This window comes from Schistocerca cancellata, chromosome 2 (assembly GCF_023864275.1).
Source record: "Schistocerca cancellata isolate TAMUIC-IGC-003103 chromosome 2, iqSchCanc2.1, whole genome shotgun sequence".
Taxonomy (NCBI): Eukaryota; Metazoa; Arthropoda; class Insecta; order Orthoptera; family Acrididae; genus Schistocerca; species Schistocerca cancellata.
The window spans coordinates 1,083,474,277-1,083,618,455 of NC_064627.1; the positions used below are offsets into that span (position 1 = coordinate 1,083,474,277).

The 144,179-nt window shown below is 41.3% G+C and overlaps 1 protein-coding gene and 1 non-coding gene across 2 annotated transcripts; one reads left to right on the forward strand and one right to left on the reverse strand.

The window, feature by feature from the left end:
- The first annotated feature begins 4,164 nt into the window (after window positions 1-4,164).
- LOC126163088 (uncharacterized) lies at window positions 4,165-106,772 on the forward strand. Its single transcript, XM_049920000.1, has 7 exons — window positions 4,165-4,462; window positions 29,347-29,529; window positions 31,578-31,781; window positions 60,079-61,937; window positions 66,597-66,846; window positions 97,015-97,224; window positions 104,401-106,772. Exons 1-7 carry the CDS (start codon window positions 4,325-4,327, stop codon window positions 104,902-104,904), a joined length of 3,348 nt encoding a protein of 1,115 aa, XP_049775957.1. The 5' UTR covers window positions 4,165-4,324; the 3' UTR covers window positions 104,905-106,772.
- Window positions 106,773-125,582: 18,810 nt separating this feature from the next.
- Trnag-acc (transfer RNA glycine (anticodon ACC)) lies at window positions 125,583-125,654 on the reverse strand. Its single transcript has one exon. It is a non-coding gene; the product is annotated as a tRNA-Gly (tRNA).
- Window positions 125,655-144,179: the final 18,525 nt, after the last annotated feature.

Sequence of the window (144,179 nt, forward strand, 5' to 3'; positions counted from 1 at the left end):
GTCAGACCCACCATACTTGCTCCGGACACTGCGAGAGGGCTGTACAAGCAATGATCACACGCACGGCACAGCGGACACACCAGGAACTGCGGTGTTGGCCGTCGAATGGCGCTAGCTGCGCAGCATTTGTGCACCGCTGCCGTCAGTGTCAGCCAGTTTGCCGTGGCATACGGAGCTCCATCGCAGTCTTTAACACTGGTAGCATGCCGCGACAGCGTGGACGTGAACCGTATGTGCAGTTGACGGACTTTGAGCGAGGGCATATAGTGGGCATGCGGGAGGCCGGGTGGACGTACCGCCGAATTGCTCAACACGTGGGGCGTGAGGTCTCCACAGTACATCGATGTTGCCGCCAGTGGTCGGCGGAAGGTGCACGTGCCCGTCGACCTGGGACCGGACCGCAGCGACGCACGGATGCACGCCAAGACCGTAGGATCCTACGCAGTGCCGTAGGGGACCGCACCGCCACTTCCCAGCAAATTAGGGACACTGTTGCTCCTGGGGTATCGGCGAGGACCATTCGCAACCGTCTCCATGAAGCTGGGCTACGGTCCCGCACACCGTTAGGCCGTCTTCCGCTCACGCCCCAACATCGTGCAGCCCGCCTCCAGTGGTGTCGCGACAGGCGTGAATGGAGGGACGAATGAAGACGTGTCGTCTTCAGCGATGAGAGTCGCTTCTGCCTTGGTGCCAATGATGGTTGTATGCGTGTTTGGCGCCGTGCAGGTGAGCGCCACAATCAGGACTGCATACGACCGAGGCACACAGGGCCAACACCCGGCTTCATGGTGTGGGGAGCGATCTCCTACACTGGCCGTACACCACTGGTGATCGTCGAGGGGACACTGAATAGTGCACGGTACATCCAAACCGTCATCGAACCCATCGTTCTACCATTCCTAGAGCGGCAAGGGAACTTGCTGTTCCAACAGGACAATGCACGTCCGCATGTATCCCGTGCCACCCAACGTGCTCTAGAAGGTGTAAGTCAACTACCCTGGCCAGCAAGATCTCCGGATCTGTCCCCCATTGAGCATGTTTGGGACTGGATGAAGCGTCGTCTCACGCGGTCTGCACGTCAAGCACGAACGCTGGTCCAACTGAGGCGCCAGGTGGAAATGGCATGGCAAGCCGTTCCACAGGACTACATCCAGCATCTCTACGATCGTCTCCATGGGAGAATAGCAGCCTGCATTGCTGCGAAAGGTGGATATACACTGTACTAGTGCCGACATTGTGCATGCTCTGTTGCCTGTGTCTATGTGCCTGTGGTTCTGTCAGTGTGATCATGTGATGTATCTGACCCCAGGAATGTGTCAATAAAGTTTCCCCTTCCTGGGACAATGAATTCACGGTGTTCTTATTTCAATTTCCAGGAGTGTATATTGGTATTATTCCACTACAATAACAAAAGATACAGAAGTGCTTTGCAAATGAATCAGTTAAACACTTCATTTTCAAACATCAGTGGATCAGTTAAAATAAAAATGTTCCTGTTACAGTTACGAGGTTTCTAATTTTTTTATTTATTAAGAATTCATTAATCAAATCTTTGATGTAGGACAAAGCTTACTTTGTTCATTAGTATACAGTTTTAAATACGTGATACAAGGCAGTGACATTGATTCAATAACGTAAATAATTTAAGCACATAATGCAGTACAGAATAAAAGAAATATAATACATTTAAAATAGTACAGTCTAATATTTAGTACAATAGATAACAAAGGTAGCCTTAGGCACATAACACGAAAAAGGAAATAATTTAAATTTATGTCAACAGATATTCAGTTACAGCATAATATCACCAGTCTTTCAAATGTTTTTAGAGCCACTTTGAGTTTTTGTATTTCTTTTATTGTCTTGATGTAGTGGGGAAGTTTACTGTAAAGTTTTTTTGCTAGTTTTCAGTGGTCCATTTCGTCTGAAATTGTACTTACAGACTCAATGAAGGTCCAATTTTTGTCTTGTGTCATATGTGTGGACTGCTTAATTTGTACATCCTGGGATGTTTATAGCCCCTGAAATTCTCTGTTGAAGTAATTATCTCAAGAATGAACAAACATGGCAGAGTGATACTATCTAGAGTGCTTTAAAAAGGAGTTTGCAAGAGTTTCTGGCAGTAGTATTTTCAGTTGCCCTAATGCTTCTCATCAGTGCTATGAAACAGTTTTTGGTTAGTGGCTAGTTGCCCCAAAAAATTATCCCATATCGCTGCAGTAATCCCACTTGGGCATAACACACATTTTAATGTTTCTTTTGTTGTACACCTAGCAAGTATTTTTATGCCATAGCATGTCATACTTACCTTCTTACATAATTTATGTGTGGCATCCCAGTTCATATTATTCTGAATACCTGTTCCCTGAGTTTTTGTTAAGTTTACAATATCTGATTGTTTATTGAATTAATTTATAGTGGTGGTTAATGGATGTTTGTTTTGTGTAGTGTAAAGATGCATTGAGACAGTTTTCTCTATGTTAACAATAAGATTGTTAGTGATGAATCATTCTGCATTGTACTTCATATTGTAGTTCTGTAGCAGTTTTGCCTTTTATCAATACATTTATGTCACCCAGAAATGTTATATAATTATAAATATCAAGAACAACACTGGGCACACCATAATTAATTTCTTTTCTTCCTGATGCATGATTTCTACTATCTGCTCTCTACTTCTCAGGTATGACGCCAGCCATTTTTGTGTGCAAGAACCTAATTCCTACTATTCCAATTTTTGTACACAGTAATTTGCGGTGTATCGCATAATAAGCTTTTGTGAGGTCCAGAAATATGGCTAATACATGTTTTTTCTGTTCTATTGCAGTCAAGGCTTCATTAAAAACATCAAAAATTGCAGTTTCAGACGACCTGAGTTTTCTGAATCCATGTTGGGTACTTGATAAAAAAATTTCTCTTTGAATGAAATAATTCTTTTGTAGAATACTTCTTGCCACTGTTTTAGAAAAACCAGACAACAGAGATATTGGTCTATAGTTCTTTTCATTTGTCTTGCCTTCCTTCTTGAATGGAACTCTTAACTTGACTATTTTTAGTTTTTCTGGAAAAACACAATACAACGAAGAGTTGAAAGATGACTTATGGACTTAGTCAATATTGTTGCCCATTTTTTGAAATATGTAATCAGGAACACTGTTAACGTCTGAAGAAAATTTTGATTTTAATTCCTTTATAATATTCAGTATTTTCTTATCATCTGTTGGATACAAAAAGATTTTTTTTTCATTTACGTTGTGTATGACTTCGTACACAACAGTAAGGAGTGGTGGGCTACAGAGTGGTGTGGCAACTGTCGCCATAGGAAAGCTGGATAGGAACAGAATTGATTAGTGAACAATATGACACAATAAACAAAAGATTCACTTGACTAGTATTTATTCAAGCATATGAAAACTCATTACAAACATGTAGCACGAATTAGAGTCGAGCTACCACAGTGTCAGAAGGAAGAGGCTCCAAGCATGAGTGGGCCGATTGGCTGCCACCAGCCATCCGCCATCGCAACGGCAGGAGGCGCTCGTTGTCGAGAGCCGCTGGAGACGTGAACAGTGGGCGTGTACCATTGGGTCCGCCAGATCCCACGCGACCGGTTTTTGGGGCCCAACGGAAACTTTCTATTCTGTTATTAATTTCGAAACGCCGATAGCATGGTATCGACATGTGACACTTCTATTGAAATGGATTTTTAAGCTTATCTGTGTTTGCCAGAAGCTTTTTTTGCTATTTTCTGTCCAGTTGTTTGCTATTTCTGTGAATTATACTTTAAATAAATCAGATACTCTGCGTGAACAAAAATAGAGTGATTGAAACACATTTAGGTCTATTATTGTGATTGTACAATTTGGAAGTGCTCCATCAGTGAACAGTAAGTTATTTATACCTTAATTGACTGTTATAAATCCGTAATAAGTAATAGGAGACTTGTTTAATAGCACAGAAATTAGTAATTAGTTGTGCAGGTATCTCTTGCATAAGCATGTGTCGTAACTGTTCGACACATTCAGATGACTTCTGAGATCTCGCAAAGATAAAACTGAAAATTCAACTCATTTTAATTTTGGCTGTCAACAGTGTCGATAGCTTGATCGATCAGTTTAACTATCGAACTGATTTATCGATTCTCTGTTTACACCGAATAGCAAAACAAGAGCATTAGAAGCGTAGGCCTGTGATGTTTGTATAACAGTGAAAACTACAGTGTGGCAGTTTGTTATTAAATTCTGAAATGATGAAGAAGCCACAAAGCGAAGTTTGTTATTATACCAGTGATATTCTGTTAGGGAAGTCATGATTGCCTGCCGTTATGTGGTGTGTCAACGACAAATTCCCAAATAATGTGTGCCGGTTGTGTGCAAATATTTCCGACGTCCTCATACCGATATTTGGCGCAGATAAGGAGCGAATCGACGTTAAAATAAAAAAATGCTGCCTACCTGTTGAAGTAAGGCAACCCTGTTGTATCCTCAAAAATGGTGTTCTGTTTTGTTGTTAATTTTAATTGCCGTCATAGTTGCCGGTATTTTATTGTGTGTTCTTAGAAAGATTTGCTATAGCGTAGCGACAGTGTGAAATTTTAGATGGTATCGCATAAAAACCTAGTCGCTCTTAGATACTGTGCCCTTTGTATTTGATGACAAGCAAGTGCGCACTAATTAAATCTAGTAATCGCTCAAATTGCTCTACCAAACTTTTTAAACAGGACTCGTCATATTTCATATTTACACCCATTCTGTGTATTAGAGCGAATGATGTAGCCACATTACGGAGATTAATTGTTGATATTTGTTTATTCTGTTCTAGGTATTTATCATTATTGAAATCATTGGTTTTTGATCAGATATACGAATTTCTACCATTAGCGTTGAGATCACAGTGTTGTGAGTTTTTCAGGTTGTTAACGTAGGAAAAAACACACACTCATCTCACTTCATATTTAAAGAAAGTGTATGTTGCTGTAGGGTACACTAAAACTTACTGTTGTAATTCTCAATAATGCCTAGAGGAATAAAGCTTAAGTCTAAAATTTAATTTTGACCCGCTGTTTACTAGTAACCATAAGGTGATGGAAACACTAAGATGTTGTGTTTTACACATTTGAGTGATTGTCATCACAGTTTGTTTTCAGTTTGCTAAGCCAGTAGGAGGCCAAAGGGAATTTGTATTTAAAAGAATGATATCTGACTGTCAGCATTGTGAATAGTAGCTATAGGATTTAGTACAGGACACACTATCAGGATTTAAGGAATAATCAGTTTGATAATTTATTTATTCACCCACTTATCATCTTACAATGGTACTGGATGTTGGCATAGTAACACAATGAAAGCACCACCTCAAAACTATACAGAAACATAGAATGTATAGCTATGCATTTGTGAGGATAGGACAGGTGGTTGGCCATAGTCTTGATGAAGGAACCATCTCAAATTTAAATGAAATTATTTAGAAAAATCTAAATCTGGCCCATTGCAGTAACTCCAGTCCATTCGTAAAACTGACTCCAGGCCTGTAGAAATCCAGCTATTCCCCATGCACATCTTCAGGGCCTTACCTCAGGCAGCCTGAGAAACCCAGTCAGCATCCTCCCTCTGATGAGTCGGACAAGACATTACTATAGGCTAATAGACTACAGAGCTTGGCATGATTCCCTTGTCGCATCGAACTATTGTAATGTGACAAGGTTTTGTAGTCATTTCCCTCATTATAAACCACTGCTCTGAGTCCTCCAAGTAAACTCTGTGAAATATGTGTTACTAGTGAGGAGTGTTTTAGCTGTCGTTTTAAACAGGTCTAGTTTAGTAATTTCTTTTTTGTCTCCTTGCATAATTTGTTACACGAGTTTATTTGCCAACAGTAAATACTGTTTTGAGACTATTGTTTGTTTCTCCTTGTTATATGTTTAGATGTACTCATGTGGTGCAGTAAGGGTGCCCAGTTTCTTATACAGTTATTTACAATGCACCTGACTAATATTTCTAGTTATACCAGCTGCGACATACTTGCGTATACGAACAGTGATCCAATACTGTCATATAGCTTTTATTCCAGTGTTTGATCACAATATCAGTTCTTTTGACGATCAATATCAGTTCTTTTGACGATGGGTGGTTGCAGTCCGTAATGACCATCCTCAGATCTTTTCTACACCATGTCCTAAAGTGATATTGCGATCAAAGACTGGAATAAAAAAACATTTGATTTCTAGTTAGGGCCTATTATTGTTAGCCTATGCCCTTTTCTGCAGTGTAAAATTTTTATCAATGTTTTGTGCTCTCAATTCCAGAAAAAAATCTCATAGCTATAATGATATGCACATAAGAAGGTGGATGGTAGGTCAAGGAGCAGTGTACCATGTGATGCTCCACCTATGGAGCGGAAAAGGAGAGAAGTAAAAAGACTGGGTGTGATGGTGGAACGATAGCTGTGTAGTTCTGGAATGGGAACAGGGAAGGGGCTGGATGGGTCAGGACAGTGACTAACCTTCGTTAACCTGCAGCACTTCACTGTCCGCCACACCCACCATACTATCCCTCCCCTTCCCCGCCCCAGCCTCCTCCTTAGCCCCACCCAGTCGCCACTCCATCATGCACTGGTGCTGCTGCTCGCAGTGTGGTTTCAGTTGCCTGATACTGCAGTCGTGTGTGTGTGTGTGTGTGTGTGTGTGTGTGTGTGTGTGTGCTCGCAGTGTGGTTTCAGTTGCCTGATACTGCAGTCGTGTGTGTGTGTGTGTGTGTGTGTGTGTGTGTGTGTGTGTGTGTGTGTGTGTGTGTGTGTCCTCTATTGTTGATGAAGGCCTTAATGGCCCAAAGCTCTATTTGTGACAGTTTTTTTGTTGTGCCTAGCTGTGATTAGTTGTGTAAAATTTTCCTAAGGCAGTCATTATTTCTATTGTCACACACGTTCGTCACAGAGTTGTCACTGTTATATCTTTCTCTGGCACCAATATCTGAGCCACTGGAAGTTGACCTGATGTTATGATCTGTGGTGTAATTGGCATGTGAGGTGATGCCCTGTTTCTAGAGTATGGCTGCTGTATACATAGTATTTGTAGGTCCAACACCGCTAACACTTTCCCAAGTTCTTGCAACATAATGCACTGCGCATTGCATTTATCTAGCCAGTTTTAATCATCTGCCTCTGTTTCATTGCTGTTGGGATGAGATTGGATTGTAATTGAATGTTATGGAAACCTAGTGAGCACATAGTTATGGGGCAGTGTAACCTGTAGGTCTCTAGAAGAGCGTAGCGTTCCAAAGGAGTGGAAAAGGGCACAGGTCATCCTCGTTTTCAAGAAGGGATGTCGAACAGATGTGCAGAACTATAGACCTATATCTCTAACGTCGATCAGTTGTAGAATTTTGGAACACGTATTGTGTTAGAGTATAATGACTTTTCTGGAGACTAGAAATCTACTCTGTAGGAATCAGCATGGGTTTCGAAAAAGACGGTCATGTGAAACCCAGCTCGCGCTATTCGTCCACGAGACTCAGAGGGCCGTAGGCACGGGTTCCCAGGTAGATGCCATGTTTCTTGACTTCCGCAAGGCGTTCGATACAGTTCCCCACAGTCATTTAATGAACAAAGTAAGAGCATATGGACTATCAGACCAATTGTGTGATTGGATTGAGGAGTTCCTAGATAACAGGACACAGCATGTCATTCTCAATGGAGAGAAGTCCTCCGAAGTAAGAGTGATTTCAGGTGTGCCGCAGGGGAGTGTCATAAGACCGTTGCTATTCACAATATACATAAATGACCTGGTGGATGACATCGGAAGTTCACTGAGGCTTTTTGCAGATGATACTGTGGTGTATCGAGAGGTTGTAACAATGGAAAATTGTACTGAAATGCAGGAGGATCTGCAGCGAATTGACGCATGGTGCAGGGAATAGCAATTGAATCTCAATGTAGACAAGTGTAATGTGCTGCGAATACATACAAAGATAGATCCTTTATCATTTAGCTACAAAATAGCAGGTCAGCAACTGGAAGCAGTTAATACCATAAATTATCTTGGAGTACGCATTAGGAGTGATTTAAAATGGAATGATCATATAATGTTGATTGTCGGTAAAGCAGATGCCAGACTGAGATTCATTGGAAGAATCCTAAGGAAATGCAATCCGAAAACAAAGGAAGTAGGTTACAGTACGCTTGTTCGCCCACTGCTTGAATACTGCTCAGCAGTGTGGGATCCGTACCAGATAGGGTTGATAGAAGATATAGAGAAGATCCAACGGAGAGCAGCGTGCTTCGTTACAAGATCATTTAGTAATCGCGAAAGCGTTATGGAGATGATAGATAAACTCCAGTGGAAGACTCTGCAGGAGAGACGCTCAGTAGCTCGGTACGGGCTTTTGTCAAAGTTTCGAAAACATACCTTCACCAAAGAGTCAAGCAGTATATTGCTCCCTCCTACGTATATCTCGCGAAGAGACCATGAGGATAAAATCAGAGAGATTAGAGCCCACACAGAGGCATACCGACAATCCTTCTTTCCACGAACAATACGAGACTGGAATAGAAGGAAGAACCGATAGAGGTACTCAAGGTACCCTCCGCCACACACCGTCAGGTGGCTTGCAGAGTATTGATGTAGATGTAGATAGCTGTAGATATAATCATGTACAATTTGGTTGTGTGTCATCACTAATTGCCTGTACAGAAGCTCGGTATCAAATGTCTTCTGTCCCTTCTTAAATACGACTTCAAGTAGTGTGTGCTGTTCCTTCGCATTTGCATGCAATTTGTTGACAGTGAGCTGAATATGATCAGTTTCCTCCATGACAGGAAGATTTATGGTGCAGCCTTTTGGATGACCATGCCTAACCAGGTGCCTTATTGCTATGGTTATCACATGCATATCCTCTAATTTAGTCAGTCTCATTGCATTTTCACATTTTGTAAACAGGCTGCAGCCCCAGCCATAAACCCCTTCCATTTTTCCTGCTATCTCCATCATTGTTTGTATGCTTTTCGTGATTCTCAGTGTCATATATAGATTCTGTGATTCTACACATTTTTGTAATCTTCCTCTATTAGCTGTTGAATGCTATCACACATCATTATTACAACATGTTGCGTGCTATCACACCTTGCATTTACTACACTTTTTTAAAAAAATTTGATAGTATGTACTTCTTTAAGTCTTCTTGTCTAGAGGTAGGCATACTGTCCATTCCTTGCTTTCCTTTCTTCTTAGCTACTTCTAGAAACTCCATTCCTCTCCATTATTCTTATTATTGACCTTTCTAAATTCCATCTCGTTATTGCCCTTGTCTATGTGGTCAGTCACATTTTTGGTTTGGGTTGCTATGTCTCTTCTCATTGTACCCTTCACATTGGCTCAGAATATTTTGACACTTTCTGCATCCATCATTCTCTTTGATGGAGGCTTCCATTTCTCACAAAGATGACAGCTGATTTTATCATCCGTTTGATCAGTGAGCTTGGATTTATCAGTTTTCTTCCTGGATGTGTTTCATCTTCTTCGACATGATTTTGCTGTGTTTTTATTTACTCTGTGGTTTCCTGTGATGCTCACCAGCATCGTACACAATGGTTCAGAATCCATATTTGGTTCTTTGAATCTCTCACTCCAAGAACATTTGGCAGGCCCTATGTTTCACAGTCTGTACTTCTTTGGCTGCATGGTTTCTTCCATTTCTAACATGGAATGCACACTGGAGCTTGCTTGGTATTTTTACAGTTCTTTTTTAGATGGTCACACCCTCCACAGTGGGAACATGTCAACTTATTTCCCTTACATTACTTTGCAATGACAAATGTATATACTGTATCTTGAGCTACATTGCATATCAATCTGTTACTGCAATTGTGTTTTTGTGTTGGAATTTGTTGGCTTCACGAAATGAGAAACTATTTATCACATTCCAACCTAATTTACATCTCAGGCCTTACTAAAAGTCAAATTATCAGCATGTCTCCAAATAAATATGAAAATCCATAGCCAACCATAAAATTCATAATAAATAGATCAGTAAAAGTCATTCTGGGATTCAGCATATAAAAGAAGAGTACTCCATTTGTCCATTTGTTTCTTATTCTGAAAGAAATTGGTAGATTCAATGATTGTCATTGGCTATCGTAAACAGTCACTCAATTGGCTTTGACCAATCTCAGCAAAATGCCAACATCATCACAAAATGCGAGAGGTGCTGATACTGTAAGTGCACTTCAGCCATTCGACTTCCAATTTATCTACATCTAAAATCATACATCGCAAGCCACCATATGGTGCATGGCACAGGGTATCTTGTACCACAACTTAACGATTCCCTTTCCAGTTCCACAGGAAAATGGAATGTGTGAAAAACAACTGTCTGTACACCTCAGTATGTGCCCTAATGCCTTGTCTTCATGATCCTTCCATGAAATATACATTGTTGGCAGTAGAATCGTTCTGCAGTCACCCACTAATGCCACGTCTTGAAATTTTGTCAATAGTGTTTCACAAAAATAACTTCATCTTCTCTCCAGGCATCTCTATAACACTAGTGTGTTGATCAAACCTACACGTTACAAATCTAGCAGCATGCCTCTGAATTAGTTCGATGTCTTCCTTTAATCTGAAGGGCATTATAAACACTCAAGCAGTACTCACGAAGGGATTGCATTAGTGTTCCGTACATAGTCTTCTTTATTGAAGAGCTACACTTTCCTAGAATTCTCCCAATACACTAAAGCCAACCATTCACATTCCCTACAACTGGCCTTAATGTGCACAGTCTATCCTATATTGTTTTGCAGTATTACGTCTTGGCCTAAATGTTTAATCAGTATGACTGTATCAAGCAGCATACCACTGATACTGTATTTGAACATTACAGGTTTGTTTTTCCAGCTCATTTGCATTAACTTGCATTTTTCTACCTTTAGAGCAAGCTGCTGTTCATCAAGCCAAATAGAAATCTTGTCTAAGTCATCCTGTATCCTCCTACAGTCAGTCAGTAATGACATTTTCCTACATACAACAGTGAAATCAACAAACAGTTGCAGATCATTGCCCACCCTGTCAGCTAAATCATTTATGTATATAGAGAATAAGAGAAGCCGTATCACAATTCCCTTGGGCACTCTGATGACACCCATATCTCTGATGAACACTCACCATCCAGAATAACGTACCAGATTCTATTAATAAGAAGTCTTAGAGCCACCTATTCCGTGTGCTCAGACCTTTGTTAACAGGCAGCAGTGGCACATTGTGCCTCTGATTTATAGGTTCTGCCTTTTCCACTTTCCTGTCTTATGATATCCCTCATGACTCTGCTTTTATTTTGTGCGTTCTATATTATTTTGTTACCGAATGACTTTCTTGCAGCAACCAGTACCCTCCTATATATTTCTTTATATGTTTGATAGTAATCTATGAACTATGGATTATTATAGCTCATTTGTAAAAAACTGAAAAATTTAAGTGTGTGGGAAGACTTTGTAAGACCTGCAGTTAAGCATCTGGACATAAAGGGGGGAAACAAGTCTGGAAGAGAGAAAGGGAGAGGGGTGGAAAAAGGGGCAAGAGAAGGGATGAGAGGGAAGGGGGGAGGGGAAGAGAGAGAATATGCTCACATGCGGGTGGGAGAGGGTAATAGTAATGGGAGAAGGCAGTACATGATCTGGCTGGGGAAGTAGTTGTGTGGGCAGAAGAGAGAAGGGAACAGGTAAAGTGGAACAGTGGGATCAGGTTAGCGGAGGTTCAGGCCAGGGGGTGAGAATGCAGAATATGTTGGTGAGACAATTCCCACCTGTGTAGTTCAGTGAAACTTGTGCTGGAAGAGAGTATCCAAATTGCCTGCATAGTGAAGCAACTATTGAAGTCATTTGTTTTCTTATGCACAGCATGTTTGGCAATTGCTTGGTGAAGTTTGCAGTTTGCCACAGTCTGACTGTGGCCGTTCATGTAAGTAGACAGTTGCTGACTTGTCATGCGCACATAGAATGCAGCACAGCTGATATGTAACATGGCTGCTTTCACAAACATGGGTAGGATATCCCTCACATCAGGTCACAATTAGTAGTAGTCCAAGCCCTGATGAAGGGTGTGGTTCAGTTTTTCAGGGCTGGGATGGTACTGGGAGATCAGAAGATTGCTGGTCAGTGGCTGGTTCACAGGTTAACTGCTGACAGAGGAGCAGAGGGCACAGGTGCTCTGTTTATTTATGAGCAGGATTCTGCATATCGGTAGAAGCAAATGTGAAATAGTTTCACATTTTGTATTATTTGTAGTTACATTTGTTGTAATAAGGACTATCAGTTTTGATCAAATGTTGAACATCTTCAGATTAGTTATAATTGCAGAGCAACTTGTCAGTTCTATGTGCTGTGCGCAGTCTCTGTAAGTCCAAAGTTACAAAAGTGACAGTACACTGCAATAAAAATATTAGAATAACAATCTGTTATCACAGATATGTGTCTGCACTTCACACCATGACAGACATTCATGAAGTTACTCATACATTTTGTCAAAACCTACAATTTCATATATAATTGTCTGCTTGATATTTTATTTTCTTCATAAAGCTATATGTAATTTACTTCTTACTAAACCAAAGTTAGAGTCAGGACAGTTTAGTCAGTCAGTCTTTATTTACTTTTTTTCCTGAGTAATCTACTTATTTACGTATCAGAGAATTATAAACTGTAGTAGTGTCTGTAATATAATTGTGGACATGTACACCTGCTCCATTTTTGATCCCTAGTTTTTTTTATGTGTAAAGTAATGAAGGATATTATAATTATGTCAGTTCTGAGACAGAAATAATAAACAAAAAGCAAGAGTAGACACATACGTACGTTAGCATGACTAAAATAAATGTGGGAGGAGAACGTGCAAGATTTAGAGACTGCCTCATTTGTAAGTAAGCAGTCACCACCATTCTGGACACAGTTGGGCCTGACTGTCCACAGTGTCATCTGTCGGACAATTGAAGAGACCATTGGGGGAAAGAGGGCCAGCTGTATGAATGTTAGGAGCTCAGATGTCAAGCCAATACTAAATAAAGAAGGAAAAGGTGGAAGGAATGTACAGGGTATAACAAAATGATATGGCTGAACTTTTAGGAAACATTCCCCACTTGTAGAGGAAGAAAATATTTTTATGCACCTGGGTCCAGAAATGCTTTATTTCCATGCTAGAGCTCAGTTTCTACAACTCTTCAACACATTAACTACGGGAAATGCACAGGAAAAGAATGTATCAGCATAGTATGAAACACTGTCCTAAATGAAATCTTCAAAATGCCCTCTGTTCGCAAGGATATGTGCATCAGCCTGCCCTCGTGCCTTCCACAATAAATCTTGTACCAGGCATCTGGACACAGGAGACTGCTAAGTCTCCCACAAATAAAAGTCTAGTGGGTTTAGTGCCAGAGAGCATGGAGACCAAGGAATTGGTTCACCTCTACTTATCCATCCGTAACAAAGTCTATTGTTTAGGAGCCAGTGAACATCAGCACTGAAATGAGGAGCAACACCATCGTTTATGAAGTACATGTTTTTTCAAACTCGCAAAAGCACACATTCTAGCAGAACAAGTAGAGTATTCTCTAAGAAAGCATGGGAAGTTTCTTCATAGAGCCTGGATGAAAGAACATGAGGTCCTATCAAACAGTTGCCAACAATGCTGACCAAACATCAATGGAAAATCTTTGTTGATGACGTGATTGCACAATTCCATGAGGATTCATGACAGCCTATATATGCTTGTTGTGAAAATTTACAATCTGATCACATTAAAAATAAGCTCCATCTGTAAAGAGCACATTTGCACTAAAGGGAGGGTTGACACTTTGTTGAATGAACTATTCTCAGAGAGGTGTACCCCTGCAGGAAAATCGGCTGCTGATTGTGCCTGCAGAAACTGTACATGGTATGGGTACAGCATGTTCTCATGTAGCACTCTCCAGTCAGTGATGTGGTCAAAATTACACATAGCAGCAAATTGTATTATACTGGCACTAGAGATGTCATCAACTAGACAACGAAGTTCCTCTTCGAAGTGAGGTGTCCTCGTTATTCTAGGCCTCCCCCCATCACGAACAAATGGCTCAAACATCTCATGCCCTGTAAGATGGCGATCAGTTGCTTCAAGTGTCCTCCTGTCAGGGAACTGTTGTTCTGGAAATCCCTCCTGGTACAAATGTTGAGATCCACAGCCGTTATCTTCTACTAACCTGTACAGCAAATGGGTATCTACCAGCTCTGCATATGAGTACACTACCATTGCACTGTACCATAAATAAAGTCCATCATGAACATTAAACAGTTGATATTATGTGCTTGATGCCAGTAGAGCAAAGAGGTTAGTTGCAGGTCAACACAAGCAGTGAAGCAAGAGAAATGTCCCCTGAAAGTTCGGCCATACCTTTTCGTGATGTGATACAGTGTATCTTCTGTGTCAGGAAAACAAACCTGAGGGCAGCGTTATAGAAAGAGAGCAGGGAGAAAGTGAAGATGAGATGGGAGATACAATACCACAAGAAGAATGTCTTGCTGATATACCTAAGTGTAAACAAGGCACCTGGAGTAGACAACATTCTCTCAGAATTATTGAGATCCTTGGGAGAGCCAGCTTTTACAAAACTTTTCTATAAGGTGTGCAGGATATATGAGATGTGAAATGCCCTCAGACTTCAAAAAGAGTGTAATAAATCCAATTTCAAAGAAGGCAGGTGCTGACAGGTATAAGTACTACCAAACCATCAGTTTAATAAATCGTGGTTGCAAGATGACGACACAGTTTATATACATAAAAATGGAAAAAAATAGCAGAAGTTGACCCTGGTGATGGTCAGTTTGGCTTCCAGAGAACTGTAAGAATGTGTGAGGCAATACTAACCCTACGACTTACCTTGGAAGGTAAGTTAAAGAAAGGCAAACCTACTTTTATAGCATTCATAGATTTAGGGACAGCTTTTGACAGTGTTGACTGGGCTACATGTTTCCAAATTTTGAAGGTAGCAGGGATAAAATACACGAAATAAAAGGTTATTTGCAACTGGTATAGAAACCAGACTGCAGTTACAAGATTTGAAGGAAATGAAAGTGAAGTAGTAGCCAAGAAGCACTTGAGATTGGGCTGTAGCTTACCCCGAAAATTATTCAGTCTGTGTATTGAGCTGGCAGTAAAGCAAGTCAAGGAGACATTAAGAAAGGGAATTAAAGAAGAGCAGTTGAGCGGAATTGATGATGTTTTGAAAAGGGATTATAAAATAAAAATAAACAAAAGTGAAACATGGGTAATGGAATGTAATTGAATTAAATCAGTTTATGATAATGGAATTAGATTAGGAAAAGAGCTATTTAGGCAGCAAAATAACTGACGGTGGCTGAAGTAGACTGGATATAGAATGCTGGCAATAGCAAGAAAAAAATTTCTAAAAGAAGAGGGAATTTGTGAATGATATAAATTTAAGTGTTAAATCTTTTCTGAAGATAATTGTTGGAATGTAAGGAAGTAATACGTTTTTTGATAAGCAGTTCAGACAAGAAGAGAATAAAAACTTTTGAAAGATGATGCTATAGAAAAGTGCTGAAGATTAGATGAGTAGATTGAGTAGCTAATGAAGAGGCACTGAATCAGACTGGGGAGGAAAGAAATTTCTGGCACACCATTATTAAGAGACTGGATTAGGAATCATCAATTTGATAATGGATGGGGGTGGGGGCTAATAATTGTTGGGGGAGACCTTAGACAAATACAGTAAGCAGATTCAGAAGGATGTAGGTTGCAGTAGTTATTTGGAGATGAAGAGGCTTGCACAGGATAGATTAACATGGATAGCTGCATCAAAGCAGGTTTTGGACTGAAGACCACAATAACATGAAATTTAGACCCCATACAGGTTTTCTTTCACTATATCAATTAAGACAAGTTATGGGATGGTTCCTTTGACTGGGACATGGCTTCTTTTGTTCTCTACCCTTTCTCAATTCAGGCTTGAGTTCCATCTCTATTAGTGTTGATCTGACGCTGAACCCTAATCTTCGTTTCCATGACATATTTTGTTTTCCTACTTGACATTTTTGAAACAATGAAGAAGTTAAAACATATTTGTTATGCAACCTACATAAAGTAATAAAAATTAAGGTTTAAAATGGGACTTGAAATATAGATCTTGCTTTTAGTAGGCTTTAAGCTGAGTCATTTGAGCACAGTTCATGTCTTGACATAAAAAAACCTTGAAACTCTCTTGCGATAGAATTTTTTCTTCAACAAGGGCACACCATATCCATCCCCCCCCCCCCCCCTCGTATTTGGTAAGTTAGGCGCTGCCAAAAGCTTTGTGTAAGTGTATTTTAATTGTGTCTATAAAAGGTTTTCTTTATGGTAGGTAGCAATCTATCTTTTCCTTCTTTGTTGATATTCCTACCTGCAGTTTCCATTGTTTGATTTTACACTTCATTCTTATTTCATAAATTCAGTAGTCGAATAGCTCCTTTTCTTATCTGTTGTATGAGGTGTGTGTAGATGTCTATCTATCTTAGGAAGTGGGTTTGGATGGCATTGTTTGTTAAACCATGTCTTGTAAAAGCTACAGATCTTAAGTTGATTGCACTAATCCAACACACATCTTTAATCTGCCAGGAAAACACTATAAAGACTAATGCTGGACCACATCTAATAATGAATAAGAAAACAGGAATGTGGGTAAGACACTATGAACAACATAGTGAACCCATTATCATAGCCAAGATAGACATAAAGCCAATGCCTGTTACATTTTCTACATCTACATCATTACTCTGCAATTCACAATTAAGTGTGTAGCAGAGGGTTCATCGAGCCACCTTCGAGCTATTTCTCTGTGATCCCACACTCTTAACAGCGTGCAGGAGAAACAAGCACTTAAATCTTTGTGTGAGCTCTGATTTCTCTTATTTTATCATGATGATCATTTCTCGCTTTGTAGGTTGGAGCCAACAGAATATTTTCACATCAAGAGGAGAAAGTTGGTGATTGAAATTTCATGAGAAGATTCTTCCACAGTAAAAATCACTTTTGTTTTAATGACTCCCATCCTAATTCATGCATCATGTCCGTTGCACACTCTCCCCTATTTCGTGATGATACAAAAGAAGCTGCCCTTCTTTGAACTTTTTCAATGTCCTCCATAAGTCCCATCTGATGCGTATCCCACGCCACACAGCAATACTGCAGAAGAGGGCGGACAAGCGTGGTGTACACTGTCTCTTTAGTCGATCTGTTGCATTTTCTAAGTGTTCTACCAATAAATCACAGTATTTGGTATGCTTTATCCACAATATTATCTATGTGATAGTTCCAATTGAAGTTATTCATAATTGTAATTCCTAAGTATTTAGTTGAAGTTACAGCCTTTAGAGTTGTGTGATTTATCGTGTAACTGAAATTTAGTGGATTTTTTTTTAGTACTCATGTGGATAACTTCACACTTTTCATTATTTAGAGTCAATTGCCACTTTTTGCACCACACAGATATCTTGTCTAAATCATTTTGCAGTTGATTTTTATCATCTGATGACTTTATGAGATGGTAAATGACAGCATCATCTGCAAACAATCTAAGAGGGGTGCTCAGATTGTCTCCTACGCCATTTATGTAGATCGGGAACAGCAGAGGGCCTGTAATACTTCCTTGGGGAACGCTAGATATTACTTCTGTTTTACTCAATGACTTTGTATTAGTTACTATGAACCTACTTTACAGGAACTCACAAATGCAGACACACAACTGAGACGATGCTAAATAGGCACACAATTCGATTAGGAGACACGTGTGAGGAAAGGTGTTGAAAGTATTCTGGAAATCTAAGAATATGGAATCAACCTGACAACCCTTGTTAATAGTACTCACTATGTCATGAGAATAGAGAGCTAGTTATGTTTCATAAGAACAGTTTTTCCTGAATCGATTCTTAGTCAATAAATCATTTTCTTTGAGATAATTAATTACGTTCGAACACAGAATATGTTCCAAAACCCTACTGTGAATCAACTTTAGTGTTATGAGTCTGTAATTCATCAGATTATTCCTAATTCCTTTCTTGGGTATGACTTGTGCAACTTTCCATTCGTTAGGTACAGATCTTTCAATGAACGAGCAGTTGTATCTGATTGTTAGATATGGAGCTATTGTATCAGCATACTCTGAAAGGAACATGACTGGTATGCAGTCTGGACTGGAAGCATTGCCTTTATTAAGTGATTCAAGCTGCTTCACCACATCAAGGATATCTTATTTCTGAATTATTCATGTTGGCACTTGTTCTAGATTTGAATTCTGGAATATTTACTTCATCCTCTTTGGTGAACAAGCTTTGGAAAACTGTGTTAATAACTGCTTTAGTGGCACTGTCATCAGTGATATAACCATTGTTATCGCACTGTGAAGATGTTGATTGTGTCTTGCCACTGTTGTACTTTACATATGACCAGAATCTCTTTGGGTTTGTTGCAAGATTTTGACACAGAGTTTCATTGTGTAAACTATTAAAAGCATCTCACATTAAAGTTCGTGCTAAATTTTGAGTTTCTGTAAAATTTCATGAATCTTGTGGATGTTGTGTTTTTTAAAAATTTGGTATGATCTTTTTGGTGCTTTTGCAAGGGTGTTCTGACGCATTTAGTGTACCAGGGGGATCAGTACTATCACTTATCAATTTATGTATTTCTCAATTGCTGTTGATATAGTTTCTTTGAATTCAAACCACATCTGGTCTGTGCTTACATAGTAAGATTGGATTGGAAGGAGTGGAGATTCCCTCTTAGATAGGCGTCTAGCAAATTTTTATCTTCTCTCTCTCTCTCTCTCTCTCTCTCTCTCTCTCTCTCTCTCTTAGATTTTCTTTGCATTTGTTTTTTGTGGATTTTTGGATGTTGTTATATTCAGTCTCGCTACAGCTATCTTGTGGTCACTAATCACTGTATCCATCTTGATGCTCTCTATTTGTTCAGGATTATTTGTTGCTAATAGGTCAAGTATGTCTTTGCAACCATTTACACTTCAAGTGGGCTCCTCAACTAATTGTTCGAAATAATTTTAAAGCATTCAGTACAATTTTGGACAATATTTTATGCCTATCGCTAGCTTTAAACATGTGATGGCAGATTGAAGTCACCACCTACTAAAATTGTATGAGTGGGGAAACTATTTGAAATGAGACTCAATTTTTCTTGGAACTGTTCAGCAACTGCATTATTTGAGACAGGGGGTCGGTAAGATGAACCAGTTATTAATTTATTCAAGTTCTCAAGTATAACCTCTACCCATATTAATGCACAGGAACTATCCACTTCAATTTCACTACAAGGTAAACTACTTCTGGCAGCAATAAACACTCCACCATTGACTATTTAATATGTCCTTTCTGAACATGATTAGATCCTTTGAAAAAATTTCAGCTGAACTTATTTCCAGCTTTAGCCAGGTTTCTGTGCCTAAAATGATTTGAGCTTCAGTGCTCTCTATTAATGCTTGGAGCTATAGTTCTTTCCCAACACAGCTACTACAATTTACAACTACAGTATCAATTTTTGCTCTCTCTACCTTCATGTGTTTGCCCTGCACCCTTTTAGACTGGCATCCTTTCTGTAATTTCCTGAGACCCTCCAACCTAAAAAACCACCCGTCCCTTCCACTCAGCCCCCACTACCCATGTAGCTGCTTCATGTGTGTAGTGGACTCGTAATCTATTAAGTGGAACCCGGAAACCACCACCTGATGGCGCAAGTCAAGGAATGTGCAGCCTTCACTGTCGCAGAAATTCCTGAGCCTCTGATTCAGACCCTCCCTTTGGCTCTGTACCAAAACCAAAGGACCACAGTCAGTCGTGTCAACAGTGCTGCAGATGGTGAGCTCTGCCTTCATCTCGCAAACAGGACTACCAGTCCTTACCAGTGCAGAGAATCTCTTCTGATCTGATGCTACATGCATCATTGATACTGACGTGAGTCATCACTTGCAGATGTCTGCACCCTGTGCTCTTCATGGCATCTGGAAGCACTGTTTCCACATCTGGAATGACTCCATCCGGTATGCACACGGAGTGTACACAGGACTCCTTCCCCTCCTCTGCAGCCATATCCCTAAGGGGCCCCATTAGAGGGCCTAATGCTGGAGTTCCCAACTTCTAGCAAACCCACCTTCTATGAATTCCCAGACCTTGTGGGCTGAGAGGCTTCCTCTGTAACAGGGGGAGCATCTGCATCCGGCTCAGGGAAATTATCAGCCACAGATAGCACCTGAAACCTGTTTGTCAGAAAACCGGGGTGCCCTTGTGATGAGCCCCAAGGAAAGTAGTTCGCTGCCTGCCAGATCCTGGAGTGACCTCCCACTCAACCACGGGTTAGGGGTCAGTCTTAGTGCAGGCAGTAACCGGGGCGACAGTAGCAGTGGACCGAAAGGGGGACATGTGCGATGTACTCAGTAACCCTTGGATCACCACATCCGATCCCCCTGCAGTGATGCCCATTGGCAGCAGCTTCAAGCTGTATGATGGAATCCAACACAACCTGGAGCTGTCAGTGAAGAGTCACCAACTCAGCTTGCATCTGTACGCAGCAATCAGTAGTGCAAGTTTATATTCTGTCTAGCTCCACAGAAGATGTAGAGAATGAAAGAATTCATAGTGAGATAAAAGAAAATATTCAGATACTTAAAAAAAGAGGAAAATTAAAGTGTGGTGGGAGACTGGAATGTAATAATAGTAAAGGAAGAGAAGGAAAAGTAGTAGGTGAGTATGGACTGAGGTAAAGGAACAAAAGAGGTAGCCAACTGGTAGAATTTTCCACAGAGCATTATTTAATCATCGGTAACACTTGGTTTAAGAGTTGTGAAAGAAGTTTGTATACATGGAGCAGACCTGGAGACACTGGAAGGTTTAAAATTAATTATTTAATAGGATACAAAGATTCTAAAGCTAGATTTTAAACTGTGAGGCATTTCCAGGGACAGGTGCGACTCTGACCGTAATGATGATAATAATAATGAGCATATGGCATTGGTGGCCGGGAGACCCCTCGCGGGGCGATTAGGCCACCGCTCCACAAGTTCTTTAACGCCGCTACAGCGAGTTGCGAGTGAATGAGGATGAAATGATGATGAAAGAAACACAACACCCAGTCATCTCGAGGCAGAGAAAATCCCTGACCCCGCCGGGAATCGAACCCGGGACCCCGTGCACGGGAAGCGAGAACGCTACCACAAGACCACAAGCTGCGGACACTCTGACCATGATTTGTTGGTTATGAACTGTAGATCAAATATGAAGAAATTGTAAAAAGGTAGGAGGTTGTGGTCTGGATAAATTGAAGGAACTAGAGGCTGCTGAGAATTTCGAAAGGGTTATTGACCAACGATTGACCGAAACAAGGGAAAGTAATACAATAGGAGACGAATGCATAGCTTTGAGACATAAAATAATGAAGGTAGCAGAGAATGAAATATGTGGATAAAAAGACAAAGTCTAGTAGAAATCTTTGGATATCGTTGGTGGTATTGAATTCAACTGGTGAAAGGAGGAATTGTGTAAATGCAGCAAATGAAGCTGGTGAAAAGGAATGCAGAGATGTAAAAAGTATTGTCGACAGAAAGAGCAGAATAGCTAAGCAGGAATATCTGCAGGATAAGTGCTAGGCTATAGGAGCATGTGTAATTAGTGGAAAGGTAGATATTGCCTAGAGAAACATTAAAGAGGCCTTTGGAGATAACAGAAACAGTAGTATGAATATCAAGAACTTCAATGGAAAATCAGTATCAGAGATGGGAAAGGTGGAAGGAATACATGGGGAGGCTATACAGGGGAAACATACTTAAAGGCAATATTATGAAAGGGAATGAAGTTGATATGGGAGATGTGATACTGTGTGATGAACACTGAAGAACTAAATTGATTCAAGGTCCCTCGAGTAAGCAGCATTCCCTCAGAACTACTGATAGCCTTGGGAAAGCCAACCGTGACAAAACTCTATGCAGTAGTTCCAGTTCCAAAGAAAGCAAGTGCTAACAGGTGTGAATATTACTGAACTATCAGTTTAACAAGTCATGGTTGCAAAATAGTAATATGAATTATTTACAGAACAATGAAGAAACTGCTAGAAGCCAACCTTGGAGAAGATCAGCTTGGTTCTGGAGAAATGTACGAACATGCCAGATAATTCTGACCATGTGACTTATCTTACAAGATAAACTGAAGAAAGGCAAACACACATTCATAGATTTACAAAAAGCTTTTGACAATGTTGACTGGACTACACACATCGAAATTTTGAACGCTACAAGGATAAAACACAGAGAGTGAAATGTTATTTACAACTTGTACCAAAACTAAACTGTAGTTATAAGAGCCGAAGGACATGAGAGAGAAGTAGTTCAGAAGGGAGTGAGGCAGGATGTGGCCTATTCCAATTGTTATTCAATCTCTACATTGAGCAAGCAGTAAAGGTAACCATTGAAAAATTTTGGAAAAGTATGAGGGTTGAATGAAAAGAAATGCCTCCACTTTCGTTAATTGGGTTTGGATGGGAATATTATAAAAAAATCAAATGCAGAAATAATCCTTAGAATGTGATCTTTAATTACCAATATTCACTTTTCCACATAATCACTAGCCAATTGGGATACATTTCTGCTGATGATGAACAAGTTTTCTGAAGCCGTCACAGAAGAAGTCGACAGTCTGTTTTTGCAACCACAGTCTCACAGTTCTCTCAGCGTCATCATCAGAAGTATAATGATGTCCTTGGTGATAATCTTTCATTATCGGGAACAGATAGAAGTCAGACAGTGCTAAATCTGGACTGTATGGAGGATGCCATACAGTCTCTGAAGTTCTGCTGTGGTGGCACATGAAGTGTGTGGTTTGGCACTGTCATGCTGCAAGAAAACATTTCCCTTTTCCTTTTGGACCCTTGTTAGCCATCATTTCAGAGTTCACAGTTTTGTGATGTAACGCTCTGAACATGGATAAGACCACCTGCATCCCAGGACACTGTGACCATGATTTCTCCAGCTCAGGGCTGCGTCTTGAATTTCTTTTTCTGGGCGAGTCTTTGTGTTGGTATTCCATAGAACGACGTTTCATTTCCGAGTAGTGATGGTGTACCCACGTTTCGTCTCCTGTCACAATTGAATGGAGAAAGGCGTCACCTTCATCCTCGTAATGTGAGAGTTCTTGGAAAATTTCAAGTATGTATGCTTTCAGGAGTCAGTATCCTGGGTATCCATCGTGCACAGATCTTCTGATAGCCAAGCAAAGCAATAATGTGACCCACATCCTTGTGAAATGCCAATTGTGCTTGCAATTTCTCTGTGAGTGATACGACGATCATCCTGAATCAGTCAGTCAACAGTTTGCTTGTGAAACTCCATGGCTGCTGTCACAGGACGTCCAATTCTTTGTTTGTCACTCAGGTCAGATGTTCCCGCCTCAGCATGTTTAAACTTACTCACCCAACGGCGCACAGTATTCACATTAACACAATCACTATAATCTGCTTTCATTCTCTGATGAATCACCTTTGGGGTGACACTTTCTGCTGTCAAGAATTCAGTGACTGCACATTGCTTAAATCGCATTGACCGACCATCTGCGCAGGGTTCCATACTTTACGCTGTAACAACACAACCATTCAATGCTAAGGTTTCCCGCCAACTGGAGCTGTAGAGAAGACGCTATGGAACAAGCCAGTACCTGCCGCATACCAATGCTGTCACGAAGGTGGAGGCATTTCTTTTCAGTCAACCCTTTACTTAAAGTACACTATGCTTGTCCTTCCTGTGCTAGAGTATCACTGTGTGATATGGAATCCTTACCAGATGGGATTGATGGAGGACACTGTAAATGTCCAAAGAGGGGCAGCTCATTTTGTATAATAATGCAAAGGGAAGGGAGTGTCATGGATGTGATAAGTGAGTTTTCGTGGCAATCTTTAAAACAAAGCAGCGAGATCTTTTCATGAAATATCAATCACGAACTTTTTCCTCTGAATGCAAAATATTTTAATGACACCAACCTACATCAGGAGAAATAATCATTGTAATAAAATAAGAGAACTCAAAGCCAGTACAGAAGGACTGAAGTGTTCATTTTTCCCACAGAGTGGAACAGTAGAGAAAATGTCTGAAGGTGGTTTGAAAAACCCCTGCCAGACACTTAAGTGTGAATTGCAGAGTAGTCAAGTAGATGTAGATGTTTTGAAAACAGGGTATAAGATAACACCAATAAAACCAAAACAAGGATAATGGAATGTAGTCGAAGTACAGGGTGATCATAATTAAAGTTAAACTTTCAAACCACTGTAGAAATAACACCACTGGTCAGAATGAGGTCAAATTGTAACAGAATATTATTGGAGAATGGTGATAATGTGAGGCACAAGAAAAATAAATGGTCAAAAATGTAGCATTATAATTTAATAGTGGTGGATTACAAATGACAAATGAATCATACAACAGTGCCGAAGGTGCATGTTTGATGTTAAACAAACTGTACTACGCAGTGTGATACTGTTAGTTACATAAGTCCATCCATCATGGCAAGGTCATATCATATCGGATGGGAAACATCTGTTTTTACATGCCCTGGGTCCAAAAACCACGTAAAAAGCATCAATGACATCAGTTTTTAATTGTCCTGAGGCCAAAAACCGCATAAAAAGCATCATTCACATTGGTTTTTAATTCTCCTGAGGCCAAAAACCATGTAAAAAGCATCAGTCAAAATCAAATTGGATTATTAATTTCCGTGTGACTGGTGCAACACGTGTTCAATATGCTGTCCACTATTTTCTGCAAGAAGTTGAAATCGAGGAACAGCATGTTCCACAAGTGATCGAAGTGTTTCTGGCTTCATGTTCAGAATGTGTTGCGTAATGCGTACCTTCAGTGCAGCTAAGTTTGCAGTCAGAACACTGAACACAACATCTTTCAGATAGCCCCACAGCCAGAAGTCACACGGATTAAGATCAGGTGATTGGGATGGCCAGGCTGTAGGAAAATGGCAGCTGATAATTCTAGCATTTCTGAAATGTGGCTTAGCCAGGCTGTAGGGAAAAGGCAGCTCATAATTCTAGCATTTCCGAAATGGCACTTGAGCAGCTGCTTATCTGAATTTGCAATGTGTGGAAGTGTGCCACCTTGCATAAAAATTATCCCATCCACACTGCTGGGGAGCTGGAATGACATGGTTGCACAAAAGCCACTCATAGCGCTTACCAGTGACGGTACAGGTAACAGGACCGGAAACACACATCTCTTTGAAAAAATGTGACCCTATGATAAATTGTGCTGTAAATCCGCACCACATTTTCAGGATGAAGTGGTACTCATTGATTTGTGTGTGGATTTTCCATTGCCTATATTTGGCAGTTCTGTGTGTTGACATATCCTGTCAGATTGAAGTGGGCTTCGTCTGTCCACAAAATCTTCTACGGCTAATCATTGTCCACTTCCATGCGAGCAAGAAATTCTGACGCAAAGGTCTCTCTTGCTGGCATGTCAACAGGAAGCAACTTCTGCACATGGATAATTATGAATAGATAGCAAAGAAGGATGTTTCGTATGATTTTACAAACCGTGCTCATGAGTATGTCCAATGTTTGGGCAATACTCTGTGCATTACACATTTGCACACCACCACTTGTCTCCTCCTGCATTGCTGTGGCCGCTGCTTCCACTGATGTCGAATCAATTCATTTCCTCCCTCTACCAGGTTGCACACCAAAACAACCCGTCTTTTCAAATTTCTGAATTATTTTCTCGCGACCTATTGCAGTCATCGGAACAACACCTTTTTTCAAATCCTTCAGAGTCTGGAACTTCTGCAGAGCGACGTGTGCGCAGTCATCATTCTTGTAATACAGCTTTACAAGCAGATCATGATCCTGCATTGAGACTGTCATGGTGAACGTCGCAGATGCGAAAGGAGAAAAAGCCCTCTGCCTGGTGTGTTCATACCAACTTCAGTGGGTTGTGTGCATGACAGGTGTTTTCATTTACATATTCTGACACATACAGTGCCATCTATTGATCAATTCTCACTTTCTTTTCTTCTGCCATATGTTTCCCCCCTTGTCAGGTAATATTCCATATCAATTTGACATCATTCTGACCAGTGGTGTTATTTCAACAGCATTTTTAAAGTTTAACTTTAATTATAATCACCCTGTATATCAAGCTATGCTGAGGGCTTAGATTAGGAAAAAGAGGCTTTGAAAGTAGTCAAGTTTTGCTATTTGGGCAGCAGAGTAACTGATGATAGCCAGAATAGCAAGGAGAAATAGGTAGACTGGCAATGGTAAGAATAGCATATCTGATGAAGACATGTAAATGTAAATGAATAGATAAAAAATCTACTCACCAAGGGGCGGCAGGGGAACATACACATGCTTTCTGAGCCAGTGGTTCCTTCTTCTGGTAGAAGAGTTGAAGGATAAGGAAGAGGGGTGATAGAAAAGGACTGGATTGGTTTAGGAAAAGAGATACACTTCAGGAAAGTCACCTAGAACCTGGAGCGGTCAGAAGAGACTTACCGGATGGAATGAGAAGGAAAGTCTTTCCTTCTCACCCCCTCCAGTAAGTCTCCCCTGACCCAGGATTCTGCGTGACTTTCCTGAAGTGTACCCCTTTCCCTAAACCAATCCAGTCCTTTTCTTTCATCCCTTTTCCTTCCCCTTCAACTCTTCTACAAGAAGGAGCCATTGCACCGAAAACTTGTAAAAGGTAAATCCTTTTGTGTGTGTGTGTTCGCCTACCACTACTTGGTGAGTAGATTTTTTTATCTATCCATTTACATTATATTATCAGTAATTGATTATTTTCATTGTTGTATCTGATGAATACGAGTTTGTTAATGTCAAATGTAACAACTCTTACGGGAATTTCACTGGGACACGTTTGATCATCCTCCGCACAGCCTGGACCTCGCCCCTAGCGACTTTCATCTCTTCTTACACCTAAAATCTGTCCTTGGTGGTCACCACTTCAATGACGATGACAAGCTGTGTGCCACACCATGACAAGTGCCTACAAAATTTCGGAAGCTATGTAGAAAAGTAGTTTAACAGTTGTAGATTTTTGTACAATTATTATTTTTTCTCTATCTGTACATGTTTGTTTTATATAACCAAATAGAACTTACTTTGTGGCCATACCTCGTATATAAATGATCTTCCCTCTGATATACAACAGGCGGAATTAATTCTTTTTGCAAATGACTGTAGTATTGTAATCGGTCTAAGCTTGCATATAGAAGAAATGGTAAACAATGTTCTTAAAAGTATCACTGACTATTTTTAATTCTAAAAAGGCTCAGCATTTCAGTTCTGCATATCCAGGGACACTACACCAATGATATGTGTTACATATGATAAAGAAATATTAAATAGGGCAGAAACTTCAAAATTCTTACCTGTCCAGGTTGATGACTATTCAAACTAGAAAAAGCACACTTTGGAACTCCTAAAAACAACTTAGTTCAGTCACATTTGCACTTAGAATAATTGTAAAACTTGGGTAGGGAAAAATCAGTAAGTTGACATATTTTGCAATTCTAGGGTAACTCATCTTCAAGGAAAATGTTAAATTTCTACTCACCATGAAGGTGACACATACAGTATTCCAGTGCCTGTGTCATTATGAGTTATACAAAGTTTCTTTGGACATGCATGCAAATCCAAAGGAACTCTGCATCGTACTTCAGAATAACATAGGCACAGAATATCATATTTATCCACCGACACCGGGCAAGCAACTTAAAGTAGAATGTTTTGTCTGTACGAGAATTTACATAATGGATGTGTATGAGCATGGATTGTAGACGCATGGTTGACGACGTGGGAAGTTTGGGTCTGGCCGTGAGTCATGCACGAATAGCCAAATGGTAAGGTGACGCTCGGGATAAGTAGGAAATCTGGGTTTGATTCCTGGTCCAGCACAAACTTTCATTGTTGTCATTCCATTTTGCAGCGGATGGTTTTCCATAATCCCAATCACGAGTGCATGTAATCTATAAAGGTGACATGTTGAGTTGCAGATAGGCACAACAGAAAGACTGTTACACATTTAGCTTTCAGCTGAAGTCTTCTTCAGAAAAGAAAACACACACACACACACACACACACACAGATTCATTCACTAAAGCAAGCACACCTCATGCACATGTGATCGCCATCTCCAGCAGCTTGGACAGATCTTCCCTCTCAGTTTCTGCAAAGTGTCTTCATAGCACTGAGAACTGACTGTGGTTCCATGCTTGAAGAACATGATGGGCAGAGGGCCCCTGCAGTTAAAGAAGAAGGTCATCATGACATTATTAGATCGAGTGTGAACAGCCTCGTATTTCTTTGGCAGGAGAGATGTGGCATGTTTCCATTGTTGTTGTTTTGCCTTCAGGCTCAAAATGGTGGCACCACATTTTGCCCCAGATGCCAGTAAGGGACAGAAACACATGCTCTTCCACGTTGTACCGCAGCAAATGATTCAGACTTGACGGCATTCTGTCCATCTTTTGTTTCTCTGTCAGGTAATGTGACACCAACAGCACCCAAGTTTTGTGGTAATGCAAGTGGTTTATGGTGGTATGCACGGAACCATAGCTTATGCCGGTGTGAAGACAAATTGATAAGTCTTCGTGGATAAGGCCATCAGTCCGCCTCATTACATCAGGGGTAATGGCTTAATGGGCCTGTCCTGGGCACAGCTCTTGCAGCGATGTGCACCTCTTCTGGAATCTCCTCTGTCACTTGTGTACATGTCAGGGACATGCAGTGTTCACCATACGCAGCAAGCATGTGACGATTACTTTCATGTACTCCAACACCCTCAGCCACCAGAAAATGAACCACACCTCTCTGCTCTTCTTTGCTTGTCTCAGTGTCAACAGCTGGATGAACACACAACCGAGGTCATAACCCAACAACTGTGTGCACTTGTGATATGGCACTATGCTGTTCCCCTACCACAGTGGCCCACTGTGTTACAATGGGTGTTTTTCATTTGACTGTCCCATGTAGTTGCCTTCAGTAAATATGACGGCTCTTTTTAATTTGTGTAAGGCGAACTATGTAACATTTTGCAAGTCAATTAAATTTTCATACTTAATTTGTTTTTTGTGATGACTTTGGGTGAGGTTAAATTACAACACTGCATCAATCGCCCATTTAATCTCAAAGCACAATTCGATTGCTTCACTGTCATGGCTGGGTATAATGACTTAGATAATGAATTTATTTGTTTACTTAAGTTTTATCTATAGCTGTTTTTCTTTTTGCTGAACACATATCACCAGTTGCTCCTACAAAGCAGTAATTTTAAATTTTTGTAGGTTACTGAAGATGACCTTAAGCCTAAAAGTATATGCCTCGACTGTGCTTCAAAACTGGAAATATTTACTGAACTGATAGAACTGTGCCTTGCTGCTGATGCAAAATTTGAAACAATTTTACAGAATGCTAATTCAAATCAGAAAGCAGTGGAGACGGTGTTGTCGCAGGGTGATGAAGAACAGGTATGTCCATCGTTGTAAACATTATATTGAATTGGAACTGTGAGTAAATTTTATCTAGCAGGGAACAGAGTTGGACCAATTTTGTTAGCAGTTCCCAGTTTTCAAATCACTGATCATTCTTTATGTTGTAGGTGGTGTATAGGGGCAATGGTATATTTACCAAGGAATATCACCAAGCACCCATCCATTTTGAGAAATTATTTTGTTTTGAGAATCAGTTTCGACATTCCAGTCTGTGATCTTCAGACCCAGTATGGACTTCATGTATAGACATTCAGGTGTATCGATATTGCCATTCCGGAGCCATCAGTATCTGGAGACAGTTAATTCATTATTCAAGTGCTTCCTTCGAAGACTTCTTCTCGAAGTTACCTGAATGTCTACACATGAAGTGAATATGAGGCCTGAAGATGGCATATTGAAATACCGAAACTAGTTGTCAAAATAAAATAACTTCTCAAAATGCATGGCTGTTTGGCGATTTTCCTTGGTAAATGTTTGACTAGCCGCTATCCATTCTCTCTCTGTGTGCCCTTTTTTACGTCCAGAACAAGGCTCTATACACTGAAATATGTAAAGCTTACATGTACATTTGAATACTTTTGTCAGTCGTATTCAGTCCATGCTGATATGACACTGACCAGTTTTTTTCTGTTTATTCAGGTTTGATTCTTGAATATAACAGAAAATCGTCCATTGTAGGAAAGGCTACTTTATTTTAAATTTGTAACTGTTTTAAATAATAAAACACTGAACGACTTACACATTTTCATGCATGGCTCGATGTCTATCAAGAATCATTATTAGTAAATGGTAAACCCAGTGCCACAGAAGTACTGAAGGAACTGAACTGGAAGACTCTTGAGGATAGACGTAAACTATCCCAGGAAATTCTGTTAACAAAGTTTCAAGAACAGCCTTTAAATGATTACTCTAGGAATATACTACAACCCCCAGTGTACCATTCACATGGGGTTCGTGAAGATAAGACTAGCACAGTTACTGCACGCACAGAGACATTCAAAGAATCATTCTTCCCATGCTCCATACATTAATGGAACAGGAAGAAACCCTAATAACTGGTACAGTTGGATGTGCCCTCTGCCATGCACCTCACGGTGAGTTGCTGAGTATAGATGGCGAAACTGTGTATGTCTTGATGCAGCATAATTCACTGCATGCAAATACCCAGACTGTACTCATTCGGTATTTGAGAATGAGAGCATCTAGCAGCTTCCAACAAAGTTTATATATAATTTCAAACCTTACAAATTTTTTCTCATTGACACCCAATATCACTTGTACATTTTATTCTGTATGATAAAGTGGGAACAATAAAAATCAATCAATGAATAAAAACAGAAACCTAAATCCTTAAAATACCATTAGCTACTTTTCTCAGCACCAGTACTTCAAAGAAAACTTTGCTGAACTGGATACCCATAATGTCAGCTATTGGTATGGGTGCTAAAGGAACATTGTTCTTGTTGAGGAAAAAGGAGCAGAAGTGTTTGTGGAATTCTGAGGCATCCAGTTAGGGACTGTGTTTCCAATGTAAGCATGGTTCACATTGCAAAAGCTATATTATGTCTCTTTCATTGTTACTTTCCTCCTGCCAATACTTGCAGCACTTTTTTTAAACCTTATGTAAATATGTAATTCAGAAATAAAGGTAGCAGTACACTGTTCAATGACTCAACACCTCAGCTATTTGGTGAATTGTCACCTTTACCCCTAATTTATTCAGATTTAGCAAGAACTTTCCATACAATATTTTCTAATCCCTTACCATTCTCCTATTATAGATTTATCTCCCAATAATGATATACTATTTTGAAATAGTTGTACACTCATGTCTCCCAGCTTTTGCCCTGTTTCATAGGGCATAGTAGATAAAACCTTCTTTGTGTGCTTATACTGAAAAATTTTTTCTCTCATGTGACAACAATTAAAACTGAATTGTAGATTTCTTTTCTTTTTTTTCTTTATTACTCTGTACCATGCAACATTCAGTCAACTATCCCATGTAACGTGATGTATTCCAACAGGTTGAGGATGAAGCTGTCAAGATGGCCACCATGACAGAAGCGGGCATAGAATCTCTTCTTGCGGAACAAGAAAAAGAGCAGGAACAGGATGAAGAACAGGATGATGAGCCTGTTGGAGCGCAAAATGAGTGGATTCCAGAAGTCCCCAGCCATGCAAATCCCCTTAATGTGCAGCCTGATAGTGGTGTTCTTGTTCTCAGCAAGGTAAGTAATTGATTAAATAAAAGTTTCTTGATGCTCTGTCTGTCATACATCTGATCAGATATTCCGTAAGTCTGGGGGTTGAATGATAACTATTACTTCCAAAAGACTGCAAATAACTGTATGAAACTACACTCCTGGAAATTGAAATAAGAACACCGTGAATTCATTGTCCCAGGAAGGGGAAACTTTATTGACACATTCCTGGGGTCAGATACATCACATGATCACACTGACAGAACCACAGGCACATAGACACAGGCAACAGAGCATGCACAATGTCGGCACTAGTACAGTGTATATCCACCTTTCGCAGCAATGCAGGCTGCTATTCTCCCATGGAGACGATCGTAGAGATGCTGGATGTAGTCCTGTGGAACGGCTTGCCACGCCATTTCCACCTGGCGCCTCAGTTGGACCAGCGTTCGTGCTGGACGTGCAGACCGCATGAGACGACGCTTCATCCAGTCCCAAACATGCTCAATGGGGGACAGATCCGGAGATCTTGCTGGCCAGGGTAGTTGACTTACACCTTCTAGAGCACGTTGGGTGGCACGGGATACATGCGGACGTGCATTGTCCTGTTGGAACAGCAAGTTCCCTTGCCGGTCTAGGAATGGTAGAACGATGGGTTCGATGACGGTTTGGATGTACCGTGCACTATTCAGTGTCCCCTCGACGATCACCAGTGGTGTACGGCCAGTGTAGGAGATCGCTCCCCACACCATGATGCCGGGTGTTGGCCCTGTGTGCCTCGATTGTATGCAGTCCTGGTTGTGGCACTCACCTGCACGGCGCCAAACACGCATACGACCATCATTGGCACCAAGGCAGAAGCGACTCTCATCGCTGAAGACGACACGTCTCCATTCGTCCCTCCATTCACGCCTGTCGCGACACCACTGGAGGCGGGCTGCACGATGTTGGGGCGTGAGCGGAAGACGGCCTAACGGTGTGCGGGACCGTAGCCCAGCTTCATGGAGACGGTTGCGAATGGTCCTCGCCGATACCCCAGGAGCAACAGTGTCCCTAGTTTGCTGGGAAGTGGCGGTGCGGTCCCCTACGGCACTGCGTAGGATCCTACGGTCTTGGCTTGCATCCGTGCGTCGCTGCGGTCCGGTCCCAGGTCGACGGGCACGTGCACCTTCCGCCGACCACTGGCGACAACATTGATGTACTGTGGAGACCTCACGCCCCACGTGTTGAGCAATTCGGCGGTACGTCCACCCGGCCTCCCGCATGCCCACTATACGCCCTCGCTCAAAGTCCGTCAACTGCACATACGGTTCACGTCCACGCTGTCGCGGCATGCTACCAGTGTTAAAGACTGCGATGGAGCTCCGTATGCCACGGCAAACTGGCTGACACTGACGGCGGCGGTGCACAAATGCTGCGCAGCTAGCGCCATTCAACGGCCAACACCGCGGTTCCTGGTGTGTCCGCTGTGCCGTGCGTGTGATCATTGCTTGTACAGCCCTCTCGCAGTGTCCGGAGCAAGTATGGTGGGTCTGACACACCGGTGTCAATGTGTTCTTTTTTCCATTTCCAGGAGTGTATATCAGAAATTTCCTTTGAATTTCCTGTTCAGCGTTGTACTCTTCTTTTTCCCCCCTGCACACAGGGACCCCACATAAATGGGTACGCTGAACAAGTTTCATGGAGTTATTACATGTCCATGTAGATCCTTTATCATTTTAAGGAAGAGATGAAAGCAACAGGGTGCCAGGCTTGGACAGTATGGTGCATGTAATTTTCTTTCTCCTCAGTTTTCCCTGAGAGACTTTTTTTACCACTCAATTAATTGAGGTTATGATTGTGTTTGGTTCAAGGAAATCGGAATGTGTGACTCTATCAGCATCCCAGAATACAGATGTCATCACTTTTTAACCAAAGATTTGATCTTATTTTCTGTGGCAGATTTTTATGTCTGTATTTGGGATCTCCATACAAGGGAAGACAACTGGGCTGAAGTACATCTCTTATAGCTGAACATTTTCCAAAAGAAAATACTTCGTGTGTGTGTGTGTGTGTGTGTGTGTGTGTGTGTGTGAGCACGCGCGTGCGTGCGTCAAAAAACATTTACACATAAGACAGAAAATAAATCTTATTTTGAAATAAATTGTAGTAAAATCTGAAGTATTCTCATTGTAATCAATGGTGGTAAGTAGAAAATGTCGCATAGAGTAATGTTTGGCAAGCGTTTTGTTGCATATAAAGTGTGTGTGTTCTCATATGATGAACAGCATACTTAAGAGAAAATATGAAAGTGATTTAAAACTTCTGCACAAAATGTGGTGAGAAAGACTTAATCACTAAGGTGAGAACAAAAAGCAATAGTTAAAAAACATTTTAGGGAATGTGAAAACACTGAGGGAAGTATATTGAAGTAAATTAACCATTTTGAAGTTGCTTATAGATGCTGCAGCGGAGTTCTACCAATTGACTGAACTGGGTGTGTCAGCTAGAATCGTAGCATCGGTTTTAGTCACTGCTTGACAGAATTTTCTTGTGCAAACTGGCTGGGCCACTTTGAAACTGTCAGTCACTGACTATTTGGACACTCAGCTCCTGTGCTATGGTGTTCTGTTGCAGAATACAAGTGCCCAGTCAGGTGCTCATTGTCTCATTCTAAACAAGTGAGCAACTGACCTTCAAACCTGTAGGCTAGTGACAGGCTAATTAAGGGTTACTCCAATTGTCAGGTACCATCAACTTGCAGGAATAGTCCCCATCTAATTTTATTTTATTTTATTTATTTTTTCTCCAGAGAAACAGCTGAGAATAAAGAAAAAGGTGTAAATTAGAGTCCAAAAATTACTATCTGCTGCACAGACTTGTGCTTCCGGATCAGAGACTGAAATCTAGAAAATGTTTTCCAGTAATTACATGAACCAGCTGCATCACCTGAAATGGTAAGAGCACAGGTTTGGGAAACCACAGCTCCGAGCAACCCAGGCGACATAGCAGTTACGGAACACTTACTACCTGGCTTTGATAAAAACAGGAACTTATGGAGTGGAAACATTTCAACTGACTGTGTAAAGGTTCAAACCAAACCCAGCGACGTGGATTTACATTGATCCCAACGAACTTGTGTATGCTGAAGACCAAACCATGAAGTATAAGAACAGTTTCAACTATGCGGAACATGCTCAGTGTTGGAAAGTATTGATGAAAAGTGTTGTAATGTAATTATCATTCATTTAAATATTGAACTGTGTGAAACAATGTTTGCAACATTAAAATAACAAAAATAATTTTAATCTAATGCATGATTAGATGAAGAGAGTTAGTAACAAGGCTGTTTAAAGAGGAAAGGGAAAAAAGTCTAAACCTCAATGAAAGACATTTTAAATATGACAAAAAACTGTGTATGAGGTTTGTGACCATATTGATACTTAAAACACTTATAACCAATTATGAGAAACACATTCCAGGAGATTTAAGCTGGGAGGATTGTGAGAGCACAGAATGTGCTGGAGAGACAATGCCTATGTGTGTAGTTCAGAGAAACTTGTGCTGGAAGAGAGTATCCAAATGACCTGCATAGTGAAGTAATGTGTGTTGTGCACAACAGGTTTGGCAACTGGATGAAAAGTTTGTGGTTTGCCACAGTATGGCAGTGGCCATTAATGTGAGTAGACAGTTTGTTACTTGTCTTGCTCACATAGAATGCTGTGTAACAGTTGCAGTTTAGTATCCTCACCAGCGAACATCACGAAGGAGGCAGATGAGCTGACTGGGGTAGCACAGTGGGATAGTGCAGAAACCTTCCGTGGAGGGCGCATGTGGCTCGTGGTATGGCCAGTCCCGCAGGCAGAAGTGTTTACCTGCAGGTGGCAGAAGACTGGGTGGGCCATTGCTAGTTCTGATTTCAACCACCATGGACCTCACCTAGCGTATAGTGGATGGATGGCCAGTTGAGTTTCAGGAAGACATGGGAGAAACAGACAGGCTAATTAACAAAGATACTTAGAGGATCTTGGGGTTCCTGGAGCCACAATGGGTGCTCCATCATTTTGTGTCGTATAGTAAACAATGCATTCTTTGGCGGGTGCTCCAAACTTTATAAGAATGTGGAACTCCAACTGAACTAGTTAGTAATCAATTCAGTGCTGGCACAAAAAGTCTTTGGACTGAATGCATTTTCTGTTTTTGGCTTCCAGAACACTGACAAAGTGCATTTATTGACTCTATCTATCCTTTTTCATGATTTTGAGTCATTTCTATGGTCCTACTGCCTCTGTAGAGCAGAAAATTTTGAGGCACATGTGTCTCTTAACCAATTGGAGGTACCCAAATTTTGTCATCCTCGCCCCATTCCCTTCGTTGTGCGTAACAGGGTAAAGGGTGAGTTGCAGTGTTGTCAGGATCAGGGCATCATACCTCCTATTTCATTGAGTCATTGGGCCACCCCTTTATGGTTATTCAGAAGCCTGGCTGCATCATGCACCTTTGCGGTGATTTTAAGCAGACAGTCATCATGCAATGTGTCTCAGATTTGTATCTCATTCTACGACAGGCAGAGTGGTTGATGAAGCTGTCGGGGCAGGGGAAGGGGGCTAGTATTTTTCCCACATGGACTTGTGTGATGCTTGGCTACAGTTGCCGGTGGAGGAGATTTCTCGGACTTCCTCAACACTCCCTTTGGGCTTTATCAGTTTAATCCTTGCATTTTGGAATCTAGTCTGCTCCTGGAATTAACAGATGGTATTTGGAGCAATTGATTCAGGACATTTCCTGTTGCATCAATTACCATCATAACTTCTGAGTCATGAACCCTACTCAGGAGGAGCATTTACAAAACCTTCACTTAGTTTTCCAATGGATCCTGGAGAAATACCTTCATTGCAAGCTGGAAAAGTGCAGTTTTTGCTCCCTGAAAGTACATTTTTTTGGGTCATGTGCGTAGTAAAGATGGTGTTGTCCACACGGGAAACTACATCAATGCCACTGGTAATGTTCTGGTACACAAGAACTGGAAGAGCTCCAGTCTTTTTTTGGATAAGATTTTGTATTATGCTCAGGTCATTCCCCAACCGGCGCGCATCTGCCAACTTCTTAACTGGATTCGCCAGAAGAGTGTTAAGTTTGTCTGGTCTGCAGATTGTCAGTGGGCTTTTCAGTATCTCAAGCAGTTTTTCTGCTTTTTCTACCTGCCTGGCTTTCTTTATATAGGGTAAACCATTAACCCTGGCCTGAGACACATCCCAGTCAGGCACTGGTGCTGCTGTCTCCCATCGGAACCCAGATGGCACCAAGCAACCCATCACTTACACATCAAAGGCATTTGCCATTGTGCAACATAGTTATTCACAAATGCAGAAGGAGATGCTAGCTGTTCCTTTTGGGGTTAAAAAGGTTCCACATTTTCCTATGTGTGGCAAGTTTCTTCCTCGTCACCAACTACAAGCCATTGGTTTTCTTATTTGATCCTTGTTCCAAACTGCTGGATAGGATGCCCACCGATTGCAGTGGTGGGCCCTCTTTCTCAGTAACTGTCATTATGACATTAGTTACAGCTCCACTGCACAGCACACCAATGCACTATCACAGCTACCAGTGGGCCCAATCCAGAGTTCGATCGGCAGGAAGCACTTGTGTTCACATTGGATGATGCCTTGCAGCAAACCCTGTTGGGCTTTCCATTGATGGCACGCAAAATCATAATCACTGACCTGTTTTTCCAGAAAATAATTCCAGTGATCGAGTTGGGTTGGTCAGAACACTTCTCTTTGGATGCAGATGAGGTGTGGTGTACATTTTTCCTCCTGTGTGATCAACTGTATGTTGTCCAGATGGTTCTCGTGCTTGCCGTGGAGGAACAATGCTGTTGTGTGGTTGTTCCCCCAGTGTTGTGTCCTCGTGTACTCCAGTTGCTGCATATGTCTCATTGGGGTACGACTCTTATGAAGACATTTGTGCGACTTCATGACTGCTGGCCAGCAATTGTTTGCGACAGCAAACATCTGGTGCCGTCTTGCAGGGCTTGAGAACAGAACCAGGCTGCATCACAGTGCCAGTTCTCTCCTTCATCGTTCCCAGAGCTCCCTTGAGACAGGGTGCATGTTGATTTTGCCAATCCCTTTCTTGGGCAACATGTGGTTGTTAGTGGTTGATGCACTGTCCAATACCCTGTATGTGACCAAGCTGTTGTCCATGTTATTGACTGCTACAGTTCACATGTTGTGTTATTTTTGCAATTGAGGAGACCTTGGTATATGAGAATGGTCAGCAGTTTGTCTCATGGAAATCTGAGGACTTTTGCATTCTCAGTGCTATCCAGCATCTGATTACCATTCCATTTCACCCAGCTTCTAACTCGAAGGTAGAGCACTTAATGGATGCATGTAAGACCCTACTGAAGAAGTCCATGTCTGCCACTTCCCGTGATGATGATAGGTTGTCAAACTTTTTGGTACATTTCGGGCAACACCAGTCATTGCGTGGAGTAACGGAGCGCATTTGGATGGGTGCTAGCAACAGGATCTGGATTTGCTGCACCCTGAGTTGCATGCCATGAACCACTGCATTTTTCTTCCAGGGCTGCCGTTTGAATCCAGTTCTTCTGCTGGAGACAGGAGTGGCTGCCAGGTGTTCTGGTGGTTCCATGCAAATCAGTTATGCCCTCTCCCTGTTGGTCTGCCAGGTGGCAGTATGGGTCATGGCATTGTTCCAGATGAGGACTTCCACTTGCAGCGGCATTCTGACCCATTGCTGCCTCCTCCCCAGCCTCCGTTGTCCTCCCTTCATCTGCAGCAGTGACCCCCAGTGAAACCCGCACCTTCTCCTGCCGATGTGGAGCTCATGGATTTTGTCCAGCCTCCTCCTCCTCTTCCTCAGTCTCCTCGTTGGTGGACGTGGCATCACTTCCACTGCTGCCGGTGGACACCCCTCTCCCCCACCCCACCGTCACCCCCCAATTGCCCCTGCCTCCCTTCCAGCAGAACCATCAGCATCAATGTTGCCCCATCTGGTGGTTCGTCCGCTGTCAGGTTTTCCAGGGGCTGTCCAGTTCTTTGCTGGCCCAAGCCTGATCAGTTTTGGCCCTACGCGGATTTTTCAGGAGAGAAGAATTCAGTATCCGTGCCAGCACACATCACAACGGTGGCAGATGAGCTGGCATAGGTAGTGCAGCGGATTAGTGTAGAAATCTGCCTTGTGCTATGTTTTCCTTTGTATGCTGTGTGGTTCTTTAGTGAATATAGGAGCGAGGAACAGATGTCGCTCATGAACAGATAATTCAGATATTAAAAATAATACATAACTTTGTTGCTGTAGATTGCAGTGTCAGTTGCTAGCAATAGATTTGAATGTTGAAACATATACAGATACAAAATATTTATAAATCTGTCACTCTGTAATACAATGTCTATTCAGAAGATGTTGAGCCCTGGCTACTATGAAAGTCTGTAAATGTTGTTCAACTGGCAAACACTCAAAGTGGGGCATCTCATTAGCAGTGACATAATTGTTCATGGCGGCACCCTTGTGCCACTCTGGTGGCTGTAGAAAACACAGCGGTTTAACCGATGGTGCATGTATTTGAAAGTGCAGCTGACTGGATAACGGCTGATTCTGCACTTCTCCCCACACATTTTGGCAGGTACAGAGGGAGGCCTGTGCCATGCACACTGATGAGGCTGTTTGCTTGGTTGGAGGCAGTGCAGACCAACCCACTTCCTGACATTGTATCTTGTGACTGCCAGGGAAACTATTCAACATTAGCGACAGGAAGGTAACTGGCAGCTTTGCTCAGAACGCTAATGACAGCTGCTAAAATGTCATGAAGAGAGTGCTGGCTGAGCTGTCACCGGAACATGCACTTCACTTAGGTGCAAAATCCATAATAACATTTCCTTATAGAAGCAGAGCTCATAATTTGTTTTGATTTATTGAAATTCAGTTCCTTACATTAAATTTAATTAAACACATAATATGTAGCAGCTCAAAATATTGTCTGGTGGGTTGGTACTTTCTTCCACAGAGCCCTTCAATTCGTCCCATATAGATGTTAATGGTTTACTTCCCGTACCCATGCCTCAACACTGGTCCTACCTTTCTGGTGTCTGACGGAGATAGAGCACAGGTTATAACACTGTTATATAGATCTTGTGTTGGATAGATCTTGTTTTGTTAATGATATATTCTTTTCAATTTAGAATCTGTTACTGAGTTCTGAATTTTGTCTAAAATAACTTGAAACGTAATTTTATTTGCTGTATGCGGTACCAATACACTTTCCTTCTCTTTTTCTGAGGAATTTAAGAGACAGATCATTTTCATGGGCAGCATGGGTCATGATAAATTACACTAGGCACCTCCCATCTTCAGCTTGATGCAATTTCATCATAGATGAATACACTCCTGAGATTTAATCGCTGCCTGGCAACTTTAAATGTTTGGCACCTTTATCTCTCATAGTAAAACAGCCTGAATGATTGTATAAATAGTAATGTCTTACAGAATTGTCAGCAGCATGTTGAGACCCACTATTCTTGCCATAAAATGAATATGTCAACTTCTCTGTTTTGTTGTCCCAATTCCAAAAGTTGTCAAAAGATGTCAAAATTCAGTGCTACGCTCATAAGCTGTATTTTGTGTGCCACTGCTAAACGTTTGGACAAACAGTTTTCTGTGAGCACTTACTAATTACAAATGCAGCACCTCACTGATCCATCTCCACCAACAAACTCACCATGATGACTCCGATGATGTCTCATGTTCTTCTCAAAACTGAAATTTTTGTTACAGAGATGACATTGGATTGCATAAGTAGTTTGGCTTCTTAGAAGAGGTGTCACAACTTGCAGCTTCCCTAGAGGTACCTTGGAGACATGTTATCTCATGTTTTTGTTGTAGGTGTTGTGCTGACTGCTGGAGTCAGAACCAACACAAATAAGGAAGGAGAGAAGCTGCGATGGCTGGTGGCAGGAATCATCTGTACAAAACACTTTCTAATTAATAGAAAACTGTATTTCTGTTATGGGAAGAAGCAATATTTAACTTCTTGCCATGAGGTGGCTTCCTGTGCTTCCTATGTGCAGTTAAATTTACTCTCTTATCACTACTTGCAGAACACAGACTGAGTATTGTCTTTGTATTACTCAGTAATGATGCTCTCGAAGTCTGTGACCGAACTAGGGCCAACCAGCGAAGGGTGGCTGGTTAAGTCAGCATTGACAGGGGGTGCTGAACTCTGTCTTCCTGGAGGTGTGGTACTGCCCGTTCTTTCCATTGACACATGGCTCAGCACCTTCTTGATGCCATTTTGAAGTGCTGCGATGCTCAATGAGCGGTTAATGCTTTACGACTGCACAATAGGCATACACCTTTCCACAGTCTGAACACTCCACCTGCTGCATTTCACTCATGATGCGACAAAGCCATGCTATGAACAGAATACAATAACACAAATTGTGCCAAGTCAGATTCCTGCCACCAAGTACTGGCTTCATATTATTTTGGCTACCAGAGGCAGTGTTTGCAGCAAAGCATACAGTTAGTTACCTTCCATGCAAATGTTCTGCCAGCGAAATATCAGGAGCAGGCAAAGTACAATATGAACTCAGAAACATCAGCAAGGCAACTTCAGGTAAACGTGAAGCTCAAAGTTTTGACAGTTGCATGTTGAACATACTAACGAAACATTCGGCCTCACTGTTGAAAAAGGCGGTCCATTGTCAGAAGCAGTTGTTTGTGTGAAGCCTTTGAGAGAAAAAAACAGAAGCTAGCACCTTGATAGTGCTGGAGGCATTCGTTAGATTCATTGGGATAACAAAAGTTTATTTGCTGTATGCATCGGCAGTAATCATTCAACTTGTTTGCCAAAAGGGGCCAGCAAAGTTTATATGGAGGCGTTGCCATAGGGTATCAGAATGTGCCCAGGGGAAAAATTTCTGGCTCGGGGCAGCCTGATTGTCTGTGCAAGCACGACATTGTGGTGTCACTCATTCTATTTGCTCATCTACACCAAGCTACATAAAATGTTAGCATTCCAGTTGTTTAGAGTGAATTGTTCTCGGTGACCTCTATGTAGAAGACTTAACACCTGCTATTGCAACAAGGTGGTGATTAGCACTCTTGTCTGTTTCTTAGGCATGTTTTTTTTAGACATGTGAAGCAGAATCACATCATTCAGAAGGGATAAACAGTTGTGGTACATAAAGTAGCTTTGCACTAAGGAATCAAGAATACACCTCTGAAAGCACAGCTCAGAGGTGCCGCGTGCCACAGCAATGCCTCGGCGACGTGCTTGGCGATGTCGCCTGCGGCACAGCTTTCCTGTGTATCGTGCTTTGAAGGCAATAGACATTGATCTGGCTGGACAGTTCAATAAGCAACAATTAATTGGAGGCCCGAATGTTTTTCGAGGCCTCCGTCTGAACTTCACATGTGATGTACAGGCTCTGTTTGGAGGTAGTACATGGCTCACACTTGCTGTAGTGTGGGGCAATCACTGTGACTACGGTGGCTTTGAAGCATTTCCAGATGCAAATATTCTGTGTTGGAGAACATGGAGTATAGCAGAGACAACAGGACTCTTGGCTAAGGTTCCATATGGTACGCTTGTTCCCAGTATGTCATTTGTATTGACTACCAGAAGAAAGAAGAAATTGAATGCTGACAAGTACCTCTTTATATGGGCTAAAGTTGGCAATGGAAACTGTAAAATAAAAATAATTGGTGATTGTATGTTATATTAACGTTTTTGTGCAATCTGACGTAAATCGTAGGAAAGGAATCCAGTGCTTACAAATCAGAAGAATCAGTATGTAAACAAGAAGCTTCTGATGTGTCAAATGCTGCATCTGTGCTGACAGCTAAATGAGACAACATGTTGGCGTTTGTGTGTTGGGCCGTTGGGCTATGTTGAATTTCATATTGGTAATTTGACAGTAATAGCAACCAGTGTTGAAGCCTTTGTGCCACGTGATCAGGAACTTGTTTCACCAGATGAAACAGTGCAGTCAAAGGCTTATGGTCCGTGACCAGGAATATTTTTCTGCTGTACAGGTAATAATGAAACTTAGTGACACCATATATTATAACCAGAAACTCCTTCTCCAGCTGACAATAATTAATCTGACCACTATTCAAAATTTTGGAAGCAAATGCAATGGGACATTCTGTTTTGCAAATTTTGTGGGATAAAATTGCACCGATGCCATGGGACGAGGCAAGCACAAGTGGTATGAGCGGACCATAATGCATAACGCGAGGTTGACGAAACAACGCCTTCTTCAGTCTTTGAAAAGCTTGGTCACAGTCTTTTGTCCAATGTAGCAAAAGACTTTTTCATCTGAGGTTGTTCAGGGGTGCGGCAATTTGTGCCACCTTAGGAATGAACTTTATGTAGGTAAGTCAATTTTCCAAGAACGGCTTGCAGTTCACTTAAATTCTTAGGAGGCGGCAATTTCTGAATTGCTTACATCGAAGGATGAGCACTGTTGGCATTGATGGCATGTCCTAAAGATTCAGTTACTGTGTTGAAAAAAGAACATTTCTGCAAGTTATATTTGAGACCTGTCTCAGTTAAAACTTGAAAAAGACAGCCCAAATTATTTAGTTGCTGTTCCGGAGTTTATCCAAAGATAAGTATGTCATCAAGATAATTAAAACAAGAAGGCACCTTGGATATTCCTTGTTCGAGGAATGTTTGAAAGGGTGCAGAAGCACCTCCGAAAGGTGGGTTTATATTCAAACAAGCCCACATGAGTATTCACTTCAAAAATTTTCTTTGTCTCTTCGTCCAATGATAATTGAAGCTAGATTTCTGAAAGATCAATTTTTGAGAAGAACTGACTTCCCACTAGGCAATCCAAAAAGTACTCTGTAAGTGGGAGTGGGTAGGTGTCAATGGGCATCTATGAATTTACAATGGGTTTGAAATCTGTACAAGGATGAATCTTCCCATTTGGCTTCCATTTGACGACTAAGGATGATGCCTGCTGACTTGATGAAATACGATTCCAGTCTGACTTCCTGTAGCCACGTCGTTGCACAATGCATGCAGCATGGTGCATGCACAGGAAAACTTGGGCTGCACGTTAGCTTTCAGCATAATGTGAGTATGAAAATCTTTTGTACATCTTAGAGCACCATCATAAAATTATTGACACTTATCACCGTGTTGTTGAATTGCAGCATGGGAAACTTTTGTGTCAATGGCATGCACATTGTCCAGTATGTCTAATCGGAAGGAATCAAATGCATGCATGCAGAAAATATTTGGGCTCACACATGAGGCAACTAGAGTGAAAGGGACTTCCTTAGTCATGTTTTTGTATTTTACAGTTAAGCGGCATGTTCCAAGCACTGAAATGCTGTCTCCCTCATAGGTGGTGCGATACAGACTTGATTTTTGCAAAGATGGTTGGCCAATTTTTCATCTGTATCTAGGTTAAGCAAAGTGACAGTTGAAAAGGCACTGACTATTTGAAAATTTGCAACAGCTTGCAATGTGCACTCTGAATACAATTGTCCATTCTGTGTTGTGAAAGACCGTTCTCCGTTTCCACCTGTGCACTATAGCACTGTCATGAATTTTGAGATTGGGATGGGTATTCACATCAAATACATGTGTGCGTAATTTCTGCATCTTCACTTGTCTGATTTTTGAGCAGGAGGAGGTGTAGAATCTGAATGTGAAATTGACATTGCATTCCATCCATTTCTGCTTTGCTTGATCCCACATGAAACAGAGGAGGGATTTCTAGTCTTTTCCATGCAGTCTGGTTTTGTATGTCCCATGCAGTGACAAAATTTGCATTCAGCTTGTCTGAAGGAGCAGTTCTTGCAATCAAGTGTTACAGCATTGCACATGACTTCACTTTGTGCAGAGCTGGGGCAGTGTAATTAGTTTTGCACCAGTGTGGCAAATCGTGTATGTAGTGTGTCCAGCCATGTTTACACAGTGCTGCCTTGTGAGTGCTGGGGCCAGGACTGTGGGTGGAGCATGGGCTGTTTGTCTCGAGTGAAGCGATACCTGATAGACAAAATCTTTTTCAGCTGAGTCTTGAATTTCGCATGCTTCATTAAGGAATTCACTGAGGGTATGGTAGCAGTGCTGTCTGATCTGATAGATTCTGAATATTAGTGTCGCAAAGCATTTCATCCTAAGTTGTGCCACAGACACAATTGAATTTACAGTCTCCAGTCATGCCCTGCAATTCTGCATGCCATTGTTTATAAGACTTGAGGAAAAATTTATACCATGGAGCATCAGTGTGTATTTGACTCTCAAAAACTTTGTCTAACTCGCAGTTATGACCTCATATGGCTGGGGCTCAATGAGGATAAACAATGTCATTAGGAGGCAGTTAGGCGTGCACTCCTACACGTGATAAGAAAAATGCACGATGTGATTAATCTGTGATTTCGTGGGCATCAAAATGCCGATGCAGCTGGGTTATGTATTCTTTCCACATTTCCTTTGTCTCATTGAACCTGTTAGAAGAATGGAGGTGGCAGCTTAATTCCTTCTTTAACTTCTGGCACCTTTTGTTGCTGTGCTGCTTGCACTTGTACGAGGCAAGAAACTGCTGAGAGCAGGTTTGTTATTTGTTCACTCTGAAACTGAACAAGAGACATTAGATGCTGCTCAGCACTTAGATGTTATTCTCCCTTGTTTGCCATGATTCCTTATATATCTCATCTTAAATATTTCAACTTAATATATGCATGAGCACAAAAAGTAATTCAATAGAAATAAAAAATTGTCTTGCCCTGGTGTCCAAAGCTCTTTGTTTCACATCCTTTTGCTCATCACTAGTCTGTTATGTCTTCTTTGCATGCTGTATGGTTCTTTAGTGGGTACAGGAGTGAGGAACAGATGCATTCATGAACAGAGAATTCAGATATTAATTTATTCTACAGTTGATATCAAATAGTAAAAATAATAAAAAAACTTTGTTGTTGTAGATTGCCACGTCATTTGCTAACAGTAGATTTTAATATTGAAACATATACAGATACAAAAGATGTGTAAATCTGACACTCTTCAATACAATGTCTATTCAGATGATGTCAAGCCCTAGCTGCTATGAAAGTCTGTAAATTTTATTCAACTGGCAAACACACAAAATGGGGGTCAGTGTATGAATGTTCAAACTTAAGTACACCTGCCTGTGGAGCTCCTGAGAGGGGATGCCCCCATCTCATTGGCAGCAGTGTAATTGCTCGTGGCAGTACGCTTGTGCTGCAGTGGTGGTTGTAGAAAATGCAGCAGCGTTCTTGGCGGCACACATATTTGAAAGTCAGCCTACTGGATAATGGCTGATATCGCACAGTGGAGGTCACAAGTGGCCCATGGTATAGGCAGACCCAGTGGCAGAGTTGCTTACCTCTGGGCAGCAGTAGGCAGGTTGGGCCTGTGCTTACTCAGAGTTTGACCACTGCAAACCTTGCTTACTGTATTGTGCTGTTTGTTGTGCTAGTGCTTACCATTAGCCATCTGCACCATCCTCATGCCAAGTTCTGCCCACACTCGTCTCTACTTGGATTTAGACTGTGCATCCCATAGATTGACTCACACGATGAGTTTTTTCCCTCCCTGGATTCTGTTGCTGTGCTATTATCAAGCCATTGTTGGCTTGTGAAATATCCATGCCAACCGTGTAGTGAAGCAATTGCTAAATACAGCATAGCTGATATATAACATGGCTGCTTTCACATGTGGCCCTGCCTTGTACTGGGTAGGAAATGGCAGTGAGTTCTTGGACCACATCAGCAGTATCCATGACAACATCTAGTTCTGATGGAGATAGACAGACAGATTGTGCTGTGCCGTTCTTTGACACCCTCATCTGCCATAGAGCAAATGGGTGTCTCAACCCCAGTGTTTACTAGGAAATCCATCCTCAAGGTCCGATATCCACATCTACACTCCTGGAAATTGAAATAAGAACACCGTGAATTCATTGTCCCAGGAAGGGGAAACTTTATTGACAACTTTCCTGGGGTCAGATACATCACATGATCACACTGACAGAACCACAGGCACATAGACACAGGCAACAGAGCATGCACAATGTCGGCACTAGTACAGTGTATATCCACCTTTCGCAGCAGTGCAGGCTGCTATTCTCCCATGGAGACGATCGTAGAGATGCTGGATGTAGTCCTGTGGAACGGCTTGCCATGCCATTTCCACCTGGCGCCTCAGTTGGACCAGCGTTCGTGCTGGACGTGCAGACCGCGTGAGACGACGCTTCATCCAGTCCCAAACATGCTCAATGGGGGACAGATCCGGAGATCTTGCTGGCCAGGGTAGTTGACTTACACCTTCTAGAGCACGTTGGGTGGCACGGGATACATGCGGACGTGCATTGTCCTGTTGGAACAGCAAGTTCCCTTGCCGGTCTAGGAATGGTAGAACGATGGGTTCGATGACGGTTTGGATGTACCGTGCACTATTCAGTGTCCCCTCGACGATCACCAGTGGTGTACGGCCAGTGTAGGAGATCGCTCCCCACACCATGATGCCGGGTGTTGGCCCTGTGTGCCTCGGTCGTATGCAGTCCTGATTGTGGCACTCACCTGCACGGCGCCAAACACGCATACGACCATCATTGGCACCAAGGCAGAAGCGACTCTCATCGCTGAAGACGACACGTCTCCATTCGTCCCTCCATTCACGCCTGTCGCGACACCACTGGAGGCGGGCTGCACGATGTTGGGGCGTGAGCGGAAGACGGCCTAACGGTGTGCGGGACCGTAGCCCAGCTTCATGGAGACGGTTGCGAATGGTCCTCGCCGATACCCCAGGAGCAACAGTGTCCCTAATTTGCTGGGAAGTGGCGGTGCGGTCCCCTATGGCACTGCGTAGGATCCTACGGTCTTGGCGTGCATCCGTGCGTCGCTGCGGTCCGGTCCCAGGTCGACGGGCACGTGCACCTTCCGCCGACCACTGGCGGCAACATCGATGTACTGTGGAGACCTCACGCCCCACGTGTTGAGCAATTCGGCGGTACGTCCACCCGGCCTCCCGCATGCCCACTATACGCCCTCGCTCAAAGTCCGTCAACTGCACATACGGTTCACGTCCACGCTGTCGCGGCATGCTACCAGTGTTAAAGACTGCGATGGAGCTCCGTATGCCACGGCAAACTGGCTGACACTGACGGCGGCGGTGCACAAATGCTGCGCAGCTAGCGCCATTCGACGGCCAACACCGCGGTTCCTGGTGTGTCCGCTGTGCCGTGCGTGTGATCATTGCTTGTACAGCCCTCTCGCAGTGTCCGGAGCAAGTATGGTGGGTCTGACACACCGGTGTCAATGTGTTCTTTTTTCCATTTCCAGGAGTGTATATCAGCATGGCTACTCTGCAAGTCACATTTAACTGCCTAGCAGAGGGTTCATAGAACCACCTTCACTGTAATTCTCTGTTGTTCAGCTCTCAAACAGCAAGCAGAAGAAATGAACACCTATGTCTTTCTTTGTGAGCTCTGATGTCCCTTATTTTATTTTGATGATTGTTTCTCCCTATGTAAGTCTGCATCAACAAAATATTTTTGCATTCAGAGGATAAAGTTCCTGATTAAAATTTCGTGAAAAGATCCTGCCACAATGGGAAATGCCTTTGTTTTAGTAATTTCCACCTCTTGTCCTGTATCATGACATGACACTCTCTCCCTTATTTCTCTATAATACAAAATGTGCTGCCCTTCTTTGAATTTTCATGATGTACTCCAGTAATCCTATCTGGTAAGGATCCCACACCATGCAGCGATACTCCGGAAGAGGATGGACAAGCATAGTGTAGACAGTCTCTTTAGTGTGTTTCCTGCATCTTCTAAGTGCACTGCCAATAAAATGCAGTCTTTGGTTCATCTTTCCCACTTTTTTTGTGTGTGTGTGTTCTTTCCAATTTAAGTTTTTCGTAATCATAATTCCTAGGTATTAGCTGAATTTACAGCCTTTAGATTTGATTGATTTATTGTGTAACTGAAGTTTTAACAGATTCCTTTTAGCACTAAAGTAGATTTTTGCAGTTGGTTTTGATCTTCTGAGGACTTTGCTAGACAATAAACAACAGAATCATCTGCAAACAACTTAAGGTGGCTGCTCAGATTGTCTCCTAAATCATTTACACAGATAAGGAACAACAGAGGGCCTATAACACTACCTTGGGGAATGCCCAAGACAATTTCTGTTGTACTCAATGACTTTATGTCAGTTACTACAAACTGTGACCTCTCTGACAGGAAATCACGAATCCAGTCACATAACTGAGACAGTATTCCATAAGCATGCAATTTGATTACAAAATTGCTTGTAAGGTTCGGTGTCAAAAACCTTCTGGAAATCTAGAAGTACGGAATAAATGTGAAATACCTTGTCAATACCACTCAACACTTCGTATGAGTAAAGAGCTAGTTGTGTTTCACAAGAATGAGGTTGATTAAATCATTGTTGACTATGTGTCAGTATACCATTCCCTTCAAGGTAATTGATGATGTTAGAACACAATATTATGTTCTAAAATCTTGCTGCATATCGATTTTTTTGATAATTTGGTGGATTATTCCTATTGCAGGGTGTATATGACCCGGGACAACCGGGAGATCCGGGAAAAACCCGGGAATTTTTTCATCCAGGAGAAAACCGGGAAAAACCCGGGAATTTTTTAGAATTCCGGGAATTTTTCATTATTTTAGGTTTCAGTTAAATTTTTGCAATATTGACTGGTAAGAATCGATGCTCTAACAAAGGATATTACTCTATCCCGCTACTGCATAATAATACTACAACAATAAAACGTGAACGAGAAAAAAATATGAAAATAAAACATAAATTGCAAAGGAAATGTGCCATATACAACAACAAAACACAGTGCTCATACAAACGTTTGCCAACAACAAAATGTGTCAAAGGTGTTAGGAAGACTATGCAATGCTTTATAACAACAAAATGTCTCCGATGAGAGTGACGTCACAACGGTTTAACTAGATTCGTTATAGGAGTTACGAGTGGGCTCATGCGCATGCGCAGTTGAGTGGCGGGGCAAACCGATGTATCTGACCCGAATGACAATTACGGGGGTGGAGGGGGCGCCAAATTCATATTCTTGAGAAGAAAAAACTCATGTTTCACAAAGAGCCTAGCATCCAGCGCACGTTGGTCTACCGATTACTCATGATTTTGAAACGCATCCCTCTTGGTTTTTGAACGCACTCTGTAAGTTGATTTCTGAATGAATCATAAGTTAATTTTTGAATGCGTGCCTAGTGTACGTGATGTCTGTCAGGGGAATCCTGGTCGCATCTAGAAATAAACTTTCCTGCAAGCAAAAGGGGACCGGGTTATACGAGCTGAGCAGAGTAAAGCCGAACGAGTGAACGCCAACCGCTGTCTGATTATGTGGTTGATTGGGCTTGGAATGATCAGCTGTGCTATAATTACTAGCGAAATCCATAGTGTCAGACTACCAGAGTGGAAATAAATGACTAACTGGAATAACAGGTAAGAAAGATTACGTATTATCTTCTCGGTGTATCCAAGAAATGAAATTTTGTCAGAAAATTTTTAGCCAGATCGCTCCACTTGTAAGGGCCAGTTGTACAGCCCCCTTCTAGCAGCCGATTAACTTCTATTCTGGAAGTAGGGCGGAAAGTGGTTTGTACGAACATAACAACGCCTAACCGGAGAATAATCAGGGATAACTAAACCGGTGATTCTGGCAGGGTTAGTGAAGTTAACCAGCGACTAAATTTTGACAAAGGCAGGAATAGTTCCAGAGTTAGTCATGACAAGATTGTTTGTTAGAATGAGGAACGGGGACATCACACCAATTAGGGAAGAATATGACGATTCTAAATTTAAGTAAAAATCTCGTACTACTACTATTCGATCTCATGCTCGAGAAACTGGGGCGTATGAATGAAATGTGAAACTATTTTCTAACATTAAACTATTTGCTTATAGTGGGCCTAATAGGCATTTTATGTTGGTCTTCGTGAATTATATTCTGTCGTGTTATAAAAATGACCATTTGTGCAAAAACAGTTTCGTTTATTTGGTATGTGTTACAATTTCTGCAGTGTTAGAAAGACCTATTTTGTTTTATCTAGCAGACAGCGACAAAATAAACGTAATCAGATTTGAGACACCACACCAGTCATGGGTAGTATTTGTATTAACAACTTACGCAGCATTAGACAACGATATTTCGGCCTCTTTTCTTTTATGACATAACGTAAGATCTTTTAATGTTTTACACATACGAACATACGGGCTTCCTGCGTCATCGTAGCTGCCAAAGCACGGTGGCGCCTCTTACCTGGCGCTCTCTGACGACTGCTGAAACGAACCTATTTCTAACAGGTCGCGGGAAAATATTGTGAATGGCGGTTTGAAAAACGTTACTTTCAAAGCAAATTTCCTCTTTCGCAAGTGGAACTATGTGTGAGAATGTGCGATGAATTCCTTAAATCACAGAGCGTTTGATGACGAGCGATTAGAAGTATTTAGAGCCCAGATCAGACAATCGTGTCGTTATTATGAGCAAATTGATGTAGTGCTACGGGAAGCTCTCGCTCCTCTGCGGTAGCTAATTTATTTTGTGGAAAACTTTGAGAACAAGTCACTGGACTCGGCTAAAAATTTTACTGGCACATTTGTGTGATGTATCTTAAAGTGTAACACGGGCAAGAAAAATCAACATTATATGTGAAAGCTTAGCTTCTGTTGCAGCTTATTAACCTTAGAGACCAATGTTGTACGTGAAAGCTTTGCTTTTCTTGTAGCAACACTATGTATATTAATTTAAAACATTAACTTTTCCTGTTTGTGTATCCGCGCTACTTAACAGTGATGTTGCTATTAGCGGACTACATCACGTGTCCTACGCTCTGAATATCCGTTGTCATCAGCTGGCGGGATCACGTGACATGAGCAATGACGCTTACAAAAGGGTATCGTAATCTCGATTACATGGTTCGGAAAGTAACATGCAGTGTTGGGTGGGATTTGAATTTATACTTTCGTGATACGAAAATATACAGCGTACTTATTGATGCAAAAAAAAAAAAAAAAAAACCTGTCACTTAATAGCACGGAAAAAGTGTGTATTGCCTTTCTTGACTTTTGGTGTGAATTGTGCAACTTTCCAGTCTTTGGGTACGGGTCTGTTGTCGAGTGAGTGGTTATATATGATTGTAAAGTATGGAGCTATCGCATCAGCATACTCTGAAAGGAACCTAGTTGGTATACAGTCTAGACAGGAAGACTTGCTTTTGTTAAGTGATTTAAGTTGCTTCACTGCTCTGAGGATATCTACATCTAAGTCACTCATGTTGACAGTAGTTCTTGATTTGAATTCTGGAAAATTTACATCGTCTTCTTTGGTGAAGGAATATTGGCATGCTAACACCTATCACCACCTGTTGCAGGAACATTTTGTTCTGAGGATCTTGGTACATTGAGAGGAAGCTGTTTCGGATGCAGAAAACCTGCTGAAAGAACTGAGCTGGTTACAGAAAGTGCTCAAGGAAAGCAGCTACAACAACCACCAGATTTCACGAGCTTCTTTCTGAGAACACGGAAGTAAGGTCTCTGAGGAGGAGTCGGAGAAGCTTGTGTTTTTGCCATTCTGTGGCCCAGTAACAGGGAAGATTGTCCCTTAGAGAGGCATAGAATCAATTTCGTCTTCAGGGCTCCAGCAAAAATTTGACAGATCATGAGGATTGTGTAAGATGATGGAAGCCTCAAAACACCAGGCATATACGAAATATCCCGTGGGTTTGGACAGTTTTATGTCGAACAGACTGTGAATATTATTAAACAGAGCTGTGTAGAACACAACAGATGTTTTTGCATCTGGTACCCTTATAAACTGACATTAGCAGAGCGTTGCTCTATAAAATGGACATCGTATTGCATTTGAGGAAACGTCTGGTATGACGTGGACTGATAGTTTATGAGATAGCATAATAAAAGAAGTGATTGAGAAAAAAATTTGTGACAACATCCTTAATAAAAATGGCGACCTTTAGCTAAGCACATCTTAGGATACAGCTATTGGAAAGTTGAAGCAGCTGCATAATGAAACATTACCTTATATGGCAGTGGAACAAGCACCAGTGATGTCAGAGAGGGCAGCATGCTATATAAGGATGGTAGCTGCAACCAAGCAAACAGTCACCACTTGACAGTGGCCAAGGAGTACTTTTCTGAAAGCTCGTGGATTTTAAACCACTTGACTTGCCAGGAAGTTCGAGAGGATTTTATCAGGTCTACTGGTGTCAGGAGGAGGAGATGGCACAGAAGATCTGTTTATGGATGAGCTGGGTGGGATGTTTTATTTATTTGATGTATGGCTTACAGAATTATATTTTAAAAGTACATACAATTAAGTTGATTTAAGATAAGATAAATTTATATGAATCATTATAAGCAGATACATCTATATTATGTATGTACAGTCAGGCAATGAAAACTCCAGGTCAGAACATCAGCGTTGCTGAAAAAGATAGATTGCTACTTACTGTAAAGATGACGCATGAAGTTGCAGACAGACTCAGTTAAAAGACACTTACACATAAGCTTTTGGCCACAGCCTTCACCAGAAAAAGAGAAACACACACTATTCATTCACACAAGCAAGCACACCTCATGCAAACATTACCACAAACCCTCACAGCTTGGGCCAACATGCAACTATCACGTGTGATGGAAGCAACAGTCTGGAGGGGGCAGAGATGGTGAAGGGATAGCAGTGTACAGGTGGTGGGAAAGAAGTGCACTGTTTGGCGGAGTGTGGAGGGACTAGAATGCCAACAGACATGGCATCTGGAGGTTGTGGCCAGGGGGGGTGGGGAAAACAGAGTAAAAAAAGGAGAGGAATGGGGAAAGATAGGTAAGTGCATTGGCAGAGGGCTACAAACAAAGAGGGTAGGAGAAGAGAATGGGGAGGATATGATACGACAGAGGGGATGGTAACTTTTTGGTGGTGGTGGCAGTGTGTTACCTTAGGCTGAGGCTGGGATAACTGTGGGAGCAGAGAACATGTTGTAAGGATGACTCCCATCAGTGCAGTTCAGAAAGGCTGGTGGTGGAGGGGAGGATCCAGATGGCTCGGGTGGTGAAGCAGCCAATGAAATCAAGCATGTTGTGTTCAACTGCATGTTGTGCCACAGATGGTCTACCTTGATCTTGGCCACAGTTTGGTAGTGTCCGTTCATTCTGGTGAACAGCTGGTTGGTGGTCATACTGCTTGGTATATGTTGGCATATAAAAACCTGGCATATATTGTCATAGTGGTGTGACTAACAACCAGCTGTCCACCAGGATGAATGGACATCACCAAACTGTGGCTAAGAGCAAAGTAGACCACCCTATGGCACAAGATGCAGCTGAACATAACGTGCTTGATTTTAATGACTGCTTCACTACCCGAGTCATCTGGATCCTCCCCTCCACCACCAGCTTTTCTGGACTGTGCTGATGGGAGTTATCCTTACAACACATTCTCCACTCCCATAGTTATCCGGCCTCAACCTACAGTAATATACTGGCCTCACATCCACCACCAAACCGTTTTCACCCTCTCTGTCCCATCACCTCCTTCACATTCTCGTTTCCCATCATATTTGTTTGTTGTCCTGCCAGTTGCCAGTGCACCCAGCCATCTTTTCCCACTCATATCCTCGTTTGCTCCATTTTCCTCACCTCCCTGCCCCACATGCCCCTGACGCTGCACTTGTTATTGTTCTTGTCCCTGTGCACTCTGCCAGACAGTGTTCCTGTCTCCCCCAAACTGTACACTGCTATCCCTTCCCCTTACCTGCCCCCTCGATACTGTTGCTTCCATCCCACATGGTAGTTGCATTCTGGCCCGAGATGCTAGAGTTGGCAGTACTGTGTGTTAGGTGTGCTTGCTTGTGTGAATGAATGAATGATGGTTGTTTTTTTTCCTAGGTCTAAGTGTCTTCTAATTGTGCCAGTTTGCAACTTAACCTGTCGTCTTTATGGTAAGTAGCAATCTAGCATTTGATACATATATGTATGTATAGGTAATAAAGAAGACAGGAGAACTTGTAGATAAAAGAAGTTGAGAGGTTCCTTGTGATACTATCTGTCAATAAAGGCTGTGGTAATGATTATTGTACATTTTGAGAATTCCTGCTTTCCACTGCACAAGTGGCTTCATGGGTGGTGAGGCTGTAAGGGAGAGACTGTTTGACATGGAATGGAAGACAGCTTTTCTATCTAGATTATCCATAAACAGACCTCATGTGCCATCTCCTACTCTTGACACCAGTAACCTTTTAACCAGTCACCAACCAGCACTCCTCTGATCACACAGTATCACCCTGACCTTGGAGAGCTCAACCAAATCCACCATAGTGGTTTTGTGACTACCTCTTGTCATGCCATGTGATGAGAAATATCCTACCAAAATATCCTTGCCCACCAACATTACAATTTTGCTCTCAATCCGGGACCACGTGGGTCATTCCCTTGTGGCCCCCTAAGGTGGAAGACTTGTTCCATACACCAACCCACCACCTCCTTCATGAGTCCAGTCACAGACATTTGATACCAAATAAATGGCATGTCCATGCGTGAAAACAGCCATGTTCCATATGAGGGGGTATCTGGAAAGTACTGGAACTATTTTTTAAAATCTATATATTTTCAAATTGTACAAAACAATCTCATCCTCTTCAAAATACTCTCCATTACAACTAATACATTTGTCCCACTGATGCTTCCACTGTTTGAAACATTGTGTGTAGTCATTATTAAAAATGGCTGACAGCCTCTCCCTCATTTTTTCTTGACTACTTAAAGTTGTCAAATCAATGTCCTTTCATGCCCCTTTTCATGTGTGGAAATAAGAAAAAGTCGCAAGGAGCCAGGTCAGGCATGTAAGGTGTGTGGGGGCAACAGAACCATGCCATTTTTAGACAAAAACTGTCTTAACATGATGGATGTGTGCGCAGGTGCGTTGTTGTTGTGGAAAACCCAGTCTCCTGTCTGCCACAAATTGGGCTCCAAGATAACCCACTAATATCTAACTGTTGATCAGTTGTCTGTCGATGGTCTGTGAGCACAAGCCCTCGAAATTTTTTAATATTTTCATCAACTCGGGCAGTTGATGGACGTCCAGAATGAGGTTTGTCATCAATCGACATGTCACTTTTTTTAAAATCAAGAAAACCACTCCTACACTTGAGTTTTTCCCATAGCATCATCTTGGTAAACTGTTTTAACATTAAAACTGTTTCAACAGCATTTTTACCAAGTAGGAAACAAAATTTCACAACTGCACATTGTTCACTTAAATTTGCCATCATAAAAACTGAAACAAGAACTAAACATTGAAAGCAAAAATGGTACTACAGATGAACAGAACAAGCCAGGTCGAAAACAGAGGCAGCACTGAACAGGCAGTGAGTTGTATTATACACGCCTACTGGCAGAAATATATACTACACAAGCTCCACCCATGGCAGTGTTATTCCTCTCTCTCTCCCCCCCCCCCCCCCCCCTCGTATCAGCTATGCTGCAATTACTGTGCTGCACTCTGTGTGGGCATGACAAGTACCCCACTGTCTACTTACATGAGAGGCTACTGCCAAGCTTTGACAAACCGCAAACTGGACCACCCAGTTGCCAAAAATGCTGCACACAACAACAGAAATGGCTTCAACAGTTGCTTCACTACACAGGTCATTTGGATACTTCTTTCCAGCACAGGTTTCTCTGAACTACACAGGTGTGAATTGTCTCCAACGTATCTTGCAGTTATGCATTCCCCTTGGCATAAATCTCTGTTAACCTGTTTCCCATTGCCTCGCCTTATCTTCCGCCTTGTCTCTTGTGTTCTGTCCACACCATTCCTTGCCTACCTGGATTGTGTATGGCTTCTCCCATCACTCTCCCCTCCCTCCCCCTGGCAGGGGGCCATTCTCTCTCTCTCTCTCTCTCTCTCTCTCTCTCTCTCTCACACACACACACACACACACACACACACACACACTCACTCTCACCCCCTACCCCTCCCCCACCCCCCATCCTTCTTCCTTTTCTCCCTTCCCCTTTCTGTTCTCCCTTTCTGTCTCCCTCTTCATCTTTATCTCCACCTCCTTCTCCTTCCCCCCCTCTCCCCCCCCCCCCCCACTCACTTTTATGTGCTTTACTTTTTGAACTTCTTTCATCTTGTGCAGCCACTGAGACATCTGTCAAAGTGCATACTTTTACTGGAGAAAGAGCAAGAGCACAAAAGATAGCATGTGTTTTCTCTTATGTGTTTCTTTGCTCAACACATCAGTCGATTGTAGGTGAGTGGTTATATTTCCCTAATTTTAGAAATATTAATTTTGTAGTTCCTTGTGTATGCCTTAGAATTGTTTTCCCAAGTTTGCAGTCATTGTCTTTCCCAAAATGTGTCATATTTCGGGAGGGGCGAAATGATGGAATAAAAGCATAATTTAATACCACTGTGATGGAACTTCTGTTTACATTATCTTAAAGTTACAAGTTCTCATTAAGTAAAAACAAAGAAAAACAAAAAATGTTTAATGTAGGAGTGATTTAATTAGTACTCCTTACCTTTGTAGCTGAAACAATGAATAGTTATTTTATATACAAGGTGTACAACTTTGCTTCTGCCATTTTCCCCCAACATTTGAGGCATTAATGAAACAAATTGGTTACAAATGTGTCATTCAAAGTATTTTCCGTCGCTGGCCACTACTTTCTCCCATTTTTCGGGCAGTATACGAATCACACGTCTAAAAAATTATTCGTCTTTTGAAGTGATCCATGAATCAATCCAATTTGCAACTTCTTCATGAGATTGGAAGTGTGGGTCAGCCAGGCCATGCGCCATTGATCTAAACATGTGATAGTCAGAGGGAGCAATGTCTGGAGGATATGGCGGGTGGGGTAGGACTTCCCATTTTAATGTTTCCAAGTACGTTTTGACCTCTTATGCAATGTGGGGTCGAGCGTTGTCACGCTGCAAAATCAATTTATTGTGACTCTCACTGTATTGCGACCGTTTGTCTTTTAATGCTTGTATTGCGACCGTTTGTCTTTTAATGCTCTGCTCAAACGCATTAATTGCATTTGATAACAAGCACCTGTAGTTGTTTCATGTGGTTTTAACACCTCATAGTACACGACGCCGAGCTGGTCCCACCACATGCATCTTGGAGCCGTGAATATTCGGTTTGGCCGTCAACATGGAAGCATGGCCGAGATATCCCCATGATTTTGTGCATTTAGGGTTATCGTAATGAACCAATTTTTTGTCCCTGTCACAGTGCGGTGCAGAAATGCCTTCTCTTTTTGCCTTTGAAGCAACTGTTCACAAACACACAAATGCTGTTCAACGTCTCTTGGTTTCAGCTCACATGAGACCTAAGTTCCTTCTTTCTGAATCATGCCCATAGCATTGAGACGTTTTGAAATGCTTGCTGTGTCACTCCCACTAATTGTGCCAATTCTTCTTGAGTTTGACGCGAGTCTTTCCTCAGCAATGTCTCCAATTTTGCATGTTCAAAATCATTCTCTCTTCCACCACTATGCCAGTCTAAGACGTTAAAATCACCGTTCTTGAAGCATTGAAACCACTCATGACATGTTCTTTCACTAATAGCGTCCTTACCATACATACTTGAGAACATTCAGTGAGACTCAGCTGCTGTTTTCTCGATATTGAAACAAAACAGTAGCAACTCCCACAAATGAGGAGAATTAGGCTCATAAGCTGACATTTTCAATCAAGAACAACTTTATTATGCAGACACAAATCGACTAATGTTTGAATGAGGTTATGTTGACCGAGGTCCAAGCTAACTGCCTGACGTCTACGATCTGTTTCTTTCGACCGCTACTTACCATTGTGTCGCAGCCTATCAGCAAACGGCGGAAGCAAAGTTGTACACCTTTTTAAATAAAATGTTCTGCAAAATAAAAGTGGTAGTCCAAGTAGAGATCATGCAAAATAATGTTACGCTTGTGTAGAAAGACCTCATTTTGAACACAGGGCATTTCCACCCCATTGTTCTGAAGGGATGCTGCCTCAGTTGTCTGTCACCTACTGACCTGCATACTTGGAGCATTCTGTAGATGCAGGAAAGGTTTTTCATAATGCAATGCCATTATATTTTTGTCAGAAGAGGTAAATGAAGGCTCAGAAATATCGTTACAAACGTGAGCTGGTTGCAGGAACCATTGTTCCAATCACTTATATAGAGACTAAAGGAGGGGTAAGACATTGCTACAAGTACTTCCCAAGGCTTCACCACTTAAAGAAGACATTGAGGATGGAGAAGTAAACTGTACTTTCAGGTAATATTACTGAATAGGTTATCATGGGATTGACTTAATTCCACATGCCACATGTTCTTTATTTGACACTGTCAGTGCCATAGTAAGTGATGTTGTCTGCTATGCTACTTTTTATCCCTTTTTTGTTTTATAAGGTGTCCTTTTGGCAGCTCGTAGGGTATCACATTTTACTTTGATTGGTCCTTCGTTTATGCAGCTATTCCTTTTTTGGTGCTCTGTTGAGAAACTGTTGACTTTGAAAGCCTATACTGTTCATACTGACATAACCTGTTAATACAGTCATATGCAGGCTCGCTGTAGCTTACAAGTTATGTGAGACATATATTTGTGCGTAGGCTGCAGCTGTTGAGCTGCACCTCCCTGCCAGACACTCTGTCGCTGGCATTGTGTCCTCCCTTACCACACACTCTGCCAGTAGACTTATACAAACCAAAGGTGGCAATAAATCTTACTAATCAGAAGCAGTCAGAACCAGAGGTTGTGTCCAGAGAGAGAGAGAGAGAGAGAGAGAGAGAGAGAGAGAGAGAGAGAGAAAGTACTTACACTAGAATAAGTTGCGCTGTAGGTGAAAAGCTAATGCAAGTGTGTCTGTATACCAGCCATCAATCGTGAGAAGGCTAGTGCTTACAATTCCTCATTTTTGTTATTTGTAGGTTACTAAGTAAACTATAAAATAATCACATTTTTGTAGTTGAGCATTTTTTCCCACTCTGTAAAAACAATTGTCTGATTTATGCTTAACTCCCCTGTTAACCGAATTACATTTTTTTTTTCTTTGCAGCAGGCAGTTAATACCCATTATCAGTATAGTTGCTTCTAAATAAATGCATTTATGCTTGAAAGGTATGCACGTGTGATTCCATAAAAGTGAAACTGCTCTGAATTGGCACTAGCACAGTGTCAAAAGTGTTTGCTGAAAGAGAGATCAGCAAATAGCTTATTTCTGTATAAATAATAAAATTAATTCTTCTAGCAAAGCATAACTTTTTTGCAGGTTGATGGGAGTGTAGGAGGTCACGAAGAACACATCCTTGTTATGGTGGAACTAAGCAGTAATTGTGAGCAGACAACACAGCAGCTGTCATTTGGGGCACCTCGCTACCACATACAGAATGCTATGGGCAAGGTTCCACTCCACAATTGTGCAGAAAATAACCAGCAGACTTCTGTGATGTACGACATGAATATGCAACACATTTCAAGCAATGGGAAAACATTTGCCTCTCCATTTACTGCAAACAGTCAAAGTGTCTGTCCAGCCAAAACCAATATGTTCAACTGTTCTGACGGACACCCGAGCCTAACGCAGGTTCAGGTGCTCACTTTCTCGTCGGGCAAAGATGGTGTTTCAGCTGCTGGGCCAGCACACCTGTATGCCACTCAGCCAATGACGTCTGTCTCAAAAAGTGAAGGTCTTGTGGACTTAGTGCAGACAGAAAGGACACTGTTCAAAGATGTGTCCAGTGCACAGAGAGACGATCAACCGACCAAAGTGGATTTGTCGAGTGACAGAGTTGCTTCTGTATCTTCTGATACTTTGCATCCCCAGTCTGTACATAGTGCATCTACCTGTGATACTGCCCCATGTTCATCTTTAGTGAGTGCTATCCCAGAAACTGGCAATGCAGCATCAATAGTACCAGATAGCATTAGCACACAAATGATGTCCAGTATTCCTTCCGAACTACCCATTGAAATACCTACCTCATCAGAAGCTGTGTCTGCTATGAACTGTGATGAGAGTCAAGAAGTGCCCAACATTGAAGCCTCTGTGTTAGCTGCCAGTTCATCTGTTAATATGACAGATGAACTGGGAGACGATCTCAGCACAAACACATCCGATGACCTTTGCCTTGCTGTCGGTGTATCGGACTCAGTTTCTGGAAGTACACCAGGGGTCATGCCTGCTGACATATCTGTAAGCTTGCCTACACAGATTTCTGGCTCTCAGTGTTCCACCATTTCCAGTGTTACAAATAACTGCCCTTCAAGTGTTTCCATTGACTTGGAAGCTGAAACACATAGCAGTACCTGTCAACTTCCCAGAAATAATTCTCCAGAGGTTTCTGGTATTGCATCTACGCTCGTATCACGTACAGTACATGCTGACACGCAGTGTGATATTTTGGCAGAATTATCAGGAGAGAAACAAGACATTTCCAGTGGTGTGTGCACTGTCGCGTCAGAGTCAGAAGCTGTAACCTCAACACACTTAATGCCCAGTAGTATTACTGCTCTACCTGTGTCTATGGATCAACCTGAAGACACAGCTGCTGCCTCGGGTACTGTGTCTTCTTTAAACCATGACAGTGCTACAACTCTGCCTACATCTATCACGGACACATTTCCAGTTACAGAAAGTGCACTGCTTACAGAAATCTTGTTGCTTCCGAGACCCCAACAAGAAACTTCTGTAGAACCTCTGCAGGCACGTTCCAGTGTGCCTCAAAGAGAGGCAGTAAGTCCATGTCCAGCAGCCAGTGATTCACTTCCTGCCCTACAGTCTGCCACCCCAGTGCAGCCAGTGTGCTCTGTACAGACCTCCACAGTTGCAAATAGTGCCTGCAGAACCAATTTCTCCACCATAAGTCTTGTTGCACCAAGTAGTATTCCTGCTCCCTTACCTCCACCTTCGGCACCTGTTTCTGTACATAATACCTCATCTGTTGCTGCCTCATCTGTAGCCGATCCACATACTGTTTTCATTGCAACAGCTGCTGTTCCAGTTACGAGGTCTCCCACAACGTCTGCCGTAGGTTCTACAAAATTTCAGAATGGTGCTACTGAGATATTCTTTATTGAAGAAGAGGATCAGACCTTAGCTACAGCAATGGCACTCACACCCGTAATTGAGTAAGTACCTAATTCACAATTACTCAGTATCAATTAAGAAAAATAGCTATTAAAATGTTTACTGTAATTTTTTTTTTATTCAATTGGGTTAAAGTTTACAAAACATTGTCCACACACACTGCTTGTGTGTGGTATAGAGCAAACACCAAGTTTCTGTGTCAGTGTAATTAAGGACTGTTATAAACAAAGATACTGAAAAGCATAATAACCTGGGATTAAGAAAGAAAGTCTTCATTGCTGCAAAATGTACTGTAAGAGTAAGATGTGCTGCACATTCACAATATCTTGTAGTCATCTGCTTAAGGAGTTAGGCACTTCGACTACTGCTTCACAGTATATTTATTCCTTGTGAAATTTGTTGTAAATTATCCAATGCAGCTTAAAAGGAACAGTGGCATACGTAATTACAATACCGGGAGAAAAAATTACATTCGTGACACCACAATAAGTTTGTCTTGGGTGCAAGAAGCATTGTATAATTCTGGAACCAAAATTTTTGACCACTTACATAGTAATATAAAATGTCTGGCAGAAAGCAAAGTAAAATTTGAAAACAAGCCGAAAACATTTCTCCTTGACAGCTCTTGTTCCATAGAAGAATTTCTGTCACATTAATGTGTAAAATGTGGTGGATGAGAGTTACTAACTCACATATGCATATTATGACTCATTCCACATCTATATATTATTATATTATATTATTTATTTTATGGCCTTCATTGGACCACTCTAGTCAAAAATACAAAGTTGTAAACAAGTTGTTACACAGTGATACAATATGGCTCGACAATAACTTAATATGATATTTAGGTAATATAATTATTAGAGTCTATTCTTATATGAAGGGTGTTTTGCTCTTCTGTCTGCCCAATATTTCTTCATTCTTTCAGATATCTTCTTTCTTTCTTCATCTGAGACCACTCTTCCTGTTCTCCTTTTATTGATTTTCAGTTGTAGTCTGGTTTGCGGGTCTTGCAGTATTCTGGTTTTCTCTGTCTTGTTTTTTAGGTCATCTACTGTAATTTGGAGTTCTTTTATATCTTCCTTAATTTTGGTGATCCATTTAATTTCGCTCTTGCTATTCCACAATTTTTGTATTATTTTTGTACTAATTCTGTTTTCTGTAGTTCTCATCAGATGTCCAAAGAATGACATGCATTTCTTCCTGATCGTGCTCATGACAGGTTCTATTTTCTTATATACTGTTTCATTTGATGCCATTCTCCAATGTCCATTTATTTTATACTGTTTATTTATACATGTCCTAATTATTCTTCTTTCTATTTTTAGTATTCTGTCAATTTCTGCTGTATTAGTTGTTTTGAAGATAGTTTCAGTTGCATACGTTATTTCTGTCTTATAGTGTTTTAATTTTGCATCTATGTTTTAATTTTGCATCTATAGATAGGCTTTTTTTGTTGTATGTAGTTTTAGTAATGTAATTTGTGTAGTTCAGTTTCTTTTATTCTATTCTGCCATGATGGCTTCTCATTTAGATTGTATGTTATTATTTCGCCTAAATATTTAAATTTATCAACAATTTTGATTTCCTGTTCTCCTATTGTAATTCTGTTTGCAAGTGGTGGGTCAGTTAGCATAATCTCCGTTTTTTCAAACGATATTCTAAGGCCTACTTTCTCTGCTATTTCTTGTAGTGATTTCACTTGTTGCCTGGCTTCTTGTACGGTGTTGACTAGGAGAGCAAGATCATCAGCGAATCCCAAGCAGTTTAAGCTAATATCATCTTTTGCACTTCCAATTCTTATCATCTTTGGATTGTCCTTGTACCATTCTCTCATTATGTATTCCAGTGCACAGTTGAACAGTAATGGTGATAGGCAGTCACCTTGTCTTAAGCCTGTTTTTATGAGGAATGGTGCCGAAATTTCTCCTATGAACTTCACTTTTGATTTGGTGTTGGTTTAAGTGAGTTGTATTATTTTAATTAGTTTTGGATGGAGTCCTGGATTTCTTAAAATTTTTAATACTGATGGTCTGTGGAGACAGTCATATGCCTTCTTAAAATCTACAAATGTTATTGCCAGAAGTTTGTTCCGTTTCTTGTAGTATGCCATAATCAATTTTAAACTAATTATCTGCTCTGCCCAGCTTCTCCATGGTCTGAAACCTCCCTAATCTTCCCCTAACTCCTGTTCTAATTGCTCCTTGATTCTTTCATATAGGATCTTGGATAGAATTTTGTATGTGCAATCTAGGAGAGAGATTCCTCTGTAGTTGTCTGGGTTGCTCTTATCTCCCTTTTTGTGTAGTGGGTGGATGATAGCTGTGGTCCAATGTTCGGGGAATCGTTCTGTTACCCAAATTTTTGTTAGAGCCATGTGTAAGGAGGTCCTGGCTGTGTCACTTGCATATTTCCACATTTCAACAAAAACCTGATCTTCTCCACATGCCTTATAATTTTTTTGTTCTTTAAGAATTTTTTCCACTTCTTGGAAAGTTGGAGGGTCTAGTTTGTTAGGTTTGGTTTTTATTGGGGTATTTATGTTGATTTGTAAGGGTTCTTTGGGTTCCTCGAAATTCAGAAGTTTGTTAAATGCTTTTGCCATGATTTCTGCATTTTCCTTGTTACTGTATGTCATTCTTCCATCTTCATCTTTCAGTATTAGTGTAGGGGCCTCATATTGTTGTAGATGTTTCCCAAAGATTTTATAGTAGTTCTTGGAGTTGGTTTTATGATAATTACCTTCTATAGAGTTTATAATATCTTTATGGAATCCTCTCTTGATTCTTCTAATATTTTGTGTGAATTTTTTCTTTCATTTTTTAGGTTTATGGCATTTTCTTCAGTTTTGTGTGTTTGAAACTTTAACCATGCTTGGTGTCTATCTTCATGGAATTTGTCACATTCTGATGTCCACCATGCATGTTTCCTTCGTGGGTTCAAGGGAGCTAGATTCTCTGCTTCTTTTTTTAAGATTAGGAACTAGTTGTTCTAGATCATCTGTTAATTTGATGGTTTGTGTTATTTGTTGGTATTTATTATTTTTAATTAACTGATGTGGGTCAAACTTACTTTTTATTTTATTAGTTTTTCCAGTCCTCTTATTTAACGGAGTGAATTTGATTTTAATTTTAACTATGTAATGGTCTGAGCCTGTGTTTACTACTCTCAGTCCTTTAACATTGTGGATCTCCTCATGAAAATTTTTGTCCATACAGACATGGTCTATCTGCCACTCCCCCTTCCTCCAGTCTGTTTGTTTCCATGTTTTAAGTTTATTTGGCTTCCTCTTAAAGTATGTTGATTTAGATATAAGGTTGTGTTCTCTGGAGAGTTCTACAAGTCTTTGACCGTTTTTGTTCGTAAATTTATGTGGACTCCATTTTCCAATTATATCTTTATATTTCCTTTCTTTTCCCAACTAAGCATTGAAATCTCCCAATAAGATTTGTACATTCTTTTTATTTACTCTTTTCACAGTTTGTTCTAGAAGGTCCCAAAATTTATCTACCTCTTCCTTTGTTTTTGTTAGACATTTTTTTTCCATTTGTTGGGGCATGAGCATTTATTATTGTATAGGTTTTATTCATTGTTTTAAAGCTTAGAGTCATAATTCTTGGTGATACTGCTTGGAAATCCGTTACTGAATCTATTATTTTTATGTTTACTAATAACCCTGTTCCAAACTGGGGACATTGTTTCATTGCTCTTGGTCCTGGTTTCCCATTATAAATTCTGTATCCTTGTGATTCGAATGGGTCCTCTGCGGTGTTTCTCATTTCTTGGATCCCTGTTATTAAAATTTTTTGTTCATTTAGTTCATCTGTGAGCTCCTTGAGTTTTCCGGTCTGAAGTAATGAGTTTATGTTGTGTGTTGCTATATAATTTATCTGCTCATGTTTAATCTTCTTTTTGTGTTTTAGTGTGCATTTTGATGGTTGCAAACACTCCGATTCGTTGCTGTCTTCTAGTTGACTACCCACAGAATCCGATGTAGTCTTTTCCTGCCTTTTTGAGCAGGACGGTGGAATTTTTTTTCCTAGAAGACCTTTCCATTTTTGACTCTCAAAGGTTGTCAACCTTAGTTGGAGCAAGCTCCGATTTACAACTACAGTTGTTAACTGCAGAGGGTGTGTTTGGTCCGCGATAGCTATTTTATTTCACTCAAGTCTGCCGGTAAACCGGTGAGGACTTCCCTATCTGCCACCTGGGATGCGCCACGTAGGAGTATCACCTCTCCTCCTACTATGACAGCATAGTAGGTTCGTGGTCTCATTCCACATCATTAAGATTTATCATGTAAAGATCAATGGGACATGAAACTAATTAGCTGTCTCTAAGATACACTACATCTCCTCAGTGTTCTGACAATTGCTCACATGATTTTACTGTCGTATGTATGAAAATATGAGAGGCATGACCTGTCACTGATCAAAGAACAGTGTCAGAGATCAATTTTTAGATAGGTGTCTTGTAATGCAGTTCTTTATAATTGTGAGTTGACTTCCAGATATCACATGGTTGTTGATGTTACTGAAAGTCATTTTACATTTTGCAACAATTGCCTTAAGCTGCCGGTTCTATTTCCTTAGGCACCACCGTTTTTAGGTTTGATTTAACTGATATTGATAGAACTTAAGTTTATAAAATAAACTTTTCAACTTGTTATCATTTTTATTCCTTTATTCCTGTTGTAGGTACAAAGAGACTGACAGTGAAGACAATGAAAATGCCTCGTCACGTGGTGGGAAGTTTCGTTGTGAAATGTGTGAAAGGACGTTCAAACGACGAGCGAAGTTGAATGAACACATGGCTGTGCACAGGCAAGAGCGGCCATATGAGTGCGATCAGTGTGAAAAGAAATTTTTCCAGCGTTGGGATCTTACTCTGCACAAACGCTTGCACACTGGCCTGTTCCAGTGTGAGTTCTGCAACAAGACATTTCCTGTGAGTTGTAAGGCAGACTAATTTTTCATCTTTATTAAAACTAATAAACTTAATCAAAGAATGTAAATTCTGATTAGGAGCTTATTAAATGAAGTAGAGGAAATTTAGCAGTAATACTGCAATACTGCAAAATTAATAAACTTGTTATTTATTATCGACCCAGTTATTTGACGCTGCTAGTGAACTAAATATCTCAATTTGAACTCAGAATTAAAGATGTTATATTTTAGATGGCATAGCTATTCTCTGGTAATGGTATGTGTATCATATCATATTGTTTTGTATATTCATGTATGTCAATACTTACACTCCTCAAATCGACTTATGGTGTATAGTGGAGAGTACTTTAGCACCAGTGCCACTTCCCATCTTTCCTTTTATATCTGCAAATGATCTGTGGGAAGAATGATTGTTGGCGAGCCTCCATGTGAACTAAAATCTCTCTAATTTTACCTTCATGGTCTTTTTGCAGATATACGAAGGAGGAAGAGATATATTGATTGACTATTCTAGGAGCATACACACTCAGAATTTTAACAGTAAAGCACACTGTGATGCAGAATCTCTCACTTCCAGTATATCTGCCACTAGAGCTGGTTGTGCATTTTATGCCACTTAATCAACCTGTAACAAAATGCACTGCTCTTTGAAACTTCTCTACTTCCTCCGTTGATTCTATCTGTTTGGATCCCAGAGTGACAAGCAGTATTCAAGTATTGGTCGAATGAGGTTTTTGTTAGGTAACTCCTTTGTGGATGAACCAAACTTCCTGAGGGCTCTTCCAGTAAATGTCAGTCTGGCATAATCTTACCTGCAGTTAGTATTATGTGGTCGTACTGCTTTAAATTGCTCCCTATGCATTCTACTAGATATTTAATGGATGTGAGATTATTCTGCAGTCATGTAATCATACAATAATAGGCGTGTCTGCCTATTTATATGCAATATGTTGTGATTACAGTGAAATCTCTAACGTTTTTCAAGGGACCACAAACTCTGAACACTGTATGGAGGAAAACACTATAAAGAGGAAGATTAGGATACCACTAATCAGCTTTGACAAATAGTGCCATATGTGACATTTTAAATTTTCACAACACTGTAATATGATATTCATTGCAAATGGTCAATGTATCAAATGATTAGTTTTTTGTAATTAAAACATGGGGCCCAGTAGGTGGATGGGTGAAAGTAAATGGCGCCAAAAAGATCGCAAGCAGAATGTGCGTCACATGTCACGTGACCAGGTTCTGCCACTGACATATGAAATACGCTGAGCGTGGGCTTTCCGAGCCGGTGCAAACTGTGAATCCACAGAACGGAAAACAATGCGTCTACATCCAGTCATTTAAACGTTATAAAGAGGTACATAATTGACCAGGGTTCCCCAAAAATATGAGTGTTACATAGAGGAAATTGTAATATAGAGGAAACGCAGTAAAGAGGAAAATTTAACATTGTTTAAATGGGCTTTTTGTCGGGACCGAAAAAAACAGATGTAACAAAGAGGAAAACATTATATGGAGGAACATTACAAAGAGGTTTCACTGTACTTACGTTGAGGGACAACTGCCAGTTCCTTAACCTAGTGTTGATCCTCTGTAGGTCTTGCTACAGTTCACTACAATTCTTTGTATGTAACTCTATCATCCACGGGAAGCCTTACAGAACTTCCAATGTTATTCACTGGGTCTTTCATGTATTACATTGTAAGAAGTGAAGGTCCTATAACACTCTCTTGGAGTGAACCCAAAGTTATTTTCATATATGAAGTTTTTTCTCCAATAAAAATGAGATACTTTGGTCTGTTTGCTAGGAACTCATCAGCTGCTCTGTATTCTCTACACTCGTATTTCATTCATTTGGCTGTGGTGAGGAACTGTGTTGAACACCTTTCTGAAGTTAAGGAACAAGGCATCAACCTAGGGTGCCGATGAACAAACAAACTGAGCTTGGTCACCCACATTCATTTTTGGAATCCATGTTGATTACTTCAGAGGAGATTTTCAGTCTCTAGAAATCTCATAATAAGTGAGCATGAAACATGTTCCAAAATTCTGCAACAGACTGATGCCAGCGGTATAGGTTTGTAACAATATGTGTCTGTTCTTTAGGAAGTCGGCAGTACCTAACGCCAGCCTCCTGATAGTGATAACTCGGACCAGCTCACCCCTACAGTGGGGTTGTTGTATGTGGTTCCAAGGAGCTCTGCTGTTCACCAGTACTTGGCAGTGGCATCATTTTCACAATGGCAAGGGACTTAAAGTCATCATAGTCCAGCCAATTTGCATGAAAAATTTATAAAATACATACATAAACCTTTCTCATGGCTCGTCTATCTATTAGTGAAAACTGTATCAAAATCCAGAGTAGTTCTTGAGATTAGTGTAACATACAGACGGAAACCATAGTGGGTGACTTTAATTTACATACTTATAGACCAGAAGCTAGAAGAAGGTAGATGTAGCTCACTGAATGTTTAAGGATGCAATCATTTACCATGAATGATGAAAATGCAAAAATAAGCTATTACAGTGCTGTTGTGAAATCAGAATGTCTATACACAAGTGAATGTCTTGCATATAACAATACTGTAGATAAATTAGAAATACTAGAAAGGCAAAATTATTATCAAAATATTAGTCCTGCGAAAAACTTGGGAAGGATGGAACTAATATAGCAATGATGAAAATGTGGAATACATATCATAAGTAATGCAAAAAGAAGATTGGCTTTTTTTTTACATCTATATCAAATGCAAGGCAATAGATTAACCAAGAAGATCTTCAAATATTTGTGGGATAAGAAATCAGAAAGAATCTGCAGCCATGAAGTAAAAAAAGGATTTAGAAAAAAATAATATAAAAGCTGAAGAAAGAACGCACAGATGTTTGTTTTTAGGGGAGAAGTATTGAATGTTGAAGGATTCCAAGGTAGAAGAGTGAAAAAAACTAGTATGAAGTGGCCAGAGGACAGGAAAAAAGAACAAAGTGCAAATGAAAGAGTACTAGAAGAGTATTTGAAATCAGCACATGATCCTCAATTGACCACCCATCCACTCTCCCCTACCCCCACCCACACCCCCTAAAAAACAAAAGAGAGAGGAGGAAGAGGTAACCTCATTGGCTCGTTTCATATAAAAGTTGAAATGTAATTACCATTCTTGAAAACTGTATAATCATCTTTTGCAGTGGTGTAAAATTTTGCAAAATATCCCATCACCATTAATTAATTTTGAAAATTCGAAACTTTTGTTACAGCAGAAATTAAATAATTTTTCATGGCATGTACATCCCTGTGTAATAAAGCTGATTCCTAATATATCATTTTGTGAAAATGAACTGTACAAAATGTGGTGTTGCATTATTTTAAACATACCTAATTAAAATATCTAAACATTCATTAATGTTGTAATTATTTGTATAACTTATTTTTGTTTTTATGTTTTACATTGTTTTATTTTTTAAAATCTCTCTCTCTTTTATACGATTGAAAGTAACTCATTACTACGATACAAAATCATTTTTATGATGATTGTCTGTGAAGAAATGCTTAATATGTAACGTTTTTTTCTCTACACATAATACACATGACAGACAACACGATATAAAACACAGTTCAGCAGACTTCTCAAATTGTGTGGCTGGCGATCCTCTAAATATCCTGAATTGTATCAGGCACATTTCAGGACATTGGAAAACCTCAATGAACAGAATTGATTGTATACTTGTCATTGCAGCTTGGTTAAGTTGTTTCTCAAATAGTATTTGACATTATAATCATGTTAGTAGAACTAAATGTGAAATTTCACAAAGTTCTTCAACGTCAAAGCCATGTACACCCATTGGCTGTATCTGCCCTATCGAGCCTTTTGGGATCACCAGATGAACAAGTTCATTGTCCTCAGTAGGAAGCTCAAAATTGTTCTTTCAGATTGACTACACGAAGAATCTCTCAGTTGTACAGATTTTTCTCCTGCACTGTGAAATAAAACTATGTCAAATATCTTTTGATGTAATCAGTCATTAGTCTGATGCCATCACAAGAACACTTGGGGTTCAGGAAGAGATTGTTGAATTCTCAGTCCAAACTTTCCATAATTTTATGAAAAAAAGAAATATTTTGAGCACAATAGTAGGGAGAAGGAATTAGTCAATGGGACAGGTACAGCTTCTAACAATCCTACCACAACAAAGGTCAAAATTTTAATAACGATTGTGGTGTTGCTCACGCTGCTAAATACTGCATTATTGGGCAACAACAGTCATATTATGTGGCAGGCGTCATTAGAGCACAGTTAATAGTCATTTCATGTAATAATGAAAAAACTAGGCACTCATCTTTTTGTGTTTCCCACGCAGGTCTTGTCGTAAAATCATGGCTCAATCGTTGAAAATCTAGGTGGTTATGATTCCAAGCTCGGATGCAAAGAGGCCTAGGTTTTATTCTGCTATATTCAAAAGTTTTGTAGATGCGCTTCACAAACCATTCTTGGAAAGTACACTTTTGCTGGACAATGGTGATGTAAAAAAATAATCAGCACTACGAAATTAAGTTACACTTCCTTTTAATTGCTTTTATTGCAATGGCACGTAACACACAAACATCACTTCACAATACAAAACATACTTGAAATCATCTCTCTCACAGTCACTGTTAAAGTTCACATTTTAAAAGCGGACTACATATGCATCTTTCCAACATGATGTCCAACACTTGACTTTTTCAAGGTGCGACTCTCTAACATCTCAACAACTAACTAACAATCGCTTACGCGCCCAAAAATCAGTGTTACAAGTACGTCAGAGATCATAGTGACAAAAGAAAGAATACACATAAGAATAATATCATTGCAATATAAACATATTGATGTATCACAAATGAAATCAAATCTGAATGTTGTCTCAGAAATATGTTAAGTAGTTAATAGAAATACAGTAGAATATTACTGGTATCGAGAGGTTCAGGTGAGGTACCATTATGGTTATGTAATTCAAGTACAATTACAAGCTGTTGGACCCACAGGGCTTTTGATGTTAGAAGAACATTGTGAGAAGGTTGTCACATCTATTTCTGCTGAATGATTATGATGTCAGTCTCCACTTGAGAAACAGCATAATCAAGCTGCAGTGACTAGTATATAATCAGTTCTCTTCACCAAGGTCTTCGGATATAGTGAAATGTACCTGGTACACTTCAGAATATGTATTCGATTGCTTGCCACAATTTGGGAATCCTTCTGAATTTTGTTTTAGGTCATGTTGTCCATCATGTGTACCACGTGAAGAAGTTTCATTCATTTTATGTGCATAGCATAAAAAAGTTATGTTTTAAGCATTTCTTGACAGATAATCATCAGTTCGAACCATATTTATAAATTACTTATTATTTCCAGTCAACGTAACACACATATGTGAAACAGTAATCTTAAAATGCAAAATAACATTTAAAACATAAAAAACAAATAATTAGTATAATAATGAATGTTTAGGTACTTTAATTAGGTGCAATCAAAATACTCTGCCAGCACATTGTGTACACCTTATTTTTACAGAATAATATTTTGGAAACCACCTTTATTAGACATGGATGGATGCAGTGTGGAAGCTTCCAGATTAATACAGAAGTTGAGTATACAGTTTTCAAGAATGTTAATTATAAGTCAACTTTTATATGAAACACATTTTTTATATAACATAGTTCTGAAGATATTCCCTCTAAACCTAATATGCCAAATTACCTTTCAAGGTATGTTTTACCCCTTAAAAGTAAAATTGGGGGAAAATGAAAAAAATACTTATTGCATTATTTCCACCCCTGTACATACCTACCAAGTGTTGTGAAGATTGTTTATTTACACCTGGGAATGTTGCCTTGTCAGTGCATCAAACACGTACAAAGTAAGGCCCCAGCAGGAAAGTAAGGAAATCTGTAAGAGTCTGAAGATGGATTTGTAATAAATCCAAAACAGGTAATGGTTTGATTTAAATAAACATTTTTGAACCATACTTTTGGTTAGTTGTTGTTTAAGTCATAAACCCTAAAATTCGTGACAGATTCAATATTTTTCTTTACACCAGGGCAGGACTTGAATCCAGAATTTTGTCTCTAATACACTCGCACACACACACATATCCATCCGCACATACACAGACACAAGCAGACATTTGTAAAGGCAAAGAGTTTGGGCAGAGATGTCAGTCAAGGCGGAAGTACAGAGGCAAAGATGTTGTTGAATGACAGGAAATTAGATCCATCCTTCATGAAATCCTCCCCACTCCACCAAGAGTGTCTTTCCACCGTCCACCTAACCTTCGTAACCTCTTGGTTCATCCCTATGAAATCCCCAACCCACCTTCCCTACCCTCTGGCTCCTACCCTTGTAACCGCCCCCGGTGTAAAACCTGTCCCATGCACCCTCCCACCACCACCTGCTCCAGTCCTGTAACCCGGAAGGTGTACATGATCAAAGGCAGAGCCATGTGTGAAAGCACCCACATGATTTACCAACTGACCTGCCTACACTGTGAAGCTTTCTGTGTGGGAGTGACTAGCAACAAACTGTCCATTCGCATGAATGGACACAGGCAGACAGTGTTTGTTGGTAATGAGGATCACCCTGTGGCTAAACATGCTTTGGTGCACGGCCAGCACATCTTGGCACAGTGTTACACCGTCCGGGTTATCTGGATACTTCCCACTAACACCAACCTGTCAGAACTCCGGAGATGGGAACTTGCCCTTCATTATATCCTCTCTTCTCGTTACCCGCCAGGCCCAACCTCCGCTAATTTCAAGTTGCCGCCACTCATACCTCACCTGTCATTCAACAACATCTTTGCCTCTGTAATTCTGCCTCGACTGACATCTCTGCCCAAACTCTTTGCCTTTACAAATGTCTGCTTGTGTCTGTGTACGTGCAGATGGATATGTATGTGTGTGCGAGTGTATACCTGTCGTTTTTTCCCCCTAAGGTAAGTCTTTTCGCTCCCGGGATTGGAATGACTTCTTACCCTCTCCCTTAAAACCCACATCCTTTCGTCTTTCCCTCTGCTTCCCTCTTTCCTGATGAAGCAACTGTTGGTTGCGAAAGCTTGAATTTTGTGTGTATGTTTGTGTTTGTTTGTGTGTCTATCAACCTGCCAGCGCTTTCGTTTGGTAAGTCACATCATCTTTGTGTGTGTGTGTGTGTGTGTGTGTGTGTGTGTGTGTGTGTGTGTGTGTACTAAATGGGAAAGCGCTGGTAGATAGGCACAATAAAAAACGCACAAACACACACACAAAATTTCGAGCTTTCGCAACCCCCGGTTGCTTCGTCAGGAAAGAGGGAAGGAGAGGGAAAGATGAAAGGATGTGGGTTTTAAGGGAGAGGGTAAGGAGTCATTCCAATCCCGGGAGCGGAAAGACTTACCTTAGGGGGAAAAAAGTACAGGTATAATTCCACATGGGAAAAATATATTAAAAACAAAGATTCCATGACTTACCAAACGGGAAAGTGCTGGAAGATAGGCACAATAAAAAACACACAAACACACACACAAAATTTCGAGCTTTCGCAACTCCCGGTTGCTTCGTCAGGAAAGAGGGAAGGAGAGGGAAAGATGAAAGGATGTGGGTTTTAAGGGAGAGGGTAAGGAGTCATTCCAATCCCGGGAGCGGGAAGACTTACCTTAGGGAGAAAAAAGGACAGGTATACACTCGCACACACACACATATCCATCCATGTGCCTGTATATGTGTGGATGGATATGTGTGTGTGTGCGAGTGTATACCTGTCCTTTTTTCCCCCTAAGGTAAGTCTTTCCGCTCCCGGGATTGGAATGACTCCTTACCCTCTCCCTTAAAACCCAAATCCTTTCGTCTTTCCCTCTCCTTCCCTCTTTCCTGACGAGGCAACTGTTGGTTGCAAAAGCTAGAATTTTGTGTGTATGTTTGTGTTTGTTTGTGTGTCTATCGACGTGCCAGTGCGAAAGTGCTGGCACGTCGATCTTTCTTTTGGTAAGTCACATCATCTTTGTTTTTAGATATATTTTTTCCCACGTGGAATGTTTAAAGTTGTCAGTGGGAACAGAAAAGACAGAATATTGTTAGCTTTTGGACGAATCTTTCATCTGAAAGCTAACAACTGTCATGTCCTGGCACAGGTCGAATACATAAATACAGAGTTAGTGAGGCCTGAATAGCACAATTGGAACACTGAGTCTGTTTTGTTGTTTTAATTACTCTAATCAAGCGTTACAGCAGAGATGAGAGGGAGTAGGACCTGTTGGTTGCTTGGTTTGACATAGCTGACTGGTGGAAAAGAATTGGTTTTGGCAGGAATGAGCTGTTGAAGCAGCAGGTAAATAATTTTCTTTAAATGTATTTATTTATCTCTAAACACATTGACGTGGGGCGTCTGACGAGTTACCCCTTGTTATACTTATAGTTATACAGGTTCCTATAAAGTCATTCAGAATCCCGCCTCAAAACCCTACTCTTACTATAAATGAGCTGCAACTACTATCATAGATGAATGCTCTTACTGTCATTCGTTCTGTGAACTACTAACTCCCTGTCCCCTTGACCCTATTCAGTATTAACAGTTGGCCTTACAGGAGACAAGTATTAATCAGTGATGTGTACCTGTTATTAACTGAAATGTTCAGCAGATAGCTATTTGAGACATAGACTAGCTTTCTGTTCAACACTGCTTCAGTGAAAACATAAAGTGCTACTTATGTATCAGTTGTAGTTGTGTCCGCCAGAAGATTACATCGTCTTCTTGTAGATGAAGTTTCTGAAGCTCCATCAGTAACTGCTGTTAGGCAACCCTGCCCAGTGACTGTTTGACTCTCAAGTGGACGTACCTCTTTTTATAACACGAGCGGACGTGCGGCATACTTTCCACATATGTGAAGAATACCTGTCTTTATGTTACCTAGGTAAACATGTATGATCAGAATCACAGTTTACTCTTAGTTTAATTAAACAATGATAAAATGAACTTACATTATATGAGCTAAATCACTGTTTAATTAAACAGTAATAAAATAAACTTTCATTGTATTGCTCTGACGCCGCATAACATTATATGAGCTAAATCACTGTTTAGTGAAACAATAATAAAATCAACTTTCATTGTATCGCTGTGACACTGCGTACAAGTGATACCCCACAATAATGACACACTTGAAGCATTAAACAGCACAGTTGCATCAGATCATAGCCAAGCACTTATTCGATTGCTAGTTATCTCGTTGACAACTGCCTCATTGTGGGATTGTACCACTAGCTCGAAATCTGGATCATTTTATTGCATGGATTGCAAGTTTTTCTTGCCAGGCGCACTGTTTATTTTATACAGGGTCCGGCATAAAAAACTCCCCGATTACAAAGTAACGTGCAGCGGACAGTAGAAGGAGCAGAGTGGTGGGGGGCGCGTCGTTAAGTAGCTGCCTACGTGCCGTTTTCAGTGTACGCCATGGCGTGGTCTGGTGAACATCGTGCCTTCGTAGTGGAAGATTTTATTCAAAATGGTGAATCGCCTATTAATACTCAATGTGCTTTTCGCGTTCGCTTTGCGCTCGGACGACGGGACCCTGTTCCCGATAAGAAAACAATTTATTCTTGGGTTGCTAACTTTCGTGAGACAGGTTCCGCATTAAAAAGGAAACCACCTGGACGACCACGGACTGCAACAGGCCCCGGAAATGTTGTGCAGTTAGAGCTTCAGTTCAACAATCTCCTCGACGATCCGCTAAAAAGCATGCGGCAGCATTACGGATATCTAATCGAAGTGTGAGAAGAATCTTGCATCGAGATCTTAAAATGCATCCTTACAAACTTGTAACTACGCAGGAACTGAGCGAACGAGACTGTGGTGTCCGTGTAAGTTTGTGCCAAGACCTTCTTCGGAACATTCGTCCCAACGATATTGTGATTTTTTCTGATGAAGCACACTTTCACCTTGCCGGAACAGTGAACAGCCAAAATTGCAGGTACTGGTGTGAACACAATCCCCAAGAACTTCATCAACTACCACTTCATAGCCCTAAAGTAACAGTATGGTGCGCTGTTTACAATTCCGGAGTGATCGGTCCTTACTTTTTCGAAGAAAATGACAGGAATTTAACCGTCAACAGTGAACGCTATTGTGCCATGCTCCGCGACTTTCTCCAACCGCAACTAAGGGAGCTTTTTGGTGAAATAGAGAACGTGTGGTTCCAGCAAGATGGTGCTACAGCCCACACAGCGCGGCAGTCACTGGCATTGGTGAAGGAAATGTTTCCTGGACATGTGATCTCGTTGCGTGGAGACATTGGCTGGCCCCCACGATCGCCGGACTTAACGCCCTGTGATTTCTTTCTTTGGGGCTATTTAAAAGCAAAAGTTTATGAACAACGTCCACAATCTTTACGAGCCCTGAAAGAAGCAATTACACAAGAGGTTGAAGCTATTCCACCTGAAATGACTCAAAGAGTAATGAGTAACTTCAGGGAAAGACTCAATCAGTGTGTCGACAGTGCAGGAAGCCAATTAAGGGACGTTTTATTTAAAAAGTAAGACCATAAGAGTATTTTCTAAAATGGCATAATATGTACTTTTATTTAGTATAAATAAAATTGTTCTACCTTATTTGGTTTTGTTTTTATTAGCTTTCCTTAAAGGGGAGGTTTTTCTGCCGGACCTTGTATTACTGTTGTTCACTTGGACATATGACAGCACAACTTAACAGTGTGGTAGCTGAAGCAGTAATGAAGGGATAGGTATGGGCTTGCAACTGTTACACAACATTTCTATGGTATAAGACAGTGTTATTTGGGGTTGGCGCACTTACCATCGGTGCACCCACTTCAGGGTTAAATTCAGAGAAAGCAACTGATTTACAACTTACTGCTGACAGGGACTTGTAAAAATACCCCTTAAGTACATACAAAAGAAATCATTTCAATCACAATAATATTTAATTTGCTATTAAAGATGCACATAGAACACTTCATTTACATCTACATCTGCATTTATACTCTGCAAGCCACCCAACAGTGTGTGGCGGAGGGCACTTTACATGCCACTGTCATTACCTCCCTTTCCTGTTCCAGTCGTATATGGTTTGCAGGAAGAACGACTACCGGAAGGCCTCCGTGCACACTCGAATCTCTCTAATTTTACATTCGTGATCTCCTCGGGAGGTATAAGTAGGGGTAAGCAATATATTCGATACCTCATCCAGAAACGCACCCTCTCGAAACCTGGACAGCAAGCTACACCACAATGCAGAACGTCTCTCTTGCAGAGTCTGCCACTTGAGTTTGCTAAACATCTCCGTAATGCTATCATGCTTACCAAATAACCCTGTGACGAAACACACTGCTCTTATTTGGATCTTCTCTATCTCCTCTGTCAACTCGACCTGGTATGGATCCCACACTGATGAGCAATACTCAAGTATAGGTCGAACAAGTGTTTTGTAAGCCACCTCCTTTGTTGATGGACTACATTTTCTAAGGACTTTCCCAATGAATCTCTACCTGGTATCCACCTTATCAACAATTAATTTTATATGATCATTCCACTTCAAATCGTTCTGCATGCATACTCCCAAATATTTTACAGAAGCCACTCCCTGCACCAAGTGCCTATCCACTGCAGATCTTCCTGCATTTCGCTACAATTTTCTAATGCTGCAACTTCTCTGTATACTACAGCATGATCCGCGAAAAGCCGCATGGAACTTCCGACACTATCTACTAGATCATTTTATATATTGTGAAAAGCAATGGTCCCATAACACTCCCCTGTGGCATGCCAGAGGTTACTTTAACATCTGTAGACGTCTCTCCATTGAGAACAACATGCTGTGTTCTGTTTGCTAAAAACTCTTCAATCCAGCCACACAGCTGGTCTGATATTCCGTAGGCTCTTACTTTGTTTATCAGGTGACAGTGCGGAACTGTATCGAACGCCTTCCAGAAGTCAAGGAAAATAGCATCTACCTGGGAGCCTGTATCTAATATTTTCTGGGTCTCGTGAACAAATAAAGCGAGTTGGGTCTCACACAATCGCTGTTTCCAGAATCCATGTTGATTCCTACGGAGTAGATTCTGGGTTTCCAGAAATCACATGATACGCGAGCAAAAGACATCTTCTAAAATTCTACAACAGATCGATGTCAGGGATATAGGCCTATAGTTTTGCGCATCTGCTCGACGACCCTTCTTGAAGACTGTGACTACCTGTGCTCTTTTCCAATCATTTGGAACCTTCCGTTCCTCAGAGACTTACGGTACACGGCTGTTAGAAGGGGGGCAAGTTCTTTCGCGTACTCTGTGTAGAATCGAATTGGTATCCCGTCAGGTCCAGTGGACTTTCCTGTGTTGAGTGATTTCAGTTACTTTTCTATTCCTTGGACACTTATTTCGATGTCAGTCTTTTTTCATTCGTGCAAGAATTTAGAGAAGAAACTGCAGTGCAGTCTTCCTCTGTGAAACAGCTTTGGAAAAAGGTGTTTAGTGTTTCAGCTTTACGCGTGTCATCCTCTGTTTCAATGCCATCATCATCCCGGAGTGTCTGGATATGCTGTTTCGAGCCACTTACTGATTTAACGTAAGACCAGAACTTCCTAGGATTTTCTGTCAAGTCGGTACATAGAGTTTTACTTTCGAATTCACTGAGCGCTTCACGTATAGCCCTCCTTATGCCAACTTTGACATCGTTTAGCTTCTGTTTGTCTGAGATGTTTTGGCTGCGTTTAAACTTGGAGTGAAGCTCTCTTTGCTTTCGCAGTAGTTTCCTAACTTTGTTGTTGAACCACGGTGGGTTTTTCCCATCCCTCACGGGTTTACTCGGCACGTACCTGTCTTAAACGCATTTTACGATTGCCTTGAACTATTTCCATAAACATTCAACATTGTCAGTGTCGGAACAGAAATTTTCATTTTGATCTGTTAGGAAGGCTGAAATCTGCCCTCTATTACTCTTGCTAAACACATAAACCTTCCTCCCTTTTTTAATTCCTATTTACTTGCATATTCAGGGATGCTGCAACGGCCTTATGATCACTGATTCCCTGTTCTGCACTTACAGGGCCGAAAAGTTTGGGTCTGTTTGTTATCAGTAGGTCCAAGATGTTATCTCCACGAGTCACTTCTCTGTTTAATTGCTCGAGGTAATTTTCGGATAGTGCACTCAGTATAATGTCACCCAATGCTCTGTCCCTACCACCCGTCCTAAACATCTGAGTGTCCCAGTCTATATCTGGTAAATTAAAATCTCCACCTAAGACTATAACATGCTGAGAAAATTTATGTGAAATGTATTCCAGATTTTCTCTCATTTGTTCTGCCACTAATGCTGCTGAGTTGGGAGGTCGGTAAAAGGAGCTAATTATTAACCTAACTCAGTTGTTGAGTGTAACCTCCACCCATAATAATTCACAGGAACTATCCACTTCTACTTCACTACAGGATAAACTACTACTAACAGCGACAAACATGCCACCACCGGTTGCATGCAATCTATCCTTTCTAAACACTGTCTGTGCCTTTGTAAAAATTTCGGCAAAATTACTCTCTGGATGCAGCCAGCTTTCCGTACCTATAACGATTTCTGCTTCGGTGCTTTCTGTCAGCACTTGAAGTTCCGGTACTTTACCAATGCAGCTTCAACAGTTTACAATTACAATACTGATTGCTGCTTGGTCCCCGCATGTCCTGATTTTGCCCTGCACCCTTTGATGTGGAATGGATTGCAGCTGTCAAAGTGAAGGTACTGTTGTTTGTTTGTGGGTTTGATGTGGACAGAGGTGTGGATGTGAGCTTCAACAAGATGAAGGTCAACATCCAGGTAGGTGGCTTGGGTTTTGGAGAAGGACCAGGTGAAATTCAGATTCGAAAAGGAGTTGAGGTTATTGAGGAAATTAAGGAGTGTTTCTTCACCATGAGTCCAGACCACAAAGATGTCATCTATAAACCTATACCAGGCCAGGGGAAGCAGCTGTTGGGTCTTCAGGAAAGCCTCCTCCATGCGGCCCATGAAGAGGTTGTCATAGGACGGAGCCATCCTGGTTCCCATGGCCGTTCCCCTGATTTGTTTGTAGGTCTGGCCTTCAAAAGTGAATCCCCCTGGACTGAACCTACATTAACCAACCTCATACCCATTTACTCTTCAGTCTTCTCCTTTTTCCCTCTCCTCTTTAGCCATTCACGTATCTTTTCTTCCTACATAGTTGTGTTTATCTTTTTACTATATACCTCGTTACTTCTGTATGCACCCTCTTTGGTTTGAAGCTGGCACAGTACTTACAGTAGAATATCTTTTGCTTCCCTCTGATGACCATGCCTCCATCCTTACTACCCTCCCTGTTTACCTTTCCCTGTTGCTTCATAACCTGGGTTGTGTGTAACTGAATCCACTTTCCCTTCTTCCCTTTTTTCACCTCTCTCCTCCCTGATGAAGGAACAAAGTTCCAAAAGCTAGGAGTGTAAATTTTCTGTTCTGTTTTGTGTATCTATCGGCTGTACTGAGCTGAGGTAAGGACTGACCAGCCCCTCTATCTCTTTGTTAGTATTTGTTTCACATCTGTATATGAGATTTTCCATTAATAATTTTGTATGAATGGTGTGTGTTTCTCTTTTGCTATTGAAGACTGTGGCCGAAAGTTTTATGTAAGTGTCTTTTAATTGTGCCTGTCAGCACCTTAACATGCCTTCTTTAGAGTAAGTATAAATCTATTCAGTCTAGTGTTTGCCTTTCATAGGATTAGTTTCGTGTAATTGTTGCAATTTAAATCACCCCATGTGAATATTCCCAGATATTTAATGAATGTGATTGTTTCAGGAAACGTGTAATTGAGCTAACTGCTAACCCTTCAGCAGGTGTCAGTCCTCTGTAGGTCTTCCCTCATTTTGCTAGTTTTTTAGCGTTATGACTTCATTACATGCAAGGGCAACATCTACAAACATCTCTCTCTCTCTCTCTCTCTCTCTCTCTCTCTCTTTCTTTCTTTCTTTCTTTCTTTCTCTTTCTCTTTCTAAATTTTTTATTTTTATTTTACATGTCTAGTTTGGTAGGAGCTAATTTCCATGACCATAGAACAAGTCATCACGTGAAATTAACACCAGAAAAATTAATAATAGATAATATAAAATTTACATGAATTCTATGCAAATGACAAGCTACAGAGTGTATATGAACACAATCAACTACATAACAAAGGATTTGCTTAAATTTTTTCCAGGTAATTCCGAACAGATTAGAAGCAGTGAGCCATGACGAAATTCTTCAGTTTGGACTTGAAATTGCAAGGATTACTTCTAAGATTTTTTTAAAATTCTTGTGGTAGGTTATTGAAAATGGATGCGACAGAATACTGTTTGGCTTTCTGCAGAAGAGTCAAAGAGGTGTGATCCAAATACAGATTGGACCTCTGCCTAGTATTAACTGAGTGAAAGCTGCTAATTTTTGGGAATAAACTCATATTGTTAATAACATTCAACATTAAAGAAATTATATGTTGAGAGACCTTAAAGAAAGTATATGTTGAGAGTCCAGTGTCAGAATTACCAGACTTCTGAACAGAGGTTGGCAAGAGGTACACTGCATACTGTACGAACTGCTTGTTTCTGACCTAAAAAAAAAAACCGTTTACGAATGGGAATAGTTAACACAGAAGATGTGCAGTATGTCAGAAGTGAATGAAACTAAGCAAAGTAGTCTAATTTTCATGTTGAACTATCACTTATTGCAGTTACTTTTCTAACGATAGATATTTTAGCATTCAGTTTTTGAATAAGATCGCAAACATGGGCTTTAACTTGAAAGCTTACCATCAACCTAAACACCTAGGAATTTGGACTGTCCAGACTCTCCCTCAGAGGGGTCACCGCACTTTGGCGGGTTCGTGCTTGGCAGCATCTTTTCCCTTCCATGCTGTATGTCTATCCTCTTGCTATTCTTTTTCCCCTTTCTTGGGGAACATGTCTGGGGTGTTTTTGGGAATGTTCTGCTTTGTTCCTAGCTACATAAGAACAGTCTCACGTCTGCGTTTGAGGCTCCTCTTTTCCTTCTTCCTCCCTGTACACTCCTGACTCCTAAGTGCCAGCCCATGCATCTGGCACCTACCAGGTGATTGGGTAATGCATAACTCCCAGCCACTGGTCGACAGGTAGGGTTTTGCACGTACCCCCTGGTACAGGCCAGGGTCAGGCAAGGGTGATTGTCTGAGCTGCTATCTTCTCAAATTGCCAATTGGTCCCTCTGTCAGGTGTTCGGGAGGTGTGGCCTGAGGTGTGAACAATCACCTAAGGCGAGTGCACCCCCTTGTATAGGGGGCCCCCAGTTGGATGAAGCATGCCATCGGAGACACTGACAGTCGTGGGGAATTTTCTCGCAATGAGCCAATCATGCCGCTGCCTCTCGAGATTGTCCCATGTATTTCGATGATTGGACTGTCCAGGAGATCCAGGTAAAGGAAAAAGTACTGTACCCTGTCACTCACAAGTTATTGCCTAGTTGCAAATCCTGCTTTCTACCATCCGGCACTTACAGTACTGTTCTTGCTATATATCGCTCCAAAAAGGATGTAGCCACACAGACATGCGACCTCAAATTCACCACTGAGGTTGTGAAACTGCCCATTGTCATGGTAGCATTGCCTTCTCCTCATCCAGCTGTGCAACAAGTCATCAGACTCTCTCCTCGGGGCAAAGTCACCAGTTACACAACTTACCTTCAGAAATGACAGAAGGAATTCTACTGTGAAGACTTCCTATGTACCTCCAGCCAGCCAACACCTCAGTCTTCCTCTGCTAACCGGAAAGGCTCAAAGAAGTCCAATGAAGGCAAACGGTCTTCTCCTTCACCGACTCGAAGATCCTCTTTGACAGTGTGGCCATGTGATACCCTCACTGGGCTGACCTCCATGTCACCGGAGCGCACCACCAACCATTTTTCTGCACTGGACAGCAGAAGACAGTCAATGCTTATGTAAACCTCATGGAACGGGATCCTCCTGCCTCTGTACCCTTTAGCAGCATGTCTTCACAGGCTGGCACTTGGCAGACGCTGAGGTGACACTCCTTTGTTTTTCCTTGTCATGACTCTCCTCCAATGGAGCATCGTGGCCTTCGATCCAACAAAGAGGATTTAAGGCCGCTCTTAGGATCTCAGCGTCCACTTGTTCTCTGCTTTCAGAAAACAAAATTACATCCTCACGACTGCTTTAAGCTTTGGCATTTCTTCTCTGTCCATTTTGACCTACCCCCTGAGATCGGCATTCTATCTCATGGGGGAGTCATGCTGCTCATATGGGATGACATGCATAGTCAACCCATCTCCCTGACTACCCGTCTTCAAGCTGTAGCAGTTCGCTTTTTCCTTCTTCACTTGACCTTTTCCCTTTGTACTGTTTACATCCCTCCGTCATTCAATGTCACCAGGGCAGAATTCCTCCAGCTTATTGGGCAGCTACCTCACCCCTTTCTGCTGCTAAGTGACTTTAATGCGCTCCATCCCCTTTGGGGTTCACCCAGAACGTGTCCAAGAGGTTCCCTGTTGGCTGACCTTCTTAATCAACTTAACCTTTTCTGCCTTAACACAGGAGCTCCCACATTTCTTTCAGACTCCTCGCACACTTATTTCTGTTTGGACCTATCCTTCTGCACTGCCCAGCTTGCCCATCATCTCGAGTGGTTCGTTCTCTCTGACACATACTCAAGCAACCATTTCCCCTATGCTGTCTGTTTGTGCACACCCAAAAGGTAGCTTAGTGCATGCTTAATGCGGAGGCTTCATTCCTTCCTGGTGACCTTTGACAAACAACATTTCCCCAGGTGTGATGTTCAGGTGGAATATCCTACAAACATTATCCTTACCATCGTAGAACATTCTATTCCTCACACTTCCTCTTTACCACACCATGTCCAGGTTCCTTGGCGGACTGAGGCGTGCCACAACACAATTTGCACACAGACATGTGTTCTCCGCATTTTTAACCATCATCCTATGATGACAAACTGCATTCATTATGAACAGGTCCATGCACAGTGTAGTCACATTCTTTGGGATAGCAAAAAAGCTAGTTGGATTTCATTCACTAGTTATTTTAACAGTTCCACTCTCTCTTCTGTCATGTGAGCCAATCTCCGATGGTTCCCCGGGACCAAGATTCATTCCCCAATTTCCGGCCTAACAGTAGCAGACAATATCATTGTGGACCCTATTGCTGTCTCCAACACCTTGGGCCGCCATTTTGTGGAGATTTCATGCTCCTCCCGCTATCATCCTGCCTTCCTCCATCGGAAACGAGTGGAGGCAGCTCAGGCAGTACCCTTCTCTTCTATGAAATGTGTGTGTTACAATGCTGTCTTTACTATGAGATAGCGAGATCATGCTCTCACTTCATCCCAACACTCCGCTCCAGGGTCAGACGCTGTTCACTTTCAGATGTTGCAACACCTTTCTCTTGCAGACAAGCACTTTCTGCTTAATACGTACAAATGCACCTGGGCATATTCCCCGTGAAGCCACTGTCATACCCATACCTAAGCCTGGTAAGAACAAAATCCTCCTCCTAGTTATTGCCCCATTTCTCTCACCAGCTGTGTTTGCAAGGTGATGGAACCTGTGATTCATGCCCAACTGGTATGGTGGCTTGAGTCTCGCAATTTACTAACCACTGCACAGTGTGTCATACTCTCTACATGTGGGGCTTCCATGGCTGCCTGCCCGTTTCCTTCAGGAATTTTTAAGAGACCAAGTTTTCAAGGTACATGTCAGTTCTGCCTTGTTGGACACCTTTATCCAGGAAAATGGTGTGTGTCAGGGTTCCGTCCTGAGCGTCATCCTCTTTGCTATCACCATTAACCCTATAATGGCCTGTATCCCGCTGGGCATCTGTGGCTCCCTTTTTGTTGACAATTTTGCCATCTGTTGCAGTTCTCCACGGACTTGTCTCATCGAGTGGCATCTTCAGCGATGTCTCAATCGTCTTTACTCATAGAGCATCAACAATGGCTGTAGTTTTTCCACTGACAAAACCGTTTGTATGAATTTCTGGTGTCACAATTGGTTTCTTCCAGTGTCTTTACATCTTGGGCCTGTAGCTCTTCTGTTTGTTGGAACTACGAAATTCTTGGGGCTCATGCTCAATAGGAAACTTTCTTGGCCCTCCCACGTGTCTTACCTGGCAGTCCGCTGCATGCAGTCCCTCACTGTTCTGTGTGTCCTCAGTGGTACTTCCTGGGGTGCATATCGAACCACCCTCCTCTGTTTGTACCAGTCCCTTGTCCACTCAAAACTTAGACTGTGGGTGCTTTGTTTATGCATCTGCGCATCCGTCCCTCTTACGCTATCTCAATACTATCCACCATCGTGGCATCCGTTTGGCCCCTGTTGCATTTTACACTACCCCAGTTGAGAGTCTGTATGCAGAACCAACCAAACTACTGCTGTCCTACTGCCGTGACTTTCTCCTCAGCAGATATCCATGCCGTTTTTGTGCCATGTGTGGCCACCCATCCTATGCCTCCTTCTTCAATGACTCCTTTGATTGCCAGTACGGGACGCATCCCTTTTCTCTGTTGCCTCTGGGAGTTCGCTTTTGGCTCTTGCTCCGGCAGCATAAGTTCGTGCTCCCCGCAACTTTTGTGGTGGATGTGAACCCTTGGCCACCTCAGCTTTGTGCGGTGGCTGGTGTTCTCATTTGCTTGCCGAGGACACTACTCCAGCCTCACTCTATCACTTTCAGTTTCACGATGTATGCATAGAACTTCGCAAAGGTACCTTTGTGTACACTGGTGGCTCTTGGACTGACCGTGGTGTCAGGTATGTCTTTGTCATTAGCTCCAATGTTTTTCGGTGTCAGCTTCCGGAACACTGCTCAGTATTTATAGACCTTTCTGCACGTCTCTGTTTTCAGCAGTCTTCTCTTCCATTGATTGGGATTGACATGTAGTCATTTTTAACTCCTTTCTTTGTCTTCGTGTTCTACAGTTTTGACATGGGTGCGGATGACCCTAGTTGTTTTCGCTCCCTAAAACAGAAACAAAACAAACTTTCCAGACTCACTAATCATGTACCCATTCTGTGGAATAAGAATGTCAGCTTTAGTTCAATTGTGTTTTACAAACAGTAAAAATTGAATCTTAACTGTGATTTAGCATCAATTTATTTTTTACACGCTGTGAACTTATGTCTTGAACTGCACTGTTTGATACTTTACCTATGTTACTCTCAACATCCTTCTCTACGAAGCTACTGTCATCAATGAACAGAAATATTTTAGAATCACCTGTCATATTAAAAGGCACTCTTTCTCTTTTTCTCTCTAGTGAACCTGGCAATGCTTCATGAATGCTAAATACACATGGGAATTGTAAATACATCTAATGCCCTTCTCCCCACCTCTGTCTGTCCATCTTCTCCTCCCCCTCAATTTGTCCCTCTCTCTGTCTCCTCTTCTTTTTCCCCTCTCTCTGTCAATTTCCTCCTTCCCCCTCTCTGTCCATTTTCTCCCCCCCCCCCCCCATCTCCTCATTCATTCTCTCTCTGACCCTGAGCCTTGTTTGTGATTACTGCAACCAAAACCATGATTGGGAAATGAAGTCACTTAAAATGAATGGGTAAATCAGTTGGGATCATTAATATAAGGAGTGCAGGAGAGGCCTCTCCAGCTGCTGTATCTTTTAGGATTGTAGCTTCAATAACAACCTTTTTCACAGTTTTAATCTATGAACTGGCTAGGATTGCAAAGTTTCAGATTCCATAGTAGTATTCTAATCATGACTAGACAGCCTATAAGTACTACTTCCCTCTCAAAATTGACTGTGACAAAGAAAGCAAAATAGTGCACTATTGTGTACACAATTTTTTTTTAAATGTGCCAATTGATTGACTGACTGACTGATTCATCATCACTCAGCCAAAACCGCTAATGAGAGAAACTTGAAATTTGGAGAAGATGTTCGCTACGAAATGACACATCTACTGATTCTTAAGTTGTCTCAATAAATTTCTAAATCATTCAGAAATTGTAAAGTCCTTTTTGACTCACTCTGTACTTATATTACTTTACACAGACTACTATCAGTTGCCTATATAGTGGCAATGTCAAAAGGTGTCATTTAAGGAGGGATTTTTTCTATTAAGACAGGATTTTTGAAATTCCACCCCTAAGTGGCTGAAATAATGGATGAAAGGTTTTTCTGAAAAATGTCAGTTTAAGATAAAAATTGGCATATGGTTTCTCAGAAGAAATGAAGAAAGACACATTTCAGCATTTTTGGAAATTCTATCACTAAGGGGGTAAAATAGTGGGTGCAAATTCTTTTGAAAATAAATCATGATTAAAGTACTACTAAGGAATTATTAAAGCTGCATCTATGAAAATAGGTATGTGACATCTCAGCTAGAAATTTAAAAAATATGTGTTTCACTGCTGGAAAAAATACACGTTTCACTGTACTTGGAAATGCAACCCCTAAAGGTGTGGAATGGGGCCTGACTGATCCACTGACTCATCGTTGTGCAGCCAAACCACTAGGGATAAAAACTTGAAATTTGGAGAGGATGTTGATCGTATACTGTAGGCATAATTTAAGAAGGGCTTGTTTGAAACCCAGTCTCAAGGGGGTGAAATAAGGGATGAAAGGCTTTTTCAAAATATATTGTTATTGAGGCAATTTTTAAGCTAGAACTACGAAAATTGGTATTTGGTTCCTCAGTTAAAAATAAAAAATTGTGTGTTTAAGCATTTTTGGAAATTTAACCACTAAGAGGATAAAATAGTAGGTGAAAATGCTTTTGAAAATAAATCAGTATTAAAGAAATAATAAAGTATTTTTAAAGTACATCTATGAATGCTGGTATGTGACTTCTCAATTATCAATAGAAAAAAAAATTACATGTTTCAGTGTTTTTGGAAATTCAAACCCCGAGGGGGTGAAACGGGAGAAGGAAACTTTTAAGAAAATGTTTCATTATATTAAGCCCTTAACTTGACAAGTTTTTTCAGTTTATGTTCCAAAAAATAATATTTTTTGTTAATAAAAACCTTCCACTACTGAATTACTATACATACAGACATAGAAAGATGGCTTTTAAAGCTCAAAAGGATGAGTTACAAAATTTTTAAGATCATCAGTAGTAAAATCCCAAGTTTACTAGTGTACTGGACATTGACTAAAATATCCGGAAACTTGAAGTCATTTTTTAATTTCTATATAGTTGTAAATTCTAAGCATGTATTTCACAATTTCCTGTGAACATAAATCTTGGAGGAGCTGGCATACAGCATATGTACGTCCAAATTTTTATTAGAATATAATATAAAAATTTCAAATTAATTGTTCAAGGACTTTTCAAGATTTTTTGCTAGCAAATTGCCCCCTTTATGTATTAGGTATATATTTCTGTAACATATAATGAAAAAAATCCTATGTCCATCTGAATGTTTGTTAGGGTATTGTGAATAATCAGAAGTAATTCGCCCACATACTTCTAGAGATTTTTAGTAACAGTGTTAATCAATAGCTTGTCTTATACAGTAAGTTATATGTTATATATATTTTAAAAATATATAGCCTTTTTCCATCTGAATGTTTATATAGTGTTGTGTGAAAATATGAAATAAATCTCTCAAGTAAAAATCTGTCAAATAAAAATTTGAAGTAATTTTGTCATGACCTTTTCAAGACTTTTGTTACCAGCTTTTCCCATTTATATAGTGTATATATACTTTCGAGACTTTTTTGTAACAATGTGAAACTATAGCTTGAGACTGTAGTGGTCCTAGCACTGACCCCCAAGACAACTCCTTCTTAACGGTGCTCCAACCAGAAGCAACTTGGAAGCTGTTCTCATTACTGTCGAGAATGAGTTTTCGCTGTAGGAAATTATCAGAGGAACCAGTTGCGAGCTGCTCCTCATATTCCAAATGTCCAACTTCTGCAGCAATATTTTGTGATCAACACAATAAAACATGTTAGTTAAATCAAGGAAGACACCAAATGTTTGCAGCTTTTTGAGTCATCCATAAATTGCTGCACGGAGAAAAGAGAATATAGCATTTTCAGTTGTTAAACCACTTTGAAAATAATGTGCAGAGTGTGCCAGGAGGAAGGAATTGTCAGTATCCAGGTATATGACAGGAATTATCATTTGAAGCAAAAACGTCTAGTGAATGTGGGCTATAAAATGCATACCTTAAGAGCTATGAGCACTTTTTCGTGTTCTAATACTGGAAACAAATATCTTCTACTGCAATTTATTTTCCCTATTTTGGGAGGAGATAGTGTGGACCAAAACAAGAAAAAATGTCCATTTTACATGAGCTCCAAAGTGTATACTGTAAGAGCTATGAGCACCTGTTCATCTTAATTAATGTGAAACACATCATCTACTGAACAAAGGTTCATAGCTCTTAAAGTATGCACTGTAGAGCCCCTGTTTACTGTAGGCTTTCTCGCTTCTGATGGCTGTTCCTGTTATTTCCCTGAATATTGACCATTCCTCATGGGACATCCTATATACAGCATTTTCGATAACTTTCACAAACACCCATTGCATAGAAACAGATCTAAAATTGTCTACATTATCCCTTTCTTCAGTTTTGTAAAGCAGTTTCACTACTGAGTTCTTTAATCATTCAGGAAACTGACATTTTGTAAAAGAAGAATTACAAAAGTGGCAGAGCACAGTACTGTCACATGAGGTGTGTTCAAAAAGTATTGAGAATTGTGTAATTCTGTGGGTTGCATTAGTCTGGTTCATGCAATTTTTCGTTGTTGTTTTCATAAACATGTCTGAAACCTATCTGTGCACTAGTAGTCATATTGGATGTTTAGTATGCCATCAGTTGTCAAGAAGGTTACATGTGTTTGCTCATGATTGGCGATTATTGATTTCTTTTAAGAATGGATCAGAGAATTTGTATTAAATTTTTCTATAAAAATTGAATAACATGTAACAAAGTCTTTGAAGTGTTGGACATTGCTTTTTGTGAGCCTTCTATGAGTAAGACAAGTGTTTATGAGTGGTATAAGCATTTCCAAGATTGCTTGGAGGGGTTGTAGATGATGAATGTTCTGTATGCCTCGGCACATCAACAACCAATGAAATGGAAAAAGTGACAACAAAATTTGAGCCAGAGGTATTGAATTTCAAGCAAAACAAGGGCAGCGAATATAAGTTGCTCAGGAGTCACTAAATCAAGTCAACAACGATGCAGATCTACTGACATGTTATAAAAGGTGATGAAATATGAGTGTATTGGTATGATGTTGTAACTAAGCCTCCATCTCCCAGTGAAGGCATTTGAATCGCCAAGATTGAATAGAGCTCAGCAAGTGCGGTGGAATGTGAAGGCTCTGCTCACTGGTCTCTGCGATTTTAATAGCATAGTGCATCATGAGTTTTTGCCAAGACATCAAACGATGATCAATAAGGAGTACTACCTACAAGTTCGATGCTGTTTGTGGGGAGGGCGGCAGGGGAAAAGGGGGGGGGGGGGTGTTGTGGCATGCGGCAAAGCAGTTCGTAGCTTTTGCACCACAATAATGCATATGTTCACACTTCATTGCTTGTTCATGAATTTTTGGTGAAAAAGAAAGCTGTATGATACCGCGGCCTCCATATTCACCAGATATGGTTCTGTATGACAGTTTCCTGTTTCAAAAAATAAATAGAACCGTACATAGCCATTGATTGACAAGCTTAGATCAGACTAAAAGCAAATCACTGAAAGATATGAATGCTATCCCAAAGATAAGAGTTCCAGAAGTGTTTTGAGGATTGGAAGAAGTCATTGTATAAGTATATAATATCTGATTGGGTATACTTTGAAGGAGATAATATTAGTATAGACAAATAAATAAAATAATTTCCAAAAAAAGAACGTTCCTGATACTTTTTGAACACACCTCATATGCAGCACAGTGCTTTAGTATCCTGCTAGAAACTCCATGACAGTGCTTAGTCTTCAACAATTTAATTATTGAGTGAATCTCCCCCATGTCAGAATCAAGGATGTGTATTCCAGATAGCAGTTTTCGAAAGTCATTTTCTTAGAAAGTTGTAGGATTCCCTGTAGAAATTTAATTTAATGTTGGTTATTTAACTCACCTGCAATATTGAAAAAGTGACTGGTATGTGCTGTACATGTATCTGAGTTGTCGGTTACAAAAACATTTTCACTGCGTATTGACTTTATATCTTCAAACTTTTGCTGTTGGCCAGACACTTACTGCATGACTGACAATATTGCTTTAACTTTATCCTGATAAATAGCTGTTTTATTTGCACATGACAAGTGTTTGCCTTCCTAATGAAGTTTTGAAGCCCTTCCAGTACTGAAACTTCCTTACAGATTAAAACTGTGTGCCAAATTGGGACTCAGACCAAGGACATTTGCTTTTTGCTGACAGGTGCACTACCAACTGAGCTACCCAAGCAAATACCATCCCGTCGGCATGATGAAGAAGGTATTGGGATTCAGCAGACCATGCAACACTGCCACTATGCCAATGGTCATGCACCCATTTCAGTCGTGGTTGACAATGTTATGGTATTAACATGGTCATGTGCATGGGTCATCGGCTGCTGAGGCCCATCGTTAGGAATGTTTGGTGCACTATGTGTTCACGCACACTTGTACTCTGCCCACCATTAAAGACTGATGTTAGTTCCTCCACAGTTCACCTCATTTGTTTTACCAGTCTGCCCGGCCTGCGACATCCGACTTCTGTAATGAGGGGTTGCCACCCAACCCCACAATGTCTGGTCGTGGTTTCAACTTTGTTTTGCTACTTGTTGAGGACACTCACCACAGCAGTCCTTGAACACCCATCAAGTTGTGCAGTTACCGAATGCTCATGTCGAGCCTCCAGGCTGTCACAATCTGCCTTCGGTCAAACTCAGATAGATCGCACGCCTTCCCAATTCTACACATGGACAGCATACTCACTTGTACTACACGCACCGTGTGTGTGTGTGTGTGTGTGTGAATGTGTGTGTGTGTGTGTGTGTGTGTGTGTGTGTGTCTAGCAGGCATTCCTCACTAGGTGATGCTGCTGGCACCTAGATGGCTTTATATCGATAGTGGGTCGGTAGTCATAATGTTCTGCCTAATCAGTGTATATCACTGATGTTATCAGCACTATAAACATCCCACCATTCTTGCTGTTTAATGAGCTTTAAAAAAGTTTCTATTGCAATGTGTTTGTGCGGCGAGGGGGGGGGGGGGGGTCTGCATTCCCATTTAGTTTTAAAATTTGTGAATCATGGTCTGAAAGGCCGTTCACACTTTCACTGTTGGAATGCCCCTCCAATAATGAAGAATGAACAAAAATGTTGTCAGTAGCTATGCTCTTGTTCCCCTGCACTCTGGTTGGAAAGAATAAAGTGTGCTTCAGATGATATTAATTTAGGAGATATTCCAGCATTCTTCTCCTTGTACAATCACTTATAAAATTAATATTAAAATCATCACATACAACTAAGTTTTCATGTGTTCTGTAAGGACTATCTCTAGCTTGAACAGAAATGTCCTGAAATCAGAGTTAGGAGAACTGTATATAACTAAAATTAAAACTTTAGTTTCACTGAATTCAACTGCTGCTGCACATCATTCAGCAACCTGTTCAGTCCAGTGCTTCGATTCATCAATAGATTCAAATGAAATACCATTTTTCATATACATGGCCACTCCATCATTCTTCAAAGAGCTCTTTGACAGTTTACACCAGAAGATTTAGATCTGTTTAACAATGTACTGTGCTGTATTTTCGAGGAACTCTTCAATCCAGTCACAGAGCTTGTTTTACACTCATGTTATATGCATTAGTTGACAGTGCGGAAGTATACTGAATGCCTTTTGGAAGTCAAGAAGCACTGCATCAAACGCAGTGTCAATATGTAATGTCTTCTGGGTCATGTGGTCCAACTTATTGAGCTGGTTTTCAAAAGATTGATGTGTGCTCTGTCCATGTTAACCTTCTACGGAAGAAATGCCCTGATGCATGAACATAAGATTTGTTGTGTAACTCTACAGCGGTGGGAAAGCCAGAATGGAATAATGTCAATATTATGAAAGGGATAGATTGCTACTCACCATGCAGTGGAGATGTTGAGTGCAGGCAAGCACTACAAAACGACTGCTAAGCAAGTGAACTTTCGGCTAAAAGGTCTTCTGAATTAGACAACACACACACATACACACAAAGCAGCAATCTACACTTGCCATAATTCTGCAGCAGACTGACATAAGAAGTATAAACCTATACTTGTGTGCATATGTTCTCTTTGTTCCTCCCATGACCTATGGTACAGTAATCATTGATTTAGAGGGATCCACTTCACTTTTAATGATTGCCGGAAGAAGAACAGGCACTTTTGCATACTTTGCATGGAATTGTACAGTTGTCTTCCCTGTGTTGAGCAATTTTAGTTGATTTCCTGTCATACGGTCACTTATATCTGTCATGTTGATGTTTATGTAGCAAATAGTAGGAGGAATCATAGCAGGCTATTCCTCAGTGAAACAGTTTTGGAAAATGGAATTTAACATTTCGACCTTCACACTGTCGTCCTCTTATTTTGGGGTCACTATAGTCATGATGGGATTGGATAAAAGGTGTTGATCCATGGACCAAAATGTTGTAGAACTTTTTGTCATGTAGATATATTGTGCCTTAGTTTAGATTTGTGTATCAACAAGGCTTTGGGTACATTTAAATTTGTGATGAAATTCTCTTTCCTCTCATAGCAATTTTCAAAAATGCCTGTTGAATCATGGTGGGTCTTTCCAGTCCCTCAGAACTTTGTCTGGCATGTACCTGTCCAAGGCGTATTATAAAGTACTCTTGATTTTATGATTTATACTGAAAATTTTCAGTCTTAGAGATGAATGTTTGATGTTGGCTGCTATGGTGATCTGAAATCTGTTTGTTGTCGTACTTACTTAGCAGCGATATCTTTCAAGCTTTCTTAAAATGCATACTGCACCTATAGTCAGTGATGCTATAGCAGCCTGATAGCACTGGTTGCTTCCTATACATCAATTGAATCGAAAGTTTGTGTCATGTTTAGTAAGGATATGTGGGATGTTACGCACACAGTTTGTCATTCTATTATTAACTGTGCAAGGTAGTTTTCTTTTAAAAAAAAAAAAAAAAAAAAAACAGGAAAGGTATTACACAAATACCTGTTCCTGTGGCTCATCCTAATCACTTGAGTCCCCTAGAGTCTGTAGTTGACAAGTTGAACTCTCCCCCTAATACTATAACATTATCAGCAAATTTTATGCAACTCTGTCCAAGTTTTCTCAGAAATGTCCTGCCAGTACTGCTCCTGATACAGGAAGTCTATAAAAGTATCTGATTAAAATGTTTGATTCATTTTAATACTTGTCTTCATTCAAATTATTTAAAATTAAGAAATTGTACTAATCCCATAAAATATGCAAAAAATTATATTGTATTGATTATAGCTTTAAACATGCCTTTGCCACTGATGCACAGCATACCTTTCCAATAAATGTTCCAATCAGAATTTAAATTTATATTGCTGATCATATCAACTTCCTGTTCCTAATTCTTGGTGGGCATTATCACCATTTATGAGTGACTGTAATTCTTCGCAGTTTTCTATGATGTGTCATAACAAATGTTACCCTCTGTAATTAATGAGGTCCATAATTCTTGCCCCCCCCCCCCCCCCTCTGAAATAGGAACAGATTTATATAGGCCTGGGGAGGAGGAGGTGTTTCTGTATCTTAAAAACCCATAAGTGCGTGTCACACAGTTTGTTACCATAATAGGCGTGTCATGTGTAGTGCTTAAGAGGGCTCCTGCAAATCTACACTCAATTGCAGAGGTTGAGAAATTTGCATCCAAATTTTCACACAGTCAACTGAACAACTGCTTTAAGCCATCTACTCAAATCCAAACCAGAGTACCACATTTGGTTTGCGGAACCCAGTGCACTCAGGAGCCTCCAACAAACCCTCCACCACATCTTGGAAGAGACCTCCAGGCGACCATATCAAATGGACATTGGCCTGACTTCCTTGTCATTTCCCTGTGGAACTTCATCGTCTGCCTAACATTTGAGGCTTGCAGTGCCCACTGAATGCACCCTCTGCACTAGCATGGACGTAGACTTAAACAGTCTAGACTTCAAACAATGGAAACTCCAAGTATGAATATCAACAAGTATGAAAAGATAGATTGCTACTTACCATAAAGAAGACACGTCGAGTTGCAGACAGGCATGATTATGTGAGTGTCTTTTAATCATGCCTATCTATAACTTGACGTGTCTTCTTTACGGTATCTAGAATTCAATGTAGCTTGTTAATATTGACATTTTGATGGTGATGGACTGTTAGGACATTTAACACGACAGTTGTAGGAATGTATGTGTTTACCTTTTTAAGTGAGTGCAGTTGAAATCTCCAGCACGATGGATTGATGTCAGCAAAATTTTCTCTATACAACAGAGATAGGTGTAAGGAGAAGGAGAAAGCCTCACATTAAACATAGTTATTGCTACAGCAGATATTTTGTAATGGAAACAATAAACAAAGATGAGGAAGGACAAACATATGGTCACACGAAACAGTACACAGACTAAACCATGTTTACAATCAGAGTTATATCTTGTTCAGTATGCTTTTTTAAACATAATTTCCAATCCCTTCCTTTGAACTGCTGTATTGCTACATTCACCTTATTCGCCGTTTGGATGTGTTCTCTACCTGTTGTTCCTACAATCACTTCTTTTTTACATGGTTTTCATTTTAAATCACCATTTTACCTCTGCCAAGTCAGGAAACTGTCTTCACTAGTGTTGCTATGGCCATGGATTGGCACACTTGGGTGTGTTTGTGATTGCATGTGTGAAATTATAAATTTTCACTAGAAAGTAGTGGTTGCTCAGAAGCTAGTTAAGCCTCTGTGTTGTTATGTGTGTCTATGTGCCACATGTCAATCAACTGTAGGTGAATGGTTACCATCCTTCATCTTTGTTTATTGCAACTTGTAATTATTTGAAAAGGGGGAAAATACTTGGGGCAGAGCACTTCTAATGTAATGACACATCTGTAGAAATAAAATGCTCTCAGAGATTAAGAAAGAATTAAAAAAAAAAAGTCATATAAATTGTACGGTTAAAAAGTATTTGTTCTCTCCACAGGTGCGTGGAAAACTAGATCGACATCGCCGAACACATACAGGTGAGAAGCCATTTGTCTGTTCAACGTGTGGCAAGGCATTCAGTGATATGCGCAACCTACAATCACATCGGAGCACGCATTCTGATGAACGGCCACACGTCTGCGACACATGCGGGCGTGCCTTTCGTGTTCGTTCTCATCTCATTGATCACTACAAGGTCCACTCGAAGGTTTGTTATTCTGTCTTAAAAAGAATTTTGCATCTTAATACGCATGTGTTGTGGCATTAAAACTGACATTAAAATTCACAAAATAACAATTTTACTTGTGTCTATATAAAAGATATTAAATCAATTTAGGAATACAGTGACTAATGTTTTGTATCCATTAAGTTGCGAGACAGCACTTTGTTTTTGGCAAAACATTTTTATGTTTAACTTCACCATTTAAAGCAATTGTTTCCGTAATGTAGTGGTCACAGTGTCCTCATTGTGAACCTAGAAGTCATGAGACTGATTTCCAGTATCTCCTCAGAGTGTTTACTCTGAGATGGAAAATTTCTCCTCTCAACCCAAAGAGGTTACTTAAGCCCAAATAAGAAACTCACGAATGTCTGTCAGCATCCCCTAGATGAAGGGAAAAAAGGTCTTTTCATTGAATTATCACACCTGACAACTGGAGGTTACGTTGGACTTCTGGTATGGGGTTATTCTGGCAGAGTTAGTAGGTGGAGAAGTCAGACAATTGGCAAGACCTCACGCCATGGAGTAACTGTGATTCATAAGGACAATGTTGGCACCTTTGTCTGCAGGTAGGATGATTAAGTGAGGATCTGTTTTGAGGCTGTGTATGGCTTCTTCTTCTTCTTCTTCTTCTTCTCTCTCTTTTTTTTTTTTTTTTTTTTTTTTTTTTTTTTTTTTTTTTTTTTTTTTGCTGAAAGGTTGGTGTCTTAGGAAGGAGAATAAAATCTTCCACATTGGCTGCTAAAATACTTTTATTATGTCACTCCCAGTTTTGCATCAGTAGAGAGGCATCTTCAGGTAATCGGTTTTTAAAACTGTCATGGCATAGCAAAGTGATTCCATAGAGTATCAAGATATCTGTTTCTATCTAGAAACAGATGAGGGTGTGCAGACACTATATTATTGAAGATATTCTGTAGTAATATGTAGTAAGGATAATTTCTATCTGGATCCTTCTCTCCATCACCAGCTATTTTTAACTGCACAGATGCGAGTTATCCTTACAACACATTCTCCATCCCAGAGCTTTCCTGTTCTCAACCTACAATAATCTACTGTCCCCACACCATTCACCCAACAGTTTCCGCCCCCTCTCTCTCCTGTTGCCACCTCCCAGTTCATGTCCTCTCACCTCATTGTGTGTTGTCCTCTGCCATCATCCACCAGTCTTTTCCCCTCTGTCCTCCTCTCCCTCAGCGACCCGATGCTGCATCTGGCAGCCTTGTCCAGCAACTTCTAATCCCTGCTCGATCTCCCTTTCTCCGTCTGTATCATGCTACTTCTCCCCCTTCAATATCCCACTCCAGATTGCTTCTTTCGATTTACTCAATGTTATCATGTGCACATGAGGTATGCCTACTTGTTTGTTTTCCTTTCTTTTCTGAAAAAGGCTTTGGCCAAAAGCTCAGTGTGTAGCAGTCTTTTAGTTGTACATGTCTGCAACTGTGGGCCATGTTTATGGTCAGTAATAGTCTATTGTTTCTGTTGTTGTTATCAGTCCATAGTCTTGTTTGATGCAGCACTCTATGCTACTCTATCCTGTGCAGGCCTATTCATCTCTTGGTCCCCCTTCCCTCTCTACAAATTTTACCCCCCCCCCCCCCCCCATCCCACACACTTCCCTTGAGTACTAAATTGGTGAGCCCTTGATGTTGTATTAACTGATCCCTTCTTTTAGTCAAGCTATGCCACAAATTTCTTGTCTCCTCAATTCTGTTCAGTACTTCCTCATTAGTTATGTGATCTACCCATCTAATCTTCAGCATTCTTATGGAGCATCACATTTCAAAAACTTCTATTGTCTTCATGCCTAAACTGTTTATCGACCATGTTTCAGTTCCATACATTGCTTCACTCCAGACAAATGCCTCCAAGAAAGACTTCCAGGTTCTCACATTTATTTTCAATGTTAACAAATTTCTCTTCTTCAGAAATGCTTTTCTTGCCAATACCTGTCTGCATTTTATATCCTCACTACTTCAGCCATCATTAGTTATTTTGCTGCCAAAATAGCAAAACTCACCCATACTTTAAGTGTCTCATTGCCTAATCTAATTCGTTCAGCATCACTTGATTTAATTTGACTAAATTTCAATATCCATATTTTGCTTGGTTTGCTCTTCATCTTGTATCCTCCATCTAAGACACTATACATTCTGTTCAGCCACTCTTCGGAGTCCTTTGCTGTCTCAGGCAGAATTACAATGTCATTCCAAAACCTCATAGTTTTTATTTCTTCTCCCTGAATTTTCATTCCTACTCCAAATTTTCCTTTGGTTTCTTGTACTGCTTACTGAGTGTACAGATTGAATAACATCAGGGATAGGCTACAACACTGACTCACTCCCTTCTCAACCACTGCTTCCCTTGCATGTCCCTTAGCTCTTATAACTGCCATCTGGTTTGTGTATAAGTTGTAAATAGCCTTTCAGTCCCAGAGTAAAACTCTGAGGGACGGGAAAAACCCACCGTGGTACAACAACAAAGTTAGGAAACTACTGCGAAAGCAAAGAGAGCTTCACTCCAAGTTTAAACGCAGCCAAAACCTCTCAGACAAACAGAAGCTAAACAATGTCAAAGTTAGTGTAAGGAGGGCTATGCGTGAAGCGTTCAGTGAATTCGAAAGTAAAATTCTATGTACCGACTTGACAGAAAATCCTAGGAAGTTCTGGTCTTACGTTAAATCAGTAAGTGGCTCGAAACAGCATATCCAGACACTCCGGGATGATGAAGGCATTGAAACAGAGGATGACACGCGTAAAGCTGAAATACTAAACACCTTTTTCCAAAGCTGTTTCACAGAGGAAGACTGCACTGCAGTTCCTTCTCTAAATCCTTGCACAAACGAAAAAATGGCTGACATCGAAATAAGTGTCCAAGGAATAGAAAAGCAACTGGAATCACTCAACAGAGGAAAGTCCACTGGACCTGACGGGATACCAATTCGATTCTAAACAGAGTACGCGAAAGAACTTGCCCCCCTTCTAACAGCCGTGTACCGCATGTCTCTAGAGCAATGGAAGGTTCCAAATGATTGGAAAAGAGCACAGGTAGTCCCAGTCTTCAAGAAGGGTCGTCGAGCAGATGCGGAAAACTATAGACCTATATCTCTGACATCGATCTGTTGTAGAATTTTAGAACATGTTTTTTGCTCGAGTATCATGTCGTTTTTGGAAACTCAGAATCTACTATGTAGGAATTAACATGGATTCCTGAAACAGCGATCGTGTGAGACCCAACTCGCTTTATTTGTTCATGAGACCCAGAAAATATTAGATACAGGCTCCCAGGTAGATGCTATTTTTCTTGACTTCCGGAAAGCGTTCGATAAAGTTCCGCACTGTCGCCTGATAAACAAAATAAGAGCCTACGGAATATCAGACAAGCTGTGTGGCTGGATTGAAGAGTTTTTAGCAAACAGAACATAGCATGTTGTTATCAATGGAGAGACGTCTACAGACGTTAAAGTAACCTCTGGCGTACCACAGGGGAGTGTTATGTGACCATTGCTTTTCACAATATATATAAATGACCTAGTAGATAGTGTTGGAAGTTCCATGCGGCTTTTCGCGGATGATGCTGTAGTATACAGAGAAGTTGCAGCATTAGAAAATTGTAGCGCATGGAACTTCCGACACTATCTACTAGGTCATTTATAAATATTGTGAAAAGCAATAGTCCCATAACACTCCCTTGTGGCACGCCAGAGGTTACTTTAACGTCTGTAGACGTCTCTCCATTGATAAAAACATGCTGTGTTCTGTTTGCTAAAAACTCTTCAATCCAGCCACACAGCTGGTCTGATATTCCGTAGGCTCTTACATTGTTTATCAGGCGACAGTGCGGAACTGTATCGAACGCCTTCCGGAAGTCAAGAAAAATAGCATCTACCTGGGAGCCTGTATCTAATATTTTCTGGGTCTCATGAACAAATAAAGCGAGTTGGGTCTCACACGATCGCTGTTTCAGGAATCCATGTTGATTCCTACATAGTAGATTCTGAGTTTCCAAAAACGACATGATACTCGAGCAAAAAACATGTTCTAAAATTCTACAACAGATCGACGTCAGAGATATAGGTCTATAGTTTTGCGCATCTGCTCGACGACCCTTCTTGAAGACTGGGACTACCTGTGCTCTTTTCCAATCATTTGGAACCTTCCGTTCCTCTAGAGACTTGCGGTACACGGCTGTTAGAAGGGGGGCAAGTTCTTCCGCGTACTCTGTGTAGAATCGAATTGGTATCCCGTCAGGTCCAGTGGACTTTCCTCTGTTGAGTGATTCCAGTTGCTTTTCTATTCCTTGGACACTTATTTCGATGTCAGCCATTTTTTCGTTTGTGCAAGGATTTAGAGAAGGAACTGCAGTGCGGTCTTCCTCTGTGAAACAGCTTTGGAAAAAGGTGTTTAGTATTTCAGCTTTACGCTTGTCATCCTCTGTTTCAATGCCATCATCATCCCGGAGTGTCTGGACATGCTGTTTCGAGCCACTTACTGATTTAACATAAGACCAGAACTTCCTAGGATTTTCTGTCAAGTCGGTACCTAGTATTTTACTTTCGAATTCACTAAAAGCTTCACGCATAGCCCTCCTTACGCTAACTTTGACATCATTTAGCTTCTGTTTGTCTGAGAGGTTTTGGCTGCGTTTAAATTTGGAGTGAAGCTCTCTTTGCTTTCGCAGTAATTTCCTAACTTTGTTGTTGTACCACGGTGGGTTTTTCCCGTCCCTCACAGTTTTACTCGGCACGTACCTGTCTAAAACGCATTTTACGATTGCCTTGAACTTTTTCCATAAACACTCAACATTGTCAGTGTCGGAACAGAAATTTTCGTTTTGATCTGTTAGGTAGCCTGAAATCTGCCTTCTATTACTCTTGCTAAACAGATAAACCTTCCTCCCTTTTTTTATATTCCTATTAACTTCCATATTCAGGGATGCTGCAACGGCCTTATGATCACTGATTCCCTGTTCTGCGCTTATAGAGTCGAAAAGTTCGGGTCTGTTTGTTATCAGTAGGTCCAAGATGTTATCTCCACGAGTCGGTTCTCTGTTTAATTGCTCGAGGTAATTTTCGGATAGTGCACTCAGTATAATGTCACTCGATGCTCTGTCCCTACCACCTGTCCTAAACATCTGAGTGTCCCAGTCTATATCTGGTAAATTGAAATCTCCACCTAAGACTATAACATGCTGAGAAAATTTATGTGAAATGTATTCCAAATTTTCTCTCAGTTGTTCTGCCACTAATGCTGCTGAGTCGGGGGGTCGGTAAAAGGAGCCAATTATTAACCTAGCTCGGTTGTTGAGTGTAACCTCCACCCATAATAATTCACAGGAACTATCCACTTCTACTTCACTATAGGATAAACTACTACTAACAGCAACGAACACTCCACCACTGGTTGCATGCAATCTATCCTTTCTAAACACCGTCTGTACGTTTGTAAAAATTTCAGCAGAATTTATCTCTGGCTTCAGCCAGCTTTCTGTACCTATAACGATTTCAGCTTCGGTGCTTTCTATCAGCGCTTGAAGTTCCGGTACTTTACCAATGCAGCTTCGACAGTTTACAATTACAATACCGATTGCTGCTTGGTCCCCGCATGTCCTGACTTTGCCCCGCACCCGTTGAGGCTGTTGCCCTTTCTGTACTTGCCCGAGGCCATCTAACCTAAAAAACCGCCCAGCCCACGCCACACAACCCCTGCTACCCGTGTAGCCGCTTGTTGCGTGTAGTGGACTCCTGACCTATCCAGCGGAACCCGAAACCCCACCACCCTATGGCGCAAGTCGAGGAATCTGCAGCCCACATGGTCGCAGAACCGTCTCAGCCTCTGATTCAGACCCTCCACTCGGCTCTGTACCAAAGGTCCGCAGTCAGTCCTGTCGACGATGCTGCAGATGGTGAGCTCTGCTTTCATCCCACTAGCGAGACTGGCAGTCTTCACCAAATCAGATAGCCGCTGGAAGCCAGAGAGGATTTCCTCCGATCCATATCCACGTCATTGGTGCCGACATGAGCGACCACCTGCAGATGGGTGCACCCTGTACCCTTCATGGCATCCGGAAGGACCCTTTCCACATCTGGAATGACTCCCCCCGGTATGCACACGGAGTGCACTTTGGTTTTCTTCCCCTCCCTTGCTGCCATATCCCTAAGGGGCCCCATTACGCGCCTGACGTTGGAGCTCCCAACTACCAGTAAGCCCACCCTCTGCGACCGCCCGGATCTTGCAGACTGAGGGGGCAACCTCTGGAACAGGACAAGCAGCCATGTCAGGCCGAAGATCAGTATCAGCCTGAGACAGAGCCTGTAACCGGTTCGTCAGACAAACTGGAGAGGCCTCCAAGCTACTTGAATAGTGTAAACAACTGAACTTTAAACTTCCTGTATTCACACTTTCTTTTACAACAACACTATTTCATATACTAAGTGGGTTGACAGATTGTTTTATACATATTTAGCTTGTGCAATAACAAGACAGGAATTATATATCACATAAGCCAATTCAGCAGTCATTTGTTACAGTGTCCATTATGGTCACGACCTTTCCCCTTTCTCTTCTTGTCTCTAAACAGCTTCAAAGCATGATACCAAGAAACAAGCACCCCCACATAGCATTTGGGGATGCTCACTCCCCATTTTGTCTTTTAGAAGTATTCTTCCATCTAGACATACCATAATAACATTTCCCACAGTTGGATGTCACGATATGTACTTACTTACTTCTAAATGTCATAAACGTCTTTCATCATCACAGGGCTTGCAAGTGGGATATGCTATCCTAAAAATGTCATGTCACACCTCATCCCCTCAGTGCTTCCTTTCAGACAGTAAGTGAGGTGTGTATCAACTTTGGTTCAGATTGATCTTTTAGTTTAGGAGGTGGAACATGTGCGACGTATGTGAGTGTGTGTGAGTGTGTGTGTGTGTGTGTGTGTGTGTGTGTGCATGTTGCATATGACAGTTACTGTGGAGGGAGAGGGGGAAAATATTAGCCCTTTTTCACTTATATTAAATAGCTGCTTCTTATCTAGCTATATCCACAGGACCACATTGATATTTAGGAACCTCTAAGTATTGTGTGACATTTTTCTTCGTTTCTCGTCTCTGAGCAATGTTTTACGCATCCTTTTATTGGTATATCTTGCTACTTACAGGACACACCTTTCACCTGTGATACTTGTGGAAAGTCTTTTAAGTGGAAGACGAACCTCAACATCCACAGGAACGTACACACTGGGGAACGTTTCCCTTGCAATTTGTGTGGCAACGAGTACATTCGACGAGCCGACCTGACGAAACACCGGCGCTCCCATGGGCCCGCTTCCCTCACAGACACTGCAGTGGAGGCAGAGGAGGAAGCACCCCCGGAGGGTGACGGTGATAGCCGATCTGCGTCGTGCGACTATGTTTGCGCTGTGTGTTGCAAGAGCTACAGTGACCAGGATGTGCTGCAGAAGCATCTCAGGACACATGGCGAGCACCGTCCCTTTGTCTGTGATATTTGTGGGAAGGGCTTCCACTTCCACTGGTACCTCAGCTCACACAAGAAGGTCCACCTTGATAGTAAAACTTACACTTGTAGGACTTGTGGCAAATCGTTCAACAAGAAAAACTGTTTACTCTCCCACACGAGGTGCCACGCTGAACAGGGTTTATGATATTACGCTTAAAAGCAGTACAAAGTCTTGTTGTTTTATGTCTTATATTTTGTACAAATAATTAGCCATATTTCAGCGGATTTTGGGTGCAAAGTTTGTAACTGTAATGTGTTTTACATTTACATTTTGAAGTCTGTTGATGCTTCAGCCTAAAGAGATAATGTTGACAGTTTCGTTTGTTTATATTTACAGTTAAATTTGTTTGGTTTGCTTTGTTAGAAGAATTTATGTGGTCTCAGTAACCCCATTTTGTGTGGGAAATAATTTTAAAGTTACATACAGTATTATTTTCTATATGTAAATAAATTCTTTCGACTTGTTTTTGTGATTACACCACTTATCTTGTTCGTTGTTGACTGTATGAAACCATTTCAAATATGTTCTAAGCTATATTTTGTTGTAATTGTAAAAGAGTGGAAGACATTTTTTTTAAATGTTTATATTTAAGCAGATGTTAATTTATCATAGATCAATTTCTTTCTTCTTCATCTTGTGGCCTAAATTTTACACTCATTGGATAGTAGTGATCTGCAGTTTGTTGAAACAAAAAGCATGTAAAGGTAACACTGTTAATTTTGAACCAGCAACAGTTTGACTGTCAGTTTGCGGTTTATATTCATATGGCATAATGTTTAGACCTATTTGTGCGGTGATACAATTAATTTTGTAAAGCATACTGTCACATTCCAGACATATAGGTAGATAATAGGCAACAGGATTAAATTACATTAAAATCTTTTGAGGTGTACAGCCACATCATCACATTTAATACTAAAATGACACACGTTTCAGCCATTTTACAGTGTCCTCCTTCAGGACATAGTCTAGTCTAGTGTGAGGAAGGTTGCTGCAACACAGCTGAAACATTTTTTATTTTAGTAATCTATTTTATATGACATGCAAAAGATTTTATTGTAATTGATACTGGCCATGAAAGCCTAACTATTTGTGTTAGGAACAAAATTGTGTATACTGGGTGGTACTGAAAAGAACTTGTATCACATATCTGGTGTTAGGTGAACAAATTGTCTTTTCTGTAGGTACCATGCTGAGGGTAGTCAGTACCAAACTAAAGACTTCAATTGCTCTCAGATAAAAACCCTATTCAAATACCTACAACTAATCCAGGAAACGAATGAGGGGCCTCATTTGGCCACACACTGTGTCAAAAAACTTACATCCGAAGACTGAATTCTTGAGCCCTGGCAGCACTTGTACCAAAGTCTTGTCTCCACCAACCCCACTCTTTCTTTAATGACTGCAGTATGCATTGACCTTTTTTGATCCTATCACTTGAAGTTCTGTGAAAATCCTTCCTTTAACCCTGTAGGACAGCTGACATTGTATAGTAGCTAGCAGCTTATCAGTGGTGCCACACTTGTGGTAGGAAGCTATTAATACCACCTTCTCATGTCTTAATCGAATAACATTCTCTGCTATGCCTACGAGCATCATCCCACTGATAACAATGCAATATCTCCAGCTGTGTGGCCACTCCTCACTACACTATGCTGCGGAATTACCTCAACTTCTTATTGTTTTTTGGTAGTATGTAATAAACTACATATACACGACCATCTAAAGTTGTTTTTGACTGTGACAGTATGAAGCTCCCAAGTACAAAGTGTAATTAGGGAAAGTTGGTTTAGGTGTGTGTGCTGTAACTGTTTTACCTACATCATGTTATCTCTTTCTGGCATATTGTTGAGTAGCAGTAAGATGACTTATGTGTGGTTCCACATTTTCATCTCAATATTTGAAAACTTGTATCTGTGCATCGACATATTGCTGCTTTTTGCTGCACCCACGGATATGGGACCAGAACTCAATGTCTTTACCTCACAACATTACAGGACAGAAATAAAATGTAGTAGTGTTCATTATATTTTAATTGCAAAGTATTGATGCTTGTTTATTCGACTTGCCTTTTCCTCTTTGTTTATCCAACTTGCCTTTTCCTCATGGTTATGTTTCAGATAGTGTCATTTAGTGGGTAAGTATCATATTAAAAGTTTAAAGTTGTGGAGATTCAATTCCAGTTAATTCTAGGATTTTCTTCAATCAGTGCTTTCTGTATGTGCAAGATTACAAGTTGCAAAGTGACTGGGAGATCAAACTTGATTGTAAATTTCTCTTTTAATATCTGACAAACAAATATTGAAATTGGAGGGAGGCAAGGGCAATACCGCTTCCATTCAGACTATCTAGCAAACTCTGTGGTGCTCAAGCCAGTTTCTAGGCTGACGATTGTTTTACTTCAACAACATTATGAAGCAGTTATATTCCTACTCGTTTTAAAGTTGACATGTTGAATTGCAGACAGACAGGCAAAACCTAAAGACCGTTACACGTTGAGCTTTCAGCCAAAGTCTTCTACAGAAAAAAACTGCACACACTCACACACAAAAGCATCCACACCTCATGCACACATGATCACTATCTTCAGCCACTCCAGCCTGAATGCAACTCTCACACTGAATGAAAGCAGCAATCCAGAGTGGGATGGGGAAAGGAGAGGGATATAAGGGTACGGGTGATAGGAGAGAAGGGCACTGTGTGGCAGAGCATGCAGGGACTAAAAGGCAGCAGGACAAGGGAAATGGAAAAGGGAAAAGAAGAGGAGGGAAAGATCAATGGGTGTATTGGCAGAGAGCAGTGCACAATGAGGGTGAGGGGACATGAACAGTGAGGAGGTGATAGGACAGAGGGGCAACAACTATTGGCTGGAGGGTATGGGAACAGTATATTATTGTAGATTAAGGCCTGGATGATTTTAGGAGTGGAGTATGTGTTGTAAGAATAACTCCCAACTAGGCTCTGCCCTCCCCCCACCAGCTTTCTGAACTGTGCAGATGGGAATTATTGTTCAACACATTCACCAATACATCATCAGTGGTGGCATTTCCAGCATCTTCTGCAAAGAGCTGCTCTATTCAATAAATGGACTAAATCATGTCACAGCTCATAAACATTTTTCACTCTTTGAGCTGGTGGTCCAGATGACAATACTGACATTCGACAATCCTAATACAGGTTTGGTGGTTTTCCTAAAGTACTTAAGGAATGTGCCAGGATGATTCTGTTGAAAAGGACAGGGCTAGTTTCCTTCCCTCATGCCAGTTTGTGCTTTCTCTAATGACCTTGTTATACACAGGACACTACACCCTAAAATTCTTTTCATAAGCATTTTTCAGGCCAGTTTCATTTGGACTGTCTGTACAATTTGCACTTACATAGGCATAACTTAATGAGATAAATTTAACAGAAAAGAAAGTACTTTGAGAAAAGCTGTTGTTCTCTTAGTTACACAAAATAGCTGCAGTTTTATCTCCTACTGCTAACTTATATATTAGTTGTGGTAAAAACATAACTAGTAAGTTCATCCTGAATTTAAGTATAAAAACTACAGAAGTTGATTGCCACCTAAAAGTTCTGAAATGTGAAAGATAGAGTGTGTGAAACAAATCTAACAATATGTGTGTCTTCAACCAAATAGACAGAAAATTCCTCTTTCCAGATGAAAGCAAGCTTTCTCTGACAATGTAAGATTCATTAATGAGAAAAAAGAGGACTAAATTGACTGAAACAAGATTATTCTTGGAACAAGTATGAAAGTCGTCCAGGATGTCATGTGAAGAGAGACATGGGAAGACCAGCAATTAAATTCCTACAAAAGAATGAGATCAGAAAATGAAACAAAATATTGAAGACAAACAACCCTATTCAATTCCTAATTGATAAACTAATTGAATCCTAAATATAATAAAATTGTATTGTTTCATTATTATTATTTTATTATTATTATTATTATTAGCAGTAATGTGACAGCATCAGATGTTGATTCCAAATGTAATGATTGCCAAAGGATAGGGAAGATTATTGTTGTGACACATTACTAGAACAAGTTCCAGTGTTCACCAGGAGTAATTTAGCAAATAGTCAGAAACTCAAGGCATTAAAACTGAACCAAGTAAAAATATGGAATCCTAATGAGAAGCACGGTATTTCCCAAATACTGTTAGTCTTAGTAAGTTATAAGAAAAAGCATTACATGGTAATTGGCCTCAGTATTCATGCATTGAGTAGAAGAGGCTGCTGAAGAGAGAAGCCTCCAAGTTGGTCTCGAAAATATATATCTCGGAATGATAGCATTTCTTTTTCTCAGAAAATGTATGCAGCAGGGTAACAGCCTTTTTATGTACAGCAAAGACACTCTTGATATCATGTCTCCCTGTTGCATCCACTGAATGTATCCATCTATTCCTTTGAAACAAATACTTCTTGTCAACAACAAACTTTGTGATGCTATATATGAATGACCTACAATATAAACAACAAAATATTTAGCTCTGATTGTCTTAAATTACATCAGTTTCTTTTATATTAAACAGAACAAGTTCTGTTGGTAGTTGATACTCTTACTGTGGCTAGTTCTAATAGCCTGATGGCCACAGAGAAGATTGAAAGTAAAATTTTTAAGAACTTGTAAATGTAACATACAAGGTATGATCAAAAAGTAATGCAAGTGGTCATTTCCTAATGCTCCTATTGTCCCGAGCGCTACCCCGACATTGGGGAATGGTGGAGGAGGATATCAGATTTCCAGCACTACAGTCCGCTCCGAGCTGTGGAAGCATCAGCATCATTGTTCGTGTAAACCCTTGTTCAGTGGTTGTGTCATCACACAAGATGCAGTCAATTTTAGAGCAGTGCTACTTATTCAAGTTTTGTTCAAAACTCAAAAAACCTGTGGCTAAAACTTAAAAAATGATTGAAGAGGCATATGGTGAGTCCGCCATGTCTTAGTCGGAATTTTCTAGATGGATAGAACAATTTAACAAGGGCTGTGAAGAAGTTGCTGATGAAGACTGCTCAGGATGGCTGATGGCTGTCAACAAGATCAATGCCCAATAACATGACCCATGCACGTGTGTTGCTGAATGCAGACAGACGTGTGAGTGTCCGGTGGCTAGCGGATGAGCTAAACATGTCGTTTGGGACAGCATTTAACATCATTACCGATGATTTGAACATGCATAAATTATGTGCCAAATTGGTTCCAAAACTGTTGAGTGACGACCAGAAGTGTGATCTTTTGGAGGTTGCGACAGAACTTGTGGAATGGCTCGAAAGAGACCCAGGTGTTTTAGATAATGTCATAACCAGTGATGACCCAGAAACGAAGTGCCAACTTATATAGGGAGACCTACACAGAGAGAAACAGTCTTCATAATAAAATAAGGGAAATCAGAGCTCACACAGAAAGATGTAGGTGTTCGTTTTTTCTGCGCACTTTACGAGATTGGAATAATAGAGAATTGTGAAGGTGATTACATGAACTCTTTGCTGGGCTCTTAAATGTGATTTGCAGAGTATCCATGTAGATGTTCAGCGGCACACACCCATGTCTCCCAAGCACAAGAACGCTAGAATGAGCAAATGAAAAATGAAAACCATGCTCATTAGCTTCTTCAATGTGAAAGGCTTCATCCATTCAGAGTTTGTATTGCAAGGAATGACTGTGAATGCAGCTTACTACCTCAGAGTGTTAAAAAGACTAGCGGTTCGCATCACCAGCATAAGGCATATGCCTGCTTCAATGTGGACAGCGATCAGGACAACACATCATGCTACACCACTTTGTTGATTTGTGAAAACATTCCACAGCCACTGTACAGCTAGTGGCTAGTGTTACTACCTCTGGATCACGGGGACCCAGGTTCGATTCCCGGAGAGGTCAGGGATTTTCTCCACCCAGGGACTGGGTGTTTGTGTTAATCTCATCATCATTTGGGAAGTGGCAAGATTGGGACTGGAAAGATTGGGAACTTGTATGGGCGCTGATGACCATGATGTTGAGTGCCCTACAAACCAACATCATATCATCATCATCATCATCACTGTACAGTCCTAACATTGCATAATCAGACTTCTTCCTGTTTCCGCACATGAAAACAAAGATGAGGAGGTGTCATTTTGCTACCATTGAGGACATGCAAAAAGTGACAACACATGCTCTAAAGGAAATTCCAGTCACTGCCTTCCACAAAGCATATGAGGCACAGGGGAATTGCTGGAAGAAGTCTTTATCACTGCTCAAGGCAACAACATTGAATAATTTTAATAGGTTGTACAATTTGGATCAATAAACTTAGTTGTACAGGCACAATTGCATGCATTACTTTTTATCACACCTTGTACATTCATTTTTGCACAATAAAGCTTACTACTCAAATGGTACATGTGATGCAGGGTCATAAATCAGTAACTGAGAAGCTGTTGGAGTGTTAGCAATACCAAAAGTCATTTTAAAGTCTGGTTACAAATTCAACACAGCCATATGTGTCTTATGATTTGCAGAAAGTTATGTGCGAATATAGTTAAAGTACAAAATTACTAGATGACAGAATGAATAGCCAGAACTTCCCTTCAGGAGGTTAAATTCCAACTTCTACCAAAAGACACACACAAAAGCATGTGACAACAAGCTGGCTTCTCCCCATCTGTTATGTTTTTTCTGTTCCCATAAATAATTTTTTCACTAATTTTTATCTTATTTTCAATGCACTTTTCTATTGGCAAGTATCACTTACACGAAAATCTTGAGATCTTATTTAGACTTAATTTCACTTGAAGTTATTGTTCAGGTTGTCATTTTGGCTGCCCTTTTTACACTGATGTAATTAGCTTTCATTAGGGCACTCATAAGTGAGGGAGAGGTAAGGTATTTGGCAATTTGGAAAGGTAAATACAAAGTCTGTTCAAAAAAATTCCGGAACATTCACAATTTCACATCAATGGTGTGTTGGAGTGAAATGCAGTTGGCATCCCTACACACTCTTGTGTTGAATGTGTTAACTGCCAGAAGTCTCATTGTTGTACGTTTGTTAGTTACTTTTTAAGTGCTGTATTGAGCAAAATGTTTTGCCACACAGTTTGCCAATTTTGAGAGGGTAGAGTCAGAGGAGCTAAGCATCTGCATTAAATTTTGCATGAAACTCAAGAAAACTTTTGCAGAGACACACCAAATGATGCAAGAAGCCTATGGTGATGAGTGCTTAAGCCATACTCGGTGTTACGAATGGTTCACACTTTTTAAAAATGGCCTTATGGAACTTAAGGATGACCCTTGTTCAGGACACCAATGCCTACCGACAACCCTTGTGTCAGGAATGTCAATAAAATTGTGCATGCCAATCGAAGACTGACTATCCAAGAAATTGCAGAAGAATGTAGCATTTCTGTTGGATCATGTCACGAAATCCTGGCACAGCTTCTTGGAATGCGTCGTGTAGCCAACAAGTTCATTCCATGGCTCATGAGTCAACACCAGAAAGACCACTTTGCAATCTGTGGAGAGCTTTTGAATCGCACAAATGAAAACGAGATTTTTCCTTAAGAGAATCATACGGTAACTGATGATGAAATGTGGGCCTATGGTTATAACATTGAAACCAATGTTTGATCTTCACAATGATTCGGGAAAGGTTCTCCAAGACAAAAGAAAATTGGCAGGTCAGATCAAATGTCAAAGCCTTGCTGATAGTTTTCTTTGACTTTGAAGGATTATTTCATCATGAATTCGTGCCACAGGGAAACCTGTTAATCCATGGTACCATCAGGATGTTGTGACACCTGTGAGAAATGGCCTGAAATGTGGCGAGACAATTTATGGCTCTTGCAACACGATAATGCAACTGCACATTCATCCCTGTTGGTGCGTGACTACTGTACAAAAAGTGAAATCACTTTGCTGCCTCATCCTCCATACTCTCCAGACCTGGCACCTGTGGACTCTTTTTTTTTTTATTTCTAGAGTTGAAAACCCCATTAAAAGTAAGATGATTTGTAATGATACATGAATAAAAGAAAATTCACAGATGGTACTTTGCGCAATCCAGCAAGAGGCACAACAAGACTGCTTCTGGAAGTGGAAATGGCATTGGGATTCATGTATCAACTGTGGAGGAAAGTATTTCAATAGAGACCATGCACAAAAAGTAAAACGTAAGCATAGAAAAATTTTACGGACAATGTTCTGGAATTTATTGAACAGACATCTTTTGTAAAGTTAAGAAGTAGTGACAGAGATGGGAACAGGTGGCTCTCAATAGCTCCAAAATAACTGAAAGAGTGACATTCACAAAGTTGGTGGAAAGCAAAGGGATAAATGTAGAGTACCAAGCAACGAACGTCACGTGACCGCTTTCTGATTTCAGCTAAATGCCAGATGCACTTCCGAATTTTAGTCACTCATATGCCACAAATTTTAGTCACATGCATATTTTATTGTCTCTCTTCCAGCACTGACAACACAAGGGCACGTGTGACTCGTACTGATCAGCTCCTGCACCATAAATTTTGACACAGAAGTAACATGGATTCTGAAAGTGCATTGCAGAGACATTCATCTTTAAACGCAGTATTTATTTTTAGCAAGGAGTATGAAACTAAATTAATGCTGTTGTAATACACCACAATGAGTAGAAGAAAAAATGACATTCAAAACACTTAATAAATATTTCAGATCTTGTCTCATATTGCATAATGCATTTAAATACAGTTACAATTACTGTTATTAACCAGTTAATCATCCAATCATGCAGACAGCACTTTCTGAGGCAATTACAGTGCCACAATTTTGGAATCTGAAAAAGAGAACAGTCAACACAAAGTATTCTCAATGATGGCTGACTTTTAAAGATTAGTACTTGGGGGCTGCTGGCTAACTTATCATGCCCTTACTATAGCTAGACCATTGAGGCCCTATAATGTGTTTTTGTTGTTGTTGTTATTGTGGTCTTCACTCCAAAGTCTGTTTTGATGCAGCTCTCCATGCTATTGTATACTGTGCAAACCTCTTCATCTCCAAGTAACTATTGAAAGCTGCATCCTTGTGATACAGCTGCTTCTATTTTCTCCAAAGGCCTTTTTAATTTTCCTATAAGTAGTATCTATCTTTCCCCTAGTGATATATGCTTCTGAATTCTTACATGTCCTCCAGCCATTCCTGCTTAGCCATTGTGCACTTCCTGTCAGTCTAATTTTTGAGACGCTTGTATTCCCTTTCATCTGCTTCATTTACTGCACTTTTATATTTTTGAAATTCAATATCTCTTGTGCCACCCAAGGATTTCTACTAGGCCTCGTCTTTTTCCCTATTTGATCCTCTGCTGCCTTCACGACTGCATCTCTCAAAGCTATCCATTCTTCTTCTACTGTATTCCTTTCCCTCTTTTTGTCAGTTGTTCCCTAATGCTCCCTCTGAAACTCCCAAAAACCTCTGATTCTTTCAGTTTATCCAGGTCCCATCTCTTCAAACCTTTCTGCAATTTCTTCAGTTTTAACCTACAGTTCATAATGTCTTAAAATTTAAAACCTGGTTCCAAAATTCCAATCTTACCATTACATAATCAATCTGAAACCTTCTGGTGTCTCGATGTCTCTTCCATTAATACAACCTTGTTTCTTTGATACTTAAACCAAGTATCAGCAATGATTAAATTACTCTCTGTGCAAAAGTCTACCAGGCAGTTTCCTCTTTCATTCCTTTTCCCCAGTCCATATTCACCTATTTTTTCCTTCTCTTACTTTTCCTACTATTGAATTCCAGTCCCTCATGACTATTAAATTTTCATCTCCCTCAAGTATGTGAATAATATTTTATATCTCACCATACATTGCTTCAGTCTCTTCATCATCTGCAGAGCTAGTTGGCATATAAATTTGTACTGCTGTGGTGGTTATGGACTTCGTGTCTCATTGCATACACTATGCTGTTCGTAGTAGCTTAGGTGTATTTCTATTTTCTTATACATTGTGAAACTTACTCCTGCATTACCGCTATTGAATTTTGTATTTATAACCCTGTATTCACCTGAGCAGAAGTCCTGTTCCTCCTACCACCGAACTTTGCTAATTCCCACTTATATCTAACTATAACTTACCCATTTCTCTTTTTATTTTCTAACCTAACTGCCCCATTAAGGGATCAGACATTCCACGCTCTGATCCCCTTGCTCTAAGTCATTCACAGTACCAGCACAGCAAGGCCATTTTGATTGACGTTACAAGGCTAGATCAGTCAATCTTCCAGACTCTTGCCCTGCAACTACTGAACAGGCTGGTGCCCATCTTCAGGAACCACATGTTTGTCTGTCCTCTCAACAGATACCCCTCTGTTGTGGTTGCACCTACCATACATCTATCTGTATTGTCGAGGCACACTGGCCTCCCCACTAATGGTGAGGTCCATGGTTAATAAGGGGGGGTGTTATATAGATTACCAATTGATGATAAGATCAGTTCAAATGTGGCCTGAAGTTGCACCCCACAATGTCTGTATTGACTCTTGAGCAAAAAAGTTTGACGACCACTGATCCAGTGGGACACTACAGATCTGAATCCTATGATTTAAGTCGCATCCTAGGTTGTCACAGAACCATCAAAGTCTCGTGTTCTATGTATTAGTCGCAATTAAGTTCACAATCAAAACAAATTTTCTACTTGAGGGCAATCTGATATACTGTGTATGGCTCAAGCTTTCCACTTGACTCAGAATAAGGAGACCAAAATAAGTTCTGGTGGCAATGCTGCAGGTTGTGAGCTTCTTTGAAATTCTGTAAGGCCGATCTTCTCATCCAGCTCTGCCAGTTGGTTGAATAACCCAGATGTGATTCTGGAGCCCAGAGGACAGGCATTGTTCATTCAAATGTATGCCACAATCTGCAACTGGTCACAGTCTGTTCACTCAAGGACTTCTAGAATAGCCCCTTTAACATATCAGGTAAGTCCCCAGGTACAGGCTGAGAGAGTCTACGGATCCTTCCCATCCCTTGTTGCCATTTCTGTAAGCGGCATAAAGATTCGCTGAATATTTGAACTTGCAACAATTAATAGACTACTATCCTCTATGTTTGCCTTCTCTCGATATAGGACACAGCACACATGAGGTGAGCCACACTGGCTCAATTTCAGTTTGGTTGTAATGCTCTCAGCACTCCCTGGTCCCTGTGTGTCCTGTATAGAACTTCTAGAGTCTAGACCAACCACTGATACACATAGTTATAGCTCCTGCTCCTGAACAGTAGACAGTATCCTTTGGAGAGGGTTCTGCTTGAGTTAGTTTTGTTATCTCTGGCACATGACCCTTGTTAGTTCACCAAACACACCATTTCGCAAGAGTCGGGGCAATTTCCAGCTGCTTACAAACAGTAAATAACTCCTTCCGCATCTGGAGAACACTATTCACAGTTGGGCTGCATTGTAGCTGGTGCAAAGTTTTCCTGGACAGTGAATAAGTAACTTCAGATTTACCTAGCTGAATCTGTTTTAATTTCAGGATCTATTATGCCACAAGGATTATTAGAAGTTCCCTTCAATATGCGAAGCAACATTGCCGGAAGAAGTGGTATGTGTTAACAAAAAAAGCTGTGATAAAATTTACCGATTCCCTGAAGCTTGTCAGAACTGTGTATCAGGAACAATGGTTGTGGTCAATAACAGACTGGTGAAGCAAATCCAAACGTAGCGGAATTTTATAACAAACGTCGTCTATTTACATTGTTGTAAAGGGGTAACTAACTGGAGCACAATATGACAGTTTCAATATACTCAGAAGACAATATTATACCACCACATTCGACTTCTGTAAGAGCTATTCGAAAGGTACCGGTAGTAATAAATTTTTAACCATCACCACTACAAAAATAATTTAATTTTTTGTTAGTCTGCTGTTAGCAGGTATATGTCTGCAATCCTGGTACAAATTTAAATCCCGCTAGAGCACGGTGATCAAACGTCCCGGAAAACCACGATTCTCCTGGTTTTCCATCATAACATGCGTTGTCCCGCAAAATTGTTTCAGGAGATTGAAAAGTCACGGAACCCAGTTTTTAAATTTACATTACGAAATTCTGTAAGTTTTATGAGACCTCGCTGGATTGAACGGAGTACAACACTATAAAGTAAATTCATTTTAGCTTATTTCTCTAACCTATACAGCCGCCCTTCCCATTCCAGTAATCACAGGACCAATATTGGTACATTGAAACAATAATTTATTTTGAGCGGTAATGTGGCTGAAGCGTAGTTTTATTGTGTAAGACTTCCAGGCGTTTCAACTTGACAAGAGTTAGGAAAACTATCGGATTTTCGTGACACTTAACCCTGTCACTGTCAGAATACGGTAGTGTAGTTGTCGGCAGGCAGTACCGGTGGCTTCTCGTATTAGTCGTATTATTGTCAATGAGTTACAAAATGCAATGCAGAAATGTGCCTGCAGTTGTCAGTTGAGGTCTCTTTAATTACGAAGCAGTGTGTTCGGTATGTAACTCTTTTATTGGTATCAATATATATATATATATATATATATATATATATATATATATATATATATTGTTCCGCGGATGAATAAATAAATAAAACTAAATCAATCATGGTGAGCGTCCTCACAAGTCAAAGAAACACATTAACAGATATAACGCTCCGAATTGTAGTAAAGAACTACAACCGTACACTAACCTACAAGGAACATTGTCTGAAGCTGAAAGTATCCTCCAGAAACTGCCTTCTTCGGAAACTGGGGGGATCGAACTGGGGTACACATCCACAAATACTAAGAAAAACAGCTCTTGCCTTATGCTATTCTGCAGGAGAGTACGCTAGCCCAGTGTGGTACAATTCAGTACATGCAAAGCAGGTTGATGTAGCCTTAAATGACAGCTGTAGGATTGTTACAGGCTGCCTAAGGCCAGCTCCATGGACAAAGTTCAATGTCTCGCTGGGATTGCTTCTTGTGACATCAGAAAAGAGGTCGCCACTAACATTGAGAGGCATCCACTCTTTGGACATCAACTTGCCAAGCCAAGACTGAAGTCCAGGAAGAATTTCCTAATAACTTCATAGTCCTTTGAAGGATCAGCTGCAGCTACCCGACTCACCAAGTGGAAAGAAAGCGCCAACACCTGTCAGACTAGATGACACCACAAGAATCCCTGCCATCTCGACACATGGAGAAGTGGGTCATCTGGAAGTCCTTGAACAGACTACAGACCCGAAGTCGCAAGATCGAGGGACAGTCTCCTTAAATGTAACTTCCAAATGCCAACACAACACTGTACGAATGCGGTGAATTGCAGACAACTTATGCCCAACCAGCTGTAGCATGAAGATCTTAAAGTCTGCAGCACCCAATGCTATCAAAGTTGCCCAATTCTGGGTGAATACTGTATAGTTTTCTTTGTATGTATTGTATATGTGTTCATTATAGTGTACCTCTGATACGAATAAAGACAGAAATAACTACAAAATTATTTTGTAAAACGCCAATCAAGTGAGGACACAGAAGTTCGAGCAGCCGAACGTACACTAGCATACCAAAAGGTCAGACAGCACCAAACCTTTAAGCCTAGTTTACACGACGACACTACGTTGCGGGCAACTGCAACTGCGCTACCGACCACTGCTCATGCGCGCCGTGCGTTTGTGCAACTCGTCGGTGGAACTAAACAGTTTCGGCGTGTTCCATCTTTGGCGACACTAGTTGCATGGGTTTTGAGGTTATGTTTGTTCGTAGAGTGTAGACAAACCGAAATATGAAGTGGAGAACGGAGAATAATATTCGCTTCTTGGATATCTATGCTTTGCATAGGTGTTTGTGGGATTTAAGTGATGCCGATTACAAAAATAAGCAACATATTGCTGCCCCTGAGACCTTCACATGCGATCAGAACATAGACAGTTTAACAATAACTGAGCTGCAGGGCAAAATTTATTGAATTAGGTGCACAGGAGTATTGTTGACAGGAGCCAAGGCTACACAGATCAAGAAGCTACATTCTTTATTTCATATTCATCTATTTAAAACGTCGCAGCAGTACTCCCAATTCACATATGTTTGAATTTTGAAAAATTGCCACTGTACAGATCTATCTTCAAGACAGTAATTTGCAAACCATTCTCTTCTTAATGCGGCCTGTTCGAATAATTACTGATGTTAATGTTAATAATTATTACTGTTAACGTTAATAATTATTGATGTTAATGAAAAAGTGTCATCGCTAACTAAATGCGCATCTTATAGCATGTCGAATGTTCTCGCTTGTAATGCACACAATGTGATATGTAATTTCAGTTCTGGCGAAGTGCTTCATGCATTACGGTATCTTTATTCCTTATTAACTCTATTTAGAAGAAATATGAACAGTTCTGGTGACATTCTAAGATAATTAAAAGAACTTCTTGGGTCTTCCATTACAAATTATTTCAGCAATAATGCTGAGCAACCGAGCTGACGTCTTTTCTTCATCCAGCCACGAATCGAAGCACGTTTCTTTTTTTTTTTTTTTTTTTTTTTCTCATGCAGCGATTCCACGCAGCAAGTTTTAACTCCATCACAACTCGTGCGACGTGCACCTGCCAAATCATTTCAGACACGACTCAGGAGCCCACAAAACGATGAAACCGAAATGTATACTGGTTTCGCCATGTCGACAGTCAAATATTAAATCATTTGCGCGCAACTCATTCCACGCAACGAGTGGCGCAACCCAATGTCGTCGTGTAAACTAGGCTTTAGATCTAGTGATTGTACGAATAAGCTGAATAGCGTAGTTTTAATTATTATTCCATCGCAAAACAGTTTGGTTCGAAAAGAACTAAAGTATTGGCATAGTAAAAGGAGAAATTGCTCCCCAGAGCCTTGAGATTATCAAAAAGTTGTTTTATTTACGACATATCCAGTAGTACCAGCATTCATAAAGCTACGAAAGTATGTCCGTCTGCTCTTCAGTTTTTCGATGTTAATGAAGGCATTCAGTCTAAGCTAAACGTCCTACGAAATTTCAACGTTTTGTACGAAAACTACTGAAATGTTTGATCTTGGAAAAAAAGCGTGGCATTTCGTGGGGGCAAAACGAACACCAACTTGAGTGGTTTAAAAGGCCAAGACAAATGTAACCTATTTACATCTACAACTATACTCTGCAAACCACGGCGAGGTGCACGGCAGAGGGTACGTCCCATTGTACCAGTTATTAGAGTTTCTTCCTGTTCCATTCATGGAGCGCAGGGAGAATGAGTGTTTGAATGCGTCTGTGCTTGCAGTAATTATCCTAATCTTATGGTATCCTCACGATCCCTATGTGAGCGATACGTAGGGGGTTGTAGTACATCCCTAGAGTAATCATTTAAAGCCAGTTCTTGAAACATTGTTAATAGACTTTCCCGTGATAGTCTACGTCTGTCTTCAAGAGTGTGCCAGTTCAGTTTCTTTAGTATCTCTCTGACATTCTCCCACTGATTAAAAAAACCTGTGACCATTTGTCCTGCCCTTCTCTGTATACGTTCAATATCCCCTGTTAGTCCTATCTGGTACGGCTCCCACACACTTGAGCAATATTCTGGGATGGGTCACACGAGTGATTTGTAACCAATCTCTTTTGTAGACTGATTGCATTTCCCTATTATTCTACCAATATACCGAAGTCTACCTGCTTTACCCACAACTGAACCTATGTGATCATTCCATTTCATATCCCTTCAAAGTATTACATCCAGGTATTTGTATGAGTTGACCGATTCCAACAGTGGGGCATTGGTATAATAGTCATAGCATACTACGTGTTTTCGTCTTGTGAAGTGCAAAATTTTACATTTTTGAACATTTAAAGCACGTTGCCAATCTTTGCACCACACTGAAATCTTATCAAGATCTGATTGAATATTTATGAAGCTTCTCTCAGCTAATACTGCATTATAGATAACTGCATCATCTGTAAAAAGCTTGATTTTACTATTAATATTGCCTGCAAGGTCATTAATACACAATATGAACAGTAAGGGTCCCAACTAACTTCCCTGGAGCACATCCGAAGTTACTTCTACATCTGACGATGAGTTCCCATCCAAGATAACATGCTGTGTCCTCCCTACCAACAGCCCACAGTCTAGTCCCCATCCCATATGATCATACTTTTGACATTAAGCGTAGGTGCGATACTGAGTCAAATGCTTTACGAAAATCAAGAAACACTGGATCTACTTGGTTGTCTTAATCCAAAGCATTCAGTAGGTCATGCGAGTTGGGTTTCACATGATCGATGTTTTCGAGATCCATGCTGCTTGGCATTGAGGAGGGCATTCTGTTCAAGATACTGCATTATGTTTTAGCTCAGAATACGTTCTAAGAGTCGACAACAAGTCGATGTCAAGGCTATTGAACGGTAGTTTTGGATCACTTTTAGTATCCGTTTTGTAGACGGATATGATCTGTGCCTTTTTCAAAGAACTGGGCACGGCTTTTTGTTCGAGGGATCTACGATAGATTATAGTTAGAAGGAGAGCTAACTCAGGCGCATATTCAGTATAGAATCTGACAGGGATTCCATGGGAGCCTGGAGATTTCTCCAGTTTTAGAGATTTCAGCTTTTTCTCAACACTATTGACACTAATTCTTATTTCGTACATCTTTCCAGTGGTACGGGGATTAAATTGGGGCAATTCTTATGGGTTTTCCTCTGTAAAGGAACATTTGAAAACGGAGTTAAGCATTTCAGAGTTTGCTTTGCTACCCTCAATTTCAGTTCCTGTCTCATCACTACGGACTGGACACTAACGATGGTGCCAATAACAGCCTTTACATACGACTAGAATTTCTTTGGGTTCTGTGAAAGATCACTTGACAGTATTCTGCTACAGTAGTCATTGAAGGCATCATGCATTGCTCTCTTGACAGCCAAACGTGTTTCATTCAGCGTCTCTCTATCTATAGCCCTATGCTTTGCTTTACACTTAATATGCAGTATCTCTGTTTCTTTAGAAGTTTCTTTACAACGACAGTATACAAAGGACGTCACCTCCCACTATGAACTGTTCTACTGGGTACATATCTATCCAGTGCATGGTCAACTGTTCTTTTAACTTGAGCCAGAGTTCATCTACATGCTCCTGACCTGTGCTGAAAGTTCAACATTGACATCTGATACTATTGATTTTTTTAAATCTAATTTAGTGATCATACATATCTTTCTGTTTGTTTCAGTTGTTCTTTTACTCTGGTCACCATTGTTGTCACAACCGCATCATGGAGACTGATACCAGTTTCGAAGTGGACATCCTGAAAGAGGTCAGGCCTATTTGTCGCCATTAGATAAAATATATTTCCATCATGAGTTGGGTTCTAGGTAGTTTTCAGAGGAGTTATGTAGTAAAGCTTCACATGATTTCTTATCATGCCCATGATGAACAAAACTGTAATTTTCCCAATTAATTGTTGGGTGATTAATGCCTCCACAGATGGTTACAGTATGATTGGGGAACTTACGTACAACTGAAACGAGGTTTTCTCTAAACTTTTTGGTTTCATCAGGAGATGAGTCCGGTGGGCGACAGAAGGACCCAATTATCATTTTATGTCCACCCCTCATACTGAGTCTTGCCCAAACAATTTGACATGTGGTGGACCTCGGTGGATTTGAGTTTCTTGTCTACGGTGACAAGTACACCACCTGCATTCCCCATATGCCTCCTCTTCAATACACTTAAATTTTCTCCATAAATCTCACTGCTATCAATTTCAGGTTTCAAACAGCTTTCAGTACGTAGTATTGCTTTTCATGAGCACCTCAATCTCTGGCACTTTGTTGCGAATCCTTCGGCAGTTTACCATTAGGATTTTAATACTTTCACCCGTGGGAGGCATTTTTTTCGATATTATACTTCTGGGTTTCCTACAACTATTGTTATCTGGATTGCATGGAGAGTCGCCCAATCTAAAAAAACCCTTGTGTGCACCCCACACACAGTCAGCTACCTGAGTGACAGCCCCTGACGTGTACTGCACATCTGACCTATTTAGGGGACCCAACAGTTCTCAACCCTACGGCGCAAGTCCACGAAGACACAGTCCAGCTTGTCAAAGAATCTTCGAAGTCTCTGGTTCAGTCCTTCCACTTGAGAACCAAATGGCCACGGTCAGTTCTGCAGACAACGGTGCAAATAGTGAGCTTCTTTCAAACTTTATGCACAAGGCTGGTCTTCTCCACCTTCTCCGCCCATCGCTGAGTGACCCAAGAACGACCTCAGAGCCCAGACGACAGGCATAATTTGTTCCAACGTGTGCCACAATCTGCAGTTGGTTGCACCCTGTTCCCACAATGACTGCTGGAATAGCCTCTTCAGTATTCTGTGAGACCCCTGGCATAGGCACTGAGTGCACCTGATGACCTTTCCTATCCCTTGCACCCATTTCTCTAAGGGGTACCGTCATTCGCCGTAACTTTGAACTGTTCATTAACAGTCCCCCACTCTTTTGCGTTTGCCTCCTCCTGACCCTGGACAAAACACGTGAAGTGAGTCCCACCGGCTCAGTTTCAGTAAAAGACAGCACCTCAGACTTGTTGGTAAGAGGGATTGGTCCAACACCCTGATTCCTGCCTGGTCCCCACACACCCTGTACAGGAAGCGTAGGTCTACCATTGACACCCCAATCACAGTCAAGTGGATGTGTAATGACTAGCTCCTATACTTCCTGCAGAGGAGACAGGATCCACAGTAGAGGATAGAACTTGAGGAACCTGTAGTACAGGTATCAGGGGTAAACGACTCTCTGGAGCTCTTCCAGCACACCGATTCGTAGCAGCTGCCAGTCGTTTGACAGTAGTCAGGGAGATTTACAGTTACTTACGAACGTCAACCAACTCATCCCGTGTTTGAGGACATCATTCACAGTGGGGGCTGCATTTTGGCTCGTGCAATTTATTACAAGGCGCTGAACAAATTTAACGCTAAATGAAACCTGCTGATTATTTTTTAATCTGTTGATCTAAGAAGTTGCTGCTGATGCGTGTAAGAAGTGAAGCACATTTACAAAACGAGATTTCTATTAAGGTAACACAAAAAATGGCTGTGAGCACTAAGGGACTTAACATCTGAGGTCATCAGTCCCCCAGAATTTAGAACTACTTAAACCTAACTAACCTAAGGACATCACACATATCCATGCCCGAGGCAGGATTCGAACCTGCGACCGTAGCGGTCGCGCGGTGCCAGACTGAAGCGCCTAGAACCGCTCGGCCACACCGGCCGGCGGCAACACAAAAAACTATGGTAAAAATTACTAGTTCCTAAACCGTTCTGATGTTAATTATAATTATTAGCAAACTTGAAAACAGTGTTAATTTACGATAGTGCAGATAATACGAGGGTGAGTGAAATGAAAATCTTAAAGTTGTAATAACAAGTCGAAATTTCGGGCCGTTATCCTGTAAGTTGGTAAGCGTGCTACATACAGCGTGCAGAATGGCCTGTAGGTGTCAGCACAGTGCAGATGCACACATACCGTCGCAGTATCAGTATAAAGATGGCCGCCTCACTTGCGACTTGCACCAGGGAAGAACAGCGTTCTGTTATTCGGTTTTTGCGTAGTGAAGGTGTGAAACCTATTCAAATTCATCGACGAATGAAGGTTCAGTACAGTGATACATGTTTGCCACAGCAGCAAGTCTACGAATGGAGTAGGAAGTTCGCAAATGGTGTGACTTCAGTGGAAGATGCTCCTCGTCCAGGTCAGGCATAATGAGTTGTGACTCCACAGAACACTGCAGAAGTTGAAGCCATAGTGAAGGAAAACCGCCAAGTGACACTGAACGACATTGCAGCATGTTTACAGATTAGTCATGGGTCACCACACCACATTGTGCATGATGTGCTCCAGTTTCACAAAGTGTCTGCAAGATGAGTGCCACGGCAGCTGACTCTTGAAATGAGAGAACGACGTGTTGATGCTCGTGAAGAACTTCTTCGGCTCAAAAAATGGCTCTGAGCACTATGGGACTTAACTTCTAAGGTCATCAGTCCCCTAGAACTTAGAAGTACTTAAACCTAACTAACCTAAGGACATCACACACATCCATGCCCGAGGCAGGATTCGAACCTGCGACCGTAGCGGTCGCGCGGTTCCAGACTGTAGCGCCTAGAACCGCTCGGCCACCCCGGCCGGCTGAACTTCTTCGGCGCTTTGAACGAGAAGGTGATAACTTCCTTGCAAGAATCGTTACTGGGGACGAAACCTGGGTTCACTTCCACCAACCGGAAACGCAGAGAGCGAACAAGGAATGGCGCCATTCCTCATCACCAAAACCAAAGAAGTTTCGAACAGAACCATCAGCAGGGAAGGTTATGCTGACTCTCTTTTGGGACGAAAAAGGCGTCATTCTGGTGCATTACATGCCTAGAGGCACCACTGTCACTAGTGCATTATACACAGATCTCCTAAAAAATCATCAGTGGCCTGCAATCAAATAAAAGGGACGTGGATTGCTGTCAGCAGGTGTCCTTTTACAACATGACAATGCAAGGCCCCACACTGTCCGTACAACAGTTGCAACAATCACAGACCTGCATTTTGAGTGTCTTTCTCATCCGCTATACTCACCAGACCTTGCCCCAAGTGATTTCCATATGTTTGGACCACTCAAAGACGCAATGGGAGGAAAGAAGTTCCGTTCTGATGAAGAGGTACGCCACGTGGTGCATGAGTGGTTGCGCGGACTACCAAAAGAATTTTTTTCGGAGATTGTGTTGAAAAGTGATACAGCTTTGTCCTTTTTAGGTGACGCCACATCGGCGACTTGCAAGTCAATGATGACGAAAATGACGATGAGGGACACACAATACACAGTCCCCTGCCGGGAATCGAACCCGGGCCTCCTGCGTGGTAGGCGGTAACGCTACCGCTACGCTACGGAGGCGGACACTTCTGCTCAATAAATAATATTTTAAAAAAATATTTAAGGTTTTCATTTGACTCACCCTCGTATGTAGGGCTACTCCTCTTAGATGTAATACAACGTGTTAGTTAGAAAATCTGCTACAGTAACTAAATCACAAACTCCGATTTGTTACAAATTGTTTGTAGATTATGCAAAGAGAATGATAGCTCCCGAAACTTCTAAAAAACGCACGTATATTTGCGTTGATACACAATGAAATTCATGGGTGTCATATACTTCGGCTGAACAGTGAACTACAAACGCTGATTTGCTACGACTTAAATTACGTATCCAAAACACTCATGCTGCTAACTTACGAAAATATAAGTTTGTAAGCGTCCGAAAAAGTCTGAAACTAACCTATTTCCCACGTAATTGTACAACGAAATTAAAGTTTGTTCTGAACGAGGATAAGCCTACTGTCCTCAAAATTTTTAAGAAGAGTACAATTTAATTCAAAAATGGTTCAAATGGCTCTGAGCACTATGGGACCTAACTTCTGAGGTCATCAGTTCCCTAGAACTTAGAACTGCTTAAACCTAACTAACCTAAGCACATCTATGCCCGAGGCAGGATTCGAACCTGCGACCGTAGCGGTCGCGCAGCTCCAGACTGTAGAGCCTAGAACCGCTCGGCCACTCCGGCCGGCAGTAAAATTTAGTTTAAGCCTCCAATTGACGAAACAGTACTAGTTTATCGTAGCTCTCACGAATGTTCAAAATTTCACAATATTTCTAAATACAAACATTTTTTGACACATTCAGTGAAAGATTATGCAGAAGAAGCGATGCGAACTGTAAAACACGCGAATCTAGAGCTCTAAATCGACACACGATCTTGTGCACGCGGTCTCACACAGGAGAAAATTCCTATGTCGGCTTTTGTATACGAACCAACGTGCGTATTTCCCGGATTTTTCACTTAGCTGATTCTGTGCACATTTCTACACTGATGTGCCGAAGAAGAAAACCGCAGCGTAAGTTTATCACGATCAAAATCGGTAAAATGTACAGCACCAACAAAGAAAATTTTTTGTCTGTTGCAGCTAACAACGGAGCGTGAGAACGTTGTCCTGCACAACTTATATCGACTAGGAGTAGGTTTATTTTATATAACTGTTATTTGCAATTTATGAAGTGTGTATTCTGTGTTGTTTAAACACCTTGATTTACGGCAAGAAAATTAAAGTTTTGTGATTCGCATATGAAAAAGCAAAATAATATGTTGAAATTCTAAATTATTATAATATGAATATGACTATGAAAATATGTTCGTTAAAAACAGGTTCATGCTTAGAGCGCTTGTATTTGTAACATGTAAACGCTGTAGGGAAGTCCCTCTGCAACAGAAGTGGCATGGCGCGATGTAAAAGATGGGTTTGGCGGTCGAACGGAATCGAACGGAACGGCTCCTTTGTGGGAACGACACGCAGTATGTGGCTAGCCCTAGCACGGTAGACATCGACGGTGCTAAGAGAGGCAATTTGAAGCTGCATGAGAAGGGATTTGCCTCGGATGTGGATCTGGCTATTATTTGGTATTCACAGCATAATAGAATGGCTCTAATATGTTGAGGAGAATTTATAGAGCACTTGCACATCAAGAGCCACGAGTACAGTTAGCAGCCATTGCGCCTGCCACCAATCCTCGCCACTGCTCCACAAACTTCATAGTTTCAGTTGAGTAATGCGTATGGGCATGGGCCAGTTAATTTGTGTGTTGTTTCAATAACAATCACATAAAACATAAATTCTTGTATTCGTGTGTTTGAAAGTGATTTTTTTTGTCTAAAGTAAAAAGGGTAGTAAAAGTTAAAGTTAAAATTACAAAAGTGAAGTTGAATAGGCTTTCGCTAAAGTATCCTTAGTTTATTATGAACTATAGTTTTGTAGGATTACAGTGGAAGATTGTGCAAATATCATGAAAGGTTCCTTTTTTGAAGTTAATTAAGCCCAGTGTTATATTTTATTGTCTTGCAAAGTAATTTATGAACTACTCCACGTGAAGTGAATGATTACCTTTTAGAGTTACTCTTGACTAGAGATGGGCAAACTGAAACACGTAACTGTTTCGAAACAAATGAAACAGTACAATGTAATGTTTCGATACGCTGTTTCGAAACAGTGAAACAGTTTGTGTTTTGTAATCTAATAAACCTAGACATTTTATCATCTTGAATGTCTACTGTATAGGTATGTCCATATAAACACAAATGAGGTGCGAGAGCGCTACTCATATCGCAGAAAGTATGAAACTATCACTTGGGCGTCTTGGCAGTTTCGTATTTCATGCAGCAAATGCGCTGCTTTCGTGTCGTGTGACTTTCATACTTTTCAATTGGCTGAGGACTGCAGCCATAGCTGAAGACAGAATAACCACCACGAACGGAACTGGAGGTGGGAGCGAACTGCAGAAACAACGGATATGGTACTGGGAGGAGGAGGAGGAGATTAGTGTTTAACGTCCCGTCGACAACGAGGTCATTAGAGACGGAGCGCAAGCTCGGGTAAGGGAAGGATGGGGAAGGAAATCGGCCGTGCCCTTTCAAAGGAACCATCCCGGCATTTGCCTGAAGCGATTTAGGGAAATCACGGAAAACCTAAATCAGGATGGCCGGAGACGGGATTGAACCGTCGTCCTCCCGAACGCGAGTCCAGTGTGTTAACCACTGCGCCACCTCGCTCGGTTATATGGTACTGGGATTCCCATATTCCGTTAGTATGGGTAATATACCCATCCTGATAATTTCCATGCACACAAGGGGGATAATTGTGGATAATAGGCACAGTGACTATAGACTCACAAATAACGCCAAATAATTCGAATAAATAACAAAATATAACAGAAAAAAAAATTTTGTCTTTCAAGGTGTTTCAAACCGTTACTATAAATTCACCATGCTTCCCAGCCCTTCCCGTTCACCATTACACTATCAGTGATACGTCAAACATATTGCTTGCAATTATACCTACATTAAATTTATGTATATGTATAATAACTGTCACTCTACGCCTTTTTTTTATTCAAAATGTTCTAGGCTTACTTGCGTTTCTTAATATGATTACTGTACTTGAACAGAGAAACGTATGTTATTAAAAAAGAGTGTATTTAACTGAATGTTTTTCACATATTATTATTTTGAATGTGAATAGTATGCGTTGTTTTATTGTTTGGTTAATGTTTATAAAGCAAATGTTACGCCATTTCGGAATAGGACAGTCATCTAGAAACGAAGCTTTATTTTCGGATATCTTAAGCTTCATGCTATTGCTTGTCAAAACGATTTCGACACTCTTGAAAGTGTTTCACGAAGTGGTATGTTGTGTTTCAGTACCTGTGCCGAGCCCGAATCTCGTCCGACACAGAGCGGAATGAAACATCACTGTTTCGATACAATCAGTCCGTTTCAAGCACAGGTGGACTGAAACAGCCTTATTTTGAAACAACGATACAGTTTCTATGTCTGGCTCGAGATCGAATCTGGTCCGGATATCCGAGACAGGGGCGGAATGAAACACCACTGTTTCGAAACAGTGAACCACAGCCGTTCCGAAACACTGAAACAGTTCCACGTATCGATACACTGTATCGAAACATAGAAACAGTGGCCAAGTCTACTCTTGACTGTTTTAATAATCAAAGAGCTTTGACTAGCGTAACTATACTAGTTTATGGGTTCCCATCATAGCCTCCAACTACTAAGAAAAAATTGAATTATTACTGTTACATAGGAAAACCGCTATTTTTAGAGGAGATTAAACAGCGTCGTTATGCTGTTATTCATCTTTTTAATGTCAATCAAGATAGAAGCCCCTCATGTCCAAATTTAGTTCTGCACTTCATGCAGTGACATTTTAATATTTGATTAAGTAATGCGCTTGAGTGTGGCTGTCAGTATGAGCTTGGTGCAAAGTTGCTCCCCATAGTTTACTGGTGGGTGTGTTATTGGTAACTACTGCTACACACAGTACAGAGTGCACGGTGTCAGTTTGTACCCCATTTGCTATTCAAAGGGAAATCTCGACAAAATTAACTTCATTAACTAATATTCAATTTTCTCCAATAGATATTTCCAAATTAATGTGCCTAATTGGGCTGGCGACCGTTATTTTTTTATTCATTTGTGATTTTACCACTTTCTTTACCTTCCAGGGTTAAAGTCCATTTCGTTTTTCTGTTATTTCACCAAATTCGAAATTACTGTCCGATACCCTTATCCATTAGACACTCACGCAGTCAAACTTAGAAATCCTCTCAGAAGGTAACATTGGCGTGTTTTACGGCACGTTAGTGTTGTATGTGACTTTTCCCCGTGACAGGACTAAAGGTTCCGTTATTAGGGAATAGTGTTACATGCGCTATTAGAACAGAGACGCTTAGGGACTTTTATGATTGTGTAGGGGATGAATACCGGTATATGAATGTAATATGTCACTCGAAAACCCGCTGGTTATCACTATTTCCAGCGGTAGAAACAGTTTGGTAGGGGATGAATACTGGTATATAAATGTAATATGTCACTCGAAAACCCGCTGGTTATCACCATTTACAGCGGTAGAAACAGTCATCAAATTGTTTGAACCCTTAAAAATTCGTACCCTTTCTTCCAGGAGTGCTAGTTCTGCAAGGTTCGCAGGAGTGCTTCTGTAAAGTTTGGAAGGTAGGAGACGAGGTACTGGCAGAATTAAAGCTGTGAGGACGGGGTGTGAGTCGTGCTTGGGTAGCTCAGTTGGTAGAGCACTTGCCCGCGAAAGGCAAAGGTCCCGAGTGCGAGTCTCGGTCCGGCACACAGTCTTAATCTGCCAGGAAGTTACATGTAGTAGACACATTTTTTTAATATTCTTGCAGATGAATGCCAAATAAAGGAGTATGCTCCTGACTGCATTTTCAATGTGGCTGAGACGACGGGTTTATCCGTCGTTTAGAGTAAAGTGTCTAAAGTTGTGGATCTCAATGGTAAGTGGCAGGTTGGCACTTTGACTGCTGTCGAAAGGGGGTCCCAGGTTACAATTGTCTGTTGCATGAGCGCTGGTGGGACTTTGTTCTGCCAATGCTAATTTTTACCAAGAAAAATATGTCTGACCTTTTGATGAAAGGTGCTCCGCCGGGCTCCATAGGACGATGCCACCCATCTGGTTGGATACAAGGGTGTTTGTTTACAGAATCGTTGGTTCACTTTATCAACTATGTCAAGCCTACGAGAGAAAGCCCAATTCATATGTTGGATGGGCATAACACACATACCAAGAATATTAATGCCGTAGACATGGCAAGAAGGAACCATGTCACAATTGTAAGTCTACCGCCCCAAACCTCACACAAAATGCAGCCATTCATGTCCCCTCTCAAGTTTCACTACAGTGAGAATATTAGGCAATGGATGTTCCATAATGATAAACCACTTGATCATTATAAGATAGCTGAACTGTTTGGAAAAGCATACCTAAGGTGACAGAGTGGTCAAATAGCTGTGCATGGGTTTGAAGTATGTGGGATTTTTCCCTTGCAATCGAATTGTTTTCACAGATGTCGACTTTGGAAGAGTTGGATGTTAACACCCTCTGGACACGTAAAGGAAGGATTCGTTCTAAAACAAAACCAGCCTTGCTGCCTCAAGAAAACCAGCCTGATAACACAGAAGGCTCGCCCCAGAAACACACTAGCCCCATACTGGTCCACACAAGTCTCACGCCAGCGACCAGAGCCACCACACACCAAGTGCCAAAGAACTAGTAGAAGCTGACCATAGAAGTGCGTTCCACTTTCAAATAGGAAACATTAAGACATCAGCCAAGGAAATTTTGCTTGTTCCAAAAAAAAAAAAAAAAAAAAAAACAAGGAAAAAACAACAAACGAAGGATCTAACCCAGGAAAGGCAGCTGTAATTACGGCGTTACCCTACAAAATACACTCCTGGAAATGGAAAAAAGAACACATTGACACCGGTGTTTCAGACCCACCATACTTGCTCCGGACACTGCGAGAGGGCTGTACAAGCAATGATCACACGCACGGCACAGCGGACACACCAGGAACCGCGGTGTTGGCCGTCGAATGGCGCTAGCTGCGCAGCATTTGTGCACCGCCGCCGTCAGTGTCAGCCAGTTTGCCGTGGCATACGGAGCTCCATCGCAGTCTTTAACACTGGTAGCATGCCGCGACAGCGTGGACGTGAACCGTATGTGCAGTTGACGGACTTTGAGCGAGGGCGTATAGTGGGCATGCGGGAGGCCGGGTGGACGTACCGCCGAATTGCTCAACACGTGGGGCGTGAGGTCTCCACAGTACATCGATGTTGTCGCCAGTGGTCGGCGGAAGGTGCACGTGCCCGTCGACCTGGGACCGGACCGCAGCGACGCACGGATGCACGCCAAGACCGTAGGATCCTACGCAGTGCCGTAGGGGACCGCACCGCCACTTCCCAGCAAATTAGGGACACTGTTGCTCCTGGGATATCGGCGAGGACCATTCGCAACCGTCTCCATGAAGCTGGGCTACGGTCCCGCACACCGTTAGGCCGTCTTCCGCTCACGCCCCGACATCGTGCAGCCCGCCTCCAGTGGTGTCGCGACAGGCGTGAATGGAGGGACGAATGGAGACGTGTCGTCTTCAGCGATGAGAGTCGCTTCTGCCTTGGTGCCAATGATGGTCGTATGCGTGTTTGGCGCCGTGCAGGTGAGCGCCACAATCGGGACTGCATACGACCGAGGCACACAGGGCCAACACCCGGCATCATGGTGTGGGGAGCGATCTCCTACACTGGCCGTACGCCACTGGTGATCGTCGAGGGGACACTGAATAGTGCACGGTACATCCAAACCGTCATCGAACCCATCGTTCTACCATTCCTAGACCGGCAAGGGAACTTGCTGTTCCAACAGGACAATGCACGTCCGCATGTATCTCGTGCCACCCAACGTGCTCTAGAAGGTGTAAGTCAACTACCCTGGCCAGCAAGATCTCCGGATCTGTCCCCCATTGAGCATGTTTGGGACTGGATGAAGCGTCGTCTCACGCGGTCTGCACGTCCAGCACGAACGCTGGTCCAACTGAGGCGCCAGGTGGAAATGGCATGGCAAGCCGTTCCACAGGACTACATCCAGCATCTCTACGATCGTCTCCATGGAAGAATAGCAGCCTGCATTGCTGCGAAAGGTGGATATACACTGTACTAGTGCCGACATTGTGCATGCTCTGTTGCCTGTGTCTATGTGCCTGTGGTTCTGTCAGTGTGATCATGTGATGTATCTGACCCCAGGAATGTGTCAATAAAGTTTCCCCTTCCTGGGACAATGAATTCACGGTGTTCTTATTTCAATTTCCAGGAGTGTATATTTGGAAGAAGCTAAAAATAGCATTAAGAAAAGGAAGCTGATAAAAAAAGGAAAATGAAAATAAAAGAGGAAAAAGAAGTGGATATAGGAAGATAGAAATTGATGCTATAACAGAGAATACGAAGAACATGAAATGTGGGCTAGATTTTGACAAAAGAATGAAACAAGGAGCCGGCCGGAGTGGCCTTGCGGTTCTAGGCGCTACAGTCTGGATCCGAGCGACCGCTACTGTCGCAGGTTCGAATCCTGCCTCGGGCATGGATGTGTGTGATGTCCTTAGGTTAGTTAGGTTTAATTAGTTCTAAGTTCTAGGCGACTGATGACCTCAGAAGTTAAGTCGCATAGTGCTCAGAGCCAGTTTTTGAAACAAGGAAGAAAATGCAAAACGCCATCAGTGAAGCAAAAATTGATCATCGACCTACAACCATCATGCGAGAGCTCAAGAGGACGGAAAGACAGACTCTGAGGAGTCAGTTAGATCTATGTATTGGTGTTGAAAAGCCAGGAGATAAAGATGTTACCTGCCTTTTTTGTGAGGGGTTGTATTTCAAAGCAAATAAAGGAGAATTAGTGTGCTAGCTCCGAAACATAACATTATTTTTGTGTTTTTTGCCGACCCTAAATGAACAATTTATGATAAACATGTCCTAGTATAAAAGGTTTGTTATTTTCTAATTACTCTACAAAAATTTACACAAAATAATATCGACTTTTTTGTTTTTATAAGGTAGCCTATATTACCACCACATTTTCATTTTTTCACAATTTGTCAATTTTGTAAAAATGTTTTCATATTGAAGTTGCATATTGATTTAAACTAAAAAGTGTGTGTTTTGCTTTTTTATAACACTATAAAGATTATTTTTTGAGGTTTTCAGCAAATTTCAATTACAATTTTGGAATTTATGGTTTAAAAATGAAGCGGTAGTCCATAATAAAACCTTAGCCTCTAATAATTTGTGAATCGTTCTGCATTCTCTTGCAGTCTTTCAAGGACGATACTTTTCTGTACATTTACAAGTGCATCTACATCTACACTCCGCCGCAGGCTTGTGGTGTGCGGCGGAGGGTACTTTGTGATTCAGTGTCACTTCCTTCCTTTTATTGATTCAGTCGCGCATGGGTCACAGGAAGAACAATTGCTAGTAAACCTCCGTGTGGGCTCGAACCTCTGCAATTTTATCTTCATCATCTTTTGGCGAGATGTGCATAGACTGAAGTAACATATAATTTGACTGTTCTGGGAACGTACACTCTGACAGCAAACCACAGCGTGATGTAGAACACCTCTATTGCAGCGTTTGCCACTGGAGTTGGTTGATCACCTCGCGACTTTCTGCGCTTAGTAAATGAACCTGGAACGAAATGCGCTGCTCTTCTTTGGATCTTTTGTATTTCCTTTATCAATCCTCTCTGATACGGATCCCATATCGACGAGCAAAATTCAAATATTGGTCTAACGAGTGTTTTGTAAGCTGCCTCCTTTGTTGATGGACTACCTTCCATGAGGATTCTTCCAATGAATCTCAGTCTGGCATCTGTCTTACCGGAGATTAATTTTATGTGGTCGGTCACTTCAGATCGCTCCATACAAGTACTCCTAGATATTTTACGCAAGTAACTGTTTCCGGTGATTGTTCGGAAATCATGTAATCATACAATAATGAGTCTTTCTACGTTTTCGTAATACTTTGCATTCGTTTATGTTGAGGGATCAATTGCCACTCCCTGCACCAAACTTCTATCCTCTGCATGTCTTTCTGCATTTCTCTACAATTTTCTAGCGTTGCGACTCTGTATACAACAGCATCTTCCGTGAAAAGCCTCATGGAACTTCCGACGTTGCTTACTATGTCATTTATATATATTGTGAAAAGTAATGGTCCTATAACACTTCCTCGAGGTACACCTGAAATTGCTTAAACGTCTGGAGACTTCTCTCCGCACAGAACGGCATGCTGTGTTCTGTTTGCTAGATACACTTCAATCCAGTCACACAGTCAGTCTGATATTCCATACGCTCGTATACTGTTCTTTAGGTGGCTGTGCATAAATGCGCTGAACGCCTACTGGATATCAAGGAATATGCCATCTACCTGAACGCCTGTATCTACTGCTTTCTGGGTCTCGTCGACGAACAGAGCGAGCTGGGTTGCTTTTCTGTCCCTTGGTCACCTACTTCGATACCTGTCATTTCGTCGTTTGTGCGACGATTTAGAAGAGAAACTGCAATACGACCTTCCTCTGTGTAACAGTTCTGGGAAAAACAACGTTTAATATTTCGACCTTTTCTCTGTCATCCTCCGTTTCAGTGCCCTTATGGTCACGGAGTGTCTGAACAGCTCACTTCGATCCGTTTACTGATTTGAAGTTCAGATATTTGTTTAAATTTTCTGTCTACAACTACATCCATACTCCGCAAGCCACCTGATGGTGTGTGGCGGAGGGTACTTTGAGTACCTCTATCGGTTCTCCCTTCTATTCCAGTCTCTTATTGTTCGTGGAAAGAAGGATTGTCGGTATGCCTCTGTGTGGGTTCTAATCTCTCTGATTTTATCCTCATGGTCTCTTCGCGAGATATACGTAGGAGGGAGCAATATACTGTTTGATTCCTCGGTGCAGGTATGTTCTCGAAACTTCAACAAAAGCCCGTACCGAGCTACTGAGCGTCTCTCCTGCAGAGTCTTCCACTGGAGTTTATATATCATCTCCGTAACGCTTTCGCGATTACTATATGATCCTGTAACGAAACGCGCTGCTCTCCGTTGGATCTTCTCTATCTCTTCTATCAACCCTATCTGGTACGGATCCCTCACTGGTGAGATATATTCAAGCAGTGGGCGAACAAGTGTACTGTAACCTACTTCCTTTGTTTTCGGACTGCATTTCCTTAGGATTCTTCCAATGAATCTCAGTCAGGCATCTGCTTTACCGACGCTCAACTTTATATGGTCATTCCATTTTAAATCACTCCTAATGCCTACTCCCAGATAATTTATGGAATTAACTGCTTCCAGTTGCTGACCTCCTATATTGTAGCTAAATGATAAAGGATCTTTGTTTCTGTTTATTCGCAGCACATTACACTTGTCTACATTGAGATTCAATTGCCATTCCCTGCACCATGCGTCAATTCGTTGCAGATCCTCCTGCATTTCAGTACAATTTTCCATTGTTACAACCTCTCGATATACTACACCATCATCCGCAAAAAGCCTCAGTGAACATCCGATGTTATCCAAAAGGTCATTTATGTATATTGTGAATAGCAACGGTCCTACGACACTCGAGATCCAGTGACTGTTAGCAGAATATGGAGTCGGTGGGTTCAGGAGGGTAATACGGAACGCCGTGCTGGATCCCAACGGCCTCGTATCACTAGCAGTCGAGATGACAGGCATCTTATCCCCATGGCTGTAACGGATCGTGCAGCCACGTCTCGATCCCTGAGTCAACAGATGGGGACGTTTTCAAGACAACAACCATCTGCACGAACAGTTCGACGACGTTTGCAGCAACATGGACTATCAGCTCGGAGATCATGGCTGCGGTTACAAATGATGCTGCATCACAGACAGGAGCGCCTGCGATGGTGTACTCAGCGACGAACCTGGGTGCACGAATGGCAAAATGTCATTTTTTCGGATGAATCCATGTTGTGTTTACAGCATCATGATGGTCGCATCCGTGTATGGCGACATCGCGGTGAACGCACATTGGAAGCGTGTATTCGTCATCGCCGTACTGGCGTATCACCCGGCGTGATGGTATGGGGTGCCATTGTTTACACGTCTCGGTCACCTCTTGTTCGCATTGACGGCACTTTGAACAGTGGACGTTACATTTTAGATGTGTGGCTCTACCCTTCATTCGATCCCTGCGAAACCCTACATTTCAGCAGGATAATGCACTACCGCATGTTGCAGGTCCTGTACGGGCCTTTCTGGATACAGAAAATGTTCGACTGTTGCCCTGGCCTGCACATTCTCCAGATCTCTCACCAATTGAAAACATTTGGTCAATGGTGGCCGAGCAACTGGCTCGTCACAACACGCCAGTCACTACTCTTGATGAACTGTGGTATCGTGTTGAAGTTGCATGGGCAGCTGTACCCGTACACGCCATCCAAGCTTTGTTTGACTCAATGCCCAGGCGTATCAAGGCCGTTATTACGGCTAGAGGTGGGTGTTCTGGGTAGTGATTTCTCAGGATCTATGCACCCAAATTGCGTGAAAATGTAATCACATGTCAGTTCTAGTATATTTGTCCAATGAATATCCGTTTATCATCTGCTTTTCTTCTTGGTGTAGCAATTTTAATCGGCAGTAGTGTATTTAAATTATTTGATGCCAAAACGTTTTGTTCTCTTCTCTTTCAGGTTTTTGGCAACAGGGGCCACTTTTAAATATCTAGCATTTGAATTTAGACTTCCAAAACATACTGTTAGCATGACACTTTATGACTCGTGTTCAGCTATTGTGTTAGGGTTGGCCCTTAAACAATGCCTCCACCCACCGAAGAACAGCTCAAGAATATTGCAGGAAAATGTTTTCTGTTATTCAAATTTCCAAAATACATCGAAGCAACAGATGTACGACATTTTGAACTTTCATAGACATAGATTTAGCCGCCAGACAACACAATAAAGTCCTTAAAAGTGAACTTACTGAATTCTGACAAGTTTGTGAGTTTACAAACCTGAGTAAGCGAAGCACCTGGTTTAACAAATGCTGTTGCATTAATAGTAGATTCTTCACTTGGGCGAGACGACAGGCAACGGCCGTGGTTGTTGCGAGAATTGTTAGTTTCCTCTTTAGTATTGGTTTTTGGAGACACTGAAATTGTGCGTCGAGGACTAGAGAAACGGATGAAGCATAGTACTTTTTCTGAGATTCTGTATTAGCGGGCAACCGGTCACCGTTTTTATGAAGATAATCTGCCGAGACTTGTTTTTCTGTCACATCATCTGGAATTTGTGGTAATATTTCACTCAGGACATCGCAACTTTTTTTTTTTTTGCGAAGGAATCTCTGTGGAGCACTTATTAGCTACCGGTAAAGTTTTTCTTCACCACTCGACGATGAGCAGACCAATTATTTACATGACTTCCGGATATTCACACTTCCATTGCCGAGCATAGTCTATATTGTCTTCCACACTGACAGTGGAACATTTAGCTGCAGTTTGTACACGTCATACACGTCTTTGCTAGTTTTCGACACTTTTTACAAAACTTCACCGAACTGGTTTCACGTGTTGCTGCAATAACTTCACCGTTTTCTTGAGGTAGGGTTCACTTAGTGCACTTGCTTGTATTCAACCCACTCTCAGTTTCATGCTTTTGTAGTTCTTGTTTTAAGATTGATATCTCCTGTATTAACACTGGAATAATTGCGCCTGTGCAGTCCTTTCCGCTAAGAATCAAATGTAACGTCTTGTCCCCATATTTCCTGCAAAGCCAAATCTTATGCTTTGGGTCTGAACCAACAAAATTATAGCGAATAACAGTCTTACATTCAAAGCAAATAACACCTTTTCTGGCTCTCTTGTTACAGCAGCAAATTTCTGAGTTTAAATTTTGTTCAACAAGTGTGAAATCGTGCGATGAAGTGATCGGTTGATCAGCGATATCGGTAGCATTGTTAACTCGCTTTGAGGCCTTAAGCTGAGTCTCTGTTGCCGCAGCATAACACGTTATACACACATTGTTACAGCATATTACAACATTTCCGCGATTTCCACATTTTTCACATTGTGTCGAAATATATTTACGGAGCTAACTAGATGGTTTTCTATATTGGGCGCCGTGGTGGGTTGCAGAGATCAGTCCCTGTCCGCCGCTCGTGGTCTCGCGGTAGCGTTCTCGCTTCCCGAGCACGGGGTCCCGGGTTCGATTCCCGGCGGGGTCAGGGATTTTCACCTGCCTCGAGATGACTGGGTGTTTGTGTTGTCCTCATCATTTCATCATCATCCAGGAAAGTGGCGAAATTGGACTGAGCAAAGATTGGGTAATTGTACGGGCGCTGATAACCACGCAGTTGAGCGCCCCACAAACCAAACATCATCATCATCAGAGATCAGTCCTCAGCTAAAGCTTGTTACCTGGTTCCACCAACAAAACTGCAGGAGACTCTCATCTCTTTCATCTTTTTTATCCACAAAGTTGTCTCCTTGTCCATGGCTGCTGTTTTGCGCCTCTGGAGAACGTTGTAATAAAATTTCTCAAAAACACAACATCGAGATTCGTTTCGTAATATCATTTGAGTGCAAGGAGACATTTTTTCTGAGCTGCTCACCATCATTGAAAAAGGTATTTACCGGTAAATACAAACATGAGCCAGTCCATAAACCCAGAGATAGGTATATGTTTATTTTGCAGGAAGTTTCATAATAGTAAATACTGCCAGTGTGTAACTTGCGTTTACTTCCTGACATAGACTGACAGTTACGTTAAGATTTCTGACCACTGAGAAAACATTCCAGTCGTTGGCCTTTGTAACAAGAATTGCAGCAAATACATTGTTTGTAATATATGACATCGACTTTTGAAATAATACTTTTTCAAATAAATGAATAAAGAAAGATCCAGAATATTTGAGAAAACAAAAGGTGAAAGAAACTGGAACTTGCCACCTTTCTCTCCACATCTCACAACCCATGGAGCTATCAACTGCGCTGTAGTTTCGACACAACTGCTGAGTCTACTACTATTACATACACTGTCTCCAGATGTCATTATTTGATATTCAACACACAAATTGTACTTCAAAGACACACTTTTGATACATCATCATTGTACCGTAGCATTCAAACAGTATACTTCCGTAGCACACAAGTTGTAACACTAAAAACGTCAGCTATATGAAGCTGTTACCTACTGATATCTAGTTTTCTGTTAGTTTATTGTAACTAATCATAGCTAAAACGACGCATTTTCGAGAGAGCCTCAATCTGCTCATGTTTTGAAACAGCTTATATTCCTACCACGTACTCTATGAGAAAGAAAACCCACTAAATATGATGTTTACAGCCATGCAGCACGGCGTCTTGTATGTTCTGCATGTGACCTAAAACGATGTCGCATATTACTGGACACAACCCTCTTCACGAGGCAGGAATCTCACATGACAGACAGGTGGAATTCCAGGCTCTGACGTCACCAGCTCCTCGTCCATGTGCGTTTTCACGTCCTGCGAAATGGCTGCTTTAGTTTTTTTTTGTTACATTCACGTAAAGAGCGCAAAAAGGACTGTTTAAATTCTAATTAAACTAATCTTCTCCTCACGACCCCTACACAAGCTATATGTAAGCGGTTGTGACATCTTCCTAGAGTCATCATTCAAAGGCTATTCCTGAATCTTCTTCGCATGTGGGCTTCCTAGGGATACTTTTCATCTATCTTAATGTTTCTGGCGGTTCCGTTCTTTCAACATCTCTGTCAAACTCTCCCGCAGATCAAACACACCTGTCACCACCATTCGTGCTGCTCTTCTCCGCGTATGTTCAGCATCCCCTATTAGCCCCATCATAGAGTCCCATAGACTTGAACTTTCTTCTAGGATACGTACACGGGCGATATGTAGGAAACCTCGTTTGTTGGCTGATTGCACTTCCCCAGAGTTCTACCAACAAACCGAGGTGCGCTGCCTGCTTTGTCCACGACTGAGCCTATGTTATCGCTCCATTTCATGAGCCTACAAAGCATGACATCCAGGTATTTGTATGATTTGGCTGATTCCAACTGTCGCTCGTTGGTACTGTGCTAATAAGATAGTATGAATCTACATTTTGTGAGGTGCACAGTCTTACATTTCTGAGTAGTTAAAGCAAGTTGACAATGAGTGCGCAGCTGTGAAATCTTATCAAGGTCTGACTGAATATTTATGCAGCTCCTTTCAGACTATACTTATTTGCTGGGGCGATTGTAGAAGTCGGTCAAGGGGGGGGGGGGGGAGGGGGGGAAGAGAATGGGCGAATGGAATATCGCTTAACAAAAGGAGAGTTGGGGTCCTCCACCGGAAAATTGGTAAAATTTGGTGTTGCTTAAAGTAGTTTTGGGTAATTGTTTTGGAGTTCAGTGTAAAAACGTGTCTACAGAATGTGTGTGCCCAGGAAAATAATTCGATTTGACCCAGATGTCCGACGATTTCGAAGTTTTTGTCTGGGGTCAGCAGTTTAAGTGCTGGTAGGCATACACGGCATATTTAGCTTTCTTGATTATTGTAGGTGCTACTCGTACATTAATATATATCCAGTGTATATTAATAAATAACAAGACGCCCATTTTAAGTTAAATGATATTTATTGGTTTAGTTAGTAAGCTATTTGCCGCTCTTATTCTTTTGCTAAAATGTGTTTGAAATACATTGCAAACTATATTGCTGCATAATTTTTTTAAAAAATGATTGAATCTGTTGAAGTAATATATTCGCTGATTTCTGAAGTCATTTTATCCAGTGCTATATGAAACTACATTGGGGGAGGGGGGGAGGTGGCTATAACCGCCATAGCCCCTCCCCCTTGCCACCTCCCCTGCTTCTTTGTACATAGCTGCAACACCTGCGAAAAACCTGACGTTACTATTAGTATTCTCCAGAAGATCATTAATATACGTCATTAACAGCAACTGTCGCAACATACTTCCCTGGGGCACACCTGAAGATACTTCTGGATCTGAAATTTTGGAAATTTGTGGTAAGTTTCTATGGGACCAAACTGCTAAGGTCATCGGTCCTTAGGATTACACACTACTTAATCTAACTTAAACTAACTTACACTAAGGACAACACACCCAGCCACGCCCGAGGGAGGACTTGAACCTCCGACAGGGGGAGCCGCGCGAATCGTGGCAAGGCTCCCTAGACCGCATGGCTACCCCACGCGGCACTTCTGCATCTGACAATGACTCTCTATCCAAGGTAACATGATGTGTCCTCCCCACCAAAAAGTCCTCAATCCAGTCACAAATTTCGCTTTTTATTCCATAAGATCGTACTTTTGATAATTAGCGTATGTGTGGTTCTGAGGCAAACGCTCTTCGGAAATCCAGAAATACTAAACATACCAGTCTACCTTGACCCATACCTTTCAGTATATCATATGAGAAAATGGCGAGCTGGGTTTCACATGAACGATGTTTTCTAAATACGTGTTGGTTGGCATGGAGGTGTCCATTCTGTTCGAGGTTCTAAGATTCTTCAAGAAATAGACGTCAAAAATATTAGAGGGTGGTTTTGTAGGTCACTTCTGCCACTCGTAAACGGGTATGACCTGCTCTCTTCCAACTATTGGGCACAGTTTATTGTTCGAGGCATCTACGACAGATTGTTGTTAACAGGTGGGTTACCTCAGCAGTAAAGTCAGTATAGAATCTGACAGGGATTCCATCTGGCCCTGCTGCTCTGTTCAGTTTTAACGATTTCAGCTGTTTCTCAATGCAGCTGGTACTAATATCTATTTCGCTCGTCTTTTCAGTGCTACTAGAATTAAATTGAGGCAACACTCCTGCGTTTTACTCTGTAAAGGGACACTTGAAAATATAGTTCGGCATTTCTCCTTTCGCTTTGCTACTTGCAATTTCAGTGCCTGCCATTTCTCTTACTGCAGCCACTGAAGGCTTCGAGCATTGCTCTTCTGACAGCCAAAGTTTCCATTCAGCATCTCTCTATCTTAGACCTATGCTTTGTTTTACATCTGTTACGCAATAGTCTCTGTTTCTTTAGAAGTGTCTTTACTGCGGCTGCATACCATGGAGGGTCTCTCCCATCATCAGTTGTTTCATTGAGTACATACCTATGCAGTGCAGCTCAACTATTCTCTTTAAATTTGAGCCATAGTTCCTCTACAGCTCCTACGCTGAACTAAAAGTTTCAAGTTCCTCTTTGAGTTGTAACACAACTACTTCTTTGTCTAGTTCGCTGAATATATAAATATATCTACTTGTTTCAGTTTTCCTTTGTGTTTTTGTATTCATTGTTGCCACAGCCGCCTCGTGGTCACGAATAGGCGTTTAGATGCGGACGTCCTCAAGGAGAGAAAATCTATTTTTTGCCATTAGGGCAAATACACTCCTGGAAATTGAAATAAGAACACCGTGAATTCATTGTCCCAGGAAGGGGAAACTTTATTGACACATTCCTGGGGTCAGATACATCACATGATCACACTGACAGAACCACAGGCACATAGACACAGGCAACAGAGCATGCACAATGTCGGCACTAGTACAATGTATATCCACCTTTCGCAGCAATGCAGGCTGCTATTCTCCCATGGAGACGATCGTAGAGATGCTGGATGTAGTCCTGTGGAACGGCTTGCCATGCCATTTCCACCTGGCGCCTCAGTTGGACCAGCGTTCGTGCTGGACGTGCAGACCGCGTGAGACGACGCTTCATCCAGTCCCAAACATGCTCAATGGGGGACAGATCCGGAGATCTTGCTGGCCAGGGTAGTTGACTTACACCTTCTAGAGCACGTTGGGTGGCACGGGATACATGCGGACGTGCATTGTCCTGTTGGAACAGCAAGTTCCCTTGCCGGTCTAGGAATGGTAGAACGATGGGTTCGATGACGGTTTGGATGTACCGTGCACTATTCAGTGTCCCCTCGACGATCACCAGTGGTGTACGGCCAGTGTAGGAGATCGCTCCCCACACCATGATGCCGGGTGTTGGCCCTGTGTGCCTCGGTCGTATGCAGTCCTGATTGTGGCGCTCACCTGCACGGCGCCAAACACGCATACGACCATCATTGGCACCAAGGCAGAAGCGACTCTCATCGCTGAAGACGACACGTCTCCATTCGTCCCTCCATTCACGCCTGTCGCGACACCACTGGAGGCGGGCTGCACGATGTTGGGGCGTGAGCGGAAGACGGCCAAACGGTGTGCGGGACCGTAGCCCAGCTTCATGGAGACGGTTGCGAATGGTCCTCGCCGATACCCCAGGAGCAACAGTGTCCCTAATTTGCTGGGAAGTGGCGGTGCGGTCCCCTACGGCACTGCGTAGGATCCTACGGTCTTGGCGTGCATACGTGCGTCGCTGCGGTCCGGTCCCAGGTCGACGGGCACGTGCACCTTCCGCCGACCACTGGCGACAACATCGATGTACTGTGGACTGTGGAGACCTCACGCCCCACGTGTTGAGCAATTCGGCGGTACGTCCACCCGG

Bases quoted from the DNA above. Each gene is read 5' to 3' on its own strand.
- LOC126163088 (XM_049920000.1), top strand. From the start codon at position 4,325: ATGTGGTGTGTCAACGACAAATTCCCAAATAATGTGTGCCGGTTGTGT. The intron at 61,938-66,596 runs GTAAGTACCTAA...TTCCTGTTGTAG, and splicing joins GCACTCACACCCGTAATTGA to GTACAAAGAGACTGACAGTG. The intron at 97,225-104,400 runs GTTTGTTATTCT...TGCTACTTACAG, and splicing joins ACTACAAGGTCCACTCGAAG to GACACACCTTTCACCTGTGA.